The following is a 144,179-nucleotide window of genomic DNA, read 5'->3' as shown; positions in this document are numbered from 1 at the left end:
TGTGTTACTTGATTTTGACTAATTCTGAATTATTAGCTGGATAAATTAATAATAAATTACTATTAATAAAATAAAATATAAAGTAATAAATTATTATTAATGTTTCAAATAACGTACTTGATTTTGACTAATTCTGAATTTTACTGGAGTTAATAGTCGGCAGAAGATTATTCTATCTGGGGAAAATTTGTTTAAGGTCTTGCTTTTAAGGAAACGTGTACTTGATAAATTTTTAAATTGAATTTTCTCGAAAACAAAGCGTCCCATAAAAAAATATTATTCCACACTTCTGACTTGTTTTCCCTTGTAGAATAATCTCCTATTCGTTATTTGTTTCTAGCCAATCCAGAATTAGCCAAATTTAAGTATAGTATAAATTTATAGTATAAATATTTAAAATTATAGTATAAATATTCAAAATTTCGATTTTCTCAGAAACGAAGCTTTAAATGAAACAATTTTTTTCTCTTTTCGATTTGTTTTTTTGAATCATTCTTGACCTGGTTGTGCCATCATTCATGGAACATCCTATATATCTATATTATGTGTACATAAAAGAATTTCAAACATCATTAAAACTGTAATGGCAAATGATTATTATGATTAAATTGATTTTGAAACGAATCTGGAAATGTATAAAACTTACAAGATATTATATTAAGAACAAGTTAAAAATAGAGTTTGAGCAAATAGATATTAAAGATACTATTGGGATTTACTGAAATAATAGATTCTAGTTGTTTAAATATTTCGGTGCCCTTTTTTGAAATATGCCCGCTTGTATTAATCTTCCAATTTCTATTCGATTTGTTCGACACGATCATAATGATTTCAGCATTAATAAAATGTCATTCATTTCTATACATGTTTAAATACTCTCGTGCGAAATTGTACATAATACACAATCGTACACAAAATCGAAGCTAAATTCCTTGCAGTCCACAATAATTTCCCAAACATAAACTAGCGAGTTTCATTATAATAAAATTTGTACGAAATAACAAAAAGAGAATGAACCTCTTTGGAGTTTCCCGAATTTCACAATTCCAAATAATAACTCGAAACTATTTCATTACGAAGATTGGTAAAGTAATTTATCATAATTTTAAAATTTTTATCTGTACAATTGTAATATTTGTGCGAAACAGCAACGACGCTGTTGCAATATTTGATATTCACACGTAGTCCAAATAAAAAATTCGCTGTGACGAAAGTTTCGTTTCCGATTTCGTGGGAGAATTTCGTGCGTAAAAGACTCGCGGCTAAACTGTCTCGAGGCTGACTCGGTCTCGTCTCCATTACCGGACGAATTTTCGGCACTCGGGCCGTGGCACGGTGTGTAATTTGCTAGGGGCCTTACATCGTCGTCGTCGTCGAAGGTAAAACCCGAGAAGCGTGACAGCGTGCCCGGGGCTTAATCGCGTTTGCTTATTTCCGGCGTTGGTCAGCCGACGCTGCAATTATGTAGGAGCGAGCCGGAGCGCTAACTGCTGCACAAGGGCTTATTTTATTCCTATTAGGGTAAGACGGGTAGCCAGGGCGACGCGTATCCCCGTGTATCCCCAATTACGTGAAATTAATTTGGCTCGCATTAGCGGTGGCCCACTGCTGCCGCGCCAACGATTTTTTTCTTTCTCTCTTTCTCTTTTTTTCTCCCAACTGTTTCCTTTCACTTCCTCTCCCGCTTTCAACGCATATCTTCAACGTTAACCACAACAACGTACATAGGTTCGTTATTCGCGTGTTTGTGCAAACTCGAAAGAAGGCCGCCGACGATTGTTTGATTCGTGAAGCGAGTCCAAGTTTAAGAAACTTGGCTCACATGGACTTATCAGGGTACGAATTGTTGGTCTGATAATTGCAGTTAAATTCTCCTTTCTACTAGTGAGTGTTTTTCGTTCACGCAATAGAAGTATAAATTCAAATAAGTGGATTTCAATCAGCAAGAGTTCGTCGACTAAAATTTCAAACAAATGGAGTTTATATATATGTAAACGGAGTTCTGCTATATGTATATTGTAACCATATCTTTTTCTAGATATACTACATTAACTATATTATTAACTATATTATGTATGTCATTATTGGAATATAATATCATTATTGAAATATCTATATATTATAGTTATACATATATATAATAGTTATAGTATAATTATGTATTATAGTTATACACATATATAATAGTTATATTATAGTATAATCATATATTATAGTTATACATATATATAATAGTATATTATATTATAGTATAACTATATATTATAGTTATACATATATATAATAGTTATATAATGGTATAATTATACATTACAGTTATACATATATATAATAGTTATATTATAGTATAATTATGTATTATAGTTATACACATATATAATAGTTATATTATAGTATAATCATATATTATAGTTATACATATATATAATAGTATATTATATTATAGTATAACTATATTATATAGTATAATTATATATTATAGTTATACATACATATTATATATAGTTACATACACATACATATATATTATATAGTTACATATACATACATATATATTATATAGTTATACATACATATATATATATATATATAATAGTATAACTATATTATGTACGTATAACATAACTATATTATTTATTAAAACTATATTTTTCTTTTGTTTTCTCATTATTGGAATATCTATATCCTCTATAATCTGAAATATATTACAATCAAATTTAGACAATTTCTGATTAATAATTCATGACAATTTTTTTTTAAAGACTTTCGTTGTACAAGATTGATCAATGATTTATTATACGATTATAATGGCGATCCACTAGATGATTAGATTTAATATCTAATACTACTTACAACAAGGAAGATGCAAATGCTTTATAGATACGTTAATATTGAACTTATCAGGCTAATTGACACTGATGGCTCTTTAGATTTTTATGCGGATTTTTATGAATTTATGGGCGACTTCAGAATAATGCGAAAAATGCACGCAAAAATGCAATCAAAACAATGTATTTAAACCTGTAAAAACTCTTTTGCATCCGTAATATATCTAAAAAAACAAATTACGAATTAGTCATTTTGACGACTTCATAGTAGTTCCAGTGTTAGATATCTGTTAATGTTCCTGTTGCTTCGCTGCAACCAATCATTCCGTGAGTCGAGCCGATAACATTGCTATAATTTGTCCATTATTCTCGTGAAACGTATTCACGCGCGTTTCGAACGAAGAATAAATTGCACCGCGCCGATGCGTTTGGCACGATCGGTTTCTCAGAGTGGCGGATTCGACGCAGGAAGCCTCGTGAAAGACGCAAGATTTCGTCGTGATAGGGTGTTAACGATCATTCGGTGAAAGGATACAACAAACCGCCTCGGCGAGGAAAGTAAGATATTTATTCTCTTTTCTTTTCTTGCTTTCTCTCTCTCTCTCTCTCTCTCTTTTCTTTTCTTCGATCCTTTTATAATACTTTCTATGGAAGGCTCTCCGCGGCGAAACGAGCGTCACTTCCGTGGGACAGGGCATGAATGCGCCGTGGCTGTTAAATATCGCTCGCCGAACGTGTGCCTCGTAAAATGTTTTCAAGAAAGCGGCGCGCTCGCGCGCGGTTTGCATAATTGCAGGCCGCGGTCGAGAAACGGATGCGCTTATTAGCTGAAAGCGGTAGGAAATCACAGTTTCATTTTTTCGCAAGGGACGTTCCACGGGTTGCAGGCAGTTTGTTTCGCGAAGGTGCCTGCACGCTCGATGGAAACCAAAGACGAAGAAGAAGAAGAAGAAGAAGAAGTGGAAGAAGAAGAAGAAGAAGTGGAAGAGAAGTAAAAGAAGAAGAAGAAGAAGGGAAGAAGGGACTGGCGAGAGGATGTGGTTAACCCACGGTCAAATCGGAGCTTTTGCCGGGCTTCTGCATCCTGAAACGCGGCGACAAAAGAGAATCACCGGAACAAAAGTAAAACCGTACACTGCCCCCGCATCCTGTCCCCCCTCGATCCCCCTCCCCTGCCTCTGGTTTCGCCCAGGCTTTGTCTTTTCGATCGAAACGTCACGATCTGTCGTCCTCCCCGTCTGCTTTTTCGCGTTTCGTCGTGAAACGGTGCGCATCGGCGCAAGCAAGCAAGCAAGCAAGCAAGCAGGCCCTGTACTTGTACAACGTGCAACTGAAAATTACGGCTTATCGATCGGCAAATCGATCGAAATGAAGAAATAAAGAAGCAAGGTGGTAATAGAGGGTCGTCGGGCGAAGATCAATCGATTATCGTCGACAATGTCCACGATTGAGACGCGACTACTTAATATTAATAACGCGTCCCGTGGAAAACACCGCGTGGCAACGGAATCGAAAAAGCAATTAACCTGGTGGGCATTTAATAAAATGCAAATAACCGGCCGCGCCGGGTCGATTATCACCGGCTACAGAGCGGTTAGTATAATAAAGTTACTTTCTCGATGCCCGGGAAATCGGCGGTGTTACGCGGGGCGATCGAGGATCGAGAAGGTGGAAGCAGAGGAGAACAACCTGAGCTTGGAGAGATGAACGTCAGAAAGAGAAGAGAAGAACAGCGAGAGAAAGGAAGAAAGAGAGAGAGAAAGAGAGAGAAAAAAAAAGGGAAAAGGTGGATCGAGGTGAGTATACAGCGTATAATGTGTCCAAAAGGCTCCACCTGCTTCTTTCGAGCTTACTATCTTCCCATCGAGTGGTCTCAAGAAAAGGAGCTAGACTCGAGTTAGCCGATGTTATCTCGTTTCGAGACCAGCGAACCACTTATATCGTTAATTGCTCCCACTTCCGGCCTCCCTTCCCCCACTCTGTTCCACCATCTTCCGCCTTTCGCGTTCTCCCTCGACCGTTCGTCTCTCTTCCACCGGCTTTATCTGTCGGTCGATGCGTACGCTTGCTCGCTCGCTTGCTCGCGCACGCTAAGAGCACGCATTATGCCCCCGGTTAAACTTCGGAAAGGCGAGCACGGAAGCTTATGCCCTTTTAAGCGGTCTCGTGTAAAGTGGATGTTCAACCAACCGGCCTCGGACACAATGCATTTAATCGCCACGCCGCGGATATTATTTATTGCGGATTCCGTTTTACGGGGAAATCGGGCGATAATTGGCCGGCCTTAAAAAGGGGGAATCTAGCAACTTTGTTGCGAGTAAATCGCGGAAAGCTCGGAGGAGCACCTACCGCGGCACCTAGCTTAATTAATTGAAGAATACCCAATGAGAACTTCTTTCGCTCTGGCCTCGGGGGCGAGCTCGAGTGTAAAAAGCCGGATTTCACGGGGTTACGTTCTGAACTTTACCGTTCAACTCCTTTCTTTTCAAGCTTTCAGCACACGCGATACGTCATTTTAGTCGTTTCAACGAGGCGGGTACGGGCATTGTGTTTGTCTTTGACAAAAGTGACGAGAAATTTATTAATTTGACAAAAGTTAGCTCTGTTGAGCTTCTGTCACGCATGATACAGTGATTTCGTCCTTTGCGCTCCAAATACTCCTTCCAGGCACAGAAAATATTTGACGATGTGGCAGGAGAAGAGACAAAAATACTGTTAATAAATTCCATTTAATTAAATTGAATAGCTAGTCGGTATTCTGTTTCTGCCTCTCTGTTTCTCTGACTGAATAAATCAATTGAGTTATTGAGTAGTAAATAATAGACGATGAATATGTTTCTGATGTTTTGAGACATCAAGCATCGATTCTGACGATAGTGACGTTATTCTACGAAAACATAAAAAAGCAAAAAGACTTCGATTTAGTGGTTCCAGTGTTGGTGAGGAAGATAAAAGTAATATTATATAACACATAGTGAAAACTGTTCTGTCAACTGGCAACAATAATTAATCATAAATAATAATTCAACATTTCGAATAAGCCCGTTCACAAACTCCTGCTTATAATTTTTACTTTCTTAACAAATAATTTACCAGATGCGCGTAAGAAGCCAAAAATGTCGAAGTTGTTGTAAGATATATACTAGAAAAAAAAAATTAGAGATGAATATGTCCGAATAATAGACGATGAATATGTTCCTGACGTTCTGCGACATCAAGCATCGATTCTGACGATAGTGACGTTATTCTACGAAAACATAAAAAAGCAAAAAGACTTCGATTTAGTGATTCCAGTTATGGTGAGGAAGATAAAAGTAATATTATATAACACATAGTGAAAACTGTTTTGTCTAGCAACTGGCAACAATAATTAATCATAAATAATAATTCAACATTTCGAATAAGCCCGTTCACAAACTCCTGCTTATAATTTTTACTTTCTTAACAAATAATTTACCAGATGCGCGTAAGAAGCCAAAAATGTCGAAGATGTTGTTGTAAGATATATACTTGAGAAAAAAAAGAAAAATTAGAGTGCAAAATGCATCGCTTGGAAATAAAAACGCTGGAAATTTGAGATTCTCGGAGATGATCGGCAGAAGGACTGACTCGTTAGTCTGAGTTAAAAAATTAATCCTGCCTTTATCTCTCCGTTTAAATTTTTACACGCGAGATCTAGATAAACTCATACACGGCACACATGAATATGTAATAAATCATTTCCGGATCATATTTCGCGAATATCTCGGAACTTCCGCCGAAAACGGATGCGATGTTCACATTCAGCGCGTGAAAGCGAATAAAACTACGGGCAAGACGTGTCCAGGAAACCTTCGGGCGGCAACGGCAGAGTCCAATTAACAAATTGGCAGGGAAGTTTCATTATTCCCAGATCTCTTGCAGCTCCGGTGCTCTTTCCACGCGCGTGCTATGTAACATCGTAACATCGCGTAACGTAGCGTGATAATTTCTGCGAAAAATCTTCGAGCAGCAACTGCATTGCTCTTGCGACGACGCTGGAGACGATCATAAGATTCTGTGATTGTAATTTCGATGGAAGAAGAAGGAAATGTTGGCAAGAAGAAACGTGGCCACGATTGGCCACGATTGACGTCGCGAGTAATCGATTGCCGAAAGGTCGAAGTGTCGTCAAGTAGCAAGTCGGCATTCCTCCTGGCGGTGTGCGTTAACGATCTTCTTCTCCCGATGTCGCGGAGATTCGTCGAACAAGATTAAGACGAGAACCAGTTGGTCGAGTGGACGTGACAGGGGGAGAAAAAAAAGAAAAGAAGAAGAAAACGACGGATCGTAATCGAGGCAACCATTTACCAGCGTAAGTGAACGCGTGTCCGAAAAATCCAGCAGACTCTCGCATGTTTACGAAAAATTGAGACAAACGGGGCCACGGGGTAAATTGGCCACGCGAACAGAAGCCATTCTGCCTGGACGAAATTATAGCGATAGTATCAGAGCATTTTGAATAATATCGCCGCTCGTTAATTTCTACTGGAAGCGTATAGAATGCTTTCAGATGATGAACTTGACTAACCTAATCGGACGGAATGAGATATTTCCCGGTGAAAAAGTGAAAACTTCGTCCCGCCATAATTCATCATTAAGGGCGCGATAAATTACAAGCCATAAAGGTGAGATTGGCGGGCCGAGATGTTTATCGTTAATCGGATCCTTTAATTGCACGCCCGTTTCGGGACGATAACGCGGCGCGTGCAGGTGCACGAGGGGCGATAACGATATAATCGATGGTAGCTTGTCATTATCGAGTATCCGTATATTATCGGCGCTCATCAATGTGCCGTACGAGCGAGATTTGTCGCTTGCATCGTTGCCCATTCGATGACAAATCATCGTCCGAATTGACGATTTCACCGCGAATTCGCGATGCTTTAACGTCATTAGACTGGCCAGTCGTTTTCGTTGGCAACGCGCGAACAAGAATAATAACCTCGCGCTTTTTCGTCATTCAATTCACTCAACGGTGGACATGCAAATGCGTAGATATGCAAAGTGAAACAAACTGTAATTTCTTGATTAATCGTTTGTAACGTTTCTCCTGGTTACCTTATCGTAAGATCTACTGAAATAGATTTAACTGACGAGTGTAACTATACTACATCTATAATATAACAGCATTAAATTCTTCTGAATGAAGTTGGGAATATTAGAAATAAATGGGAGAGGAAGAAAAACAATTTTTCATCTAGAATTTCGTTAGAAAATCGAGTTCGAAAGTTTGTTAGATACACTTGAATTTGGAATTCATGGCTTAGGAATGGCGAGGATAAGTAACAAATGCAGAACAGGAATTTTCGAGCGCGAAATCACGATTACAAGAAGATAAACTTGAGATTTATTTAGTTAGAGTTCCGCTCGTTGCACAATATATTTGCAAATTCAATTTTCTGGGAAACGAAGTTAAATCTAATCGTTTTCTCAAACTTCTTTAATAAAAAGATATTGTATATATATATAAACATATATATAACATATATAAAACGATATTGTATATATAATATATATTATTATATATATGTTATATATATTATATAGTATATATAATATAGTATTATAGTATTAAAGTATATATAATATATAATATATATATTATAGTATTATAATATGAATAATATATACTATTATATATATGTTATATATATTATATATTATATACTATATAATATAGATATTGTATATATAACATTTATATTTCATATATAATATAAATATGATATTTATAATATATATTAAATATAATAAATATATATATTATATTTATATCTTATATTTTATATATATATATATATATATACACATAAAAGATATTATAATTATTTTAGATAAAAAGATATTCTTTCCAATTTTGCGTCTTTTCAATCATGCACAATTTCGGAAGCACATTCTACTTACACGAAACTCTGTCCGAAATTCCATAAAAATTTCACAATCTCAATCGGTTCCCAACTACAGTCTAAATGTTACTTCCAACGTGGGCAATTATATAATCCAATAGTCGTTTTGGAGTTCACGTGCATGGAACGCGGTTCTCTCGGCGCGATTATCGCGAGTATCGCGCGTAGCAAAGAGAAAAAAAAAAAAAAAAAGAATAATTCACTGGCTTGTGAAATTTATCGAAACGCGGCCCGTGCTTCTTCCAGCGGCCATTTACACCGCCGTATCTGATGCGGTCGCATTAAAGTAATGAATTATCGCCGCCCGATCGCGATAACCGTCGAATGTTTAGCCAACAGTTTTCTCCGCCAGCGTGGCCCTCGCAATTTGCGTGCGTGGAAGCAGACGCGTCGCCGTGTCGCCGAGATAAAGCCCACGGGAAACTTTCCGTGGAACACATGGCCGCGGGAATTTAAATATTGTAATTAAGAGGAGAGAGAGAGAGAGAGAGAGAGAGAGAGAGTGAGGCTACGCGTAATCGAGAGAGTCGAAGGCCCCGAGGCTTCCTCGAGCAGCGAGCATCGTTTCGGTGGGCGAGCTTCGAGGGCCCCCCGAAGCATATGGCTCGGACAATTACCACGCGAACTCCGAAAAACACGAGGGACACCCGGGCTTATCTTCCTCCTCGATCCTCGACCATTTTTCGATGGGCCCTCGTCCGTTGAAACGCTCCTCCGAAGATGTCAACGTATATATTTCGTAACGTATTTTCCTCGAGAGCCAACGAGGGACAAGCGCTCGTACGCTTTTGAGAGGAAAAGTATTGTTTTACAGGATTTTACTCTCGAAGGATCATCCGAGTCCGAGAGTTTTTTCCCGTGTCACGGCTAATTGCTCCCGTGTCCCGAGGGGACGATCGAACGATAAACGGGAAGAGTATCGAGAGATATCGGTGGAAAAGACATCGGCGCCGGCTGATGCGCGAACGATAAAGAAATTCCACGTGATACGCGAACGGTTAAGCTCGATTCCAGGTTACAGGTGAGTAATGGCACCCTCGGCAAACCGTTCGGCAGTCAACGCGAAGACAGAATCATTACTTAAGCCGATACATCGCCACGCGGTGGGTAGAAACTATAAGTACACGCTGGATGCCCAGTTTACGTGCGTAAGCCCGAGGTCTCCAGCGGCGGTAAATTGATAAAGTGGGTGACAAGTCGTTAAATCACCGGCAGGTACGGTCATCGAGATGCGATTGCATGTGCAGTCGCGCTCTCGCGTGCGCGCGCGGTTCGCGAGGAGGAGGGGGAGAGTGAAGAGACGAGAGGGAGAGAGAGAGAGAGAAAGAGAGAGAAAGGCAAATGGAATGGAGCCAGCGGCGGAGCGGAGAAAGGAGGAAGCGGGAATCAGATTTAGCAATCGACGATATATTTCAACTATCAACATTTTTGTAACTTATCGTTTTAGCGCGCGGGCAACATTTGCATACGCGTTTCGTAAATCATTTGTAAAATACGCTTGCCACGGGATTTACGACTTTTGCGACCCGACTTTTGCTTCGATGAACGGCGTGTTCTTTCTCTTTCTTTCTTGTTTCTTTTTTCTTTTCTTTTTCGGACGAGTATTCCCTCGTTACGAAGAAAATACGCGTTTAGCGACAACGGAAAAAAGAAAGAAAGATCCGCATTCGGGATCCGGTGGGCCGTCGAGTTTCAGGGAATTTCGGTCGCCTGGAGGAGAGCCCGGCGTCCGATATAAATTCACGCGATGAAAGGGGAAAGTGACGCGGCAGGTGGAATCCTCAGGTGAGAACCGCTGTAGTACACGGATTGTTTACCTGGCTGCCTGCCTTCCTGCGGATGTCGCGATTGGTGTTAGTTTAAATCACTGGCCGTATTTTCAGCCCCCTTGCGCGTGTCATGTGACGCTGGCCTGCGTCATACGCTTTCTCTTCCTTTTGCCTCCTCACGTTCGCTTTCGGCGAAACTTTCGGCTACTCGACGTTAAGCCTTGCGTCCATTTGAGAGCAGCTTTGAGAATTTTCACTCTCCGAGAGAGACCGAAATATTCTCCGAGAGCTTACTGTCCGTGTCCATTTGACAGTTCATTGTCTCTGGTCCTACTCACTGTGGTATTTAGTTTGAATCACGAGTGTGAACAGTGTGACATCGCTTTCATGAAAAAGCAAAAAATGTGCCCTCATGGTTGCCCATAGTATTTTAAGAAAAAAGAAAAATCAAGAGTTTAATAATTTAAATTATTATGTAATATTTAATTTAACTAAATATTATATAATATTATATAATATCTATATTTATATTTATATATAATATTTAATTATATATTATATAATATTTATAATTATTACATAAAAATTTAAATTTTTTATATAATAATTATATTATATATTATATAATATTTATATTTATATATAATATTTAATTTAATAATTTTATAATTATATATAATATTTAATTTAATAATTATTTAATTATTATATAATAATTTAAAGGAAATTAGTTCAATAATTTCACTATCTGACCACACTTTTCTATTATTCATTATTCTGCTCGCAGAACACTCTCAGGATTTTGAAACCGTTTCGAATTCTGAGAGCAACTCTCCGAAAGCAGTATAATATTGTATCCATTTACGAGCAGGTTGACTCTCAGACAGTTGAGCGATGCTCTCTGACAGTAACTCTCAGAACAGTATCCATTTGCAAGAAATATTATCGAGAGCAATTCGCGACAGTTTTACTCTCCAGCCTAGCTTTACTATCAGGATCGTCCACGGGAAATTCGCGATTGTTCTCTCTCTCTCTTTCTCTCTCGATTCCCCGTGAGTCGAACTGAATTACTGTCGAATGCTATCTGCTTTTCATCTCTTTACATCTTCTTCCTTTCAAGCGGCGTCTTTTTTTTCGGGAAAGAAGGCTCGCGGGGCCAATTCTGACGGGGCATTTGAAGAAATTAGCAGGTGTGTCGCGCCTGAAAGCGGCCGCAGCTGCCACGGAACGTAGCTAATTTTTTCTTTTTCCTTCTACCTAGCAGGCGAACTCGAATTCGACTCGAAACGCAGGATGGAAACGCAGGATTCCTTGCCTTTCAAATTAACGAACAATTACTATCATCTTAAGAGATGACTCGGCAAACGGATTCAACATCGCGATACTCCAGCTTCCGACGATGAGCATCGAAGACGATGAAAGACTGAAAAGACAGCCGAACGAAAACCGTAGCCGACGCTCGACGACGAGGAAAATATCCTCGAGGATCACTAATCTCAGAGAAAACGAAGAAGAAGAATGATCGTTTGTTATTTCATCGAATCGGGGAAATTGATTCCTCTCGTTCGACTTGCTGTCGTTTTGTTGTACACTGAATAGCGTACGGGGGATTTCGAAATCAGCGCTGGCTAATATTAAGAGCGAAGCGGGGGTATCGCCGGTGGGAAGCGGTTTCTGGGAAATCGAATGGCGAAGGTTCAAAAGTCGAGCGCACGATGATGGATGAAGAATCATTTAGAGAAGCAGTAGGGTCGTTGCGGGGTGGACTATTAATTACGACAAAAGGGGCCGCGGTTCGGCATCGGGTATATAAGCGGCGAGACTGAAAAGAGCGAACGATTAGTTATTTTAACCAAATTATCTTGCGGACAATGGGGCCAACAGGTGAGAAGTCTTCTTTTGCTTCGTGTTTCGATACCGGAAGATCGTTGCCCCCTTCGTGAAACGCGTTGCACGGGAAAAGCATTGTACGTACATTAATCGCTTGTACAAATTTACGAACCTTGGGGCAAAAACGTAGGGTTCTAGATTTGTATCAAATTCGTAAAACTAAAGATTTTTGGTAAATGGCCTTTTACACAAAGTGACGCGATAACTTTATGCAGGATGTTTCAAAGTTTAGTGCCGAAATTTTGCCAGTGTATTCTATTAGATAAAAACAAGGTTTTTTCGTATCATCAAAAACAACGAAGATAATTAAAGTGATGATAATTAATGCTTCGCCTTGTATATAAGTTGGAAAATCAAAAAGTTAATGGAATAAGAAAGAGGAGTTCGAGATTTGTTAACGAGTGAGATAAGAGTAAGAATCGTGAGAAAAGAATAACGTCGAGGTCAAGATTATAAAAGAATATGCAACAACATATTCGCTATTCAATTAGCCTCATTAAATTTTAGCCTCCTGTTTTGTAATATTGAGTCACACTTGCGACTTGGTTTGAAAGAGTTAAACGACATTTATGGTAAACTTTAATTTTAAGATCGGTTCTTTAGATCACAGATTATTACGGACAAATTGTATGTAATTTTTCTATACTTTGTATCTGAGATGAGCGCTGCAGATTACTATAACTAATGCTCACTTAAGTAGCCACTGAAATCGAAGGGTACGAGGTTAATGTCTATACGACGATAAGAAACTTTAGAAGTAAAGTAGAATTCTTTCGACTTTCTTTCTAGACGCATAACTATGTTTGAAATGAAGCTTTAATACTTTCGACTTTCTTTCTAGACGCATAACTATGTTTGAAATGAAGCTTTTCAATGTTTTTTCTTCAACATAATATAACAGAGATATTTTTTTTTTTCTTTTCTTTTTATATCTATTAACACCTCACTGGATTTAGTATTAATTAGTATTATTTTATTTATTAATATACGAAACGTATCTCATTGTGTAATCAGAATTATATTTATTCGACTTAAGTATAAATTTATAGCAAATATCTAGATATTTGTGATTCTCTGAAGAGTGACCAATTTCAATCAAAGCAATACATAGTAGGTTATTATTTTCAACCCATACACATACACACATACCTATGTTATTAACTTTCACGAAGTGAAATTTAATACCTGATTTTGCACTGTACTTTTTCAATTTAAATATTGATAGTGCTTTTCTGCAAAACTAACAATTTTACGTAACAATCATATTCTTCTTTGTTCGATCATCAGAAAAATATGTTATAAGGAATTTAGAAAAAAGTCTACGAAGAATAGTGGCGAAATGTTCTAGATGGAATACCATGTTTAATTAAGTTTAATAAAATCTGAGCTATAAATTTCTCCAGTTATTTTAGATGAGAAAATGAGACCACGTAGGAACGAAGAAGATTTCGAAGAGTCTCACAATCGTGACAAATTATTTACACAAGACTGCCAATCTTAATAATCTAATCTAATATAATTCAAATTAGTATATATCAGATCAGACATGTATATCCGTGCTTTAGTGAAATACATTATTACCATTCTTATTTTATCATCACTAAACAAAACTTTGCAAAACCTCCATCAAAAGGGTTTGACGGTGGAACTTGCAGCGGCACCGTGGCAAATTGTTATTCACAAGAAACAAAGTGTCAAAGGGAAAAGCAAAAGGGCGTTCCACTTTCCCACTGGCCGCCGGGCCAAAGTGGCCCAAATAACCGAGCAACAATGAGTCGACGATCGGTACAAAATGATCTTCATTATACCGAAAATCGGTAGCCAAATTGAACGCGCACTTTTAAAGAACCCCAAGAAGGTGGGTTATCCAATATGTAGGATGTCGTGACAGCGTGCGGTTGGCGAGTTCGAGGCGCTGGTTTCAGCGGTCCTCGGTCGTTTCCCATTGTGTCTCGAGTGGACAGGATGATCGTCGCTCATTTGTTTCCTGGCGGGACGGCGAGAGGCGTCAAGATGGCAAGAGAGCAGCAGCAGCAGCGGCGGCGGCAGCAGCAACGAGAACGACGAGATGACAGGAACGGCAGACAAGGCTGCCTGTAATTTCATACGTCAGCGCCGAATATTAATTCGAATTCCTCTCTTAGATCGCCTCGTCCTCGCAACGAACCGAAGCACCAACGTCAAGCGGAAGGCAGAGGGAAGAGGGGCAGTTTTTGTCCGGTAAATGAAATATCTTCGGTAGCTGGGCGTCCTGCAGCGATCGAGTTCGCTTCCACCCGGCTTTTGTACCCGGCATTGGATTCTTCGGCGACTCCCCGTTGCGGATAAGTGGAATCATTTCAACGATCCAGCGGGATCGAGGCCGCCGCTACGCTCGACTACCGAACACCGTCTCTAATATTTGACTCCCTTTGACCGGTGTTCGCTGCTCTTAAGGGATCTATCTTGAAAATTGGATCATTTTTAGCCGTGCCGTCTCCCACTCTCCTTCCGACTTCGAAACGCTCGTCCGATTTCGTGTAGTGAAGCAATTAGCACGACCATGCGCGAGTGAAAGTAGTGTAGAACGAGGATAGAAATTCAAGCAGCTTTATTATATATTGGAGAGGTTCTAAAGATTTGTATACCGAAAAAGTTAAAACGATTAATAACAATATTTTCAAACTTACACGTATACGAATGAACTTAAAGTAAAAGTAGCGGAAAAGTAAAGTGTAGTATATTGTATTTGTGCGTCAGAAAAGATCCGACACGTTTCTTTTAAAACGTTGCAACAAACATCCCGTGCCAAACAAACTTATGAAAGCTAAAGTTTCTGGCAATGCAATGGTGTAAAGGGTTATTATTTCACACAAGCTAAAATGGGAAATGCTATTTAAATATTCTGCTATTTTTCGTTATGAAAAAAACCTTCGTTGGAACGTGCACGGAATTTTCATTATCTGCTTCCCTGACGATACGTGATATTAATGTGTTTTAAACGAACGTTGAAATTGGAATGGCAAGAGTGCGTCACCGGCCCATTATTGCACAAATGACGCACAATCGCGGTTAACAGAAAGAAAGATGGTTACGACACGATAAACTCGCGATAAGCACACTGGCAAACTATCGATTTTTAATTAAGCAACGGTTCAATCAAATCGCAAGTCGCGCACGGTAGCATCTGCGCGGAATGACCGCGATCTTTTTCCGGTTGAAGAATCGCGCCGCGAATTGATCGCGCTTATCGAGCTTCCTTCTCTCGATAAGGCAGGCTCGAGAGTGAAGAGAAGACGGCAGCTGGTTATTGGGTCCCTCTCGAACACACGTGGGTCCTTCTACGCTACACGTCGTCGAGGCTCGTGAGAGACGAGGCGGCTCTCGAGTTTTATACGACCTGTTCGTTCTAACGACCGAACAGGCCGATCGCGGCAGATATCAGAAAAGCACGAGCAGCGTCGTCGTACGCTGAGTGGCCGCGCCAAAAGAGAGGGCGAGAGATAATTAAGGCGGTCCCGTAGTAAATACTCGCTCGTCCATGTGCGACTATGTACGTGTTATATATATATATATCGAGAGCAATACATATCCCGTGACACATATTGATGATGGTAGCACTGCCATCTTTTAACTACTGCTCACCTTCCCCCCCCCCCCCAGGACCTTTCCTTTTTCTCCTCTTCGTCATTGGATACATATTTTCGATAACGACGGAGGAAAGAACGGGTGGCGCGATGGAAGGGGAGGAGGGAACGCGAAAAAATCAACCGAGATTCTCGAATTTTCCTACCGGAAGAGAGAGAGAGAAAGAAGAGAAGAAATAAAGTTTAATAGAAATCTGCATAGAGAACTGCGGTCAGAGCTACTCTGTCGTCCAGCGCGTCGCAAAACAACGAAAGAAGAAACATGATTAATCCGCGAAATAATAGCGGCGCGTTAAACGCCGCATCGTGTGCGCGTTATATAATACGCGTATATGTATACGTGCAGAGATAAGCGTATAACACGATGACACGTATTGATGATGGCCCGGGCATCGCCGTCCTTTCTTTGCTCAAAGCGGTTGCACTGCCAAGGGAGAGATCGACGTGGATACCGGGCCGGGGTGGTGGCCGCACTAAGAAGACAATTTGGCAGCGTGCCGGTTGTTAATTTTAATTACAAAAATAACAGGACAAAAACATTTTCTCGCGCCGAGTCCGAAACGACTACGGGGTACGAGCGACGTCCCTTATAAACGAGCTCCGACGAAACTGTGAATTACGAATTTGCCATTGGGACCGGGCTCCCGGCGATCCCGCGATCCTGCCAGCACTTAAAGCCAAATCTTTCGCGAGCTATTAGCGTTATCCGATTTCTTCTTTTCCCCGTCTCGATTTTCTTGTCCTTTCTTCTTCTTCTTTCCTTTCTTTCATTTCTGTCGACGACAACGGTGGTCTATTGCTCGCTCTCCTTCTCCCTTTTTTTCCTGAGAAAATTATTTTCTTCGAAAAGCGTTCGGCCGATGTTAACGCGGAAGGTTTCGATCCTTTGACGGGACTCTTCCGACAGGATTTCGACCGACTTAAGGGACGTCGCAAGCTGCGCAGAGAGACCGCTGCGGAATAATTTGTCAAACTTGTCACCGAGACAGCGGCGCGACCGTGCTTTCGCCTAATGAAGCGTCACGAAATTCCTCGGCGAAACACACATTGACGATTTATCCGGCCCATTGCGCCCCGACCGGCGCGTTATGGGAACGGTCTTATTTCACGGGACGTTATGACAATTCTTACCACCGTTCCGCGTTCCCTTTTTGCAGAAACCCGAGCGTGCGCGCTGGCCTCGCGAGCAAGTCTGCCGCGAACTCGGAGCGTGAGCATATTACACACGCGTGTACATACGCGTGTGTACCTGACGAGCACACGACGAAACGTTGCTTCTCCTCCTGAGAACGCGTCTCCTCGGACCATTAAATTAATTACTGTCGTGTTCTAAAGGGAACGATGTTCCACTTAACGTACCTTGATCGCCTCTTTCCGTGGATTTTAATTAGCAAACGCGGCATTATGCACCGCGCTAACGTGCCCGCCGCAGTTAAGAATTAACAGCCGCTGTTAACTCGCAAAGTCAATAGTGTGAATTTCCGATCCGCCGTTGACGACACCTGAAGATAACGCACGCGGTCGATGGATGCGATTTAATTGAATTAACGACCCCGATTAATTAGTACCTGCTATCCATCTCGCGAGCTAGTTGCCTTTCTTCTTCGATACCGATTATCGCCACGCGATAAATAACGAAACGATCCGCTCGTCGAACACGCGAACCGATATCCCTTCTTCGCCGATCGGTATGTTTTTTTTTTTTATTCGAAGGGCACGCGCGACGCACAGCCGGGACCGGGTAATTTTCATTGGGAAACCGCGATCGACAAAGACACATCGGCCGGTTCCCGGTCGATGCTCACTTAACAAGCAGCTGGCCCTAAGTGAAATTAATTGACTCCGATAAGTTAGCGTACAGATAGCAGACCGTGAAGGTACGTAGCACGGGCCACCGCCCGCGCGTACTTACGTGCGGTTCTCGCGTGCGTTGCACACGCGTGTGCGTGTGCGTGTGCGTGCGCGCGTAGAGGCGGTGGTATGGGTGCGCTATCCTGCTGCACGGTCGCCTGCATAAAAGGCCAGGTCTGCACATTGCCTTTATGATGCAAAGAAGGCCAGCATTAGCCGGTAACAATGGCTCGGCCGGTACATACCTTGCTCCCTCTCTCGCCGCTTCTCCCCACTTCTCCCGCAACCCCTTCAGCGCCCCCGCGGCTCTTATACGCCGCTTCTTTTTTCTTTTTTTTTTTTTTTCTATCTCTCCTTTGGTAACAGTCTTGTTAAAATAATAACTCTAATTACACACCGTACGAATACACCTTCTCACCTTTTTGAATGAACTCCATGCAGAAGCGTCTCGCTTCTTCTGCCTACACACATAAGCACACACATAAACTCCCACCCCTTCCCTATATCGGCCGTTTCATTATTCCGTATCGTGGCCGAGTGGCTCCGTGTCGAAAGTTCCTGTTAGTAGTCGCATCCGGTGCGAAATAAAGTTGAACGTAACGCGCGGTTACGCGAATAATTTATATATGTATCGAGGAGGGGAGCGCGTTAGGGGCGAGTTGAAAGAAAAGAAAAACATCAGGGGGGAGAATGCTGTTGCAACACCTCCGAGATGATTCTATTCGTACGTGGATGCTCCAGAGGAGATACGACTACTGACACATCCAAAGATAATAATCAACTGTAATTACGCTCGGAGAACTTTAGGCTACTGGTTCTCCTAGCTTCAACCGCTGTAACTGAAGTAGACGAAAAGTAAAATTGCCGATAGTTTGAACTGTTGTAACTTTGTTGAAAAAGAAGATCGTATGTAATCCAGTTGTATGTTAGTCTTTTCCAAAGATATTTTCGTTCTCGAAACATCTGAAAACATCTACCAGAATCTCGAAGATCGTTCCCTTTCTACACTAAGGTTAAATTTCTTAGCAAAACCTTAGGAGTAAGATTAATAGAATTTAACGAACAAGATTTCTTGAATTTCTCGCCGTTTAACTTTGAAGCTTCAGGGGGTCGACGTAAAGAAAAGACTTTGATCTGGTCGCGAAAGAAATTTTCTAAATTTCTACCTTTTCCACCTGCTGCAAGATGTAAAAAACATCCTTGGACAAGAAAAAACCAAGATGAGTAGAGATTTCACGAAGCGTTTAAATAGTTTAAGGCGATAATTTTTCATCGAGAGAATGCCGTACCGTAAAGTCAGTCCTGGTCGTGCGTCTCGAATTCTCGACAGAAAAAGGGTAGCAAAGAGGATCCTCCAACTCTGTTTATCAGCAAGACACGGCTGGTGGTAGATGCGCAAACATTTCGTTTTTAAATCCAATTAAGTCGAGCTTCAAGAGTCAGTCAGTCGGTGGTCGCAACAATAACACTTTGCCTTTTACAATGCGGTGGCGTGGTTGCTTAATACCGCGTGTGCCACGCCTCTCGTCCCTCCATCGTTACCATCTACTCGACTCTGGCCAAACTCCACTCCACCTATTGCGCCGATGCCCTTTTGTTTCGCGGTTCATTTGTCTTTCTTCCTCCTCCGACTTTTTCCCTCGCCTCTTTTCCTATCTCTTCGTATTTCTCACCCCCATGGCCCAACTCTCTCTCTCTCTCTCTCTATTTTGGCTGGCTGGGTCGGCCCATCCGACTGCGAAACGCTCCTTTCAGTCGACTCTCGCAGCTCCCGAAAGGACCACAAAACGATAAATTAAACCACCCCGGGAGTAAGAACAACCGTAAAGGCATCGTGTTCACGTCGCACAGCGCGTTATTGGCGATCGATGACGAAGATGTCACCCAACGAGAGACGTGTTAGCCGGTCTAACGAGATTTAGGAAGTGAAATATGACTTGTGCCACTCGGTTCGCCATTTCAAAACGAATGACGAGTTTTCTCCTCGATAATTGTCGAGTTACCGTTGACTCGACCGATTCGATCCGAAACTCGGTGAACATCGGAGTGCCTTTTGTCGCACAATTGACCGTAATTGGTCGATCACGACTCGAGATACGAGATCGTCATCGTGAAAGTCAATTGCCATCCGAATGACATCGTGTTCGTAATTGGACGATTCATTCCGTTCCTGGTAACAACCAGGACTCTTTGTAAAACAGAAACGTGCTCCAGTCCGATATTCCCCCTCCCTCTGCCGCTCGCAACATCGTTATTGCCGATCGCTCTCGAGAGCAGTGCCTTTCGCAACCGATGGCAGGAACGTTTAATTTTCGGCGGCTGGTTTCAGTTTGCGACCGATCGGCATCGTAATCACTTGGCAACGATAATAATAATAATAATAATAACAACGATCGGAGCACAGCCCGCGATCGATCACGATTTCCAATCGAGTGCCTCGTGAAATCGTGTGCACGATCGTTACAACGTCGAACGCAGTTTTCGTAGACAAAATGCAGCTCCGATTAAAGTAATTTCGCCACAATTTGTCGTTGCTGCTGTGATTTCGTTTCCTCTCGATAGAAAAAAAAAAAAAAGAAAAGAAAAAAGAAGAGGAAAAGAAAAGATATTGGCAACCTGAAAACGTTCGTGGTGTTTCGTAAAGCGGCGAAACGGACTTTTGGTCCAAGTGCATAAAGCCGTGGACGAGCGAACCGATCCTCTTCAAATATATCATTATCATTGGGCAAAACGGTATTACCCCATAATCGCGGAGAACGATCGGCAGAAAGAGAGAGAGACGCTTAATTTTCGCCGATTCGTATATCCGTGACCCGTATCAAAAACTGGTCGAAGCTCGTTCGAGGCTGATAATAAGGGCAGGCCCTCCCGATGATTGGCCACAACCGGACGGTCAGGACTGTCCAGCGACACGATCGTTCGCAATCACACACGCCAGTCCTCCAGTTCCACGAGTCAAACGCGATCGGTGGTAATTACGCGTTCTCCTTTGCCCTTAATAACGACGGAACAATCCGAGCCATTTAATTTCGAGGTCTCTTGTGTTCCCCCTTTTACTCGGTGCGAGGGAAGACTCGTCAAGCCGAAGGGAGAGCCCGTTCAAATGACAGTAATATCGTTGCCTTGTGGTTTTGTGCACCGTGGCCTGATTATAGCCCACTTCCGCCGCGTAAACAACGGTCTCGGGACAAACCTCTTTAATGGCCTTTACCCCTCCGCAACGGGCAGCCCCAGCTGCCCGCGAGTATTGTGGGGTAAATCGTTTCTACCTTCGCGTACACACCCCTGATTTTGTACTCGGCTTTTGTGATAAGTCGCCGAATGACGTAAACTGCTCAGACTGTTTCGTGACTTACGGGATTGCAGACTTGGCGCCGTTGAGGGCTGAACCGCCGGTTGGTCAGCCCGCTCCGTGTAAACGGCACTTAACGGGTATAGAGAGTAACCTAAAGTTCCAACCTGAGGACTGTTGGAAAATGGGATCGTTTGTACGTAGATATTCCGCGAACTTTCATTCATGAAAGTGCACGCCTGATGAAAAGTCTTGGGGCAAGCACTATATTTACTTCAAAATTAGAAAATATAATATTTTATGATCTGTATTATATATTTTATATATTTTATATTTTATTTTTTATATATTATATAAATTATATATTTATATTTTATATATCATACATATTATATATTTATAATACCATTGTATTATATAATACACGTATAATTTAATCCTTCTCAAAATCTGACTTGGAAAAGTCGGTAAAGACTATTATTGTGTTATTAATTATTATATTAATTATTTAATTTTTGCAAAATATTTTTACATTTTTTAAAAGCTTAGAATGGTAAGAAAAATCAAGCGTGACCACGAACAAGTCAGTTCTCCTATGAACAATGCGATAATACGCTTGCTCACAGTTGAAAATTTGATTATCTATGACAAATATCGACTATTAAAAATAAAAATTGCCCTAAGACTTTTGAACGATAATGTAAATATAAGAGAAGTTTTATCAGCTTCGAACGGAACTTCGGTATGTGATAAAATTGTTACAAAATGGCGGAAAACAAAGAAGGAGATGAAACAAATGTTTCAATTTATTATTTTCTATATCGGACAGAACATTAATTCCCTAATAAAAAATTTAGCCCTATGTACTCGTGCTCGATCGATTTTAATCGTCAGAAAGCTCGCCCAGACAACGAAATGAATATTTAAAGAGACTTGTGGAATCAGGATAGTTTGAAAATTGCATTAGAAAAAATTACGATGAGTGAAGTTTTCTTAAAGCACAATTGATGAAAATTGAATTCAATAATGGGCTCACGAAACTTATTGTCAATATTTCTGACAATTAACTGTATTCAAACTACTTTTATGTTAGGTTATTCATTTTTGCTATATCTGATATCATTCAACGATTAAAATCAAATCAAAGTTTAATATTAATTTGATTCTAGTAATATAGTCATGTTGACTGTGTTGTTCCTTTAATTTCTACTGTTGTTAACTCGTAATAAAAGATCGCCACTAGGGAAACTCACCCTAAAAAAATGAACGTTGTATTTCGATAAATATTATTCAAACGTATAGTTTCTAAATATAATTTTACTTTCGTGCGATTCACGCTGTTTACAAACAAGATATTCTAAAAAAAAGAAGAAAAAAATAAAAAGTGGACGTTCAAAGCTAAATTCGATAAAGTCCAGAGTGAGAATTGAAGCAACTAAAAAATCCACACACTTTTAATCACCGAGAAAACGCAGCTATATAATATCAAAAAGGTATTTTTATTCACTGCATGCTGTTAATGTGTTTCTATCATAGTCGACACTTTTGTTTCTAATTCTAACGATGCACCCAGTAATTATTATCCAAACTCGGGCCATTCACGAGTAAGAGAGGATCTAGAGTCTGGAGACACACGTTTAAAACGGAACCACGGGAAACATAAAGGAGCGAAAAAAGGCGAAGCTGACAATTAGAGATTTCAATTTCCATTCGGGTCCCATCCCGTACAGCTGCACCGTACGCTGCTCGTCTAACGTCCAATTATGCTTAGCGGTAGAGGATGAGAAAGGAGATGCGTGTCCTGCAAGGGCACGAGCGCATTCCGCGTGGCAACGAGCTGAAAGGTACGAGGCCAAGATAATGAATTGTGTTTCATTTCAGTTGGTCCGAAAGGTATAATTCTGGGGCCGTGTGCCCGTCTAATTAGGCGGAGACATCTGTACCCAGCGGCTCTCAAACCGCCGACAATTATCACTTATCGCGGCGTTGCTTAATTAAATTTACACCGGTAGTGCCCCAATTCCGTCTGAAATTAAAATCGCGAAACAATATCGCGAAATTTATTGCGATGCAGCGCCGATCGAACGATAAACGGAGGTAACATACGTACCGGCCGATCTTAATCGTGTTCGAATTCGATTCGGTCGCGTTAAAAACAACGTCGAGATGCGGTGCCGAATCATCGAACGTTCGATGCACGAGGTGGATAAGCGGAATGCTTTTCGTCAAGGTGCATGTTGATTGCGTTACGTTGTAACCTACGCAACGCGGCTAAAACCGGCAAAACGATCCTGCGTAGAGGAACGTTCGTTCGCGCGATCACCGAGCACGTCTCTGCTCGGCTACTCTGGCCTCTGTAATTTCGCGCTAATCCCACTCGCCGCGAGGAGGAAATGTTATCCTCCGTGCCAATCGCAAACGTAATCTTTCTATCTATTACAGACGACGACGACGACCTCGCGCGCGCGCGCGCGCGCCCGTATCCACGTCGACGCGAACTTTTGATCTTACCATCGCTATATTACATCATGCGCGGGGACCACGATGCCGTGTTCCTTTCTCGCCTCGGTGAAATCACGTCTCTTTACCTATCCTCTCGGTAAAACGTAAAATTCCGCGCCACCATCGTGCCACCAGCAATCATCGATTCGCAAGTTTTTCGTCCATCCCCGCGACATTGTACAGTATCTCGCACAGAGACGAACGTGATATCTTTTTACACGTCCGCGGTCTGCAGAATGTAATCTCCTACTCTGTCGAAGAACGAAAAAAGTCGTCTCTCATACACGGGACGATATGCGTGTCCCTGTTAACGCGCGCGACTCTTCTGATCAGCAAATGAGTTTGTGGTAATGTTGCTTCCTACGTGGGAATGTGAAAGTATTTTCATTGGGATAATCGAATAGCTGCGGCCTCAATTGATAATTTTTCCTTTGATTCGACGCGTGAATGTATCCAATGCAAGAACGTATATCCAATGTATTCGCTTCGTCCCGTAATTTATGGAAATTAAACAGGAAATAAAGAACAACTGTACAAATCGTAAAGAATGAAACAGCTGAATTACGCTGGCCACGTTTGCGAAGATGAACCTTCGATCTTATCAACGGAACGTTTATGCATGGATCTGCGCAGGTGTTTCAACTCCCTTTAGAGGCAATTTACAACTGCGTACCAATACCTCGGCCGCTGAAACCTGCAGTAGCACGCGTGCCTAACGGTTCGTAATTTTTCTTTTTCTATCTTTTTTTTTTTTCGTTTAAAACCGATTATATTGTATTGGAACGACCGAAATTAGTTCCTACACGATCGATCCCTCTCGAATCTAGAAAAAACAAATTGCTTTCTCGATTATTTATGCTGGCTGGTTTATCAAGCCACGTTTACTGAGCGTTGCCCGCAATAATTTCCTCGATACGTTAGACCAATTGGCCGTGGCACCGTCACGAAAGTCGTGTTAAAAAATCACGTATTCGTGGAACCCATAGTAGTAACCAAAGTCACGGGGTTTGGTGTAAGTCGTGTGACAAATCGGTGACCGTTAACCAGACGAGTGAACAGGCCTCGAGCCATTCGAATCGAAAATTTGCAATCCTTTATTTAGTCAACAAGCTGAAAGGACACCCGGTTCCTCCTTTTGTCGCGACACCCTCCATTAGGCCCAGCGGACCCTTCAGACAACCTCACAATACATACGTACAACCACCGAGAGTTTTCTCGGTCGAATTCGCCAATTTTTAAGCGATTCGTAACGGGCGAACGCCGCGTCGAAAGAGTTTCTTCTTCTTTCCCCTCGTTCGGAGAATTCTCCCTAATGATCGTCTAATATTCCTCCAGGGACGTATCTTCACCAAGTCACGTTTCTTTCTACTCGTTATCGCAACCTCAAAGCATCATTTATTAACCGGGAGGGGGAAACGGAGATATTTCGAAGAAAACCAGCGCAAAATGAAAAAAAAAACAGGGTGCGTTTGCTCTCCGGCAACGAGGCTTTCAACCCCTTGCGCTGGCAACTAATTGCGGACCATAACGAGCGACCAAACCGTATACAATAATTCGTCGCTTTCTTTTACGGGTTACATTTACAAATATACTTAAAACTGAGAAAATGTGGCAATTTATTTGGGCGAAATATTCTCGACGTGCGTGGCACATCATTCCAGCGCTGGCAACTGATTGCGGACCATAACGAGTGACCGAACCGTATACAACAATTCGTCGCTTTCTTTTTCTTTTGAACTCGTCGGTACGATAGAAATCACCGGATAGAAATGATTAAGAAGTAATAAATTTATCATTTGTTTTGCCTGGGTTACATTTAAATATACTTGAAACTGAGAAAGTGTGGCAATTTGGGACAAAAAAGTTCTCGCCGTGCGTAGCACGTCATTCCAGCGCAAGAGGTTAATCTTCATAGAATTCTGGTTCCCGTTGGCTCGCGTCGTGGTATACACGCTAATCGTCCAGGACAGGTCGACACTCATCTCGTTTCTCGTAAAGAGGCGAGGACGAGTGTGCCGGTTTCTCCTCGGCGACGATCTCGTATCACGATTTCACGTTTACATACGTGCGCCTCGTCAGGGATCAACCGAGTGATCGTACTGGCCCCGATCGTGTTACGGGATCCCCGTCCCTTCCAGTTCGTTCGGCCAGATTTCTTGCATGATCGCACAACCGAATTCGTCCGTCGCGGACATGTGGACACCTTCCTCCTCTCATTCACGTTCGGCTACGATGTATATTAATGATTCTCGTTAGCTGCTCGATGCCGATACGTAATCGACAGTCACATTACGCTGGGAAACGCCCTCGATACATCAATCCTCCTTGTCATCCCGCCGCGTACATTGCTAATTATAATTCTCGAACCACGCGTCTTCATCTAACGATATCCTGATTCTTTCAGCTGATTCTTTCAGAAGAGGGGGGAGACGAGATTTTGTTTTCGAAGAATATTTCTTCTTCTTCTTCTTTTTTTTTTTTTTNTTTTTTTGTAAAAGCGATATGTTGCGGTCGTGGCTCGATATTCAATAAGGTTGTCGTTCGATCTCGTTGCGCAAAAATTTTTCCCCTGGATTCCACGTAATCCAAGGATTTCCAAACGCGGCAGAGGGCATACCGTGGAAGCCTCTTACGGAGTTCCACGAGTTCATCCTTTCGGAAGAGATACCGTGGACCTCCCACGTTGGAAATACGATACGCGGACCCGGGTGACGATCCCGATCACTAATTGACCGTGCCGGCCTCGGCGATGATCTTTAAAAACACCCGTCGGATCGTAATTGTTCCAGACGTGAGACAGCGTATCATTCTAATTTAATAAGCCGTGCAAGGTGAAGGCGTAATCTTTACCGAAGGAAAAATATTCTCCTGTAAACAGAATGGTAAAAGATGCACGTGTGTGCAAGGGATTCAACGTTTCCTGACTCTGATGATGGCGAATTGATTACTTACATTACATCGAAAATTTTAATTGTGATCTTTTAGCGTCGGCAACTTCTTTTTTTATTTGGAAAATGAATAGAAATTTTTGTAAATGGTTAAATAAGTTTTATTTCAGAAGGGCTCTAATCTGAATAAATCCTTATTTCAGTTCCTTCATTTGTTGTACGCGAAAATTAGAAAAGAGAATTGAATGTAAAAATTAAATATCGTATTACGACAATCTAGTTATTTATTGCAATAGAATTGTAACAATCTAGTTATTACGAATCTTTTACCAATTCATTTCATTTTGATTAAAAATATTTACAGGAATAGAATCAGTAATCAAAGGTAAAAGTGAACTAGTAACAAGTTATTTTCTAATTTTTCTTTTTACGGTTTACAGTTACTCATTTATTCGAAAATGTACCGTCAATCGCACGGAAACGGAAGAATTAATTTTTTTTTCAAATCATCCGAAGTAAAAATAAATCTTCCAATTAACAAAATATTCACTAAATAATCAATTAATAATCAATTAAAGAATGAAATCAAAATGAAGGATATGTGAGAAACGCGACATATCTTCATCCACGTCCTTACTTTGCTAAAAATTATTCAAAAAAGCTGTGAAATTGTAAACATACGAAATTTCTATGGGAAATAACGAATCTGTCATTCTGATTATTCTAGTAATAAGTACCAAGGTTAATATACTTTTGCTCTCGATGTCTAAACTCAGATAAAATGTGTGTTTAGATCTGGAAGATACAAACACGATCTCGATCGCGATTCTTATATGGCTAACCGAGAGAAATTCGACAATTGTTTTCTAAGATAACCGCACAATATTCAGCACGGTAGCCGAAAGTGTCCGTCAGCGCGGATACCACGCAATCACGGCGAATTACTCGACTGATTGGATCGTTTATACTGATCCTTTGATCTCATCCTTTTCCCCTTCCTATTTCTCTCGATATATTCCTCCACTGGTGTGGCTAGCTATGGGTTAGAGTTTATCTTTGTCCAAATAAGGACGGAATAAAATAAAGAACGATGCCCGTTCGTGGATCGGACTGCGGTCAGGGACAATCAGCCTGGCGAATTACCGATATGATTGCTACTGAAATATTCTCGCCGACAAAGGTCGAAACGTCTGAACGCTTCTTCATCGTTCGTGCACGCAGCAGCAGCAACAGCAGCAGAGAAACCCTTTTCGAGAAACCCTTTTCTGTTTGCACAACTCGTGCCATCGTGCAAGTCTCGCGGAAGCAAAAATGAAATGCTTCAATTATATTGTTGCTTGTAATTGCTACTTATATTCTTGATTACAATCTTCACTTTCAACTGGTATCATTGATCCACTAAAATTCAATTTAAAATAAAGTTACCTAGTTTTGGAAATTTGAATTTTATTGTTTTCTGTCAAATAGTAAGTTTTCTATGGGTTTTTCATTCCATTTCTATTATTTTTTTTATCAAATAGTAAGTGTAATTTGCGTAAATAGTAATTCTCTATCAAGAAATTTTACTCCAAGTTTATAAAATAAAATTCTAATTCAATATTTGAAGATTAAAACACTGTGCAGTTTCCTATCTTCTAGATAGACTTACAATCTTTATCTCATTCACATTTCTAATCTTTCCCGATGCTGTAAAACCTCTAAACAATTTTCAGCGAAGCACTTCCCTTAATTCTAAACGCATTCACATTATACAATTCTAAATCATTCACGATCGATCGCGAAACGGCAATCAAAACGTTGCAATTTGTTTCTCGCGTCCATTTCGTGATCAGCAGTATACATCTATCGGTCTTGTATCTGATTGCGAGCGTGCAGTGGTCCCGCGTCTTAGAAAAACGTTCGTTCGCACGGTATCGATCCGGTTTAAACCGAATTAGAGAACTAGAGATAGCGGCCAGCAGTAACTTTGCCTCAGCATAAAGGAACACCTTCATTTTCCCCTTTCGTGTTTCACCAGCGTTTCGCCGGAGGCAATTTTCCAGCACATGACAATGGGAATGCACGTTCGAAGATGACGATAAGAGTAATGGCGCGACGAGACTCCCTTCTTGCTGTCATTATCGTCGCTGCTTTATTATCGCATCGCTGGCTAGTCCGCTCGTTATTGCCCGGCGTTAAACGAGAGCAAAGGACTATAACGAAGGCAGGCGAGCTACGAGCAGCGCTGAACTCCGCTGCCGTGAATTAACGCGAGCATAAATTCCCATAGACACCTCCTTAATCGGCGTGTTCCTCTCCACATCTGCCTCTCCTCCCACTCCCATTGAGGGGGGAAAACACGTTCACGTCGTGCTGCGTTATACATGCGCGTTCAAGGCACCATGAAGACGTTGCTGACAATACGGCTAATGCACGATACAGTAACTGATACAGTTATCTGTTCTTAATTGTCTACCGCGAACGAACGCATGTGTCGCGGGTTATGGGAGATTTTATACGTCGATACCAACGCGAGAGCCAAGCCAGCACGGTTGGATGCCGGATTAAAAGTTCACCGTTTGTTCGCCGAGGCGAACGTTTAAACGTGCAGCTTCTCACAGCGTCCGTTATCACGCGGCGGCAGAGGGAATTTTCAATTAGAATTTAAGATTCCTCGAGTTTCCACGGTTACGGGGAACCCCTCCCCTGTAAAGGATGAGATCAACGTACAAACGTACGTGGAAACACAACTGATGTCAATCTTGAAATTACGCGAAGGGATAGCAAGTCGATTACCATAGATCGGGCATCTTACATAAATTACAAAATGCGAAGCGAATGCAAACACTTCTCGCCGGATACGAACTCTCTCGTAGTGTTCACAACGAAAGGGCAGTGAAAATATACAGCAGAGATCTGCGTGATCGTAGGCACATGGTTAACGTTAACCATAATGTTCCCCATTTGCGAGCTTATTTACACGCGAATCACCCACGAGTGTCACAATGGGGACAATGGTAGCTTTTCGAGCTCGCGAGGTCGAATTGAATTTTCTTTGACCGAAGGGGCGAGTGCAGAGCGAGAAATTAGCGTGGTCTTCGGGTCGCAAGTTTCAAGCGCGGAAACCCCGCGGGCACGCAGAAGTATTCGCCGTGATGGTGGTTGTAGATGGATTCGCAGCGAAGTCGGTGCGGAACGACGGCAATTAATAGCGGGTGCCTATAGGGTGCCTGCGGAAGTAAAAATAAAATGGCACGAAGCTCGCCCCTTTGGCGGCACTACGGCGGCGAGTCATTAAGCGGGGCGGGAGGAGGGGAGGAAAAAATGGAGGGGAAGGCATTGTATAATATCTCGTGCGTTACCCGCGAAAGCGAAGCGGTGCATGTGCACGCGCGTGCACGCACTCTCTCGCTCCCATTTGGCCTCGGTCGCAAACGGCACGAGGCTCGAGGCTCAACGAAGTTTCTAATTGACCGTGCTTCGCGTTTTGTTTTTAATCGATCGAACAACGATCCACCAACGGTGTTGTTTTACCCGATTCCGGGGATCGAAGCGAATCCTTCACTCGTCACAATCCGATGGTGAAGCCAACAACTCGGAGAACAACTCGTTCGCCGCTCGAAATTAATTTTTGTTTATGGTGGCGTGGAATGTTGATTTGACAGGCGATCCAAGACGAATCGTTCGAAAATGATCGAGGAACGCGGCACGGACGAAATCGGGGACTGATCAGCCGCGATCACGCAGACAGCCTTCGCTTAATGAAGGTAATTAAGTTTTTCTGCATCTAGAAGTCACCACCGCCGCGTGGTTGATGGATGCTTTGGCCGATCTACACGTAAGTGGTAGCATGCAAGGGAGCAGAGGAGCCAAATAGACCGAGAAGACGAATGAAAAATTAGCTCTTCGAGAGCGCGTTTTTGCCGCGGCCCTTCGTCACTCCCGGCGATTTTATTCCCGCCCGAGCATCGCATCGATGCGCTCATTGCACCTTAGAAACGAAACGGCCCCCCTTCCCTCCTTGGTCTAATCCGATAAATTACGCTTTACGTCCAGGCCACGGATTTAAACGCCACGCGATTCCAATTTCATACGAGCAGAAATTACTGACGGATACCTTTTTACCTACCAACCGACTACCGCCCTCGAGATGGAAGGAATCGTTCTCTCTGGCGAAACCAACGACGCCGATAATTCAAACCGTGCAACCCTGAAACCCGAGGAACACCGACGTATCGCCTGCATTTCCTCTGTACCGTACAAAATTGAGAGCGCAAAATTAGAAAGACCGGCGGCTGGGTCTGCATTCGCGCGCAAACGTTGAATTTTCTAGAAGGGAAAAGGGTGAATCGATGGAATTCAGTCTCGGGCGAGACTGGACGAAGGGAGATCTCAATTTAGCCGTAGTTGCTGCTTCCACAACGAAAGATTAAAACGATTACCGAGATTGAGGAACGACGTGGTCCGGGATACGTTAACGCAGGGAGGAAACGATCGAGCACACGAGACGTAGGTAGCTGGGGATTCTTGTTAGCCGATTACGTCATTAACGGCGGTAACAAGAGAGAAAGACGCGGCCGAGGTGGTTAACTTTCTGCGTTTGTTTGCATACTACCGGCTGGATTGAACTCGGGAACGCATAACTACGCAAGTGCGTGCCGGCATGCAGATCGTTGGCGTTTTATCAATCAGGCGAGATCCCGGCCGCTACCTGCTGTAGAAGAAGGTTGCAGAAAGAACAGGGATATGGAAAACGCACATTCGTCGAAACAGCGACGTTCGAAAGACTGCTCGAAGTCGACAGACGACGACGTGTAATTTCGCCGACACGCTGTAAATTTCAAATTACGAAGGATCTGCATGATAGATGCAAGGAGGAGGGGGAGATCGTAAAATGCTACCGGCCGCGGAAGTTGTGCATTTCCCTCCGTGAAACGTGTATGTAGCTCGCAGAGCGACGTTTCTGATCGACGTTACCTTCCTGCAGGGAGGAAGCGATGAAGCCTGATCCTAGCCGAAGGATCGTAAAAATCGCGAGTATATGCCGGATCGACGAATTCATCGATGAGATGGAGCCGACGAGTCGATGAAGGGACCGGTTAAAGACGGAATGCGGTCTTGCCGCAAGAAAGACTTTGTAACCGATCAGCCAATCGAGCTCTCTCGCAAGCTTGCGCAATCCGCCGAAGAATGATACACAATGCATCGATGCACTAACCTATCTACCTCGTTCGACCGTCTCTTTTCGAGGGACCGCCGTGATCACACACCGTGAACTTTTCGTAGATGTCCTCCTCTCTCGACCGTAAAATCACTTTGGAATCGAACTGGATTGGATCAAGAACGTGAAATGGATCCAGAGTAAAAGGAGAAATCGTTCGAAACGAACGATTTCTGTCAATTCGAATGGAATTTGAGAAGAATCCAATATCGCAGTACCGTATTAGACTGCGCGACGTTAATTCCTGTCATTGGAGACACTGCAATCGATCGGAAATCAGGTCTGCCGGTTTCGTTTGCGCAATCATCGCAAGGCTAAATCCGTGGGGAATATGTGACAAGGCGCAGAAACACGGCGGTCGTTCGGAGTATTCTCTCCTTTCTTCGTTCCTCCTTGCCGATCGTGGCCCCCTTTTTCTCGTTCGGGCGCCTTCCAGCTCGTACGGCCCTGGCCACACGTTACGGGCTTCAAACCACAGAGCCTAACGTTCCCATATGTATCATATGTTCTGTCCTACCGTCACGCGCACGCACACGAGCGCACGCATGCCAATTCTCACGCGTTCGTGCACGCACATCGACCACTTAAGTCTTTTACGGAAAGAACACGCCGGAATTTCTGCCGCGTGCAATTAGATCGCCGCCCGAGATTCCGAAGATTGGAGAAATCAAATTGTCCACCGGTAATCAGACATCTAAGGAATACCTGGTTCGAACGATCGTGCAAAGCGTCGTCCGCGTTTCTCACTGTAGATCCACGTTCGTAATCAAATTCGAATTTACCTGATTCGTTATTTCACAAGTATTAGCGTGACAAACGTAGAAGGGAGTGAGACGTGAGAGAGATATACAGGAAACCGTGCCGGGGACATTACTTTAACTGCTACAGAATAGACTGCGGTTTCTGCGGCATTATATTCGTTTACTTTACGTTAATCATGGCGTTTTATGGTAATTCAATAGCGTCTTTCCCGTCCGTCTGTTCTCCCTTCTGTCTCCTGGGTTAGTTCACTGGTCTTTCGTTCTGCAATCGATCCTCGACATCGTCTCGATACGATTGCCCGGTGCAACGAGAATGGTGCATGTTGGTAATCCGATCGAACGATCGATGGATGGATCGATTGGTCGTCGTAGTTGCCCCCGGCTAAACTCATGGCTCGTCGATCAAACCTTGTCCCCTTGTAAGGAGAATCGATTTGTTCGTTAATAATCCGTTGTCGTTAGCGGTTAATTAATGCCTCTCGTAATTAGCCTCTCTAGGAGAAGGTAATCCGTCGTCCTTCTTTTTATTTAATAATCGCTCCTCCGCAACGATTAACTGGTTCTCGCTCTTTCTCCCCCTCTACACCCAAGTTTAATGTCTCTTTGATCTCGGCTTATTGGCTGTTTACGATACCAATGATTTACGGACGTTAGAGCCGCGATAAATCTCTCCATTCTCCCGACGAAGAGTCGTGCGGATTTTTTTCCACAGGACGCGGAGGATCAAACGATTCGACTCGGACGCGTTAACGCGCATCGAGCCGTGTTACTTTTAATTGTACGCTGAAATTGCGCGGCTTGTTACCACCGACGTTCGGATACAACCTTGGTACGAAGCCCTTTTAAACGTGCTAGCTGCGCGAACGCTGGCGCGGATAAATTTTCTAACCCACGAGGAGCATTAAGAACGCGATCCATTACGAGTAATCACTTCTGACAGTATCGTGGCGGACAAAAGTCATTGCTCCTCGAAGGATTGGCCGAAGAGGTTTTCTTGAATATTTTTCGACACATAATACTCTGAGCGGTTAGCTCCGTGCTCGCTCCATCAACTTCGATCAAAACCTACGAGTCAGACGGAGAGAAAGAGAAGTCTCGAGGGGCTCGATAATAAGCTTAGACATCATCTCATCGAGTCGGGAGGAAAGGGAAGTACGTGAGGGAAAAGAGAAGTTTTGTGGTTAGCTCGCATTAAAATCTTTACAAAGAGCGATCCTTTGCTTTGATTTTAAGTTGTAGAAGGAAAAGAACGATTTTATTAAAAAAAAAAAAAAAAAAGAGAGAGATTCATTTCGATAGTTTTAAAAGGTAAATCTCCACTTTCGTCCCCAAGAGCAACATTTCGAGAATCGAAAGTTTGAATGAGAAAAAGTTTAAAAGATCGATTGTTTTTTTCTCGAATGAGTAAAACGCGAAAGAAACTGATACGCGAGAAGAAATAAAAGTAAAGAGAAGAAGAAGAAGAAGAAGAAGATGAAGAAGTTGGCGAGATAAAGGAGGAAGCCAATGATATTTTTGTGGTAACGTAAAGTTAAGGCAGTGGCCGCAGAGCAAACGTCGGTCGGCCGCAATCTTCGGTCAATTTCCGAGCAAGAGGCAAGCAATCTTACTGTACAAACAAAAAGGTGGCCACCGTAAGGTTATCTTTCGAGAGAAAAAAAAAAAAAAAATGAGATGAAGCGAGATGGAGAGAATCATTGATCGACCCTTTGTCGGTCCTTCGACGAAAGATATTTCAGTGGCAATCGCGTATCGATAATTTCACTTCGTTTCTCGGCTACCCGCGTAGTTGCGAACGTTGTAAACGCAATCCTAGTAAATGCAATCCTAGCAGCCCTGTAACCTCTTCCGAGTTTTATATTTCCAAGCTTTCGAACGTTTCCAATCTGCAACGTCTGGCTTCGTTGCAATTTTCATTCGTTGCAATCACGTAAGGTATCTGCTGTGTTTTTGCCGTGAGAACACGTATGTACATAGATACAATGATTTCATAGACGGCTGAAAACAAATTTTGTAGCTGCTGTCGTATTGCTCGTCGAGTTATCTAAGCTTAACGTTGCTCAATCGTTTCGTCCATTAAAATTAAAGACCATCCATCGATGGCCAGCGAGAAGATCGGGAAGGAAATATCAAAGAAAATGTAGTGGAAGGTGTTTGACGCGGGTAAATTGCCGCAGCTTCCACGCGGCAATCAGTTTTCCATCACGACTCTATTACCGGCCGATCTAATTAATGCCTCAGAATTTTTCTTATCGAAAGCAGACGATTCCGTGAGAGTGTGGGGTTAAGACATCGGTCGATCGATCTTTCCATGCGCCGGTGAAAACAAATGAGCTTCGGACAGCCGAGGTTCGAAGCGGCCCTTTTGAGGGCCTTTGATGCCCGGCAGCTCTTGGGTCAGACTACGCCATTCACGGTAGCCGTTCGGTCTCCTCTGACCTCGACACTTTTCTTATTTTTCTTTCAACCTTTTTTACTTCATCCCACCGACCATCGCCTCATTCCCTACTGGAACACCGTAATGAACCTAGCGGAATGGACAATGGTCCTGCTACGTCCGAAGCCTGATGCCTCGCCACCAGAAGGGTTAATAACGATCCTCCACGATCATTAGTAATTGCCCTTTCCCGCTTCCACGTTAGAAATCTCGCCGAATTTTCGCCCATTCCTTTCCTGCCTTTCCTTTTTTCTCTGGCTCCTGGTGATTAATTTTCACTCTCATTTCAAGCAGATCTTGCAAGAAAAAACGAGGAAACCGTTTAATTAACTAACTACATTGTTTGCTGGTTTATCAGATAGTTTAACGGTTACTGCGTGATACGTAGGATTTTTACAATTCATATTATGCACGCGTTTGAAATCGGCGGAGCGATTTGCGAGGCGGCGCAATTAACATCGCGAGGATTCATTAAGTACATCTCGTTTGAGCAGCCGGCTTTTAAAAAATTGCACAGTTCTGCTTCCCGGCTAAAGCGGCGCAATTAAAATCGCAGTTTGTAGCCAATTGCGGCGTAAACAAAAGGCAGAGGAACAGCAAATTACGACAATAGCCTTTGCTTCAGAGTCCATTGTCGATGTAATATTGATTAATTACAATGTAGAGAGCGTCGGCTTGTCAGACGGACACCTTTGGCGATCGTCCGCAACCATCAAGGCTTCCATTAACAACAAAGGACGGTACCATATGTGTACGCGGTGGTCCTTGCTTCAAACTTTCCGACTCCAAGAACAAGATCGTGCCCCTGCGTTTCTACGAATGTAAAAATTGCAAGCGAAACATCTGCGAGCACGTGATAGTTTAACAGCTGAATATCATCTTTCCCGGAGAACGAAATTTCGGGATTTTTATATTCGTTTCGGAGCAGATGTAAAAGTCATGTAGTAAAAGAGAGAGAAAGAGAGAGAAGGAAATATCGATAATGATAGTGGGGATTATATGCCCCACAAGCGTGCTGTTGTTAAGACTACACGGTCTTAAATCCCCTTTAAAAGGATAATAGAAAAGTTATCGGCGACGTTACAATAGCGGAGGGTGTCTGTAATTAATAGCCTTCCCGACCACTGACATTTCAACCTATTTCATCGATACTGAATATAGGGGGTGGAGTTATTGCATTTATTGATACTGCACAGCGCTTGATTTTATTATAGTTTCACTATCTTTTTTAAGACGCCTACTTTTTTTTAAATATAGAAAAAAAAAGTGAATAATTTGAATCTTCGTCAATTAAAAAAACAAAATTGATATACTTTTTAATTAAATAGTTATATAAAGATCGAGCCAATTGTTAGTACACATTTTTAAGAAGTAAATGGAGCAAAAGCTACTACAAATAACTTTTAGAATCAGAAGGAGGAAAGTTCTTTCTACCACCTCCTTTCTGACCCTGAAGGATAATTAATTAAGTTTGACTTACCGCATGAATTACAGGGACTCGAAGTCAATTAATTTATTGTAACTTAGTCCACCCTCGCGAAGCACGCTCTAAGGGGATTTTGTCACCTTTTAAAAGCTGTTACGAGCACTCCGGACTTTCAGGGACATAATGAATATCCTTTCAAAGCGATCGTCCTTCAACTCTGAAATCGATTTATAAACTGTCAGCGGAAAATCTGCTGTTAATAAATGATTGCGCAATATAAATGCACATTTTAACAATTAAAAAAAAAAAAAAAAAAGTATCGCAGCCAGCAGACCTCTTATATTGCAAGTTAATGCTGAAAGATCTTTGCTCGTGCAAATAGCAAACCACATGAGAAAGATACGAAGAGTGATAGGAGGGGGTAGTTAGAGAATAGGCGGGAATAAAAGAAACCCAGCAAGAGTAATGCCTGGGGAAGCAGTTAAATTCGTTGCATGTGTGCCCTCAAGAGATTTCTACTCGCCCCTACACCCTTTGTTTCTGCGTTAGGTAAGCTTTTGTTTCGGTTATACGACCGAGGATACCGCAGGCCCAGTCTAATAAAACGAAAAACAGATCCCCTTTACAATGCCGTACATTTGCATAATTTCGCGTAATCTCCGCCATTTTCGCTCTTCGCGAAGCTCTTCGCCCTTTTACTACGAAGGAGTGAGCTAAATTAATTTACGAGCACAGTCACTTGTCTCGGGCACGTATTCAAATCCATGGGTTTTCGCGCCAATTACTGTTACTTCTTTATACTATATATACACTCTTCGTATTGTAGGATATATATATATATATATACATATTGTGCAACATTAAACATTCAAGATGAAATATTTAACGTTACACGAATAGCAGCAAACATTTTGAAGTTACATACCATACTACACTGATACTCGATTAATACTCCAATTGGAGCATCAACCACGGAAACGTCTTTCGTCCATACGAACGTCATTGTTATTGACAGGCAAAGGAGCACAGAGATCCGGATATGTTTCGCGACTTGGCAAGACAACGAGCAATAACGACGAACGGAACTCGCAAGCGAGATGAATTCGAATGATTAAGAACGATTGGATTGTAGGTGCTCGCTTCAATTATGAGCAGGACACGCTATTCCCTCGTTATACCGCACTACTCTCGACAACAACCGACCGAAGATGTCGAGCACAACGGCGTGGATGCAGAGGCGCGAACTTTTAATACGTGTGAACGCTCCTTTATTAGTAGCGTGACCAATGAGCGCTGACGCTATTAATCAAATGTCTAACATCGGTCTCTGTGTGTGCTGTATACACACTCTACCGAGTAATACGCGAACCGTTCTTCTTCCAATTACCAAACAGCGCAATCTCGTGGATTTAGAATTTACTATCAATGGACCGACCCAAATTCCTCGATTACGTAGATGACACCCTAACGTTGTCCCGCGTTTGTTGTCCCCGTCACTTCTTTGGAAGAATCTTCTAGCGTAGAAACTAACGGTGAAGTGACGCGAAATCGAGAAAGAAATCTCTTCCCTGGTTTACCGCTCGTTTAATCCAGATACGAATCTTTCCTACGAATTAATTACGGAAACACTTCCGGCGTAGTGAAAGCGGAAGTGGCGTGTAAAAGAAAGTCTAATCAGTGTAATACATGTACGAGTTCCATGTGTAATTTTTCCGACGAATATCTATATCGGACTGCTCTTTCTTTCGTTTCTCCTTCTTCGTTTTAATTAAAATGATTTACGATATCCAATTATGATAAATATCAACGTCCCGTAATTAGTAACAATCGTTTTGACTAGCCAGGTAAGTATGGCAGCTGTTTCCTTTTTTTCTTTTTACGTCAACATTCAATTCACCGCGCAATGTTCGCAATCCGATTAATTAATCAAGTGTTTTCGCGGCGTGACACGTTTCTACCTGAGATTCTCGTATATCTCGTTTGTGCCTCCGTAATTAACGCGCTGAATTGTTCCGTATGATACGACGCGGAAGCGGGAATGCGTGTTAGTGCGATTGTAACGCGGCAGTCTCATGACTCGTGTCGATCGTATGCAAATCCAAATGCAATCTGGCAGAGCCGGTGACAACGAGTAACGGTCGAGAAACCTTAGGTGATCCGAGGCGATCGAATTTCGAAATCGACACGACAACATCGCATAATGGCCATCCAGTTACAGGTGTGTCCGATCGTGATCGTTTCACTTTTTATTGCTCGTGCGTCTCGAGGGTACAACGAACCGTGCACCGTTTCTCGAATTAACTTCATAGTAACCGGAAGTTATATCGATGAGATATCATTGTCGCTTGCCCCGACAATGATATTTAAAACTGGATTAAATAACCCATGCACATCCTTTTTATCGATTTCAGATATTATTCATCGGAGTTGTGGCAACTGATTAAAAAAAGAAGATAAGTTAAAACAATGAGAAAGGAAGCCTCGGAAAGTTTTATCATTCTATCTGATCGTAACTTATAAAAAGCATTTGATAGAATAGCGAACGATGCTATAGGACATTTCAATTGACCATCTGTCGACATGTGTGTGTGTGTGTGTGTTGCGTGTCTCGTTTGAAAAAGAGCAAGGAGAAGTCACGTAAGGACTGCAAAAGAATAAAAATACCTTGTAACGACAAACATAGGAAGCGGAAAATTCAACGCCATTTTACGCACGCTGAGATCCGCAACCGAGATTACACGGCAGATAATAACGATCTTATTTTTTTATAACGATGTTTTGTAATGCTTCTACAATCGCTTTTAATGCTGGTATAATTTCAGTTAATAGATGTGGAAATAACGATATGCATTTAATTGAACAAAAACATACATATGTCGGAGCAAACTTAAGATACAGATAGGTTATCTCTTTCTTTCAATAATTTTCATCCAAAGGAAATCTTCGAATCTGCATGCATTTGAGTGTACTACAAATACGAAAAACCTGTACAAAGGCACTGTAATCGACGCGTGTCTTGTAATCTGTTCAGCGTGCTCGTCCAAATTATATTTTCATGGTATCAATACCTCGAATTAACATTTTATCATGGCAGCAAGAGATATTCGTTACCCCGGGGAGAACTTGCGTGTCGTTAATATCAAGATTCAGAATATAGGCATAAAAGTAGAGCAATTAAGGATACAAGGTAACAATCTTTGACTGCAGTTTTCTTGAAATCCACGTTGTTCTTTATAATTACTTAAGAAGTAGATATACTCACCGTTCACAAGTATTAACTGAAATGTTTTATGCATTTGAAATTTGCAGAAAAGCGGCATATGATGAGAGAGAGAGAGAGAGAGAGAGAAAGAGAAAGAGAAGGAATGGAACAAATTCATTAGACTTATCGATAATTGCGAGGGAAATACTTTCCAAAACTTCTCACGATAGAATCTTTAATGCCATCCTGAGCAGGTACTTTCTTACCGAATAATTTAACAAGCCGAAGCACCTTTAATCACGAAGTTTTTCCCCCATCGTTTCGATGTTCCTTTCTCCATCTTTCTTTCTTCGTTCGTTCGTCGAGTCTGCAATAATTTTCTCTCCCAAACGAGCGACGTGAAGGGTAGGAGAAGATAGTGAAAAAACGTGGAAGAGAACACAGTAGTTGTTTAAAAGAGGTTCAAAGCGACTGACGAACAAATTACCGGGAAGTTTACCAATCCCGCACGCTTCTGCCCCTCCTTCTACTATTTCTTTTTCCCTCACTATCCACCTCTTTCTCTCTCTTCTCGACTCACCCTTCCCCGGCTTCGTTGTTACTCGTCTTTTTTATATATTAATCCCACCGCAACGACGCGCTGATAATCTTGGAAAGGGCTGTTTTAAATTGGCTCCTTTGACGCGATACGCCGCGCGATGAGTTTCATATCGGAATAATTTTCGAATATCCCTCCCCACCCCTTCCTCTTCGCCGTCGTTTCTTTTTTCCTTCTTTTTTCAAACTGCCGTTTTTACCGCGAGGCGTCCACCAGCAACATCATCGATTCGCTAAACGTCACACTGCTGATCGCTACACCTTCCAATTTGTTGGCATCGATGTTCTTTCACAGCTACAATTTTACATTAGTTCTTGTTTTTTCGTTTTTTTTTTATTTTCTTTCTCTTTTTCTTGCGAGGGGAAGAAATATTTTTTAAATTCTAACTTTTAAATTACCGAGCAATTCGGCGGTAGAGATTTGTCATTGTTTATCACAACGCGTCTTTTGCAAGACATTAATCACCGATGAGAAAGGATTGCAAAGTTAAGCGCAACATTGATGCGTCTGTGAAACAAAAGAAACGTAGCCGAGCAGCATGATGAATTCACCGGTAGCCAATTAAGTTCCAGGAGTGTCGTTAAACTACTACTCGTTAACGCTAAAATGTCGCTCAGCGAATAAGCAGGATGGTTTGAAACGAGGAAACGGACGTGAAAAATGACAATTACCGTGCATTGCAACGTTATCCCGTCAGGAAACTGGCGGGAGCCGCGAGACGACGAAACTGTTACATAAAATTTCGCAAAACGTATGTTTGCGACAGTGAGTTTCTAACCATTTCGTTGGCACTCGAGCCGTGTGAAACGTTGAAAAGAAAAAAAAGAGAAATACCAACGTAAACGACAAAGAACAAAATAAAAGCGCGAACATCGTAATGTTCTATTGTAGTGTCCGTCGAATGCCTAGTTTTCAAAGCGTACATGCATCTCTGTATATCATTATTATTATATTCGGATCATAACTATAATAAAGTGAGGAAACGGACGTGGAAAACTATCGTGGCGTCAGGAAGCTAGCAAGATTCATGCAATAATGAAATTATTATATAAAATCACTCGAATTGTGCTATTCGCGACGATGAAACGCCAATAGGGATTTCTGTTCGTACATTCGTGCACAACCTGCGGTAGTATCGCTTTCCTACACTTGAATTCTTTTTCAAGATGGTCTCATTTTCTTTTCTTAATTACAGATCCTTATCGCCCGGCAAAAGGGAGTCGTCACAAGTCAGGCGAAAAGAATAAGCATCGGTGTACCTACTCAAAGCACGAACAAAGTCGTCCGTACGACTGAATTACAATTGCAATTTGGCGTATAACATGGCAACGAGAAGCTGCTCCAGGAAACGGTAACTTATAATTTTCTCAGATCTTGATCATCAAATTAAGGCCATCGTTACGTTGCGGAGGCAATAACAACAGACATAAATACCGAAGATCACGTCTAATCAGCGCATTGTTTCGTGAACATTCGAGTTTCGTTTCAGTCAGTAGAGGCACTGTCAGAGTACAGTAGGCGAGCCTTTTTAATTCGCGCCTAAATAGTTGGTCGGTTCCGCGGCGAGAAAAGAAAGTCGCCTCTTCACGACTGGGTTTCTTCTATATAGGCGGATATTTGAAATGCGAGGAAATGAAATTGCCTAGGCGAGCTCGCGCGCTCGTTTGAGAACCGGGAAGATGGTAAAATAAAGTAATTGTTGCTATTACCGGGCGACGATGCTCGTGTTGGTAAATTACAGGTGTACATGCATATACATTATGTATAACGCTGCGCGTCGATGTAGGTGTAGGTGTGCACCGAGGATTCTCTCTCTTCTGCGCGGCTTGTGAGAATCCGGGCAATTACGTGGCTTCGCTCGCTACGGAATATCTGGCTTGTTTATAACGAATTAATTTAGATGTCTTAATTGCCATCGGTTAATTGTTGTGGAACACGGAGCGCGAATATCGCGGCGGATCGTCGCTTCAAAGACACCCGGAATTCGCGAAATAGGATTGCGTTGCTTTCACCGAGTTCTACGCGCTTCCGCTCGTCGCGATCGTTCATTAAACTCCGTCTGCATGACTCACTTTTCGTCCAAATATTTCCACAATTGGTAACCAACCGCTCTTTCTCTTCCCAATCTTTGCCTCTTCTCGATTTGTATTTTAACGCTTACGAAATACCTCTTGAAGAATCAAGTGGTTTTTTTTTTTTTTATTTTTTCCATCATTCTGTCTGTATGAATATGTCGCGTCGCTCGATGGTATAATTGTATTAATTAAAAAGCTAACGGAATCCACGGTACTTGTCAAGGGTTAAAGGAGTCGGGATCTATTAAAATTGCTTACAAGGTACGTTAAATTTTGTAAATTCCTCGGTCATTAGTGACTCGAGGAAATGATAAAATTAAATGCGTACGCGTCGGCGATTACAAACGCACATTATTCTCGCTTTCCTCCTGGGAAAGTTAAGGCATCGAGCGTGTTAATTATAATGAACGTTAAGTAACCGGTGTATACGGGCGCTATTATCGTTTGTACCGAGGCAACAAAATCGCGCAGTCCTGCATCACATCGGGGAAAGCAGTTTACAGCTTGTTACTTATCGCGATGGAGTGCACTAATGCGGTAATGCACGAGAAATCCTATCGACCGGCAAATCTACCACGGATTGAACATAACGATGTTCGAAACGGTACAATGCAACGTCGTAATACATTTTTCGCAATTTTTCGCCTACACGACTTTTCTCGGTCACGCGGCTCTCACATTCTCGTTGCAATATCGATCGGTCGAAGGCGAAGAAAATATTTTGCTTCTACGCTTTACACATCGAGATAGCACAATGTACTATAAAATATAATCGTCTTTCCTATCCTACATCTAGTATTATCTTATGGCTCGTTTAATGACGTAGCGTGTAGAATTTCCGCAACGCATCGACGAAGTTGTGTACGTACTAAAACTGCCGAATAGAGACGTAGAGTGTGCACATAGAGAACGCGTTGAGTAACCGAATCGCGGCTCAGTTTAACCCGGGGATTCGAGTTATACACGGCGCGATATATCCATATCGTACAGACGAGAAAATAACGAGGGAAGAGTAGCTATTGCAGGTAACGTGCAACTATTGGCCGAGGCAATGGCTCCTTCACACGACAGGCCAATAAAACGTTTCTATGGGATATGAGCAGCCTGTAAAATGCTAATCGCCTTGATTCTGACGCATTTTCGAACGGATTTCACTTGCCGGTCTTGAGGAAATAATTCTCTCGTCTTCCTGCCCCGCCACCAAAGAATTCTCTCTTCATTGTGCCGAGGCGAGAGAATGCGCCGCGTCGCTGACATAAATCGCGTCACACGTGAAACTTAATTGCACCGTTATCGGGATAATTAGAGCGACAATTACATATCTCGGTACCGGTTGAATTATTAACATCGTTCGCTCGATGCACTATTGTGCCAGCTCTTCTTTCTTTTTTTTTCCCTTCGGACCGTCGTGTCGATGGAAAGCCTCGATATGTTTTATCGTTCGCGGTACAACGTACCTATCTATTAACGAAGAATTGCGATAAATCGTCGAATCCACGTCCCAACACACGACATATCATCTTTACTTCAAAGCGTGAAATCGCAAAACACTTTTCACCGTCAAATACATGGTTTTGTCACGTGGATGATGCGCTCGCGTGAGATACACATGTACGTACGATATTTCCCGTGAAACAGCTACGATAATTTGAAAGTAGATCCGCAACGCGGAACGATTGATACTTTTCAATTAAAAGTCAAACTTCGTTGCCTTTTCATGCCGACTCTTTTGTGAACGGTGTTTTGCAATTCTGTTGCACAATAGAGCGCGTCGATTTCGATCGTTCGCGCGGACGATGAATCAGTGGCGATTGGGCGCGTATGTTTCGAAAGTAATTCAAAAGCGACCAATGAAATACCGAGCGTAATGACTGGTGATAATGAACCGGGGCGCTGGCTACGGTGTAAACGATTCGAAAAAAAATCGTTAACTGGCCGGAAATCGGTAATCGCCCGGAATAATCGGTTCCTTTTATATCTACTTACGTTTTTTTCAGTGGCGCATTAGTCGCGGACACATTTTTCTACGTAAAAACGAAACACGAGGGTGGATACGCAGTTGGTCCCCGTGCAGCCGGCTCTTTTCTTCGTCGTTTTTTCCCCAGTTTCTTTTTTTCTTATGGTTTTCTTTCTCCCCCCCGTCTCGTCCCCGCCTCTCTTTGCTGTCATATTAATCGGACTCAAGCTGCGCATATCCTCCGGTAATGAGAATTACACCCTTTCTTCGGGCTTTCCTTTTTATTCGTTCGAAGCAATCTACGATTACTTCTTCGTCCACGAAACCCATTCGACGAATGAACGAACGGGGATATCCTAATCGTACGGTTCATTATGAGCGTGTGCACGCTCGCGATGACTATGACTGATGCTAAGCCACGACGAATTGCGATGCACATTACGAATAAATATCGCACTCTTTGCCCCGTCTCGTCTAATGTGCCCCCTCGCAGATTGCTACTTGGGTGGGTTTCGAAAATGCATCGGGACGAGGCCGAGAGAGGACATTACGTTTAATTAAATTTCACCGTGTCATGTGACGCTTACTGTTCTTCCGACGATGAAAAACGCACGTTGTTCGGCGCGCGGGCAATCGTTAAAGCAAATGAATCCAGCTCCGGGGTTCGAGGACGTTCGATGTATCGGCTCACGGTACCATCTGGCTGATTTTTTTCGAAAATATGCGGCCACGTCGCATATCAGACAGAATCGTGCACGCGTTCGGCGATTATTTCTCGTCACGGGGCAAATCGATAAACGAACTTTGTACGCGAGGACCGAGTACAATTTCTATTTCACGACGCCGGCTGGAAATCGGCGATCGTGAAGCCGCGAACGCCGGAGTCGGACGTTGGAGTGAAAAATTCGCGAATGTCGCCGTCGCGACGATTAATCGGGCAGGTTGGCCGATTAATGGAAAGTCGAAATCTATCAGGGAAAATCGTAATTCCGAACGATGTCGGCAGGAGAGGCAATTCAGGCGATTCCGAGCTTGCCATCTATCTTCCGGCGCGTTGGTAGCGAAGAAAGAAGGCATAATTAAATTAAATTAAGTCCGGCTGAGCTCTCTCGGCCTCCACCTCTCTCCTCTCCTTCAACGTTGTTCCCCTCCGCTTCCTCGCTGTCCTACCAGCGGCGATAGTCGACGCCGCCTTTATTTGCAAGCAATTTGCGCTCGCGGATCGTGCTGCAAAAAATCTGAAAATAATGCTGCCGTATTAATCATATCCCTCCGCCCTTATTCCTTCCCTTTCCTCTTCTGCTTCTGTCTCCCCCTTTTATTCTGCGCTCGTCTCTGCGTACCGACATACTTACGTCTCGTCCTCCCATATTTACGACCAAAAAAAACTCCACACATCCGCGCGTAGCGCAATTTAGTGCACTGTTTAGTATGCTCAGCGAGAGCACGATACGAACTGTGCAAGGAGCGAGGAATTTCGCTGAAATTATTTAATTACTTCATTTGGGTTGTAGCTGAGGAACGTAATGCGCGAGTTTTACGAACAGGCTGAGTTTATTTCGTCAACATTTCGTATTTTTGTAGCGTACGTTATTTAAGACTATACGTTATTTAAAAAAAAAAAAAAAGAATAAAATCGATCTACGAAACGATATAGATACATAATACACATATATGTACATTGCGTGGTATAATGGAGTAAGTAAACAGTTTGAATAAAATCTCGTCAAAATGCGAGTAACCTGATTTCCTGGTTAACCGTACGCTTAAGAAGGGAGAGAGCTATTTACACGAGAGGTGGGAATCACGGTAACGAAATCGCATTTTGTTTTCTAGTAGTTGAGGCGATAATGCAAGGCTCAGAACTTCTTTGGCTTCCTCGCGGGCTCGAGGCCGCTGTCGTACTCGGAGGTGTTAAGCATTCTGACTCTCTTCAGCAACCCCATCTTCGGTTCGTCACCTTGACGCTTCTGCTTCTTCACCGGCTCCCCGTCGGGCCTGAAAACGCAGAAACGCTCCTTAATCGTCGCATTAGGGCTAACCCGCAATTTTCGGTAATTCGACGTAAACGACATGTGGCGAGGACAGAGCGAGGTAATCGAAAATCGACAAAAAAGCGGACTCGCATTAAAACACCGGCAATACACCCTCCCCTACGGTCCGATGGCGTGCCAGAGAATTTCGGCCAACTGCCGTGCCGAATTTCACGTTCGTCACTACTGTTTTTCTCGGTCGATCCGTTTTATTCGCCTAATCTTCGGCGGCGGCTAACGCCGCACGGCCGAAAGAACGATCGAAGTCGGAAAGAAAAACAGAACTATTCTTTCGTACAGAAGCATCCGACGCGGCGATTTCGACTCGCAAAAATCTGCAAAACTTTTGCCAAAAACAACGGATCCGTTCCATTCGGTCGACTTCTCTAAAAGCGTTGAGACAATCGGTGAACGTCAACGCGTTCTCAAAGTTCTCCCTTCGAATTCGGAGACTCGAGCTCTCGACAACTGTACGATGATTATAAACAATATCACAGACTCACGTATCGATGATAAGATGATATATTTTTCACGGAATTAACTATTAAGATTTCGAGAGCCAAGTCTTAAAGTTGAAGCTTGCAATACTCGAGCTTTATACGTCACTATTTAGACGCGTTCGCGGGCACACATGGTGACACATACACCCGTTCACGAGCCGGAAAATATATATGTACGTATAAAAACGCACACAGAAGCAGGCGTAATCGCACCCACAGAGGCGTACACCATAGGTCTCTCGATCCATTGGACCGTCAGCTCGGTGCCCGCCTTTCACCCATTAAAACGAACTTGTTCTCTCTCTACGGGTGGAGGGCACCCGCCGGTTACCCGTTGTGTGCATCGAAAGCACGCCCATTCAAATCACATTAAACAAGTTAGTGCTTAATGCCTGCTCCAAAGAAAGCGGCGCAGCGTGGTGCGTGTCACCAACGAAATATCGACGTGCGTCTTGATAGACAAAACCTTCTGGAGCGCATGAGTAATAACTCGACGCTACGTGAATTCCTTAATTAAGACTGCGAGATAAAACAGCCAAATAAGTAAGGGAAAGTAAAAGAAACTTTTAAGGAAAATACCACGTAGCCTGAAATGAAACAAAGACCGGCTACTCCAACAAAAGCTACTCCAAGCACGCGTTATACAGTCAACCAAATGCTGCTAGCGCCGAAAAAAAAAAAAAAAAATAGAGATCTCGACGAGACGAGAGGACCGACAGAGGTAACACAAACAGATAGACACAAAAAGATAGCGTGCAATGGACAGAAAATCAGAGTGACGTTGCGGGTGAGAAAGTTCTTCATAAAGAGAGAGATAGGGAGCAAGAGAGAGTGAGGAGGGGGAGGGGAGGAACAAGAGAAGCAGAAAGCAAAGGGAGGCTCGTGCTCGTCCCGTGGTTTCCGTAAATGGCGCAGCCAGGGCCGGAAGTAGCGGTCGCATCAGTCTGTTTAATAGCCGTATTGTATAATTATGAACAATGGAGAGATAGAGTAAGAGACAGTGAATCGAGAGTCAGAGAGAGAATGGGAGAAGCCTGGAGAAGGGCAGAAGCCAGCCGAATGCCATGTGAAATGCATACCGGGCAGAGATAGACGGAGACGCGTTTAGAGAGAACGAGAGCCGAGCGACGTCAGACAGAGAGAAACGAAGGGGAACCGAGGGAGATGGTGAACAACGAGGATGAGCACGACGAGAGCCGTATGGCTTATGGTTGCCAGCCACCGTACACCATGTCCGCCCGTTCGTCGTACATGACGAATGACACAAAGCGACAGTTTTGACGTATCTAACCTCTCTAGGAACCACGAGCTGTCCTCACGCTACGTTTGCGTGCACTATCTGTTAACACACGTGGTTGCGTTTGTTAGTTATGCTCGCCGCGAGAGGGAAAGAGAGGGAGAGATCAGGGTGCACCGCAGTTAACACGCTAAGCCACGCATGAATCCGTCATTAATACTGCGGGCTCTCGTTCGTCTCCTCCGTGATTGTCTACCTCAACCGTGCGCCGACCAACGGTCTGTTTCTCTTTGCGATCAAAGCAAGAATACGCTCGATCACGTAACAATAGGGGAAAAAATCGCGAAATAAAATTGAATACTTACTTTTCATTCGTGAGCCGGTTGTTATGCCGTTGCTTCGAGTTGTCCTTCTCGTGGAGTTTCTTTCCGATTGAGCCGATCCGCTGCGGAGTTTCCCTCAGCGCGAAGCTCTTCGCGTAGTGGCCCAAATGGACGGTTCTCCGATTGAAAATCTCCCGCATGTCGCGCGGGTAGCTAGAGTAGAAACGTATCCACGAGGTGTATGCTGAAACACATCGAGGTCCGGTTACACGTTTGATCGTAACTAATCGGCCAGCAGAATGTAAGCTGTAATAAATGTTTGACAAACGGTGCGAATTGAATCTCGAGTGCTGTCGCTAGCAGCTTTAAGAAGTGCATACGCGGTTCCCGCCCACGTGTAAATGAGGCCACGTGCGCTGTAACTCGAATGTTAATCACTGTCCGCGTGCAGCGCGCCCTTATTAATCGAGCTTCCATTGGGGGGCAGGGCCAGCGTACGCGATTCTATGGGGTGTGTGGCCCACGGTGAGCTATTAAGAGGCATTAACGGGGGTCGAGTCAAGTGCTGTGGCTAATAGTCATCCCCCTTATTCCCTCTTAACTTCTCCAGCTTCCGCGGCCGGGTGAGAAACTCGGGGGTTCACCGATCCTGAGAGAACTTGACATGTGCCAGTGTTACTGTCACTCCGTGCGAAAAATCTACCGTGAAGTGCTTCTCTGTCTCTGCTCTTTTGACGGATCGAGATGCTCAAGCTTCTCTCCCTCGCTCTCCCTCCATCCGAGTTGAAAGCTACGATTATTGATGTTCAAGAATATCTGAGAAGCTTTTTAAGCGTGTGTCAATTTTTTTTCTTTTTTTTTCTTTTTTGTAATTCGAATAGATATTGCCAAATGAAGATTGACAAGTACGTTCACGTGAAAAAGGAAAAAAGAAAAGTGCGAAAACGTTGTCGTGTTTCAACGGACTAGTTCTATCGGGAGAACCTAAGTGTCTTTAATTCCGATAATTCACCTCGTAGACCTTATGCCTTGACATTTTCCGGCTTGATTTCCGTCTGGCTTCTACCCCCGACTCGACGCTTCCGCACATAAGAAACTTGCAAAGATCTTTCTCTCGTGGCCCGGTGTCGACGTTGAAAAGGGAGAAATGTTTTTCTCCATTTAGCGCATAAATCACCCGCGGGGGTGGTATCTAGCCGAGAAGGCAGAGAAAACGCGGGTAGGAGGTTGCAAGAGTGGGTCGCGTGGGGCGGCATTGTTCCTAAGTGATGTAACTGCGTCTTATTGTATTTGTATCCTGTATCGCATTGTTAAGAGTCTCTCGCCACAAAGCGTAAGTGGTTTTGGCGGAAGCCACATTCAGTGGTTGGATTGTGTCGGCCACCCCCATGCGAAAGGCGTGCAAGTGGCCTACACTAGATTCGATCTAACTCACTAACTTGTGTGTTTATCCACTTCCTTTCGATAGAATGAGTTTCGTTGAAACGAAACGAAAGAAAGAAAAAAATATATCGAAGACAAAAACATTAGGATTTTCTTATTTCGAAAAGTTAAACACACGTTTACTCTGAAAAGACATTTCACATACATAATTCTATTGATGTTAAATTTATAACACAACGTAAGAAATGTTACAATGTATACAGATAGAACTACAAATTTTCATAGGACTCAACAGAAATTGTGAACTGTTCAAGACATTTGTCGAAGTTACATCGAAAAGGCTATGGCTAAGAACTGGTATAAAAGACGACACACACATATATGCGAGCTAAAGTGGATGAATCTCTTTGGTTGGTGGTAGTAGTCGAAGACCAGGGGGTTGTTCTATGGAGTTGTATTCACTATTGAGGGCTGTTCGGCTCTATTGGGGTGATAATGTTACGAATTAGCAAGATTTCCACTTCTACGCACTCTGTCATGACCCTACATCGATCACGAATTAATTTCTGGGATTAGAAAGAAACGGAAGACATCGCCATGAAATGCTCGATAGTTTTTTTTCCTCTCGGATATCGTTATGATTTTCCAAAAGATGTTCCAAAAACAGAATCAAGATTTCAGTTGAAAACTACGAGCCAGTTTAAATTGGCGTTCATTTCGTGGTTCGACGGTCTGTTCTCTGCTTCTTTGTACCAACGAAACCTCGTGGAAAGTGCAGCGTGGAATTATCAACGACAATTAATCTATCAATCACTCGGGGCACGTAGAGGCACGGTCAAGTGGTTAACTGTGTACCGTCACTCAAATCTGGAGGCGGCTAAGCGCTCAAAAACCGTGGCTAACCTTCGTGTAAAGCCACGCTTGACGTGATACAACTACGAAATTCAAAAACCTCTTAGAAAGATTTATGGCCTTTATTTTTCGTTTTGGAATCGATCACCCTCGAACACCCACTGAGACTATACTCGACTGTGTCTCTCCTGACACCGCAGACAGTACTTTGTAACAGGATCGAGAATATTCGAGAGCACAAGGATAAATATTACACTTCGCCCTCTGAATGAAGCACGAATCGTCGCGTTCTAATGGATTTATTATTTGCAGCAAATAAATTCGTCGGCTTAACGACTCTAATAGGGGAACCATGGCACGGCAAACAAGATCATCGCTCCTCATCGAGAGAGTATGTAAATATCGAAGTGGCGGGCGAAAACCGAGACAGAGGCTCGGTAACGCGGTCGTGTGAGGGTTACTTTATATGCGAGTAGGGTGCCCGCTGGAATTGGCTTACTGTACCCTGAAGTCGGCTCGCTTTCGTTCCGATCCAACTGAATCGAACCAAGTGCGTGCTCCCTCATCCTTCGTTGAATTTCATGAGTACTTTGTGTCTCGTCGTGACGGGAGGTCAAAATCGCGTTAAGCGTAAAATCGTAAAGTCGATTCGGCTTTGTTAAACGTTCGTTGCATGCATCCATCACTCTCTCGCTCTCTCTTTCTCTCTGTTTATCGTATTTAAAAACGTGATTTACCTTTGCACGCTTTTTCTCGGAGCTTCGTGTCCTCGAGCACCATGGTTTCGAACTCATTCTGAAGCGCAATCGCGGCGTTATGAACAGAGGAATGTTTCGACAAGGGAGTCAACAGTTTGTCCAAAATATCGTCCATGTTCTCTTGTCTGATTCTGATACGCCTAGACTCGAGCATCCGGACGAATTCGATCTCTGGCGGGGTTAAAAAGATAGTCGCCGAACCGGAAGAACCAGCTCGCGCGGTTCTACCGATTCGATGCACGTAATCCCTGGCAGACGTTGGTCCTGTGTATTGAATCACGCAGTCCACTTTTGGCAGGTCCAATCCACGGGCTGCAACATCCTAAATAAGCAGAATCAAACGTGTACACGTGACATGGAAGTGATAGTACTTGAGGAAAAGTTGGAGAGAGAAAAGCAGCGGTGCTGCGGTTAGCGATTCAAACATCTTGTTCTTTGATGATCCAAGGGGCAAGAAGAAAGAGCGTGCGATCTGCGAGGTACAAATGTCTTACAAACCGTGTCGATTTCTCGTTTTGTACGAGAAGGTGAATGCGCGCGGCTGGCAGCGAGCGCCCGCTGTGGAACCCCAACGGCGAACGTTTGAGCACGGCCCTGATTTCCTTGCGTTCAGTTAACCAATGATTCACCGAACGGAGCACATCGAGTTTCTGCTTGACGACCCTGGAGACTAATCCCGGACCACCAGTGGGGGGGCGTCGCGGCCCCGAAAATTCTTTCGCGGCACGATACGGATGTGTCTGTCTTCCTCCTTTTTATATCTTTTTATCGAATTAATTCGACGCGATCCTACAACGGAACGGCCCGCAGGCGCCGGGGTGAAGGAAAACGAGAAAGAAGTTTGCCCTATGGAAATAAAATACCGTCCCGGCGAACGATATTTCATCGTCGTTGACTTTTGTTTCATCCGTTTCTCCGCGCTAATTACGGCGCTACTTTCCATCGACAAATGCTTCACGTAAATGTGAAATGTGAAATGACGGACTATTTCCTTGAGAAGGAAATACTTCGAGATCCCGATAATTGATCGGCGGTAAACAAGTTCGATTAGAACTCGACCGAGAGATGGTCTGATAAAATGAAATCGGCCGGAGACGCCCACGTATCTTTCGACGAAACAAGCACAGCGCGGCTGCCACCGGCGCGATATAATGTAACGAAAACAGGGACGAGGAGCGATCGATGGCAGCGATTAAGACAAACGATCGTTTAGGAGAGAGGCCGCGATCGTGGCTCGGAGGATCGAGAACGGATCGTCCGCTCAAAACATCTCACTCGGACCATAGATCACCTCTTGGATCCGGATTCACCACCGCTGAGAGCCGCGGAACATTCCATCCGCGGGGGCTCTCGTGAGTTTTCAACGTGGAAATTAATAATGCTGCCATAGAATCTCCGTTCAAGTGACGCTGTAAAATGTAGGCGGCGGTTGCCATCGTTGTTCGTTGCTCTCTGGGATCAACGTTTTGTATACCTTTCAAAGGTAAAGAGTCAAAAATTTTGACAAAAAACGAAAGATTCATATCGGTAATTCGATAATCTTAATAACAATTAAGCGGTTTATGTAGATTTTAATAAAGAAGGCAGGAAGAATAATGACAAGCTGTGACAAGTTGCCGTGAAACACGTGTTGAATCAACGATGCAATCGCCTGATTAAAAGAAATTAATCCCAGCTATGAGCAATGTGTAACACTGTTGCGTGTCGTGGATCATGAATTTTAAAATTCGTACCTTCCGCCGGACTTTGATGGTCTCTTCCTTTTTCTTCAGTTAAGTGGCGTTTTAAATTCATGTTAACCGACGAGGAAGAGGATTGCAAAGTAAACGATAATGAATTTAATTATTACTACTGCATTTTTAATGATATTTATCGGACGTCAAGATCCATAACTTTCGCCGCTAATTATAATGATTGAGAAATTGTCATGGAATCACGATATAACAGAAAGTTGATCCACACTATATCGATACACGATTAATTTGATTCGTTGGCAATTAGTAAACGAAAGAAAGTTGTCTGTCGGTCATAAATCGCCGCGTTGCGTCGAAATAGCACGTAGCTTGCATTCTAAAATTAGAAATTATCGTGACTATCAGGACTGACGGTTTCCCCAATGAAATCTCTCCGTCACGATAAGTGTTATTAATGCGAGTATTCGCCATTTAAATGTAGAAAACAATTAAAGAACTGGCTGGCATATAACAGGCAAACAATCATAATTATACTCGTTACGAAGGCTTCATGTGCGCGCATAATTTTTAACCTCCGGACACAGCGTGGGTCCGGAGATATTAAATTTCGTCCTGAAAGAATAAGCCACGGGGTAATTTACTGCTCGGGGAATGCCGCCCGTATCCCTAGCTTTTCTTCTGCTCTTTCCTTCTTCACTCCTTTGCTTCTTATTTGACACTGTTTTATAACAATTTTTATTCTCGCAAAACAGTTTCGTTGTTTTCATAATATCATCACGTGAATCTTTTCTACTATTCTACTATGCGTAAGCTTTCGCGAAACAATTGAAAATATCTAAGTATTAGATATTATATACAAAGTACTACTCACCGTACAGAGTAGAACTCCACTCGTCGCCTGTCTGAAAGTTTTGAAGACCTCGGTTCGTTCTTTCTGGATCATATTACCGTGCAATTTAAAGAATTCTACGTCGACTAAAGGATCAGAATCATCGTCATCTTGGTCAATGGGTTTAGTTAATATAGATGATAAGATCTCCGTATGATAATCAACCATATCTTGAGTGGCCATAAATATTAATATTTTGTGTTGACCATGGCTCTATTCATATGAAATTTCACACAATATATGAAATTTTAAATATGAAGAAAAAATAAATAGTCTGATGTGACAAATTTACCTGGCACTTTCCGGCGATATAAGCACTTAAAGTCACCATTCTCAGTTTTGGAGGCGTGACGACATAACTTTGATTCACGCTTTGTGGGACTACTAGATCCTCGTTGATATCGCTTACGTCACCACCAGTTGTTTCCAAATTTTCTTTTGCAGCATCGATGAAAACAGGATGATTCATAGCAAGACCTGCTAATTTTTCTACCGCTTGTGTCAACGTCGCGGACAGTAAAATTGTCTGCCTTCTCGATTCATCTCCGCTACTATTATCATTTTCTTTGTATTGCGTGTCATCTTTTTGCTGATCAGAGTCTTTCTTTGTTGCAAAGTCTGAGCAAACTTTCTGTTTATCTGATCTTTTTGACTTAATATAAGGCTCGCCTCGATCGGAGTCGTCATCACTGCTAGAATGATACACTTGTTTTCGTTCAACATTATCTTCAACATCGTCATCCTCAGATTTTAAATCTGTGCTCCTATTTGATTTAACGATTAAATCTTTGTGGCTATCATTTTGAGATTTTTTAAAATCACCACTATTTTCCAGATGCTCAAGATCTGCATCGGTGAAAACTTTCTTTATATTTTGACGCAATATTTTTATGGCATCATAGTCAGTATTTTGACTTGGAAGTGACACTTTCAAAGCACTTACTATACTGAAATTATATTATATCATATTATAAAAGAATTTTCTTTTTTGTTTTAGTAAATTCTTTTTATATATCTTCAATTGAGAAAACATACCCAGATATATCTTTTTCATATCCCATGTCAAACATTCTATCAGCTTCGTCTAAAACGAAATATTTAACGTCGCTTAACTTTAAAGCTGCCGTCCATTTTATATGGTCTAACAGTCTACCTGGTGTACCAACTAAAACATTGCAACCTTTTCTTAACCTAGCTTTTTCTGCTTTCCTTTTTTCACCTCCTGCCAAATATCCTGGTACAATCCACGTAAATGGCTAAAATCGTGTAAAAATAAATGGAATGTATTCACGCGATCATTGAATAATTATTGATGTAGTACTTACTTTTGTTAATTTTAAAAAACACTCATACGTTTGTAATGCTAGTTCCCTAGTTGGAACAACTATAAGGGCTTTCAAACCACTATTTCTATTTAATTTTGGTCTAATTTTATGTAAACATTCAACTATAGGCAAAGCATATGCTAGTGTTTTTCCAGAACCAGTTTGTGATCTAATTAAAACATCTTTTCCTAAAAATATCTGGGGAATTGCTTTTTGTTGTACTATAGTCATTTTATTTATATGTATATTTTTCTCTAAATTAGATATCTGATAAAATGTTTTATAATTAGTAAAACATATTATTATATTGGATATGTCATGATACATCAGATGTGTATGATACTAACCGTAAAAGGATGTATTTTAAGATCATCAAAGGTCGTGCCTGTAAAGACTGGCTCATTTATCGGTTTTACTAATCTCTGTCCAATGTTTGGTATTTCTGGATTATGTCCAAATAAGGAAGATATTTTCCCAACAGATTTATGAGAAATATTTGTATTTTTATTTTCTTCTGTACTATTAATATCAGTTTTTGATTTATCTAATTGTTTTTTCTTTTTCTTCTTATTAAAACCTATCTTTTCAGGCAAACTGGAAGATTCTGCAGATTCTTCCTTGAATTCCTTTCTAGCTTTCTTTTCTGGCACATCATCTTTTTCTACTTCTTTTTGTTTTAAAGAATCCAACAAACTAAACTGTTTAGTTTCAGATTCTGATTGTTTTGAAAATATACTAGACAATGTTTGTTTAGAATTTGTATCAGTGATTTTTCTTTTTCTTGCTAATAAAGTTTTGCCAAAATTCTCTCTTGTAACTTTAGTAAATGAAATATTAGGAACGTCAGAAACTTCATTACTTTTGTTAGATAAAGAGTTATTTGTTTCTGTATCACTCTTTTGCGCTTTTATAGGTTCTTTAGATATTTTCCGCTGCGATTGTGTGTGTTTAAAATTTACTTGTGACTTAGACTTTAATTTATTTTGTACAATAGAAGATTGATTTTGATTAGTTCCTCTTAATCTCTGTGTAACAATCGCTCCTAAAGATTTTTGTTTAATTCTTTTTTTAGTGGTATCACTTTCCTTAACAGAGTCATGTTTTAATTCATTACTTGCTATTTTACTTTTTTTAGTTACCTTATTTTTCTTTTGTCTCATTAAATTAAGAATAAAATCATCTTCTGTTTCTATTTTCTAATTAAAAAATACAATTCCATGAGAATACAGTTCAACACATTTTGTAACCTCTCGCTTACCTCTTTGGCAACTGGTCCTGTAGAAATATTCAAGGAAATATCCATGTCTTTTACAGTCATTTTTTTTATTTTTCTAATGTTCACTTCAAAATACGGCACTACACACGTTCGAAATTAACGAGAAACGAAATACAATATTGAGAAACGTGAACATAACCTAATAGCACGTGTCAGATACACATTCGCCTTCAGCTAATTCAGATACTAGACATGCGCAGATTGTGGCGCGCGACTGGTGTCGAGGCTACTGTCGAAGGCTTTGTTCGATCTACGACTTTGTTTAGAAATCCAATAAAAAATTTATTCATTAGGAAACTTATATTATTATATTAACACGTATAAATTTCATAGATACACGTGTTCGACAGTAAGATAATAACAATTTTTTTTACAGTTATCGCTATATCACACATAGATTATAAAATACAGCGATGTAACACCTCGTCTACATTGCGACTTTAATTATTATCGATTAGAAGTATTATCGATATGCTGTACGACGATTCAACTGTAGATTTGTGAAGAAGCAAGCATGTAAGTAGTTAGTAGTCAATCGAGTAACAAGAATTGAATTCCGTAGTTTTAAATTTTAAGCGCGTATTTGCTTGTAGATAAGTGTGTTTACATTTTTTTACGAACAATCAGTCTAGTGTCGTTTGACGTAGGAACGAAAACCGTGGTCATTTCGGCTCGGTTCGAGCATTTAGTATTCGTGGTTCAGTGTATCAAGACGTTAACAATTCAACCAGAATATGTTGTGCTGTATCGGACTAGCGTTAGCCACAAGGATCATCAGTACCTATACTATGGTAAGTGACGGACAATCTGTCAGTTAAGCCGGTTTTTAACACATTGCACGATAACGGAAAATATTATTGTATTATTTTCCGAACTTGTTCTTTTCAACGACGAATGTTAAGGTTACTACGCACCGTGTTTATTTCTCCTGTATTTTTCTAGTCATTGTCCATACTTACGATAAACTTGTTGATGAGCAACTATTTCTCAAGGGAAACAGACGAAGAATTTTTCAATTCTATTAGAAATTGGAGCATAGTTGGTTTAAATTGGTTGCAAATTTTAAAAAACTTTCAAGTGAAAAATAAAGGTAGGTTTCATCATGAGTAAACGCATAGATAATATCCGAGAAATATTGCGACGCTAATATAAAATCGAAACATTTAGCGCAAACAACCGTGGTGTTCTTCCTCATGTACACGATGTCATTTCTATCGGCCAGTGCGTATCTCGCCTTTGGATCAATTTCCGTAAGTATTATATTTAGCCAGTTATTTTCCTGATAGATGCGAAATACAATGCCAAAGTGATCAAAGAGAACGGACGCTGTAGCCGTGTATTGAAAGCGAATCAACCGTAGACTTCTTTATTTAAAAAGCGTATTTTCGGCACGTAGCAACCTTGCTTAAACTCGCTAACGATCTTGCTAACTTCGGCGTACGTTCGCAGAGGAAACCTAAGTGCGCCGTGCCTTGGATGTATTTGCAAATAATTAGCATAATAGATCAGTCTGTGGCGCTGTCTATTCATCTGACGCACGAACCACAATACGATGTTTACGATAAATCAATATGGTACATTCCACTGTCCAGTATCTATCTACGTAAGTATATTAAAATTACCTAACTCGCGGATGGTGTGTCTTGTTCAACGTGTGTTTGTCGCTTAAGCAGTGTCGTAATAGCTACGTTCTTTCTTTTTTTTTTTTTTTTCTTGAACGAATTAAAAAATCGAACGATAGACAAAGTTTACATTTTGTCGATTTAGTGTTTTCTGCATACATGTGGATGGTCGTGTATACTGCTCGGAAAGAATGGATCGAGAAGCAGCAGAATCGTACAGAGTTACCAACAACGATAGCCACATCGATGACGCAATCGAACAATAGCGACGAACCAAAATCGCCATCGTTTCTGTCGCAGAATTTCTCGATGTTCGATTCGCCAAGACATCTTCAATTTTATCCAAACAGCTAATGCAATTTCGAGACTCTTTGGATTTTATTTCTGTGCTGCACATTACTACCTTGTTGTTTGCGACAAGAAGATAAATATCCAGGTATCAGAAAACATATAGTTATTAATTATCAATATAAAGTACTCATTCGTTATAAGTTACGTGCGTCCAATATACGTGTATTTATTTATAATTTTGACCCCTAACTTTTTAAACGTAAAGTTTGGAGTTGCTATTTTTTTGTCATACACATAGTTTTACAGAGAGATACATATAAATATAATTTGTTTGTTATTTTTTTTTTTTTTTTACTCAAAGCATCTCTATTTCTGGAAAAGATTCGAATCTTAAGTCCGCACAATAACCATTGATCATTCGCAACTAATGGAATGTGCAGAGAGCAGGCAAACTACCAGAATACGATGAATCTCGGTCCCGTAATGGGGAAAATGTATAATAATGCGGGTAACTCGATAAATCAGTCCGGGGATGCGACTAATAGAGTGTATCAAATGCGCCCACGGCGGAGCGCGGTTGCATAGAAAATATGAGAAATGGCCACGTTTTACGTCGAAATACTTTTAAACTTCCGGGATTTGAATCGCGCGCAAGCATATTCCCTATACGGGGGCCGGCGTCTCCTAGATGGAGGTCGATTTGTCCGAAAATGGTCGGAACTTTTCGCGAAACTCTGGAGAATAATGATCGAGCGCACAATGGCCGATAGAAAAAGCCCCTTCTCGCGATTTATTTCGGACGTTTCACCACGTTTCTAGACGATCATTTGCGTTTCCCCGAAAAGTAACGCACCAGCGGGCGTAACTTCTGCAATATCCGGGAATATCCTACCGTCGTGCGAATTTCTTTCTCAATTTCGTATTTCTTATAGGCATGCGAAGAGAGAGATGAATCAAGCTCAAAGACGTCGTCAATCCAAATGATTATCGATAACGAAATATATCCTCAACGTATAAATTGACGCCAGAGGAAACTTTCGTAAGCTCTCCGTTGAACGATACGGCTGCGAAACATGAAAGACAGACACATTGGAGTACGCGACGTGGTTGGTTGGTGGTGCTTTTAAAAAGAACTGAGCGAACCAATTTGTAGGCTGTCGCAAACTTTTAAAACACTAGTTGACAGCCAGTCCGCCCCCTCGCAACTTGTACACCCTCCTCGACACTCGTCCAACCATCCAGAAGGATTCCAACTACCGCTCGACGTCTCTCTCTCTCTCTCTCTCTCTCTCTCTCTCTCTCTCTCTCTCTCTCTCTCTCTCGTCTTTCGACTGGAGTAGCTACCAGTAGACTGCGAAACTCACCCCTCCGTGTCGTGGAAGCCGATGGATTGTAAAATAAAACTAACTTGGCTCTTTCGTGGATCGAGAACGGAGTACCAGCGAAACCTTATTCCCTCGGGTCTCTTTTATTTTCGCGTACCTACCTCTTTTTTTTTACTAACCGGGGTTACAATCACGGGAAAGACTTGGACGAAAAACAGATATTACGAAAGGACTGTGCTCATTTGGAAGAGTAACAAAATCTTGATCTGAGTTTAACTCGATCGAAGATTACATCTGCAGTTGTTGCTTCTTTAAAATATTGTAAACTTTTCTAACAAATTAATATATCATCGAATGCCTTGAATGAATAGATGTTTATAATCTGATAAATAGAGTAATTAATAAATGTTACCACATTTCACGAAGAATTCGTACCACAAATATTTGCGAAATATGAACTTTCATCGAATATCATTCTCGCAGAAAATATCTTTTCACGCGATGACGCGCTGTTTGCTATATACTTCTCTGATATCTTCGTGAAACTTGGAATACTTTTACGAGTATCCAAGGATTAAGGAGAAGGGTAGTCGCACGCATGGCGTATATAAAGGGTGGTGCGACGTAATTAATCTTCTTGTATGACACTTTGGCTGGTTACGGGGCAGAGCTTGCCAGAAGCCAGAACACAACATCCCACTTAAGCTCGACGCCCAGAAAACAATTAATACGAAATTGATTAATAATTATTGCGTCCCAGTTTCGGTCCCCTTGTCGCGGTTTCCGCTCTTGCTAGTCACCTAACCGTGAAAAAACAAATTTTTCCACCGACGTCAGAACGCGTCTCCTGATCGATACGAGAGATCATTTACAATATAAAATGTTTGCCTATCGCGTCGAACGCCGTTCCTATACTCTGTTCTAAAGTCGATTCCTTCGAATGTTTTGGCAAATAGATTCGGCCGTCACGAACTAGGAGAGAATCGAACCTTAAAGCGTCTGGCTCGACGAAATGGTCGGTGTGCGCAGGCGGTTCCACTCCTTTTGTGACATTTATTTGTTCGCCGCCAAAAACGGACAGTCGATTTGGCATTATTTTTCCAGACAGACAGATTTTATTGATCTGCCGCGTTCGTTCTCTCCCGAACGAGAGCTGGAAAGAGAGAACGAAGAGACGAGCGAAAGAGAAAATGACAGAACGGCGGAACTGAACGCCCCATAAAGCTAACCAATGCTAATACTTCGTATCTCTGCAGTGGCGTCCTTTTTCGAGCGTGTACCTCGTAGCCAGTCCGTTTGCTCGCACCACTTGGAAAACGTGCTGCGACGCCGCTGTCCTGGACCGGAATCAGCAATAAACGCGTAACCGAGCCTAATTCGTAATGTTGGCTCAGTCATTGTGGCCCATTGTGAATTCTATTCCCCTGTTATTTAGGGGCTACGAATATAATGCTGGGGTTATCGCAGGAAACTGCCAGTAACGACGGTAAGAGGCACGTTACTCTTCCGAATACGCTTCATCCGTTTGCTCCTCGATCTTTCTTTGCGATCTTCACATTCATTCCCCGTCAAGTATTTCGTCCAACATCCTAGAATCTAACGTTTAGATAACTCTTTCGGCTGCTTGGTTGTGCGCCAAATTTGTAAATTTCAGCCAGTGTGGATAAGATGAAGAGGGAAAAAATTAGGAGAAGCAAGAAGTCGCGCGTATCGTGACCGGGAAGTTCGTTTGCCAAGAGTCGTGCACGAATATTGGCAAATCGTCTTAGCGTATGAATAAGAGGGTACCTATCCCCTGTCCCTTGGTACGTTTTCTTTTCTTTTTTTTTTTTCTCTCCCCCTCCCTCGGACCAATGATCGGCTCTGGTCGAAAGACGGGAGAAATCACATTACTTTCGAATTTCTTCGGGTCGAAACGGGGGCGGCACGTGCTTGCGCTTTTTTTCTTTTCTAAGGAGAGACGAATGGACAGCGGGAAGCGAGGAAATAAATTTGTGAACACGATGGACGGCGAGGCACACAATAGCTGCGTTTAATACTACATTAAACACGATACAGAACGATCTACCGCGTGACCACCGTGACAAAGTTTCCTGGACAATGCGCCAATGCGATGATTGTATTAGTAGGCCGAGGGATGGAAATCTGTACGCACGTGCACGGAATGCTCGTCGATCTTCGTTCGTACGTTGTTGCTCGTGTCATTTACAAATGTCATTTGCAGCAATGCGGTTTAAAACTAGCTTCTTAGACCATGCAGATAGCACTTAACAAAGAAACGCGATTTCCTTCCATGTACAAAGCGGTCATTACGGCCCGATACGCGATATTTCATTTCGTGCTGTATCGTCATGTTAAGCTAGATTACTCCAGCCATTATCCCTGGAAGAGAGAACGGGTGGAAACGAGTTCTTCGATCGACTTCCGGCCGTTCCCAACGCCGTTTTCACGTTCCCGCACGTATGCCCGGCTACGTGAAGCAATCGAACGATACCTCATTACCGCGCCACGTAATTGATAATTGATAATTATCGGCAATTGATCGAAAGATACGGCTTCGCTACTACGTGCTTTCGTACCTGGACTAGTCGATCTATGATCGATATTACCTTGGACACTGCTTTGAAATATTTGATCTGTACGATATGATAATGACCAAGTCAGGCCTTTGACGTTCGTTCAATCTTGAAGGAGCATAAGTTTTTCTTTCTCCGTCGTATCGTTCGGAAACCGAAGATCAATTTTCGTAAGAAAGGGTAGATCGATGACCGAAGTACAGAACGAGGGGAACAGCGTCCGGTTATCTGGTCGGTCGATTCAAAGTGGCGGAAGCGAGCGAGGGATGGTGGGCGGAAGGAGCCGGTTTTTCGAGAATGGCTGCTGTAGGTGTCGAAGGGACACCGGGGCTCGAACGAGGCCGCAATTAGGCGGTCCCGGGGTCGACGAGCAACGACGAGGTCGGGCATTATGCAAAGCAGATTTTAAATTTAGATGTGGCCCACCGTGCCCACACACCTCTACACACCCCTGTGTTGGCAAAGAGGCGCGCGACTGTACGCAGTTTCGACTACAGGAGGAGTACGGTCACACGGACGGTCGAAGACACGCGAGCGGGTTTGTGCAAAGCGTGGGTCGCGCCGCGCTCGACAAATTAGCGCGTTTTAAATCCAATCTAAACCAAAAGGGGAGGGAATCGTTATGGACGGCGACGGAAGGGGTCAACAGCTCGAGGGATACTCTATGAGCTGTTTTGCATTTCTGGCTCGCGCGCGCGCCCAACATTTGAGGTGTAAAATATTAAATCCAGGCGCCTCCGCCATATCGCCTACGTCCTCGAAAGAGAGGAGGATGAGGAGGATGAGGAGGAGGAGGAGGAGATGGTGGAGGAGGCGGATGGAAACGTTACGCGGATAGGGGTGTACGATGTGCAGAGGAGAGAACGGGAGATGGTGAAGGGGGTCGAGAAGGGGTCCGTTGCTAGATGGGGGAGGATATGGCGAGGGTGGCTCTGCGGCGCGCACTCAGCGAGTTTACATTTAAATGTAAAAGTGCCGAGTGCTGCTAGGCGAAAGCTGCTGTTTTGCATTCGAAAGCTCATGATTGCCTCTGAGCTTTGCTTTTGACGTCGAGCGTTTCTCGCTGCCGACGGACGACGAGAGGCCGCCGGCTCGCTGTCGGTGCTTCGAGTTCTCTCTCGTTTCGAACAGATGGAACAAGCTTAGAGCTTCCGGAAAAACTCGCACAAACGGAATCGGCGATTATTTCGAACCGGTTATGCTTTCGAAGCGAGTACACCAATTAATCACACCGCGTGTCATCCACCACTCCGACTCCCCATCAACGAAACTCAGAGTCCCTCTAATCGTCATTAATGTATTAATCGACTGCTCGTTAAGCCCGAAGTAATCGTGTCGCGTCTGTCAACCTGTTATGAATGAATCGATGGCTAATTAACAACGGTCACTTGGCCGACGAGCTACCTCTGTCGGCGGGAATTCGATAAACTTTGGGATTCGTCTCGTGTACTCAACCCCCCTCGTTCCACATAATCCGATCATATTCTCCTTTTTATCAAGTTAAGGTTCTTTTTCCTTTTTTTTTTTCTTTTTTTTTTTTAGGAAATGTCACGGTTCTCTTTCGCGCGAGCATAGATATATGCCGACGAATGCACCCACACGCACGCATGATTTATTCCCGAGCTCTAATCAATTCTCGAAACGGAAGGACGGACACACGAGGTTACAAGCTAGTCCGCTGTTATTCTTCTAATATGTATGTTTCTTATGAGCGTCGGTAAAAGGGCTCCGTGCAATTTTCTATGATAGATCGAGTCCTGCGGACAAGTTCCATTACGGCCAGCCTCTGAATTATTGAACTGGCAATTCCCTGGCGACACGCGGGACACCCTGCATCAAAGTGTCAACGGGCTCATTAAGCCTCCAAATCAGGTGAACTAACGCGTTAACCGTTCCACCCTTGAACTCTTTGACAAACGAATTAATAAACTTTTTCTTTCTCGCGTGAGGAAAAAAAAAAAAAGGAGAATTACCGCTCGAACAAAAATGTATGGTCCTTCCTATATTATTCGACTTATTCATCTTAATCGAGGGGTTATAACTCATTTTTATAACGAGCTTCATAACGGAAAATCAAAGAAACTTTGAAGTATGTGAAACGATACACCGAACGATCGAGGTGTAACGTTACACAAAACGAGATTTGCTCGCTCTTTTCATCCGTTTCCTCTTGCGATCCGAGAGAAGCGAGCATTTGCATTCTGGCTGATAGATCGGAAAACAGAAGACGCCCGATAAAGATTAAATCTATTTGTAATCCCTTGAAATAGGACCTGTTACTGCAAACTGCGGTATCTGTGCGCGCGATCACCGACACGGAGAGTAAAAGAGAGAGGACGGCTCGATCGGTATCTAAAATCGCCCTTCTAGTACATATGCTGGGCTAATAAGAACCCTAATAACGGGTACCACCCTTATCGATACGCAGGGACTGTCACTAAATATTTTTCTTTCTCAACGGTTGCCTTGGGAATTCGGCCGTGTCGGTGCTGTAATACGCGGATACAATATGTCGTCGAGGTAGTTTCGGGAAACATTGATCCGTCTGTTGCGAATTTTACCTCTTTTTCTTCAGAAGTTTCCTCTTACTTCGGGTAAGCATGCGATCGTGTTTTGTTCGCAATTTGAAAGGCAACTTGAACATTGAGATATCGTGTTTTAATCGCCGGCAAGAAGATTATTTATCCGAAGGCGGAGGAACACGACGGCGGTGACAGTGAATCCAGGTTTCAGCGAGAAGTTAGGCAAATATTTTTTTATTAATTCGTCTCACTTGAAATGCAAATGGCCCAATCACGCGTCCGGAAGGCTACAGCGGCCGACGCTTACTCGAGTAATTTATTCGTAAGGGCGTTAAAGTTTCATAAGTCGTGCACATAAAATGCACTCGAGAGTGGAGAGAGCAAGGGTATCTAGGCGTTCCCCTGCGCGCGTCCCGTTCGCCACCCGTTCTCTCTATCCTGGCGCGGCAGAAAATTATGCAGATGGCGGAGAAAAGCTTTGATAAACACGACAGTCTCTGATCGTTATGCAGATCCGCGCCACTGTAAAATGGCGGCAATCTCTCCCTCTCACTCGACTATCCACTCCCTCTCTATCTCTCTCTCCTCTGCCTCTTCTGATTCTCCCTAGCTCGCTGGACCCAGGGGTGTTTCAGCTTCTCACCCTCTTCATCCCCCTACGCTCCTTCTCAACCATTTCCTCCTACTGCCGGCGCTCCTCTTTCTCCCCTTTTTTATCCTCCCTCCTCTCTCTCTCTCTCTCTCTCTCTTTCTCACGTGCATACGCACCCCTCTTCTTTCTCTCGCAACACCTCCGTCTCCGCCGCGGCTCGCTCCTGATTTTCACACCCCGGCCACGGCATTACCAGCCCAAGTCGAGGGTGGAAATACGCGCCCTCCTGCCTGTTTTCGTAACGCGTCTGCGCCGGCTTGTACCACCCGGCGTATATATTCACTGCAATTTCATTGGAAGATCGTGCTGGCACTTGAAGACACAACCAGCCTCGCATACAACCTCGTGCCAACAGCCATTCACTCCTGTTCTCGTACACGTCCTTGTCTCCGAGGCAAGCTCCAGGCAGTCATCCAGATATCAGAAACACGCATACACTTTGCAATCGTTTCGCTAAACACAGTTGAATTATTTTTACTTTCGAGCACGCTCGACAGAGGTGACGGCGAACGGATGTTTCGTCACCTAAGGGCGAACCTGTTGACGTCATCATCGAGTACAGTGGGAAACGTGTGTCGATGGCGTAACGCAATTACATCGAAACACACGGGGACGAAGGTGTCGGGGCAACCCCACCGTGACAGTCGTCGAAAATTCATTTTGCCACGCGTTTAAAATTTTCATCGGGTCGTCTAATTTTCGCCGTCATCGGAACTGATCGCATTTATTGAATAATTTATCTATCCTACGGCCCAACTTGCCCGTTGTCGTAATTGCTCGCGCGAGCAGTTATGCATTCTACCGGGAACAAAATATTTTTTTCTCAGACATTGCCAGTTCTTTCTCCGTTTCTGTTTCTTTTTTCTTTCTTTTCTTTCCTTTTCTCTTTTTTTTTTTTTCTTTCTTTCTTTTTCCTTCTTCGAGCGTGCACGCCATTCGTGCATCGGCTGTCTCTCCGAATGATGTTTTATTCATGCACATCGGGCATCGAAAGTGTTGCCGGTTGAGCGGGGTCGAGTTAACTCGGCTGTGTTTAAGTGCACAAACCACCTTTCCTTGGAACCATAGAATACTTTAACGCCTCGGCTAATTGGCCGGATACGTGTTACGAATGAAAATTTCGAGGCGGAGGGCTCGATTGCGTATCGTTTTCGCGATTTCAGCCTTTCTCGTGTTCATTCGTTTCCGATCCTCGCCCCTCTCGCGGGGAGATAATGTTCGACGAATTCCTCGGCTCCTCCTCGTACCTATAGTTCCTCGGTATCCGCACGATACGGAGCTACGTGCACGTTTATCCAGAAAGATATCATGAAACGCGATACATCTGAATTTCAGGGGAAAATAAGGGTTCTCTCGCGACGATGGTCGCGATCGGTTTTCACGTAACGTTAGCATCCGATCGATTTTGGAAGAGACGCCGCGCCGCTGTTCAACGGCGAACCAGTTTTTCACTCGTAGTTTGTTTCACTTTCGCACTATGCATAATGCATGAGCGGACTTTAAATTCTGCCGGCGTCGCAACAAATCGTTGCTCTCCGATAATATTCGTCCATCTTTCCAGACGATTTTCGACGGATTTAACGATCGAGAGAGGAACGCCGGTTTAACAACCGATAAAAAAAATCGGCTGCTCAGCGATGGAAAACGCGCACGATCGGCCGGTTTAGCGTAGTCCGATCGGGACGATATCTCGGCGATCGTGGCCGTCGCGAGGCGGGCCTTTCGATTAAAGGATAGTTACAGAGTCGTGTGATTAAGACGAGTCGGGGAGGACATCGGTGGTCTCGGCCGATTGGTCGGCATATCACGAATGCTCGGGGCGTGGTTCGGTTACTAGCTCTCCCGGCCAACCGTTCTTTCCTTCCGATTATTATTTAATTACGCTAATTGCCGGGGGGGAACGGGGGCCAAACCCTCGCGATTTGCCAACCGCTTCGGCGGAGATCCGATCGTTAAGTCGATACGGCCTGTTCGTGGAATTTTAACCGGTCGTCCGCGTCTCTCGTACGTGATCGAAATCGCAACGCAACATCGTCCATCGGTTAAACTACGAATTATCGTAATGATCATTGTAGAGATGGTCGATGTTTCTTTTTTTTTTCTTCTTATTGTTTCTTCTTACGTGGTTCCGCCGCGGGGATCGACGTTTCCGATGACGCTCAGAGAGAGAAAGAATCCGTCTCGCTGGAAACGTCTCGATTGGCATAACGTCAGTGAAGCAGCGGCGTCCAAGCAAGTCCTGGTGTTCCGGCGTAATTCAAATTCGACGCGGGACCGCGTCGTACGTGTCTGAAAATAACGCGGATCGTCCGGTTCACCTTCGTTCCCCGTTCTCGTGTACGAGCGCGCAGAAAATTTTGCAAAATTATGCAGTCCAGCATAACGTGCCATTTCGGGGCGGCGCGACGCGGCGGGGAGGATCGCGAGTACATCGGGACACGTGAGCATAAATTGGCCCGACGCAAAATTGGCCTGACAGTTTAACTATGACAAAAGCACAATAGAATGCGCCGTTTCCTGAACGCAGCATGCGGCTGTAATTTCTCTGTCTGTCCATCCGTCTCTCTTTTCCTCTCTCCCGCTCTCTCTCTCTCTCTCTCTCTCTTTTTCTCTGACAGTGCGCTATCCCTCTCTCCGTTTTCCCTTCTACGGCTGTTTTTCACTCTCGGTCTCTCTCGCGCCCCTTTTTCGCTACCTGTTTCCATCGTCGTCCGTTTCCAAATGGCGGATATCGTCGACAGTTTAATACCGTGTCGCCGTCATGAATGCTCGTTACTAGACCAGATACTACGATCTAATAGAGAATGCCTCGAAAGCTCGACGTTACGAGACCCGAAGCGAATATGATTCCTTCCCGGAACGAAAATTGTTTTCTCTCTTTTTTTTTTTTTTTTTTTTCTTTATTTAAATATCGCCTGTCTTAATCGTCTTTGATATCCACAAGCTTGGAAATCTTAATTCTACGACGTGTCCGAGTTTGTGGAAACGCCGCTCGCTCCTGATGACGGCTGTTCGCCACGACACGTGAATCCCGCGACCGTGAACAAGAAGAGAAACCGCTGCTACGAAATTAACGAGCCATCTCATCGATTAAGCCAGGAACGCTTCCTTGAAGTAGACTCGTGACTCTGTTTCCTCGAGACGCGTCGGCGCTTCGAAAACGAATTCTGCCGGGCATTCAGGACCATCCTTGAAATTTTTAATTCTTCTCAATGGCGATCAGTGGATCAGAATATGGCACGATGAATGGCACAAAGAACAAAGCGTGGCGATAGAGTCATGGTTTCCGCGGCCAGTAGTAAAAGGACGAATTTTCCACCGAGGAACCTGGTCTGGTTCTAAGTGGTCGTCGTTTGATGACGGTTATTACCATGATGCGCTGTTTCCTGCGACCGTGAGTATCTTCCACCTACACGTCGGCAAGAAACGGCATGGCAGGAGCGTGTGTGTGTGTGTGTGTGTGTGTGGGTGGATACAAGCACGACGACGACCGGCACGTAACGACCGATTCGTGCACACGCAGAGACCGCGCGGTCTCGGCAACTCGTGGATGTTGGTTGAGCACGACCGACCGGCCAGCCGGTTATATATCTCTTTCCCCGCAACCGCGTATTTCGTCATTATATAATACACTCGTTTACACAGAATATTATTGTCGCAAATATGTCATTAATGTCGGAAATCAGCGGCCCGTATTGTGACCGCCCTTGCGTGATGCGGTTTTCCAGATTTCGCTTTGACGAGTGTGCATACGCGGCTGTCCACGGACGTAGATTCTCCGGCCGGTTGCCTCTGCTCGCCGGAAGTCGCCAATACGTTCCTGCTAAACGAATCCCTGTCAGAAGGAACGAACGTTCCCTAGACTGTAACTTCGCTCTCGCGCTTTCTCTTGTGTTGGTACTCCACTCGGAATTGACGGTTTCGTAATAATGATATATTGATAAACATAATAACGACAAGTCAGCTATGGAACAGAAGGGGGAACACAGGGTTTCACCATTCGAAAGATTTACGAAATGGCCACGTAGATGTAGACGATGTTTGGTTGTTGCATCGCGGATGTTTATTCAAATTTCAAAACCTACGAACACAACGACCGATGTTGAAATTTGTTTCATTTTGTTAAATGTTATATAAATATTATATTTTACATATTTTATGTGTGTGCTTTATTTTATTATTTTGCACTCTGTGTCCACTTTCACATCTTTGAATTTCCATAAATGTATAAAAATCTATCTTTGTTTATTACTGCAAGTACTTGTTGATTATTATTTTAATTATTTTAATTCTTGAGTTTAATCAAATTGTTGAAGTATATAACTCGTTAATTGTTGTTAATCTATTAGTACAGTATTGATTAGTTTTTGTAGTGTTGTCTCACAGCTGCGTAACACATGTTTTATAATAAAGTATTACGAGTACGTGTTTCCAATATCGTATAAAAGAAATCATTTAAAAAAAAAATTAGATTATTAATTCAATAGTGACAAATGCACACTAGATTCACTAACAAGTGCGATATTAAATTTGTAAATTATCATAAACTTCAAAGCGTAGTACGTTAGGTATGTTATTTGCAACAATATCCAATGCTTTGTGGATCTGCGAATTATTTACAACATAAAATAGATTGTAAAAAGTAAAACGCGGAAAATAACCATATACTTGGTATTTAACGTGTCATAAAACCCTAACATCTACAATTACCCGTGCTAGGAAACCTTTCGTAAAAGATCACCAAGAAACGATGATCGAGAAATCATAAAGGATAAAATGGAGAATACGAACAATCGATAATCTGTTATTATACAGGCATTTGTGAGCGTCGGCTCGAGTCGGTCGTATATATGGATTATGCGTGCATCTTTCCTCTTATCTTACGTAACGTTTAAAGATCGTGTTTGTCAGACCACAGTGGGGACTGTATTGTTAGCACAGTGGACAGATTATATGTGTCGTTTAATCGGTACTGTGTTTTAATAGGCGTTGACAACTAGAGCAGCGGATAAACTGCTTTCGTCGGTTCCTCTGATGTTTGCACCGACGCGATGGCGAGGCCTCTTGTCGCGAAGGAGGCTACCCTCTTTCTCGCACCCCGTAGCTAATCATGTAACTCGATTGAAGAGAACGAGCAAGAGCGGGGCCAATAAGAGGCTCCCTTTAATCGGGTTACTTCGTTACCACGTTGCTCCGTCACTCGGTGCGGTGATATCAGCGGAATATCAATTGTAGTGATTAACCAAGCCCGTCGCGGTCGGAAACTTCGCCTAAAACCTCGCCGATGAAAGAGGGACGAAGAGGGCACGGGAATAACATCTTTTGTCAGTGGCAAATTAGCTCGCTGGAATATTCAAATTCTCGGAGCCCGTTCGAGCGAGCATCTTCGAAGCATTTCAATCGCTTCTTCGCCGAACCCTTGTGGAGGACATCCAAAGAGATTGTTTTCGTTCGAGAGACGGCAACGGACTCGCCAACGTAATCGACGTTCCGTACCGTAGTTCGCGCGCAACGTTTAAACGACTCGCCATTTCGGGAAATTTCACGAGCGACCGGAACTCGACGAGACTCGCCGTCAATTAGCCGAACTGATCCACAACTGGAGCAAAGACGGACAATGAATTAGACACGGCGTCGTGATCCGGTAAAATCAGGCCCGGAGGCCACATTATAATAATGCGAGAGAGCCACGGAGGGTGGCGAAAGAGTACGTATCGAGGCGGACACTCGACACAGCTGTCCAGGAAACGTACTTTCCTCTCTCTTTCTCTCTTCTGCCATTGTGCGTGCTCGGGCTGGTACACGGACTAACCAACCGTAAATACCGAAAATCTAATTGACGAAAATTCAATTTCGCGCCGACAATACCGGCCGCGACGGATTATCGCGTCTGCCCGGCTGTATACTTTTCCAAAAACTACATCGGAATCGAGCACAGCGATCCGCCATTGATTCGACACGGGCTGAGGATTCGGCGACTCGCTGGAATCGCGTTAAGGGCATTGCTTCCGTTCGGAGCACGTGCGGCCAAGCGTTAAGCCGAATGGGCACGCGTCAGAATATCTGGGAATCCTTTTAAAATCTTTTTAAAAACGCTTAAAAAAAAAAAAAAATAGAAAGAAAGAAGAGAGAAAGAGTGCCGAAGAGTCACTGTAATCGGTGTTGGTTACGGTTAACGCTGATTTTAAATTTACAAGTCGTACGTTGGAACGCGATTAAACGTTCGACGGTAAAACGTGTCAGGCGTTTCAAATAGCCGTAACTTCGATAAATCCTGCTGATCTCTGCGTACGCCTTCGCGTTTTCGAATTTCCATCAAAATGCCCGAATCACCTGCCCCCTCCCCACCGTGAAGGCTGAATTCGGAGAGGAAGGGATGGCCGTATTAGGCTGGGTGAATTATCGCAGAATCAAAATAATTCGATAGATGGGGTGCCGTGTATTACAAGAGGGGTGACCATTTCTGCACGTTGGGGTGCCAAAACATCCGCCGTTTCTCGATAAAGTATTGTCAAAGATATTCTCGTTGAAACACCTCCTCTGGCAAAAATCTCTGGTAAAATTCCTACAATTGTCCCGTATTTGCACGTTGTTCGAAACGTGTAAGAATCTTCCTGTCGAATCCATGATTGTCGACAAGAACGGTGATCCAGAATCTTTCACCGGCAGGAGACCGTTCATCGAGGGAGGAACGTCAATACTTTCGCGGTCCGTCCAGATCGTATTTATTCATTTGAGCTAATTTTTTGGGCGTGGAACCGGCTATTAGATTGTCGTGTTATGCTTTAGGGCAGATTGACGCCGTGGCTTGGAAAAAAGAAAAAAGAAAAAAGTAATCGAGACAGCTGCCAGAACCATCTACGCTTAATTTCCCGCTTCTGCGCTTAATTTCTCAGCCTCGACAGTCGTTCGACAGTGATTTCATCGCAAGAACCTCGCGATTCGCGGATGATCCGTTTCACGGGTACGAGTACGAGACGCGATGAGGAGCGCATTTAAAATGCAGAAAGGCAAACGGTGGCGTGTCAAGAGCCGTCAGGTGGCCGGTTTAAACCGGCACAATAGCTCAATTCGGGACGAAAATCCGCCGACTAAATCTCCCATTCAAACGCGATCACGATCCCCTGCGTCAAATGGGACCTAAGTAGCTACTTAGTTGCACATTTGGCTTGAAATTTTCGATACCACCCCTCTCCCCACCCCACTCTGTGGCTCATCATGCGACACGCACGATCGTATAAGCACGTTAGATTCGCGATGCTATCTCTTTGCGCATTTGCGATACGAACCGCCGTACCTGGACGCGTCACGCTAATCTGTTTCAAAATTCAGTCACCCTTATGGCTGCTATTATGTTACACGCTCTCTCGTCGGAGAATCAGCCATCGACACGCGCGTTTCTCGCTTCAAACGGAATAGGAAAATCGCGATTCTTTTGTTAAATGGAGGAGAGTGATCTTCACACGTTTTATACGTGCTTGTTAATTCGAAGATCAACGTGATAAGCAAGCACTTGTACTCTTCGATACCGTGACTGTGAAGGAATATTTCAATGTAAAATATTACAGTCACGAATATACGAGATAGTAGAGTAATTATAACGTAATAAAATACTTTAACGCGAAACGGTTGAAAATTGATGCGAACCTGAACGAAGTGAAATGGTCAACAATGATGAAAAATGATGAGATCTAAGAACACAATGAAACAATTTTTCTGGAAAAATGAAATTAGAGGTTTGAAGAAATTGGAGAAATACACGATTAGCCCGAAACTGTCAAACAGTTTGAAGCAGTTATTATATTCTTATTCGCAGCATGGTCTTTGAAATTGGAATTTCACAATTTCAGCAATGCTGCAAAGCTTTCAAAAGTATATCGTACACTCTGACAAGTAGAATTGAACTTTGACGTAAAAGTTTCAGCCGAAGAGGTCCGGATAACGTAGCTAATTCAATCGCAATCAATTAGACCTCCAAAGTGTTTTCTATAAATTCACGGTTAACGAGATTGCAATTCCGTGGTATATAATTACGAACGATCGGGCCGCAAGGGTCTCTCCGGTTAGCCGATGCCACCGCGGACGGGAATAATTAGTTTTAATTGCCCCAACGAAACTTATCCCTCCCCGTTGACGCATTAAGACCAAAGTTAGACGGGCCACAGGAGGTTTAGGTTTTGCGAAGCGTGAGCAGGTAAGGTATACACGTACTACGTGACACGGTTGGTAAACCCAAAGCTGGCTTTGTTAAGCTCGGATTCTGAGTGCCTTTGATACGTGTACTTGCACGCTAACTAACCAACCTAAGCTATCCGCAGCGGGCTCGCGTACGTATGCGAGCCGTGCGTGTGTTATATGCTTTTCTATATCGCCTCGAACAGGGACGTCTAGTTTCTGGCTAGCACTTCAGAATTTTCAATTTCCCGTGAAACGTAACATTTCGTCGCATTTCTCGTGAATCTCGATACGCGAATTTTTCCTATTAAAATTGCCAGTTAAGAAAACTGTGGATTTATGTTCGTTCCCTTCTCTTCCAACAATACGCGATCGTTGTATTTCGAAAAACTCGCTGAAAATTGGAAAAGTTTGCAACGAGCTTATGATTAATTGTAACTGTTTAAGAGAGAAATGGCACGCTAATGGAAGTAAAACTGATTCGTTCAGGCGTTCAAAGTGCGGCATAATCTTAGGAGCCCAACGATTAGACATCCCTGTCTTTTACCTACGTTACCCCCGGCATCGTCTATACGAGTATGACCTACACGTGCGCGATACATTTCCAACTGGGAATTGAATTTCCTTGGTAATTTTAATGCCATTGTGGCTGAAGGGGTGGAGAGACACCGAGACAGAGGGTAACAAATACAACCACAGACTGTGCATCCCCTAACCACTTCGTAGACGTAAAATTTAGTTGGAGACGAATACGATATCCTTACCATTCCCGCGTGGTTCTACGCTCGAAATGATTCAAGCACGTGAAATTTCGACGTTCCTTCGCTATTCATAGTACGCCACAAACGAGAGAAAGATACGCAAATAATTTCTTTAATGCACTGTCCCTTTTGTATTAATTTGAATATCTAAAATTTTACTTGTACGAACCTAGAATTTGCACAGAATTGCGTACGAACGTAATCGTAGAAATGTTCAAATATAATACAATCGTCCAGCGATTTCCAGAAGAGAAAGTAACGTCAAGGGATTATATATTACGCGTAAAACAGAAGTGACGCATTAATATTGCTTTATTTTCAGTACTTTAGTGGAATACGAGAAGCCATGAGATACAAAGCCAAAGCGCTCTAACCATTTAAGGAAGCTCTGGAACAGAATCTGCGTCGTGGAGTAAAGCGGATTTCCTACTTCGAAGTGTCTCCTGTTATATCTTTATAAATGGAATCACTTGAAAGTATATGGAAAAGCGACAACCTTTATCACTTACAGGATCTATAATATTATATCTTTGTTCAGGATGATCAAACGTTTTTTTAAACCTTTGCATTGTTATGCTTTATGCTACATTTTAATAAATAAAGAATTTCCGTAATATACGTACATAAAAATTTCAAGATATATATTTCGTAAATCTATAATCAAATTCATTAGCAATTAATATTAAATAGAAATACATTAGTATAATATTAATAAGTATTCATAATCAAATATGATTATTTTGTAAATTAAAAACCTTATTCCTCTATTGCCAAAACTAAATTTTCTTATCGAGTTGTGATAAGAAGATCACATTTTTATTTATAGTTGATAAAGCAGAAATTTGTGTTTTTAATATTGCCTTGTCACAGACGAGGTCATACACCTTTATTGACATATCTTTATTCACATTCCTCGTCTGTGACAAAGCTCGCAGACGAGATATATGAATAGATCAAACACCTTACCATGGGGGATCGTGAATAGGGATCTGAAATACCGACATAGTAAATAAAAATTGACTTTTTAGTGCACTCTACGTTTAAAGAAAGGTAAATTAGGAAATTACATCAAGTAAAACGATCAAGATTGAAATAATAAATATAAACAATACATATAATAAATAAAATAAATATATAATAAGTAAAATTTAACATAATAAATAAAAATAATAAATAAAGTAAATATAAATAATAATCTATTTCTAATAAATGTAAATAAACATTGAAAACCAAAACAAACAACCAAAAAAACGTAAATAAACAGTGAGAACCAAAATAAACAAACCAATGTTTGCAAACAAAGCGAATTTTCAAATTTTTCGAAATTCCGACTGCAAATTTTCGAAAATTTTTCAAAACAAAGTGTGTTTACGTCAAAAAAATGTAAATAAACATTGAAAACCAAAACAAACAATCAAAAAAATCTAAATAAAGATTGGAAACCAAAATAAACAGACCAATGTTTGCAAACAAAGCGAAATTTCAAAGTTTTCGAAATTCCGACTGCAAATTTTCGAAAATTTTTCAAAACAAAGTGTGTTTACGTCCAAAAAAATGTAAATAAACATTGAAAACCAAAACAAACAATCAAAAAAAACGTAAATAAACAGTGAGAACCGAAATAAACAAACCAATGTTTGCAAACAAAGCGAATTTTCAAATTTTTCGAAATTCCGACTGCAAATTTTCGAAAATTTTTCAAAACAAAGTGTGTTTACGTCAAAAAAATGTAAATAAACATTGAAAACCAAAACAAACAATCAAAAAAACGTAAATAAACAGTGAGAACCGAAATAAACAAACCAATGTTTGCAAACAAAGCGAAATTTCAAAGTTTTCGAAATTCCGACTACAAATTTTCGAAAATTTTTCAAAACAAAGTGTGTTTACGTCAAGAAAAATGTAAATAAACATTGAAAACCAAAACAAACAATCAAAAAAATGTAAATAAACAGTGAGAACCACAATAATCAATCCAATGTTTGCAAACAAAACGAAATTTCAAAGTTTCGATTGCAAGTATACTTACCTATACTTACCCAGTATCCATGAATTATCAACAAGTGTTAGAAGTGATTGTATAGTAATTCACTTAGAAATAAGTTAACATACGGATACTTACCCATACTTACCCAGTATGAACTGTCCAGACGTGTTGTAGATAATTTCATTGCATAATTTTGGTTCCTAATGTTTATTTACATTTTTTTGGTGTAAACACACTTTATTTTGAAAAATTTTCGGAAATTTGCAAGTTGTGTAACGGCCAACCCATCCAGTCCTTATTTAGCATACAAGTTTTCAAGATACGAACACGACAAGCTGCAAGTGTGTGTCTCTTAGTTTACTATCAGGTGCGATCTGCAAGTTAAGCGTGCAGCGTGCGTAATACCTCTAGGATGAGTGACCATCCGTACTTATCCCAGAGGTTCCTAATAAACCGATCGTCTGACCTAGCTGTCGCTGCCATTAATCCCACTGATGAATTTGATGGCGACTCTGAGACGTAAGGCATTCTACCTCCTTGTACCATTTATAACTCAACCTTGACTTTGTCCTACCTTGACCATCATCCTACATCTTTGCTAAAAGCATACATCTAATTGTAAGTATAGCCACAGTATCAAGGATTGCACTAGTGTGCGACAAAGATAGAAATATGTGTCGCGTGTCAGACGAGAAGACACAGCAATGGTGTATGACATAGGCACAGACGAGGTATATGAGTAGAACTAACATACAATATAGCATACAATATATTTTTTCGCCAACGATTCGGGAGTGTCAGGACCTCTTTACCATTTTCGTGTCACATCCTGTCGTACCGATTCAGGCAAGTTTTGCACTGCAGCGCTACTATTGATGAAAATTAAAAATATGCAAATTCAAAAAAATGTCACATCTGCTTCTAGAATTATTTATTGAATTGAACTTGGCGGTACATTCCTTTATCAATGAAGGAATATAACGATTTATAACAACGGTTAATGAAAATTGGGATAAAAAAATTTATATTTATTTATTTAAATTATATATCTGATTATTCATATTTTTGATTTTATATTTCCTCTGATTATTTAAAAAATTATTTATATTTATTTTATTTATTACTTTTATTTATTATATAATATTATATTTCACTTATTATATATTTATTTTATTTTTATTTATTTATTATATGTATTATTTGTTATTTCAACCTCGATCGTTTTACTTGATGTAATTTCCTAATTTATCGTTCGTTAACGTAGAGTTCACTAAAAAGTCAATAATTATTTACCATGTTGTTATTTAAGATCCCTGCCCACGAAACCCCATGGTAAGGTATTTGGTTCATTCATATATCTCGTCGGTGCCTTTGTTAGAAAGTTTTGTCTGAGATTTTGTTTTCAATGGAATTCCTACTATTAAATATTTCCATTATGATTGAACCGTTCATCATTAATTACACGTAGAATAATTGCGATATTAAACAGAATTTTGCGTCTATGTTCCGATTTGCTACGGCCACAGACGAAGTATATATACGTCGTCTGCGCCATAGACTATGAAATCGATAGCACAGCCCTCGTCTGTATCATTAAAAATACTACAAAACGATTTAACACACGACATAAAATTTAGAATATACATAATTTATTCCAGTATTACTTTCCCATACTTTTTTAAATTAATTTGAAACAATCGACATTTCAAAACGTGACATGGCGTTCCATTAAATGTGAAATCTATTTTACGTCTTGTTTATGGTTCCGACAAAGTATTAAACAGTAATGTATGCTAGCTGTTCTTATTTTTCTCTATAAATTTTCAATTATTTACTATTATTCAATATGTTAGAAAAAACATCTAACGCAGATAACAATCAGTTATCGAAAGAAGATTATTTAATTATGCGTGCGAAAGATGCATTGCCGATTGACATTTATGCGGCTAAATCTTGGTTGATTACTGCCAGATCGCTGTTTCCTCATAGTGCTAAAGTTCAGGTTATTACTGTATATAATGTTTATAATATAATATATAGTAACTGATATTTTATGAATTATATTGTAGAATTTAATTATTGATATTTTTTGGTAAAATCTATAATATAACAATCAGATACATTTCTATTAATATATATGCTGTTTGTTCAATAGTTCGAGGCCTATCGGATCGAAAAACTTTCAAAAAATATGAAAGAAGCAGCAAAATGTTTTAGTGAAATGTAAGTATAAAATAAATTACAATTATTTAAATAAATTATATATATATATATATTTAAATAAATTTATATATATAAAAGTGAATAGTCTTTACAGAAGAATAATTATTTAAACATAAAAATAGATTTCAGAATTTTCCAGACGATCGTGATATATGGAAAGAAATAGAGACGGTAACAGCTTGTCTTCGTTTGGAACAATGTGATGCTGAAGCAGAATTTTTATGTCAAATGTTTCAACACATACCACAAGAACTTCAGCACAGATTGCTTATTATGACTGCTGATCATAGCGAAGATACAATGGAACATTGTAAATTATTACTTCTTTTATTGCGTAAATTCCCTCAAACTATTGCCACCCATGGAGTAAGCATCTTTAATTAATGTATTTGTGATATTTGTATCTGTCATTATAGTTCTTAATTTGTTACATTTTTAGCCACGCTTAGTAGAAACTCTTCTTACTGCAGAGAAACATAGTCACCCAGGACGTACAGTAAATGGATACAGAAAATTATTGGCCTGTGATGCATTACCCCTCCTTGGTACTGCACAGGTAGAATTGAACCCAAGGCTTAGCTTGAGATTACTTTGTAAAGCAGTAGAATTTTATTTGGCATACATACAACAACCACAAGATAATCAAATTCAAAATCCCTGGGATAGATTGTTTCAAGTTGTTGAATTAATAGGAAAAAAATTGGGATGGGAATTAAGTAATTTATTTTCTATGGCTTGGAACAGAGAAGCATATTGTGAAAGATTGCATCAGTATGCCATTGTACATTCTGCTAACTTATGTGACGAATTGACAGTTAGACAATTATTGATGTGTAGTATTGCAGTATTATTGAGGATATTAAATGAACATAATGCATTGATTAATAATGACGAAATTATGTACTGTTTGGTAGAAGCATTTGGAGAATGTATACACACACCTACAGGTAAAATATGTAGGCGATCGTCCCAATGATCACCTACAAATATAATTTGTACTTTATATTAGACTACATCTGTATCTTTTGTAATCTGTAAACTATATAAATTGTATCTAGATTTTTTTTTTAGATTATAATTTAATTATTTTTATCATAATTAGAAAAATTGAAAAAACGGAAAAGAGAAGATAATGGAGGAATTGTACTAACCAGTGATGGTGATTATAATGGTAATGGATTGGCATTAGCCGTGAAGTTATGGGACTTGTTACATAGTAATGATTATTTACAAAGAGAAATTGGAAAAATAAATCAACAACTTCGATTAGATTCATGGCTAAATTCATTTCTAACAGATTTGGCTATGTATAAAGGTTTACATCATGAAGTGTTAACAAGATTATCTCAAGAAGCTGTTAGTTTACCTGTTCATCTTCGCTTAGCAAGTACATGTTTTTCCTTGAAAGATTATAAGGTACTTTAATATATTTTTATATTGTTATATTTTATTTATATTGTCTTTAGAAATATTCTTAAATACATATTTTTATAGGGAATGTTAGAATATATAGTTTTAGCAGTTACCGCATTACCTTCGGCTTGCGGTAAAGTATCTCATAATTTAACTGTTCCATGTGGAAGACATTTACATTATTTAACACTGGCACGTTTTCCTGTTATACAATATTGTTGCAGATTACTTTTTTTGGCGATAAAGGTAATTAAGAGAATTGTGATTAAGAACGGTGCAATTCCACTATTATATTTATTATTATTATTACTTTGTAACAGGAAAATTTTTCTTTACCCGGTGGGGTTGGAGACTTAGCTATAGGACATGCATTAGTTCTAATGCAAATTGATTGGCCGCAAGAAGCTAGTACTTTATCCATAATTACAGAAAGGATTATTAATCGTGGATCTTTTTCTTACCCATTATTTCAAGCTTATATTATATGTGTAGATATTTTAGAAGAATTAACATATCTATGGACGGAACATGGAGGTGGTATATCTTTAGATATAGCGACCGGATCAGGGATTCTACAAAGTAGGTCATTTTATACATTGCACCACATCTTTGTGTTTATTTATATAACTATATAAAAATATTATAGATCGACGTATTACCACTCGTGGAGCAGATAAAGGAGTGCGCGAAGAAGTAAAACAAGCAATGCGCCGACAGGCAGCTCGAGACGGCATCGATTCATTAGATGAATTGTTACAAAAGTTTATTATCAATGAAAAAGCAGCCATACTACATAGTTTAATTATTCAATAAATCAGTTTAACATTATTTTCATTACTAAATTTAATACATGATTTTAATAAAATTATCATATAATTTTTTATTTTAAAATATACATATGATTTTCTTAAATCAATATTTTATGTACAGATATTTAAAACAAAACAAAATTTGATTTGCAGAAATTTTATCTGAATACTTTTCTAGTTTTTACATGTGTCTTGGACAATCAATTCTTTTAATTAGGATAGTAGTACAAGCTCATCTAATTTTGACAAGCCATCTTTTAAGTGTAAATATATAAACATTACGATTTTGTTGATGATATGATTCAGTCATAAACTTTATATACAAATATCCGTACTGTACTAAATACTATGGAAAGTTAACATAACGTAAATACTTTGTTTAATAAGGCTTTCAAAGATTATAAAAATTTTAAATTATAAAAATGAATAAGTGGAAATATTCCGGGTTTTATATATTGCATTCTATCTAATGTAAACATTCAATTGAAGAGCACTTAGCAATAATACTTTGATACCAGGCATAAAAGAAGATATTTGGCTAAAATCTGGTCCTGAAACTAATTGTGTGTGAAGGTCTAATCCTCCAGTATAATTTCCACTCTGAATCATCTGTGATATTTGATGTAATCCTTGTAAAGTGTTCTGCGATAGCTATAACGTATACGTATTACAAATATATTTATTTTCTTTTATATTGTAGTGTAATACAAAAAATAATGTACATACCTTGCTCTCTCTAAGACAATCGTATAAAACTTCGAGTTTTCTAGATACATCTCCTATTTTCCGTTTTATTTGCTGGAAAAATGAAAAAAATTGCTAATATTGATTGCAATATAAATAAAATATATCATACTTATAAACATGAAGAATCATCTTACTGGATTTTTGGCGTTTTCAAAGCATTGGTTTTTTAGTTCATCAAATACTGTTTTTAAGTGCATATGTTGTTCCGGAATTGGTGGTTTTGGTTTCTCCGGTTCCGGTGTCCTGGCAATTGGTGGTGTAAATTCCATTGGTTTGGCATATTGAGCAGCTACATTTGGCATATTCTGATTATATTGTTGTGGGTTATAAGGTGCTTGCATATCCGAATAAAATTTTTCTTGTTGCAAAACCTAGAAAAAAAAAAAGAATGAAAAGTAATAACATTTTATAATTCATTAAATATTTTAATCATATCACTTACACTTGGTTCAGGTTGTGTCCCTCTTAATGGATGTAAAATCGGATTTTGGGATTGATAATCTTGTTTTGACTGCAAAAAATGTAATGTTATATTAAAGATAATACATACTTTTATCTATTAACTGCAGTAACAAAATGATACGCATGATTGTACAATGCAGTATTCGCACGACTCCAATTTTTGTATAAAGCAGTTGGAAATGTCTTCGTATTTCACACTGTTACATTAGTTAATATAGTATCACACGAAATTGTTATTCGCAATTTATTAAGTCGAGTTTAAGAAATATTTAAGGGGAACAAATATATTTTGATTAAAAAAAAAATAGCAGTGATGAAACAGTGGAAACAACACTCAATTTTTCTTAGGTGTCTACCTTAATATTCACATTCTTCGAATATTTTTCTTTCCACTTCCTGGTACCAGCATGATCCGCAGACATTTCATTTTTGTTGCATAATGCCAGTACTGGCTATATTATTTAAATATACATATACATATATATCGTAAGTATAAAGTTATGTATAATAACTAATTACTATTTTAACACCTAACACCACGTATATTAACAGAAAATAAAAAAATAAAAATATTTACCTGTATTCTAGATGGCTTTGCAGCTGGTGGATCATTCCATCCTGCTGGCTGTAGCGGTGCTTGATAAATGTTTGCGCGATCCATTGGTGGTTGATTTTCGCTTCCATATATTTGAGTCTGCGGAAGTGGTTGCATTCTAATTGGTTCATGCATTTGACTTTGTGATGTATTTTGTAATGATGATAATACACTAAGTTGAACTGGTTTAAAAGTTTCCGCTTCTTTAATATTAGGCACAAGATTCTGTCCAGGGTATGTGTTTGTAGACATAGGAACTTGCGGTTGATACATATTCTGAGAATAGCCTGGCACTGGAGGTATTTGTTGATTATTATACAGCGATGTTTGCTGAGGAAAACCAGCTTGTCCGTATGTTGAAGTAGACTTTACAGACGGATCTATTATGTATTTTGATCTTGTTGGAGGTCCAGCACTAGGTGGTCGAGATCCAATTCCGCTCGAAGCACTTGAAGAAGGTGGTGGCGGTGGTGGTGGTTGAGCAACAGATGTTGAAGTGTAAGAATGAGACGTTTGTTCATATGGTATAGGTGGCATAGGTGGTATAGATTGCATAGATTGCATAGATTGCATAGATTGCATAGGTTGAATAGGTTGCATTGGTTGCACTGGTTGTACATGTGGCTGAAGAGGAGACATTCCAAATGGTTGTTGCTGTGTATGAGTATTAAATTGATTTGAAGAAGATATAAAAGATTGTTTCATGGGAGCAATATTCGTATCGAAGAAAGGTCTTGCTGATCCAGCAGACATTGGATTTTGTACACCCTGTACGCCTGGTACAGGTCGTCTTGTTCTATCGTAATAAGTTTGCATTGCTGGTCCTTTTGGCACAACTTTTGATTCTTCGATATAACCTAAGGCTCGCATCAGACGATCTTTTAACATCATGACTTTTTCATTTTGACTATTTCCTAGATAATTTAGTGCAGCGTCCAAATCTCCCTCAGCAGCTAACATTTCTGCATAGCAAGACAAAACGTTGGCAATTTTTCCTTCTATTTGTACGTTTCTGATACCTTGCATTTCTAATGCTTTTTGCATTATAATTACTAGTTCTACTACCTCTTGAATTTCTACATTGGAGGATTCAACCATTTTATTCAAATTACCAGAACAAACATAACAAATTTGAGCTTGTTCTTTGAGCATTACATTATCACATGCTGCCAAACGATCTCCAAGCATATCTATAAGACCAAAAACTCAAATGTTATATATGTTAAATTGTTATAACATTTATATTATAATATGATACATACCGCACAAAGCAGATCGTTCTTGTGAATTGGTATGAGTAAATATTCCAATTAGCACTTCTTTCCAACAATTTATGTCAGCATTGTTAACAACATCAGCCCAATTTTCACTAACTAATGAATTGATAAGAGAATTGAGAGCTCCAGAATGTTCTGAAAAGTATCTGTACTGGGTACGTGCTAATAAATCAGGTCCCGCAGCCATTGAAAGAATGACTGCATCTGCGTACCTTTTATTTACAAAGCATAATGATACAGCAGCTTCTATATTTCCTAAGAGGATTGCTTGAGTTATAAGCCCATCCTCATCTGTAATCCAAGAAAATAAAATTTTATCATTAAATGTAATGGAAATTTAGGACAAGAAGTTGTATATATGTGCTGTAATGTGTTATAATCATGAAATTTTTCTTACCATCTGATACATTTATCTGCATGTTTTTATTTTTTAAAATAGCCATTGATGCTTTCTTAGATTCTTGTGCAATAGCATCAAATGCCATGCTTCCATCAATAACGTTTCCATTAAGTACCTAAACAAATAATATTTTTTGTTATATATGAATATTGTAAAAGTCTTCTTAAATACTGTAAAAATTAAACTTACATTATTCAAATTACCAACTCCTTCTGTAATATTATCAATATCTTCTTGTGGAACAAATTGATTTAATTTATTGTTCATTGCTTCTATGTTATAACCAAGTAAATTTAATATATCTTTTGTTACATTTTCACCAAAATATGCACCTACACAATTCCATATTTTTTTTCTATATATATCAGTAGTATTGTCAGCTTTTCCTTTGCAGTAATCATTATATTGTTCGCTTTTAAGAACTTCCTCCAACTCATTTGAACGTTGAATTAACTCAGGTTGTGTGACTACTTGTGATATGATCACTTTTCTATTTGAATTCGGAGGAAGATTAGGATCTACAGGTCCATTTTCAAATATTACCAATTTACCACCAAACTAAAAAAAATTTACTATTTTTGTAATAGAAGTAAATTTACTACTATACCATATAAAATTGATTACTTACACCAAAGGATGCTCCAAATGGTCTTTTTAACCATTTTGGAGCTTTTGTCAAAACAACTGCTGGTTCTGTTTGTACTGGAGGTGGCGCATGTGTGAAAGGATCCATTCCAGGAAAGGAATCTACAATTTTGTCAGACGTTTCTATAGACATTTGTTGTTGTCCTCCCAATAAAGAGTAAACTGTTGCATGTCCATCAAAACTAGTTCCCACAACTAATCCAGGATTTCTTGGACACCATGATACATCAAAGTTCCATTGATTTGTTTGTGCTAACTCACAAATTACTTCACCATTCTGTATGTTAAACAATATATAAGGAACAAATTATATGTATTCATATAAATATATTTCTTTGGACTTACTGCTGCATCTGAGTTAGGATTCCAACACAATATTCTGTTATCTTTGGCACAACTTAAAAGTAAGTTCGAATCATGCAGGTTCCATGCAATTGATAGAACACCACGTTGGTGATTTTGAAGCGTTTTCAAAGGTGATGTTGCAAATCTCAAATCCCATAATTCAATTATCGGAGCTTGATCTTCTTCTGATGCTAAGCACAACTGTGTTGCAACATCCGGATGCCATTGAACTACTTTCCATCTTACCTGTATTTATACATAAATGTAAGAATTATTTAAAAAAAAATATATTTATTAAGTATATTATAGCAAAATGTACTTTTGAATTTGTATCTGTTAAGTTGATAATAGGTTCATTCTTCCTTAAGTCCCAGATAGTACAACGTTGTGAAAATGTGGAAGCAAGAATATGTTGCACTGCAAGGAAAAACAAAAAATTAAAAATGTAAAAATATAAATACATTAAATATATTGCAAGATACCTTGCTTATTCCAAGCAATGTACTGCACATCCTCTAGTGGTTGACTTCTGGCTCCAGGAGTCATTGGAGAATTTGTATTAACAATATCCCATATATAAATTTCATTTTCTGTTGCGCCAGTTGCTAATAAATTTGCTTGAAAGGGATTAAAATCAAGTGCTCTAACTGGACCTGTATGTCTGTCTGTCTGACTTATCAAATAATTATTATCATTGGCTAACATTTTAGCAGCTGAATAAATTTTTATAATGCCATAATCACAGCCTCCGACAATTATGCCAGCTGGATTATTACCATATGAACCCCAAATTATTTTATGAAATCTAAAATTTTTATAAATGTATGACACTTTGTTAACTATTTCATGATACATCTGCAGAAGCATAATTTATCTCTAACCTATGGTCACTTGCAATAGTGGTCTTAAGCTCCAAATCATATCCAGGTTGTTGTAAATTTAAGGAATATAAATCCAAGCTGGCGGTTGTGTTAAAACTTGCATCAAGTTGTTGCGCTGCAGTTCCTGCAGCCAATAGTATGGGATGCTGAGCTGGTGGTGACCATGCTACATTGACAGTCTTGAGTAACTCTTTTATCTTCATCTTCGGTTCGCTAAGACACAAATTATTTATTAATTTTTCAGTAAATTTTTTATATCAGATTAAAAGAATAACACATAGTGCAACAAAGATGTGTGTGTACACATTTACTTGATTATATTCTACTGTAGAATTTTCCGAATTACAGTAAATAAATTTATGTAAAGGCAAACGCTTCAAAGAAAATTCACTTAAGAAGAATCATATATTTTACTTTCAGCAAAACTGTGTGAACCAACTACGAACGACAATAAATAATAGTACTGTAAATGCATTACACTCGATTCGTAAGTTCAGCGCCCTACTGCATAGTACCAAATTGTAACACGTGTACATTACAGAAATTTACAGTTAATTTCAGATGAAACAGGAAATATACAATTTATCTAAATAATATTCCCTCACCTTGTTATATCGAATTAACTATAATTAAGTATATTATAGGAAATAAATTCCTAATGTCAAACAAGCAGCAATCACCCGTCAAATTGTTCCAACGTGGCGAACCATACGTTCAGAATAGTGCTGACCTCTTTGGTATTCCTGATACATTAGTAAAGTACAGTCACGGAGGAGATATATACCTGTCGTCTGTGGTACAGTCTACTTTGTTCGTTTCCACTGAATGCGTATTTACACACCGAGAAGAAAAAATATTTCTTCTACACAAAATATCCTAGATTGTATTTTCATAATAATTTCAACACAATATCAGACTGTAATTATATACCTGAAGAAAAGAGACCTCCTTTTAATAAATTCTCATTCTATTAATAGTGTAATTTATTCGAATGAACCGTATGAGATTTTTTTATTTTATTTTTGTAGATACATACTTATCAACATTGACAATTTTGGAAATTTCCACAAATATCATACACGTCATATATTATTATTGTAATTATAATTTAGTTATTATTATCTTTTAATTTTCATGAATTTTTTTTTTTTTTTTATTGACATTCGAGCGTGAATAATCAACAAAGGATATTAATGTAGTTTCATTTGATGTTCGGTCTTTTCAATTATATTTTATTATTTAAATAAAACTAACTAACTAGTGGTCAAAAATGCGAAATATCTGAAAAGACACAAAAAATTTATATATATAGAATGCATAATTTTTTTTATAAGAAATAGTGATACATCCAATTGATGTAACTTTTCTTTCACATATAAAATATAACATCACTTTCATATATATAAAACATAATGGTGCTTTCGCAAATTAAATTATCTTGTGTCAAAAATCATGTATGACAGAAGGTGCGAGGTAACGAAGTGCTTTGATACAACACTGCCTTATTCATAGCGTTCCAAGTTCTTGGAGTTCATTCCAGTCGTCGGATCTATAGTAACACGAACGCAGTAATTCCAGTGCGCCGTTTCAATACAACAGAGTCTTAACAAAAATCATTGACAAAAATATTTTCTCAGCGAGATAAAATACCTCTCTGATTAAAAAATAACATTTATCATGTGAAAATAAAGAAAATCTCTTCTTCGTTGCTATATACGTATTGGTGAAGTATATCTAAAATTGCTCCAACGTATCCTGTGTAGTCCACTGCAATTTTGATACAAATTCAGGTAAGCTATAAACCTGATTATAAACTTTTGTACTTCCATGTTACTTTCACTTTTATTGCTTTTTATACAACGATACACGATAAATAGTATCTTTTTTTTTTTTGCTCAAACTTACTCGAATCATAATACTAACATTTATCCATACTTTCGTAATGTTCTCCAGTTCAAGGTAAACGTCACAACGTTTTTTTTTATGATGACCCGGGATGAGAAATACGTGATAACGAAAGTCTGGCATCAACGATAACAGCTAATTATTCCATAATGAGATAAATGGAATTACTTTCAAAATTAGTCAAGTTTAGCGCTCTTTCCGGCAAGGATCACGATGTGGCCACGATTGAGAAAATCATGCCGCACGTGGTCAATTGTTCTTTTGATCACTCTTTTAATAGGAATACTCATCGTTTGGTCATGGAAAAAGCGAGAGGACGAAAATTCTCGTAATGATTACGTCTCACTCCGGTAAGCAATCACGAAGCGGGAAATCTGCAATTGAAATTGTTGTAAAATATTATTTACAAAAATATTTATTGTTTCTTTCGAGAAGCAATCAAGTGGAATATTATGATAGCTTCAGTCACTGTAGATGATTTTAGATATATATAAAATGTCTCATACGTATTATAATTTCATTCTTCGTCTTTTCATTCTCAGGCTCTTGAATAATCAAAGAGATTATATAGATCGTAAAGGAGTACATGTGGTGGTAGGACATTATATTGGAGACTCCGTAGATCCTATGAAAGCGCCGAACATTACGAAAGGTTAGTTACGAAATAAGCTGCACATACCGGCTGTGAATTCAGTTATACCTTTTATTTCTCATTAACAGATCTCATTAACAAAAATATGTTTAATCCAAGGCCATTTGAAGGAAAGGATGGTAATCCGGTTCTTGTGCCGGCGAAAGACTTTTATAAAATGCAACAGCTCTTTCAAATCAATCGATTTAATTTAATGGCTAGTGATAGAATACCGTTGAATCGCTCTTTGCCTGATGTTAGAAGAAAAGGGTAACGTGCTCTATTGGTATTTTTACTTTGTCGATAACATAATCAGCAGTAGGAAATTTACCGATTGCAGGTGCATAACGCGATATACGAACGTAGGTAACTTACCAACAACATCAATAATTATCGTTTTCCACAACGAAGCTTGGAGTACGTTGCTCAGGACTGTATATAGTGTAATTAACAGATCGCCAAGGCATTTATTAGAAGAAATTATTCTTGTTGATGATAATAGCGACAGAGGTACAGATAATATCTTTCATTAACATTCTTTTGTTCTTTTTAAGAATGTATTAAAATTATTTTTATTTTTTGTTTATTAGATTTTTTGAAGGATACGTTAGATGAACATGTAAAAAATTTAAAAGTTCCCACTAAAGTTCTTCGTTCCAGGATACGTATAGGGTTAGTAAACGCGAGGCTTTTAGGTGCCAACCATGCTAAAGGTGAAGTCCTCACATTTCTTGATGCACATTGCGAATGCACGGTTGGTAGGTAAGCTCTTTTGTTAATATTTTTGTAATAAGTACAATATTATATATATAATAAAATGATACATTTTTTATTGTAATGTTTATCGATCGATATGATGTAGGATGGTTGGAACCCTTACTTGAAGCGGTTGCTAAGAATAAAACTAGGGTGGTATCGCCTGTTATCGATATTATAAATGACGATACTTTCAGTTATACTCGGTAAGATATAATTATTTTCACCATACTGTGACAATGAAATAAATAATGATGTGACATTACAGGTCTTTTGAGTTACACTGGGGCGCGTTTAATTGGGACTTACACTTTCGTTGGCTAACGTTAAACGGTCGGTTGTTGAAAGAAAGACGTGAAAATATCGTCGAACCATTCAGAACACCTGCCATGGCTGGAGGGTTATTTTCTATGAATCGAGATTATTTCTTCGAACTAGGTAGTTACGACGACCAAATGAAAATTTGGGGTGGTGAAAATTTGGAATTATCGTTTCGAGTATGGCAATGCGGCGGTAGCGTTGAGATTGCTCCATGCTCTCACGTAGGGCATCTCTTTCGTAAATCATCACCGTACACGTTCCCAGGCGGTGTTGGAGAGATTCTATATGGAAATCTCGCTAGAGTAGCTTTAGTTTGGATGGACGAATGGGCAGAATTTTATTTTAAGTTTAATGCAGGTAATCAAATTTTATTTAAAAAAAAGTTATTTCATAAATGAGTCGAATGTTTGATTATCTTTATATGCTCCCTTCCAGAGGCAGCTAGATTAAGAGACAAACAGCCAATTCGAGCGAGATTGGAATTACGTAAAAAATTACAGTGTAAAAATTTCGAGTGGTATTTGGATAATGTTTGGCCTGAACACTTTTTTCCGAAAGACGATCGTTTCTTTGGACGGGTAAAGTTAAAAATTTGACGCTACAACTGAATGATAGATTTGAACGTTAAATCAGATTACAAATCAGATAACAAATATTTATATATTTTAGATTTTGCATATTTCATCGAATAAATGCATTATGCGACCAACTGCGAAAGGAACGTATTCACAACCCTCGGGATACGCAATTCTTGAAACATGCTTACCGAGGCCAATACTTAGTCAAATGTTTGTAATGACGACGGATGGAATTATAATGACTGATGAAAGCGTCTGTTTGGATGCACCTTTGGATCATGACACTCAGCACAAAACACCAAAGGTTAAAATAATGGCATGTAGTGGTCATAATAGACAAAAATGGCGATACGACGAACAAGTCTGTTTTGTATTCTCATTTGTATTTTTCTTATAAGTTTTAAACAAATTAGTTCTAAATTTCCTTCTCTTTTCTAGTCGAAGATTTTTACACACATATCATCCGGAATGTGTTTACAATCAAACAATGACGAGGGACCTGTGATAGCAGCTTGTACAGAAAGCATCGATCAGAAATGGTTATTAGAGTCAATTCCCTGGAAATAATACTACAATAATTTAGCATAAGCGCAATATATTTTTGAAACTATTTTTAATAAAAATTTAATTTACGAATTTTTGCAGGAAATGTTTGTTAATAAATTTATACGTGACTTCTATGTAAATGTTATTATTTATAAAAAAGAATTATTTTAATGCATTCTATCCATTAACAGCTTTGGCACCATCTCGTAAAAAACGTGACGCACGTGTGTCGCGCCAACATTTTTAAACTAACACAGAAGTTCTTTAAGTAGATAATACCTCGTTGCAAATTCTGGAGAAGATGCTGTTCGTAGTCGATGATTCACTAAACTAGTCTAAGGCTACACATGACGAATCATCTTTATTGTAATGTTATCAAGGTCGTGTCCTTAAGATTGCAGTCAATTTTTCAATCAAATATAATTAATATTTATATAGATAAGTATTCCAATGAATGTCCGTTTACGAAATTTCATTTCATACTCCTTTTGTGTTATCAGTATTCACTTTCTACTAAAAAGAAGTTCTTTGTTACAGTAGAGTGTTAGATAAAACGAGTCTTCTGGGCATTTTGAATGTCTCGTTTTGAGTAAAACAATTGGAATTCGTACCAATAGTCTGATTGGTGTTAACGGCATGTGGGTCAAAGTCATGTCCTCGGCGAGGCCAAGACGCCACTTAGCTTGAAGTGGCCTAGTCTCCCTGTTCGTTACGATCACCTACAAGCCAAGTTTGGTCGAGATGAGTGAGCCTTTATTTATGGATCGATATCATTCGATGAACGCAAGAAAGACCGCATCCACTGAGCGCGTTAATTCATATCTTCCAATACTTTAACATCACAAGCTTTGATTATATTTGAATGGAAGCAACAATATTTGATATCCATAGAAATTTTATATTTCTCTCCTTCTTTTTTTCTATAACCATCGTAAATACTCTTTATTAATAAAACGAATTTTAACATTACAGACATGTCGGTAATAGAACGAAGTCTTTCAAAAACGGATACATGAATAACATTAGGAACGAGATCTAGAAAGATTCACGAATAGAAAAATCAAGATTAAGATCTATCGTCCACGTGATCACGTGCTCGTCTTGTCCACCGTGTGTTCCGGTTCTCACACACTTATGACCCTGGACAATTTGCCGTTTCTCACGTTAATTTCCTTGCCGGAGCAGGAACGTTGAATTTCTGGAAACGCGACCATCTTCCGAGGAACTTGAATTTCCGACTCGTCGAACGTACGAAATACCGTTACTCGATAAATCCTCGTATTCTAAATATTAGAAAAAATAAAGAACTTGCTAGGTAATCCCGTTTTGCAAAGAAACGACAGCTCGATTAAGATTTCTTCAGCCTTTCAGGTAACTTTCTTTTAAGGCGTTCGCGAAATCACCGAAAAACTTGCGGCATCGTAGGGACACAAAAATAGGAAGTTTAATGAAAGGTTCGGAGAGGTGTACACACGGGCGCGGGAACGCGACGAGAGAGCGGAGAAAGTAAACGCAAGTACGACGAGAGTTTCTTTAAAATGAATTTCCATGTGTAACTTCGTTTCTCTCTCTCTTTTCTGTATGTGTACATTCATACATACATACATACATATATATATATATATATTTTTCAAAAATTGAATATTACATATAAACATATATACAGTTCACCACTATATTCTACAGGACGCGTGACTACGGGGCTAAACAGAGAGTTGTGTGTATGTGTTTTTTTTTCTTAACGAGTAAAAAAAAAAAAAAAAAAAAAAATAGGAGCACTTAAGATCGAAAATTGTCCGTAAGTAAAGGGGCGAATAATTTTCGTTCTCACGACGAGATCATCGACACGAACGAACAAAATGCACGTTCGTTCAACTTAATAATCTCTGACACAAAAGAAAAGAAAAAGAAATGGCTAAGTGTCAACACATCTAGTGGGAAAGGATTCGATTCGATTCGATCTCGAGGCGACGGCGATCCTTTCGATTCGATTGACGTTAGGTCCCCTCCGAATTTGACTATGTAAAAGAAAGACGGAGGAAAGAAAAAAGGAAATACGAGACAAAACTGAGCGTGGATGGACATCTGCGATGGACACTTACGAACTAGCGGTTCTAAAAGGTAACGAGCGCTTGATAGCTTGGTCGGCTGACGGCGCCGTGTTTGTGGTTAAACGGTAAATACGTATAACTCGGTAACCTCGGTGAAATCACAATCGTCGTACGATTTACACACACACACGCACGCACATATATAGATCTCTATGTTTATACATATATCAAAAATTAAAAAAAAAAACGGTACTCTTTCACGATCCGCTTGGTACACCTTGCGCGCGGCTGACTATTAGTTATTCAGTGAGAACGCCCTATTTCAATTAATATCAATCGTCGATCATTCGCCGGACCAGTTTTCCTTCAAGTCCATGGTCGACAGACGAACACACATGAGAGATGAGATTCCTCGTTGAAATTGCACGCAAATTTGTTGGCGGGATTAGCTGCACCTAGCAATTCGCCAGTTAACGAGTTCGATCTCGGAGTACGGCTCGTCAAACGTGACAATGGCAATCGTAGATCTCGCGGAACTCCCGATGAACTTAATATCTTTGTGACGACATCGACTAACTAAATTGAGCCTCGTTTCAAATTCTAGCAGCTATATAGGTACATATATATTATATTATATTATAATTCGTTAATGTGATTCGTATCGTTGAACACGTTATGTATGTACAATGATCGGAAAACAGGGTGTAGGACGGAGGGTGATCCGCTCGATCGTTTCTTGGAATCGAAAGGTAACGGCGAGTTGTTCGTACGGCACGATGGAATCGGAGTTTCTAGCAGGGTTTTTCTAGAGTGGACGCGGACGCGCGTTTTCTCGCCGCGTGTTTTTCGTACGACGTTTTTTTCCTGCCTCGTAACACGAGGCTGTCGTAATTCGAATCGGGCCGACCTGTCCAGTGAAATCACAAGCGTACACAACTGGAACGAGATGAGATCGAAAAAGCGAGCGCCGGTGTACGTGAGAACGGGTAGATAATTTCGCGGGTAGACTCGTCTTCGAGAAATTTCGCGGCTTCTTTTTTTGCCGGGGAACTGGTCGGCGTGTTGCCTAGCGTGGAAACTGGTGGCGATCCCACAGAGAGATTCGTCCATTTTCCTGGAAAGTGGATGACGCTTCTGTCACGATGTTGTCGCGATATGATTTAGAATGAAAAGAAGATTCGTTTGTGAGTGGTGTTTCTCAAAGAAAACGAAGGCAGAGACGCGAGGAGATTGCGGATCGACTGAGGAATTTCGGTTGAAATGCCGTTCGATCGGCAACTGTGGAAGCTGGCGAAGAAATCGATTTCCAAGCTTTGAGGTTTCCATCGATCTTCCCTCCTCCTCGTTCGACCGTTCTCTCTCCGTCTGAATCGCTGAGGACACGCCGGATCGTTCCTTCTCTCGGCTGTATTTCTCCGTTAACAGTTTCATGGATGTCGAGGCTCTCTCGCTCCGGCGTGGCTCCTTTATTGCGTTTCACTTTCGCGATGAGCTTGCCCGTCCGATCGGGGCGTGGCAAAAGTGTAACGCAACAGAGGTCCGAGGCCATCGTCGGCCGGATCGTATGCGTGAGGCAAGAAAAACAGGGCCCTGCCATCCTCTCTCGTGGCTTCGTTCGCACGGAGAGAGACGTCCACACACCGTAGAAGCTTAGTCACACCTTGGGCCACGTCCTCGTAACGCGTTGCATCGATCTCCTTACGAAATTGGCTCGCTCTTAAAATGGATTTTGTAAATACACGCGTCGTGTACACGCGTCTCTTTTTTTCCTTCCCATTTCCCCAGTTTCCCTAGATTTTTCTGACTTTGTAGTTTCAATGTTTCGTCTAAATTTCTCGTTCAACGTTGAGTCAACGATCTTTTAGGCTTATCACATTTGTTTGTCGCAACGCGTTTTGATTCCTTATCAAGGTCGCAGTCATTGGTTCGCATTTCATCCAGCATTTCAGCAACACCTATAATTCAGATGATCCTCGACATTCCAAACTAGAAAGCGCAAATGGTTTCTCACGCGTCACACTGTTCAGATTCAGTGGACCACCGTTTCCTCGGATTCCTTGGGAAAGAAGAACCGCCCAACCCTTTTCTCGACGCGCTTTCGGCTTAACTGCTCGTCGATCGCGTTCACCAAGGTCAAGAGGATCTCGCGACCGCGTGGCTCGCCGCCGCTGCATCGTGCAACTCTGCACCTGCGCTACTAGTATCGCGCCGGCAGTCGATTCGATCGCCTCGGAGCTTCCTCTTTTGCTTTTCGGCTCGATCTCCTCAACTTCCGCCCGCCGGGAAGGCGGATAATTACCATATCTCCAAAGCCAAGTTTCTCCCCTCCCTCGGAGAAACATTCTTCAAGTTTCACTATCGTTTTGATCTTTGGTACCGTAATTCCACGTTTCCCTGCCGAGTTTCCTCTCTTGCCAATCATCGGGCCGTTGCTCAACAAACATGCCGTAAAACTTGGCGAATTTCATTCAACCCGACGCGCCTCCTGATGAGCACAAAAAAGATGTAACTTCCACTACCAGCGTACGTTTCAAACGGATTACGTTCACGTAACTATCCAGGTGCCAATTTTAGAAGCATCCGCACGATACTACGCCGGTTGGCCATTCGATCTGGATCAGGTGTAATTAATCGAAATGGGCCGCTTACTTACAAGGTCAGAGCGCCAATTAGAAAGTCCAGAATTCGTAGCCGCGCTGATCGTTTTCTCACCGGGTACAGTTTTCAGCGACCATCGGCAGGAAACGATCATGCGGGTTCCCGCCGATGGCGCCTTCCACCGAGCTTCGTAGAGTCACTCTGGTAAATCGTCTGGCTACAGGAAGCTGCTTTTCCTGCCGGTTTTCCCACGTGTCTAGCACTAATTCATCCTCGTATATAACGTTTCGTACAATTTCCCAATCTTTTGCGTAATCTCCTATAATCTGTTTAATCTTTGCACTCTGTTTCTGTTCTTTTTTTTCTTTTCTAATTTGACAAAAATTGACAAAAATTGAACGAGAAGACAATTTGTTTCCTTGATGATTTCTCTTGTTTCGTGAAAATGTTTCCAAGGTCTGTCTCGAACTTCCTCGACGAGAAACTTAATGATTCGTGTCGTTGATATTGAGTTTTCCGTTGCTTCCGGCCGAGAACGAGATTCAGTCAGTCGATCGACAACCGCACAGATCCGCCCATCGATTTCTACTTTATTGTTCGTCGTCGGTACCACGAATCGGGATCGAGGCGACGCGGTGATTGAAATACACTTTCTAGGTCGTAAAATCGCGAAGTGGAGTCGTTTTCAACTGTTCCTCCCAGCCAGAACGAGTTCAACCCGCGTTTACTTGATATTTCATTCTAGTACTTGAGTTTTTGTTCAACGATTTCGTTCTCTAGCTGTTGGGCACAGTTGTTAGAGATTACCTAACCTTATTCTTCGAACCGATACTAGATACAAGATATTACGCAATCTTCCGATAGCATAATTTTGGACGAGGAAAGATGAGTAGGATGAGAATTCAATTATGGTTTGTCAGTTCCACGCGTGTAAATTAATCTTTGAGGCACAATTAGAAATAAGTATTTCAATTTACAGAGTCAGAGTAGAACTACTCGCGGGAAATTGATAACGAGAATACCGAAATGTGCGAATCCTGTAACATAGATCCATTTTGTTCTTTTTTTTTTTTTGTAGCTTATTACGCACACATCAGGACATTATTATTGCACAAACGTGTTTTAAAAATTTTCATTGCAATACTTATAGACCAATTTAAATCGCGCTGAATTTTATAAACTGAAATATAGAAAAACATTACAGTTTTCAAACCTGAAATCCACGGCTGTTTGTGCACTGTATAATAAATAAATAATTCATGGAAATAAGTTCTTTGCCAATCCAACCACGGATAACGAATATGAAGGTCCTACTGTGTATAAAATTTTATTTTAAAATGACAATGGTAACTTTGACATTGTTTTTCTTTTTATTGATTAATTTACGAACGAAACTAACGCGCGTTTTGTTCATTCGTTTTCCTTTGTTGGGAAAGACGCGCCGACGTCTAATGGTACTAAAATACTGCTGAAATCGAGTTTTGCCGTTTGCATCGTTGAGTTGTAAGGCCCTGCGCATCGAACACTTAGGAAAATATTTCAGGCACGTTCTATAAGGCATGTTTTTCGTTTGACCCACGTCTGAACACCGAATAGCAAAGTATTAGAATTACACGAGTAAGAATTACAGTGAAACTAGGGAAAGTAATCCATTGCGTGAAAGTAATTCGTCGACGGTAAGATTTACACTAATCCTCGCGGATCAAAATCTTCGCTGCTAAGCGAGCGAATTTAATGTTCGATCCCCCACCGGACGAAACTCGGTGCAACATCCGCGAAGCTTGGAATCCCGTAGGAATTCGCCGTATCGATTCAAGGATACTTCGATCTCTAATTAATCGTAGCCGACGAGGCACACTCTCGTCGGACGTACGATCGGATTCTTCGACTCAGGTGTTGTTTCCCGGGGAAAGCGGCGGCGAAGTAACGTCCCGCTGTTCCTCTTGCACGCTCTCGGGTCTGCTGGCAGTGCTGCTCGACCTTGAGCTCAGGTTGTCCCTGTCGCTGAAGTAGGAAGAATCGCCCCTCTTCTCTTCCAGTTGAAGTTGTTGCTTGTCGTTCCTGAAGTCGTCTCCACCGTGACCCAGCAGCCCAGGGAAGTACGGTATCCCCTGCCTCTGCGAGGTGATCTTGCCCATGAAGCTGCGAATTTCCTCGAAGTAGGACTCGTCCGCTCTCGGCAATTGTCCGTGGTACCTCGACCTAACCTCGTCCAGTATCGTCGGCCCGTCGGCGTCGTGTTTCTTCAAGTGTCTGTCCAGGTTCGTCTGCTGGCCGAAACATCGTTCGCACAACGGGCACTTGAATGGTTTCTCCTTGTTGTGGATGTTCCTGACGTGACGCTGGAGATTGCTGGAGATGCTGAAGCTTCTCTCGCAGTACTTGCACTTGTACGGCTGTTCGCCGGTGTGCGTCCTCAGGTGACGCGTCAGGTTTGCCGATCTGGGGAACACCTTGCCACAGAACTTGCACGAGTATCTGTCTTTCGGCTTTAAACCGGCTTGAACGCTGATCGAGTAGGGTGGAAGGTTGGACGCCGGTTGGTGCTGTTGCTGCGGCTGCTGACTCGAGTGACTTTGCTGCTGCGGTTGCTGATGTTGCTGGCCGCCGGTGGGGCTTGGTACTCTCGTGGCAGCCTGAGACGACGAGGACGACGTGGAGGATGTTGTGGAAGAGAATCTGTTCGGTGGCAACGGTACCATCGTGGGCAACGCGCGGACTTGAATTTTAGGCAGGTCAGGGACCGGCGAACTGTGATGATGCGACCGATACATGGCCTCGAGGACCAACGGATGAACGGCATGATGCTGCGGGAACAGGACCGTGTGGTAGGGAAGACTCCCGCCGAGGCTGTTCTGATTCAGAACTTCGATCTCGTTCTGATTCTCGTCCATGAGTCTCTCCTTCTTGTGATCGACGCGAAGATCCAGCGGCTCGCAGTCGAGATCCTCCTGGTGATGCGACTGAGGCGGCCTGGCCGCAGGGCTCATATGGGGCTGTTGACGATGTTGCTGTTGATTCGTGGGACTCGACAGGCCACGGCCGTGACCGTGGCTCAAATCGTATGGCAGCTCTTCGACGTCCGGCACGCGAACGCTCAACGGGTAGATGCTGGCTTGCTTCGGGCTGATGTGGCCCGGCATTTTTCTCGGACTCGAGTCTTTCTCCCGCATGGCTGGAGGATACTTCGGGTCGTGCAACAACGTTGGGGGCAGGGGAATGTTACCGAGATATCCGCTCATCACACCGCTTCTGTCACCCTCGGCTTTGCTCCTGCTCGTCGCTCGGAATGATCTGAAACGTCCGATAAAGTTTTTACAATCACTCGAGGTATAGACAGGTCGAATGAAAAGATTTGAACGATGAAATTCGGAATAAAAGTTTGGATCAAGAATGAAAGAATTCCGCTGAATTGCACGTGATACCATTATCAAATTCATTCGTTGCAAATGAATGTATTAAAATTAATTTTTGTAAAAAAAATCAGTATCTTTTGCGAAATTAATAACAGAACCTCCAAAGTTTTATTAAAACCACTAATTTCTCATTTCAATGCATTTTTAGAGACTTGAATGATTCTTCATTTCTTAAAATGGATGTATCTATAAATATAAGCTTGTGTGTTCTAATACAAGCTTTACACTTTAGTCGTCGGAAATTCCAGTGTTAAAACAAAAGATAGTCCTTTAGCGTGCCAAATCCAGAAAAACAGTAAATTTTAATCAATATACTGAATTAAGAAGGTGCGTAAGTCAAGTTTAATTACGAGCGCGATAAAGCGAGACCACACTCGTTGCGAGCAACCGTCGATGTTTCTGGGAAACTCATTATGCCGTAACTTCCATTTCTTTCCTGCAACCTTAAGTTGCAACTAGAGCATTCATCTCAGTTCAAATTATACCGAAGAAGCTAAAAAGATCCTAGATTCCAAATATTATAAATCACAGAGGTATTTCAGTGACAGTATGAAAAAACTTACTCGTTGGAAGAAATACATAATATTAAAAATAAATGAATCGTTTTGAGCAATGAATTTGTATTTCTACTTTTTTTTTTTTTTGCATAAATACCTCCTATCGTTATTAAAATAATTGAACGTTATACATTATTTATCAATATTTTCTCGTATTTTCTTGCTACAATGAACAAATTTAGAATCAAAGAGCTATTGTATCATCGGCGCGATTTAGTGAAAAGATTTCGTTTCTGTCAGACGAATTAATCTTATACACGTCAAGTACGATACATCTACCATATCGTGATAAATGTACCTTTGACCAGAGGTGACGATAGCGAAGAGTTTAAGAGTTGCAGAAAATAATCTTTCGATCCTTCGAATTGCTCGCGTTTTTATGTATTGACAATATTGTACGACGATACGTATGACGTCAAATTGCGAACATGTGTATGAAATATTACAATTTTTAATTTCATATAACAAAGTATTTGATAACTCAGAAAGATAACTTTTTTTTATAGTAAAGAATAACGCAAAATTATGAATAAATTATTAGAATAAATAACAGATGTCTTAAAAACATGTTCTATAAACACGTTCTATATGTATTATGTCATTTTAAAGTTAAAAGAAGTTGTCTTTTCAATTCCTGTGTAGTCATTTTTATTTTGACGAACAAATTTTTACACTTTTTTCACGGAAAAATCATGCAGAATAGGATTATAGCGTAAGTTATAATATTAGATAGAATATTATTAAATAGATATTATTATATTACAATAGATTATATTACAATAGTCTATCGTTTTAGAAAAATCTTTCATCGAAACAGTAAAATAAAATAACGTCGCAGAAACGACAGACCTTTAAAACGAATAACATGCTACAAACATGTACAAAAGGTTTAGAGAACTTGTTTTTAAAACACCAGCTATCTATTCAAATCGGCAGACACTTATGAGACAGATCTTTTAATAGATTCATTTATGTAATGAAAGTACTTATACGCGCGAAAACGATTAAACAAATTGAAAGTAAAAAATAAACTCAAACAAAATATTTGCAATTAAAAGAACCGTTTCGTTTTTTAAATTATGATTTTATTTAGATTGATTCAAAATGCAGCAGGAAATCATTGTTCGTCTGAGATTGCAAGAAAATTACATGATACGTGCTGCAGGACAAGCTGTCACATAATTGTTCCTCTATCTGGCATTGAAATCACCGGGTAGATCGATGTTTATGCGCGCGTTGAAATCACTGGCGACACACANCACACACACACACACACACACACACACACACACACACACACACACACACACACACACACACACACACACACGCATGGCTCGTAACGTTCCGAATGAAATTCGCGCGTTTCATTTGCAATTCTCGTTCGCTTTATTAAATGGAAATCAAATTGTTATGGTACATTCAGACGAACGAACGTTCGCCTCCCATTTTGATTGAATTCACTTGTAACAACACGATAGACGACACGAATAGAAACGTAAACAACATTTAGCCGATATAGAGAACGAAAATTCATGGTCATTTATCATACTAACACTGTCAACTGTTAAACTACCGTTAAACTATCGCGAAATTTATACGTTTTATCAATGAACGAAACGCTTTATAACAAATGTTCAACGGAAGCGAATTTAACTATGTTATCAATTAAGTATCTTTTGTCATGAAACATTTAATACGTAATTTAATATGTAATATGTAATTTGACACGTTATTTAATGCGTAATTAAGTAACTTTCGTGTCGGTGATGTTCACTTTGTTTCAATCAGTCCAAAATATTTATTTTACCAACGACCAATTTTACCACCGTGGCAATCAACGTATTAATACATGTATACGCGAATTTGATGGAAACAGAAAGCGAACAAGCCCGTTCGTTCGTTCGATCCAAGACGAAGGAAGCACTCGTTAATTTGAGAAATCGAGGAGTCCTTTCACAGCCGGTGACTCGTTTCACGCGGGTCGATCCAGTTACCGAAGAAGCTAATCCTCAGCTGGTTGTCCGGTTCCAACGAAAGAGAAATCCACCGGCGACAGGGTTGGTGACGAGGCAAGTGGAACGAGGCGGAGGGGCGAAGGAAGAGTTGGCGACGGTGCAAGAAACCCTGTTCCAGTATAAAAGGAGCAGGAGCAAAAAGGCTCCTCTCGCGGCCGGTAATAGTGAAAATCGTTAATTACAACGTATTTATTGTAGAAAACGCAGCCAGGACTGCCGTTTGACGTCCGGTTGGAATCGAAAGTGCACCGAAAGGACGGTTCGGAAGCGTCGATTCGTCCCGGATGATGCTCGATGATCCGGAACGGCCGAACGGTTTCGTTCGCGAGTCGTTAACCCAGTCGTTGCGTGCAAAAAGCCGAGATAAATTCCTCGGCCGGGGAAACGGTTCTCCCGAGCTTCTTTAATGACACTCCTAGGCCTTTATTACCGGAATTACCCGATGAAGCAGCGAGAAAGCTGCTAATTTCGAATTCCAACGATAAAAGATAGCGTGTGGATATGGACGTGTCCCGTTGCTTTCCACTCTTCTCCATCGCATCTACGTACTGCTCGTCACGAACAGAGCCGACAGGCACTAGGGGGAGACGCGTCATTCGTCTAGATGTCGTTGATTAAGTTCGATTTACATATCTCGTACTTTCCCTTCTTCCCATCCGAGCCAGTCAACCGGAGAAACTCGCGTGCGCTAATCAGATTTTTCCTGTGGGGGGGGGGGGACTCAAAGACGATCTTCTTTTACGATCGCGATATTTGCCCGTGGTTAATCCGAGTGTCGTTCGGTAGGTGGTTTAACGAGGCCGTTGCGACTTAATCGGGGTCTCTCGCTCGTTCTCATCTCCCTTCAGAGATTTCCGGTAATTTAATCGCAACGCGAGGACTCGCTCTTCTCGGAATTTCGTTTCCCTCGAGCGAGCCCGAGGCAGGGCAGCGGAGTTTATCTCCCGAATGGTGGAGTTTCTCCGAGCGACTTCGTGAGTAATGTCCGCGGGAAACGGTAGCTGGTTCCGGGGAACGACGGTCGAAATAAGAAGAAGGAGAGGCGGGGCACACGATCCTTAAAGACTGACATCTGTTACGTGAATCAAGCTCGCGGCTGTCAGTTGCCAGAGATCGGCCGAGATCCACAGAGGAGAGGCCACGATCCAGTTTTCGGTTTCTAGAAAGTCGGGATGAGTCGGGCGTGGTTTGTCTCTCTTTCCCTCGTCGTTTCTTTTCTCGTCCACCCTCTGCCTCTCGCTGGCTTGCCGTCCTTGCCGGTATGATTTCTCTCCCGACATTCACCTACGTGTACCATAAGTGCGCTGCCAGGGCCGCACGCTCCGTGTAATACTTGTAGAGCGTGTTGTTCTCCGACCGGTGTTACGCTTCGACGAAAATCTCTTAAGAGCGGTGCTTTGCACTCGTTCGGTGACTCCGTTTCTAACGAGAACCAACGTGTCGTTATCAACGCGTCAACACTTCATTTGCAATTCTTTTCAGCCGACTGTCAAAATCCTGATTTTTAAATGTTGGAGTTGTAGAAAGAAATCCTGAAAGTTCGCCGAACACTTTTCCATCTAGGTTTTGCTCTTTTCGTCTAGGTTTTGCAATTTCATGAAATTTCAACGGAATTTTAAACACACTGTCATGGAAATTATCTTGTTTGATTCTTAATGGATTAGGGATTTTTATGTTTGTGGAAAATCTGGAGACGCAAGAATAGACACAATGTATAAAATATCCAAACTGGAGTGTTTAGTGAAACAAACAAATTGTTATTTCTTTAATTATGTTTCTAAAAAGTCTGGAAACATCTGCAGTCTATGTTAATGAGTTACAATTCGAGACAACTTGAATTTTCTGAAACTAGAAATTTGTTCATTAAAATTTGCATAGTTCAAGAATAACAATTTCTGTTATCTCATTTCTTAGAAATTTTCTTTCTTAACTCTTTTTGTGTACTTCAAATTTTACGAGCCTAATGCCGAATGAGGAATAATGTATAACAAATTATCATTCGTACATATCTTTTAATGTATTTACTCAACACATTATTAATAAATTATCCTCTTTTAATAAATACCAATTATTTCATTATTTCATTATTAGACAATCTGTAGGGTGCTTTGACTAAACACTCAAAGGATTGACGCTATAACTATTAAAATGACCAATTTGAAATGTTTGCAAAATTAGAATTAAATAGATATAAAACAATACATTTTCAAAGACTTAAATGATTCTTCGTAAAAGAAGTAAAAGCTAAAATTTATGTAATTATCGTATTATAAAGCTTTATTATTTTTAATATCTCTTTGATTTCTTAGTATTGTTATATCTCTTTAACCTCTTATTATTATTATAAAGCTTTCTTATTTTTAATATCTCTCACTAAGAATCTTTATACTTTAGTCGTTAATAGCCTTAACGTTAATTATTGCAATTGTTAACATCATATTACGAAAAAATAAAAAAATGATAACGTCGCTTGTTACAAGCGACGATGATTAATTAATTGAATTTCACTTTGGTTTGCTGTTCGCGGGTCTTCCCCGCGAACAGAGGATCTTTCAACATCAAATGCGTCCCTGTGGTGTGTACATCGTTCGTGTACCGCGTAAAACCATTCGCCACTTGTTACCCGAACGGACCACGTCCCTGGCCGGCTTGTCAGGCGCAGGGAAGATTTCAATCGGACATTTTTCCTTTTTTTTTTTTGCGTGACGCAACTTTTCTTTCTTTTTCGATCGACGAGAAGAAACAGCGAAACGATCGGACGGAGGGGAAAAAAATAACGTGTACTCGCGCGGCATATTTGAACTCGTTTAACGAAACTTTTTTTGTTTTGTTATTAATCATCTTTGCATGTTTAACCCTTTTAGCGCTGTGAACTCGCGCGTTGACTGCTTCATTACTTTATCCTTTTCACAGTGTTATATTTACACTAGTGATTAGATTGCTTTCGCAAGTCATGTTTATTTTCGCAAGATTTTGTTCATCGGAGCAGAATTTTTCTCTCGAGTTTATCATTAATCGTACGTAATTTCTGTAATGTATATCGTGTGTAATTTAGTATGCACGTGGAATAATTTTTCTAACTGCATAATATCAAAGCGAGAAACATAATCAATTAACAACAACAATATACAGAAATTTTCTACAGAAATTTAACAGATCCGCATTTTTAGAGATTTGAATGATTTTTTTCATGAAACACAGAAACAGTTTCTATTCCATACATTAGTCATAGCATTGAGTATAAAAAAAATCTAACTTGTTAATTTTCTTAAATTTCGTTTAATTAACTGTGAAATTTTTATCAAAACGTTCACTAACAGAGATCTTAGCGACAAAATGTTGATTCGCAGACATGGTGTTTCTTTAACAAATCATCGATCAAATTACCATTTCCTTACTAACGATAATCAATTCGCGATAATAATATAATTAACACGGTCGTGTATTTTTTAAGAGAAAAGAAATGCAATTGCAATTATATGCATTCCACATTTGGAATATAGCGATAATTATTATCTTTAGAAAAGGAATGTGTATCTGTAAACATAATAACTCGTAATTAGAAAAAAAAAAAAAAAAATGTTAAAAGCAACACTTGCGCTTTAGCAACGCTCTGGATTCGTTTAGATGCAACATATCCGCCTTGCTAAAAACGATCCGTCGTTCAAGAATTAAAAAATCCATCTCTCTTGTTTTCGTGGCCACTGCAAGAAAGCATCTGCCTCGCGAAGACGAATTTTGGACGATCTTGATCCGCGAGCTGTTCCCTGTTCAATCCCAGCGACACAAACGAAAAAAGAAAACAAGAGAAACGCAGAAGACAACGCGGACGATTGAGAAGAAGAGAAGAAAAGAAGAAAGAATGACGCGTCGATCCGTGTCCTCTTCCTCGGTGCACGGGTCCCCCGTATGAGGCACGATCGTTTCTGCCGATAACGGGGCCAAGAGGTGCCGGAATTTAATTATGACCCGGGCCGCTTTAAACACCGCCTTGTTGAAAATAAAGTACGCGACGCGTCGCTGAATTGATACGGACCGCTACGCTATGCGAAAATATTTCGCATCACGCGTACGAAACAAGCGTAATTTTTGGCCGATCGTCGCCTCTTGTCATTGGTATAATTGCTTCGACAGCGGTGTATCGCTCGTAATATCGTAATTACCCCCCCTCCCCCCTCTCCCCCCAGTTTCTTGCCGATCGAAAGTGACGATAAAGCCACCACGTTGCCGGAAAATGTTAATTTCCAAAGATCCGTCGGATAATTACAGTTCCATCGGGCGCGGCCACCATGTGTACGTGCGAAATATTGAAACGTTAATTCGTGTCTGGCGGAGAAATCCCCGGTACATTCTCCAAATTGAGTGAAACTTTGGCCAATCTTACGTATCTGCAGGGGTGAGTCGAAGTAAAAGTATCACGTTGTACGGCGGTGCAACGCGAATTGAAGGAAGGATGGACAATGAACGATCGTGAAACGAGAAGGAGGCGGTGAAAGGTGGTAAAACGGTTTCAGAAACAGCGAACGCGAGTCGCCGCACGGTCTCACGTTCAATCGTTTTCAATGTTACTTTCATGCGGCCCGACGCAACCGTTCATTATTCATCGAGCTTCGCGTTTCGTCGCGCTTGCACCGGGCGGAATTAAATTTGTCGACAACGCTGCAACGCCATCGACAATTCGACGATTATTATTTATGATTTCGCCGCCGCGACGCGAAAGCTTTCGAGTCGGTTCTCGATCGCGCCCACGCAGCCTTTTAACCACGTAGTTGCTAACCTTGCTGCTTGTCCGTCGTACCTGGCTACACATTTCTGCGGAACAAGTGAAACAAAAAGAGAACAACGAGAGGGGGAGAAGGCGAGCCAAGCAAGTTGCGTTACGTTATTGTTTGCCGAGCGTAATGAAACGTTGCCGTGAATGTCGGTATTTCTCGCGAAACACTTGTTGCGCGCAGCCTTGCGTTCGTTCGCCGATTCTAAATCGACGAATGAAAGGTGGTTAGGTTAAGTAGTCGCGGGTAATTTACGAGTAAATTGGTCCGCGTCGAGAAAGTGCTCCCCGAAGTAGAAACTGTCCGTCCCTGATTGGACGTGTCTGCGCTTCTTCTACTTACTAGTAGTAGAAGTAGTACTCTACTCCACGATCATGCCGCGTGCCTCGTCAACGTGGTTTTTTATGTTCATTTCACGGCAACGTGCTTGCCTGTTATATCAACACAGAAGCATTCAATAAAAAAACAAAAAACACGAGACTGACTACGTCTAACTTAAAGTATAATGCTAATCTTGAGCTCAGTTTTATAGTCGTTAGAAAAAAGATATGCGATGTTTCATTTATTTTTAAAGTTCTCGGTAATCTTCTATAGTACAATTGTGTAATGTGTATATAATATATGTATACATACTAGATTTATACATATACTTGGACACGTATGCATATGTACGTATGTAATTATATATTATACATTATAAAAAATATAAATATTGAATAATATATCACTAATGTGTTAATATTACGTATAGATATATTTATATTAATTATAATTATATACATATACATATATTTTTATTACTATTTTTTAAAAACTCTCTTCACTCGTTCACAAAAAAATCCATCTCAATAAACTCACGCAGCTAATAACTGTGCAACTTTGCGCCGTATGCCAAAATATTTTTATCATCCGCGGATAATAACATAAACTAAAATAAAATATAACCAATAGGAATAAAATACATTGAGCATGTGTACGTACGTTACGAAACGTTCAAGCTTCTGTCGGTGCACGAGCATTTTGTGAAACCTAGCAAGAAACAACGAAAGGAGAAGTGATTCGTCCATTTCATTGTTTCACTTGTATGGAAACGTTGCCATAACGCGTCATACTAACCTTATCGGTTATTCCTCGAGCCAATCTTTCCATTAGGATCGCGACGAATGGTTTAAAGAAGTCTCTTGCTCGGTTTCCGGTACTTCTACAGACGCTCTGACCCTAATAGGTATTCGGCCATTAGGATCGAGGAAAGACAATGCTGCCCGGAGATGACTGCAATTCTCGCTTCCAAGGAAGCAACGTGTCATCCACGATTCTTCTCTGTCTCGTTGCGAGATTTCGCCAAGCTAACGGAGAGCTTAGATCGTCGAATTCCAAACGCAATTTCGAATCACTGCGTTTCAACGCAATCGATTCGCGTCCGAAATGAATTCGATAGAAAGCGAAAGAATCAATGACGTTGCCTGTTCCACAGGTAGAAACATCAAGTCGTGAGCAATATCCTCGCGAGGAACGTTCTGAATGGATCCCACGAGTAATTTCTCCCGGTTCGGGTTTAATTTGTCCAGCAGCTACGAGTTTAACAGCGATTCGTTCGAGTGAAACTAAACGGCGGTACAAGAGGCGCAGGTGCTCACCTAACTGGGGGGAAACTCCGACGACCGATGTGTACAAATCCGAGAGCGTTCTCGAAATGTTCAATAACAGGAACAAGGATTTACAGCTGCTCGGGTATCGCGGTACACGGCTGTGTTGTGCATCAACAGATCGCCGATGATTTTCCACGTAACGATTCGCAGAATCTCGAGGCACTCGGTGATGTTTCGGAATACTCCGGAATACATTCGGGAGGTTTCACCGCGTGGTTTAGATAAATGGCCAACGATCGCAGGCGTTTCCCCGCGAAATCCAAGCGATCGGCACGCCGCTGGAATTTCGTACTCTCACCGCGATTCTGCCGGCAATTTTGCCGTTTATTCGTCGATCTGTTGAACGAGCGACGATATTAAGAACATTAAAATAATTTACACAAGAGACATTGAAATCAACAAAATTAGAGAAACTTTGTAATACAATAGAGCTATAATACAAGCTTTTATTATAAAATATAAAATCTTATATATAATATACATTATATATATTTTATATATATTTGTATAAAATATAAAATATATAATAAAAATTATACATTCCGACTATTTTTGTAGTTCTAGCGTCAAGAAAGCTGAAGGGAATTTTCAACGCGAAGAAGACAGCATGTTTCGATTAGGAAAATCAATCGAAATGACTGGTCGCTACGGGAAAATCGCACCGCGGTTACTTTCTCCGCGGGAGAGGGAGGCTAATTGCCACTTGAGGTTAGCCAAATATTTCCAGCCGCGCCGGAAGAAGATTATGCCATTTATAGACGTTAAGATCGAGGACTTGACAATGCGGGGACTGAGAATTTTTCTCACGGGCCGCGCTACGCAACGCGTTTAGGCCGCGTCTGGTAACAGTATAACGGCCATTTGTCTGCAAATTACGCGATAACAGAGGGTACCAAGCGAAGAAGAGGCACGCGAGGTACCGAACGGGAAAAAGAAAGTAACTCGCGGCCACGGAAAGGAACTTCCCTTCGAGGCACTCATTGATCGTAATTATCGCAATTACCGTACTCGGATTTCGATGGAACGGACGCATTCTCTCTAAACGTTGTGACTTCACTGTGAGAAAGTATCCCGTTTTGCGTAATTCTAGGAGTCGAATGTTTTTCGCGAATTACGATTCAAGTACGTTCGAAAGTTTTCATCGTGTCATTCTGAAAAATTGGTGTCGATTAGTATATCCTAGTTGGTTTTTGGTCGAAGTTATTCTAGGTGTCTTTTTTTTTTACACGTAGAGAATTATCTTTGCACATCTTTGAACAAATGATGGAGTTATTTGTGTGCACAAGAAGGATAACTAATATAATATATATTATATATATAATAATAATATTTGTTCTTTAGTTACTATGTGCTAGAATAATTTCAAAAATTAAAATATTCGAAATGAAGATATATATATAGTACAAAGATTTACTGTCGCGAAATACATTTGTAATATTGAAAATTAGATCAGGTGTTCGATTTTACGTTTATTCGAGATGATATTATTATTATTTCGACCAAAGTTTGACTCATACTCTTTTGCTCGCTCACCAAAGATTTAAAATAAAAGAAGATTCAAAGTGAATCATAGAAAAACAATTTCCCTTCTATTCAATTTAATTTGATGTTACACATTTGTTTCTGCTGTATATATAAGAATATTCTAAGAGAGCCAAAGTATTCGAGATGGAAAAAGAAAAAAAAATTTGCTTCCGGTCACGCGGAAAAAGGAATATAATTGGGTCGAATTTGACCTGGCCACGCAGCCGGTGCGTGCGGCTACGAAATTATAGTACAACAAGACATTCAATTTAACAATCCGTAATGTCAACTGTAACTACCAGCCGGCCTGAACCTCAACAGCCGAGATTTCGTAAGAATCTTCAGGCGACGCTAAAGCGGCGCGAGAGGTGTCGAAAGAAGCAACTCCCTTCTCGATCCGCTATCGGAAAATTGTTCGAAGCGTTGCGTTTCCAAGGAAGCCGGCGAAGAGAAAGGCGCGGCAAGCGGAGGAAGGGTTTGCAGCAACAAAGACGTCGAACAATCTCGCCTTCTGTGTCGTTGAATGGATGGCGTTTCTCTCTGGTTCCAACCACCCAAAACTCGGAGTATCTCGAACGATAGATAGTTTAAGCTATAGATTGTTTAAGCTAGTATCAGAATTTTTTCATCGATTGTCGGCGATCGTATCTCGGTGTCGTTAATTTCAGTAAAACAAGCAACAATTATATGCTGAACTATGATACATGTATTCGTCATATTGCCGAATTTGAATTTGCTCCCAAAAACGAAAATTATTTATGACTCAGTCAGATATAATTGGTCAAAAACACTGCGAGCAGTGTAATACTAATGGCATGCCGGATCGTTGCGTCGTTTTTTGTCACTCGATCGAAAGTGCGCTGGACGCGTGCACCACTTACTTCTCTGCCAGCCGCTGCACCGCCTTGGCGACGGCTGAAGAAAGTTATCGTTATTGCGTTGCCTCGTTAGTTTTACTATCGTTTCGAGCCTCGGATCACTGAAAGATCGTGGATATGTTCTCGAACTCCTTTCACGAGCGTGCAATATCACCCCGGAGAGGTCGCTGGCACTGACAACGCAAATTCGTGACGGGTAGAACAGAGATAAAGAAAAGAAAAGGAAAAAAAGAAACGGAAAGAAAGGAGATTCCAGATTTAGAAGATCGGACGAATCGTAGATAAGAGGAGCGAGGCAAACGTATCGGTTACATAATTGGTGTGTTTCGATCGATTCGACCGAGGCGTTCGTGACCGAGATGCGAAAATTACGCGCGGGAGCGGTTCTCCGCGGCGCTAACAGGCAATTGTGATTTAAAAGGAGTGAAATCTGTGGCAGATGAGAAAAACGAGCAGCGCGACAGTGTAGAAAATAGACGCGGGGAACGCCCGTGAGTGGGATCGATGACCCGCTGTAATTCAATTCGACGTATTAGAAAGCGTCTTTTAATTTATGCGTATCACTTGAAATTGTTACAACAAACACACGGTTAAATTGCAGCTGCTAACGATTAATTGTTATCCTGATTAATTGTAATCGCGTCGACGAGGGATGTCAAAACCCAAACCCGCGAAGAATCGTTGCACAAACCTGCACGACCTGTAGCGTGGCTCAAATCCACAATCCGTATGTACATCGATGTATTCGTAATCGAGCGAAATGTGTCGTGGCAGCCACCTTTGGATCTGATCAGACAGGTTCGATCGTACCGTTCCCCTCCACCGTTCGCCTACGATGCGACGTTTCTTCTTCGAGTCCACGTGTCGTCGCGTATGTATCGTCGCCATCTCATCGTCGCGCGTATCACGGAATCGGGACGAGGCTTCCTTCCGCCACACGCGGAACTCGGCGAAGCGTGTCCCGACAGAGAGAAATGTGCCAGGGACAGCGGAGAGACAGCGGAGAAAAGGGGAGAGGAAGGCAGGAACGGTTGACTAACAAACGATGATCCCCGTTTCGTGCCGCGTGAATATTTCATGAGAAAAGCGGACGTCGGAGTATCGATCGCTGCGCAATGACGGGAGGAGATCGAGGGATGGACGCGTTTCGAGATAACGACCGGAGTAATGAAATGGACGAGACGGCGAGACACGGGGAGACGCGAAGAGGCGGAAGTGGCGATCTCTCGGCCCGGAGAGAACGAAGAGAGAGAGAGAGAGAGAGAGAGAACCGGGCCAACTGGCAAGCAACGGCCAAGCCCCGAGGAAAAATTCATGAAAATCTATTCGTGATTTCGTGACCGATCGTTGTATATATTTTCAGGCTCTGCTTCGACGTCGGAGGGGGAACTACCAACGGTTCCACGAACCTTGCACAGCTCCGTCGTGTTCTCGCGCGTTTCGTGGAAACGACTATCCTTTGAAATTAGCTGACGCTTCCCGTAGAAAACAGAGGAAGTGGAAGACTTCCCGGTTTAGCTGTTTTTTTTTTTTTTTTTTTTTTTTTTTGACGAATACGCGAAGGATACGCGTCGGGCGTGTAATTTCACGGTTAAGTGGGACCGTCTGTTTCCGAGAAGGTCTAAAACGCCCTAATGGACACGCGATGCGACTCCAAATTGCTCGGCCGCGAGTGAGAACCAAACCGTGTGTCCTTCCAAGGCCATCCGGTAGCCGATAATTTACAGGAAGAGGGTAAATTAGGGGATTCTCGCGCGAGTCGACGGAAATTCGAAGAAAAAACGAAACCTTCCCCCCGCCCCCCTTGATTTTCTGCTGTTTTCGTGGTAAAAACAAATTCATCAATCGTTTTCACATGCAATTTACTGACAAGTACATTCAACGACTTGTTTGTCTTCTCGGGAGGTTGATGTTGAACAGAAAAAAAAAGGTCGAAAAATCGTCTGTACGAGACGAGAATCAACGACTTCCGGCGTGCTAAAGAGCAACCGGCGCAACCTTCGATCGAGCAAATTGATGCACGTGCGCGTCTGTTCGCGTCGCATCGCGCCTCGTCAGTAGGCAGCTGCTGCCGATCTAACACTTCGTATAAGTAGCTTTCAATGGATTTACTGGACGTAAATGGAGAAAGAATCGATTAGTCATTATTCAGATAATGACTCGTCGGAAGGTATTACGAATTTCCTTGAGAAATGTGTACAGTCTGAGATGTACATACATGTCGTTATCTAATATTCAATAATGAACCGTCTCAAAGTCTCAAAAAGTTAAAGATATCTCTCTCTCTCTCTCTCTCTCTCTCTTTCTCTCACTGTCAAAGTAGCGCAGATAGAACATCGTTGTTCTCAAGGGCACAACGAATTTGATCACATCGGCAACAAAAAGAGCACGATCGATCCATGGTTCGTCGCAGAGTCAAGGTACGTTTGGACCATGCAACTGGCAGACTACTTCGCGTTCCTCTAGTCATCCTTAGTCGCCTAACATGGCCATCCGTGCACGATCAATCGTGTGTTCCAAGTTAGGCGAACGTTATCAACGAGAAGGAGACAAAGAGCCCCGTGATTCGATCGATGCGAAGCCATGAGTTCATGAAAAACGCAAGCATCCCTCCGGCGTTAAATTATTAAATTTTCCTCGTGTCGAAACATTATCGGTTTACGGAATATCTCGACAGCTCGGCGAACTAATTCAGGCAAATACAGGGATCGTAATTCATTCTGCGAGCTCGTCTTGAGACCGCGTTAAAATCGATCGTAACCGCAACGCAAATTAATATAAAGTCAGCGTAGCGGTCGCTCGACGATATCAAGGCGAGCTGTGTTAATTAATCGATTATGGTCGGCCACACAAACGAGTCTCAGGCTCGACTTTTACACCAGAGGATCGCACGATCGCGGATTCATTTTACAGCAGTCACACTTGCTTTTCATTTTCACGAATGGCGTGAATAATTAATAATTTTCAGGTGCCAAAGAGTTCTTCAATCTCTTGACACACGATGACACCATGCGTTTCCTCAGTTAAAGTCGAATCTCTGAGACGGTCAAATAAAAATACTTTTCCTATTCTATATTCTAAGTTGCCTACTTCGTTTTAATTTAATTCAATTCGCATGTCAAAGGGTTAAGGTCGTTGCCTTCCGCGCGAAACCAACGGAAGAATAACTTCGATACAGTCGACTGAATTTAATTCGCTCGTTTTCCTCGTTCGAGCCGATCTCTCTTGTTTCCTCGATCTTGCTAACTGGGGAGAATGGTAAACCGAAACTCTCTGCATTTCGGGAACTTTCGCGCCGCCAGACAGAATCTCATTGCGCCGGTTGTATCGCGACGATTTCGTTCTCCGCGTTGATCGTAAATCAAACCGTGGCGAAAAAAAGTTGCACGCTCATGCTGATGTCCGACGATCACGCTGCGCTCGTAAAAATGTCAACTTTGTACCTCTGCACTCCCGGGGCCGAATGACCGTTCGCGCGTCACGTTTCTTCGAAAGACCAGTTTACAATTTTTTCGGCCCGTTCCCTCGCTTATCTCGCCGCTCCATCCGCGAGATTATTTAAAACGCGTCACTTGGCGCGTCCAGGTGCAAAGGGATACACCGTGTACCGTTAAAAACGAAACGACCTCGTCCGCGTTCGAGCTGTTCCGCGCAGAAAATGAAGGATCGTTAGTTTCGCGAGGACGTTTGTTGGCGAACGGTTCAGCCGCAGCCTCGGCACCTAGGGAGGATTTTCCTCCGGGAGGAAAGTGGGCGTACGTCGCTCGTCTACGATAGGTGGAATCACCGCGACGGCAATGAGCTTAACAATGGCATTGCGGTACTGCTCGAATTTAATTTGAAAGCAGCAAAGCCCTATTGTGTGTGTTTGTGTGTGTGTGTACACGCAGACGTGCGTACGTATAAATAGACGCGGTCGGTGCGCCTGCCCACGCAGCAGCTTTATGCCACTGAACATCCCCGTCTCTATCATCCTCTTTCACGCTTTCTCTCTCTCTCTCTCTCTCTCTCTCTCGCTCTCTCTCTGCTCATGATGACGAGTCGAATTTACATTTACAGCCGTACACGCGCGAGTCTTCTAGAAAAAGAACATATAAATTCTCGTTAAATGCGATTCTGCGAGACTTCGTTCTGTCCTCGGTTTCACGCGAATTTAAAAGTAAATGTTGTTAGCGTAAACTGTTTTTGTCGTGCATGTTGATATATTGAATACTGAATATTAATAATATGTAAAGTACTGTATATTTCCCTAATTATATCAATATTAGAATTATCGACGATCGAAATATAAAATTCTCTTCGAAGACAAAGTGAAAAAAAAAAAAAAAGAAAAATAGAAGAGCTCTGTAATGCTTTTTATTTATATATTTTTAAATCTCTGAAAATATTTGTAAAATTTCTAAGAAACGTTATAAATTGGTTATTTTGGATTGGTTATTGAGGATTTTGGTAGCTGTAGCGTTAACATTGGAACTATCGATATGACCAAAGCATAAAATTTCTATCAGAGACATTAGAGTAACAAAAAAAAAAAAACTTTACTATACTATAGAGCACACAAGCTTTTATTTATATATTTTATGAAAAATCGTTTAAATCTCTAAAAGTACATCGTTTTACATTTCTTACAATATTTCTGACAAAAATTACAAATTGGTTGTCTTGATCATTTTGGTAGTTCCAGTATCAACCTCTTGCCCGACGATTTTCTCTTCAGTCTTCGATTTTCTTCAGCCTTAGTTAGTTATTATATTATGTGTGTTATATTATATGTGTCAGATGTAAAGCATCGAAGGCATTACGTATAGCATGTGTCTGTTAATCGTCAGTTCGTGGAATTAAAATCGAAATGTTCAAATTCATATTCGACGGTACTACAATTTGCTTTTTCTTTCAATCGAGTCGACTCGATATTATAAACTCAAAGAAAACTTGACGAAAGTATAAAAGTGCATAGTCGCGACTATGTTAATAATCCCGTCCCTCGAGTATTCACAGATATACGAGAAATGTCTAACGGAGATTAAGAAATTGGAAGATTAGCGGTGTTTCGCGACAATTTTCTCGAGATGATGGATAATAGCGTGACACGATGACAAGCGAGAGGCCACGGGTTCGGGGACGGCATTGTCGTTCAGGAACCGTTTTATTGCTGTTTGCGCCAGTCCAGAGGAGACGAGGATCTCGCCAGGCGAGAACATTGTTCGAACCTCTGGGAATCTCTCATGATTGTCGTGCTTTCCATTCTCGTAATAGTGGCCGTATTCAAATAACGTCGGTACACGTTTACGCATCGCGATCGTTGGGCAATCGGAAAAAGAGAGAGAGAGAGAAAAAAAAGAGAGGAAGCGACCTGCAGCTTTGTTCGTGCAACTTTGCTCCACTTGACACCGCGACGCGACGCGCCACATTCGATCCTCTCGGATCGCTCCTTTCTTTTCTCCTTTTCTTCTACCGCGGAGAGATACTTTTTCCAAGACACTGCAAAATCATCTCAGTGGTCGTCAACTTGTGTCGATCAACTTTATAAATAGATTAAAATGGATCGAAGAAGATAAATCTGCTCACGTCACCCAGATATTAGAAATAGAAAGAGATCGATATTTTTGCGATCAATCACCAACATTGTCGAATTTTTGTTAGTGTGTCGCACTGTTTTGTATGTACAATGTTTCTTCGTTTCTCTTATTTTTTGTACCTATTATTTGGTATCTTATTGACTTTACCTGTTTAATAATGGACAGAATTTTTACTTTTAAATTTCGATGAAAAACTAAAGAAACGAATTCTAAATAGATATTTGTATATACTGAATATTCGTAGTACGATATTTCGTACATTTTTATGTACTGACAAATTGTATTTGTTCCTCAGAAATATACAATTCACGATCTAATAATAAATATTACATTACCATTTCCCACGTTTCATAAGGTTTTTCAAGTATTCTTCTTATACTTCTTTGCGATAAATCAGTTCACGTCGAATATCAATATGTATTTGAATACTTAACTACGCGTCGATCTCTTGAAATGGAATCGACCGGTATAACTTCGTTTAACAGCCTCTTCGTAATCTTTCATTCGCCAGATATCGTAACTTTATCGGTGAAAAACAAGTTGCAGGAATCTTCCGCGGCTGCCGAACGATGCGAGGAACGCACTTGGTCCAACGTTCAGAGAACGAGACAGAGAGAGAGAGAGAGAGAGAGAGATTATACAGAACCAGTGCGAAACAGTTGCACCTTGTGAACAGGAGGAAAATCTAGAGGAAACAACCGTTCCCCGGGCAACCTCGTCACACCTCGCCTGGCTCGCGATAAACCCGATGGTCCGTTTCGCGGCGCCCTCGATCCCGACCTTATCGATCCGCGGCGCGTTAATTGTAAAACGAGCCGGCCGTGTAAATTGCCGGAGCGAAGCCGCGGCAAAAAAAAAAAAAAAAAAAAGCCGAGCCAAACAGTCACCGGTGAATTATTACGCAGATAGAGAGGAGACGAGCGGTCGCGAGGGAGATCGTTTAACGTTCGCGTTTGACTCGGAGGATCGATCGTTGCGGCGCGGGAACAGCAAAGAAAATAATGGAACGGAGGAGCGAGTAGAAGCGAGCGAACGAAGGCCGATCCTATTGGTTTCGCGGCGACCGTTAGCGGTCTTGTCGGTCTATTTCGATCGGCGTGGCTCCAACAACAAAAATCGAGGCGCCTCGCCGTTGGCCTTACCTGTTATCAATTAACTGTTAACGTTGCTGCACCCTCGGAACCGTAAGTGCTGCGTGCGCTATCGTACCGGCCTGTTCTTTATGAATAATGTATCTCGGTTCGTGGAATTCGTGGCATTTAATCATTGAATCGTTAAGAGCGGACGGACGACCGACTTGCGAGGATTTATGCGGCACCCACCAATATCTCCCCCCATACACGAGAGAATCACCTGGCGCAATTGATGGTTTCCTTGATCGTGTCCCCGAGTAACGTGTCAAATATCGCGTCGTTTCGTTCGTGCTCCGCCGATAACGCCGATATCGAATCGCAAAGAGATTTCGTTAAAAGCATCCTCGAACGCGACGTGTAATTTCCTCAAGGATACGACGAATGAATAAAACAGACGAAATAAATAAAACAGACTAACGATTCGGGAGTATTAACAGCGCACGTCGATTACTCCGTGGCAGCTCGGTTAATAACGCTGTATTTATAAAAGCAATCGGAAAAAACGCATCGACAAATGGACACGCTTTGAATTGGTAAGTAGCTGTCGCAATCGCGTAATAGCAGCTAGATCGCGGTAATCATTTCGACAATCGTGAAACCGGAGCGACTTTTTAATATGTGACGCATTATGCAACGAGCACGTCTCTCGCGTGCATAACAAAAATTTCCTGTTTATTGACTCGAAGAAGCCGGAGTAACGATACCAATGTGCAAATATCCATAATGTTGCGCAACCGCAATCGCGCGCGACAGTTCGAAAAGCCGAACGATGTCGTTTGCAATCGCAAAGCGGGTCCACGCGGTCGTTCGAATTTTCGCGGGAATCGAGCGGCGCAGCTCGCGAGGCGATCCCTCGAACGAGCGCAGTCCTTCACCTCCACTCCGAGGAGGCGCGTAAATTTATGAACGGAGAAACAGCGAGGAACGTATAGCTCCGGTTGTGTGTCTCGTTGGTTGAGCGGCAGAACGAACCGTTCGGTGATATAAGGACGAGCGTGGGCGATGCTTACTTTTCAAGCGCGTTCGCGAACGCGACTTCGAAACTGGTTATTCGAAGCGAATTAGACGACGAGTGAAACCGCGGCGACGTCGCTCGTGCGTTACGGAAAACGATTTTTCTTCAGCGCCGTGACACTCTCGGTTCTCTTCGCGCGTTACAAACCCCCCCGTCTTGCGAATATTTCACATAAATCGCCATTCCGTTAAATTCGTTAGCTCTTTGAGATTTGTGTAGGACAGGTGATAAAGAAACTCAGTTTCCTGGTTGAACCGAAAGAAAAAATTGAACGCCCGTACGTCGGACGGAGGGGAGGGGAAACCGCAGGAGTACGAACCGAGATTTCATCGACCAGACGCGGTCGATAGGTCGGTAGCCGGATAAGGAAGCGAACGTCTCAATCGTATTCTCAGGACGGTGGATTCGTTTTTTCGCGGTGTGTCGATTCATAAATATTCGGAGAGGCGCGCCGGTGGCCGGAAGGTAGCCCCTCGTTAAACGGAAAGAGAACGAAGGAGAGCAAATAGATTTTACCTTGTGCGTCATTCCATGACCTTGAAGCCGGGGGCAGCTGGCGTGTAACTTCCGGCGGTTACGGTTTCTCACTTTCCTCACTTGTTTCGTTGCGATCGATTTTCGCCCGGTTACTGATCAAACTCGTTTTCCCTCTTTCTCCGTTTTTTTTTTCTCCTTCTTTTTTTCCCCCTCGATCACGCGTTCGTAACAGTTCACCACAGCTCCGCGAGAGAGAAAGAGAAGACAGAGTCAGTCAGTCAAGGGAGGAAGAAGAAGAAGAGGTAGAAGAAAGCGAAGAGGGAAAGCGAGGAGGGCACTCCGTTTTCAACCAACAGCACACTATCCTCACACTCGAGCACTCTTCTTCTTCCTCGTTCATCGATCTTCGTCCGGATCGTCGGCTCTACGAGTATCCAGATCGAAACGTCCGATCGTACATCCTGATGGCGTTTGTCGAGGATCTCCGGTTCCAACAGCGTGCCTCGTGGCGACCACGTGTTCGAGCGACAGATCGCGACACCCGCTTCCCTCGCTGATTGTGCGCGCGCGTGTCACGCGGCGAACGTCGACGATTATTATTCCTCTGCAACTCTTCTCGCGATATTTCTGACTAGAGATCGTGCTGCCAGCGAACTGCGTCGTCACTCGAACCAGAAGACGAAGCAACGGAAGGACCATGCGACGATCAATCTTCGGATTGGTAGATGTACGCGCGATCCTGTGTGTATCCTGCGCGATTGGCGTGGTACGGATGCTGGAGGATGGTGTTGCCGCGGGTCGATCGGGTAGTTGTTCCCGCGTGGTGTTTCCGATCGATCGCGTGGATCGCGTGTCGTGTCGACAGGACAGCTGAGTCCTGACTGGTCGCGCTCGGACTGGAGAGCACGGAGAAACGGAAGGAGTCAACCACGTTGCTCAGCACCGTCCAGCGATCGTTTGGTGCTCCTTGTCCAGGTCCTCTCTCGAGGCGTGTGATATCCCCCCCGTCGGGCTGCCTCGTGGACGAAGCGGAATATCAGCGAGCGCTCTCTGAAGATTCGTAAGACGCGACTCGCTGCGAGTTGTGGCTGGCTGAGGCGGGAACGGGGAGAGTCGTGGCGTGGCGTGGCGTGGCGTGGTGCGGCGCGGCGCGGTGAGGCGAGACGATGCAGGAGACGCAGCGACGAGAGGAGGCTGAGTGCACGGTGGTGAGTAAGCCGAGTGTGTCGGTGAGTAAAGCTGCGTCGCGCGCGGCCGAACAGAGAGGGCAGAGAGACAGGAGAGGGCGCGCGGCGTGGTCGCGATCACCGGAGCAGTGAAACGGAGCAGGGGAGGAAAAGGTGATCGGCGAGAAGAGAGAAAGAGAGGTAAGTAGACCAACCTGGTGGAGGAAACAAGAGATGGTGACGAGAGTGAAAGAGAGACGAGGGGAGACGCGATATCGCGAGGAGAAGCACGCACACAACGAGAAGGGTACAGCGGTGGACTGGGCGGGGAGACCAGGTTGAATCCGTAGGTTGGCGGGTAGGTTGGTAAGTAGGTAGGTAGGTAGGTAGGTAGGTGAACCACGAGGAACACACACGAGGTGGATGTTCGTTTGTGGTCATTGATAGTCTGGGTGGATCGTCGGTACGCTCCAGGTAGGAAGGTGTGCGCGGTAAGGATAGCGAGGAGCTCCCCTACGTGTTAACCGTGAGAGACGTCGGGAAGGTAAGTGCTCTCCTCTCTTTCAGCTACGGCGGAGTAGCACCACGCCGGCACGCGACCTGTCCTCTCCCACCCCGTGGCCGGTTTGTCTCTCACGATCTCGCTCCCTCTCCTTCTCTTCCTCGCGTCTTCTTCCTTTTGCCATAGCGGCAGCTAGGTCTCTCCCTCTAACGCTTCTCGATCGTTTCCTCTACTGGGTTCCTCCTCGGCGTTCCTTCTCCCTCTCCTCTCTTTGCTTCGTACCGCGAACGGATCACCGGATCGCGGAGAGCGACGGAGACGCTTTCCTCGCTAAGCTGGATCTAGTGTTGGTGCACCACTCCTACCAGGTGGACACCGACACACCGGAATCCTCCCACCGCGAGAGACGCCGAGAATCTACATCGCCGAGACGAGTGAAAGAGAGAAAGAAGCCAGAAGGAGCCGGGTGTAACTCCTCTCTGTATCTCCTCTCTGTCGTTAATCGCGATGTAACCTCTCGGCCAGCTAATTCACCTTTGTAACTGTACCGACACCCCATCGAGACTGCTTCGTGGAACGTTCGATCAACTTTTCTTTTTATTCGATCATTCAGTTGCTACGGATTCCTCGAATTCTTATTTCTCGTTCCTCTCGATCCATCGATGATACAGCGTGACGTGCACCGCGCTCCGATTTGTTCTTCACAGTCATCGCTGGCGTATTCATCAGGCCGATCCAGTTGTCGCACGTGCGCCTTTGTCTCCATTTTGTCGATCACTTTTCGTCCACGGGTCGATTCGCTTCGATAGTGCGTCAGTGTTTCCATTTCCTTTGTGTTTTTAAGACACGTCGTCGATCTACTTTCGTTTCGTTCTTCGCTTCTAGGCCATTAATTCACCTCTGTAACTGTACGACCGCCCCACCATGAAGTCATTGGCTGCCTTGGCTTCTCGGTTCTACGCGATGACAGTCCCGGTTGTCCTAGGACCGGGCCAGCTCGTTACGGTCTCGTTCACAGCTCCCCTCCCCCCATCCCTCTACTACCGAAACGTGTTTGCGGCTCCTCTCGATTCGTGTCCGAGCACACGAACTACCAGTCGGGTTTGGTAGATCGATTGTCATTGAAATTTTTTCCTCTCGAGAAAGTGAAGCAACTTTCAGCCTCTGTAGATTATATCGATTTTGCGTGGTATTTTAGTTGACACGGTATTTCGATTCTCTTTCTTTCTTTTTTTTTTTTCTGTCTCATCCAATTTCTTTTCTCTCGCCAGGCCAGTGATTGGTAATTTAGTAGCACGGCTACTGGGTACCAAGAAGTGTCAACATAGATATCTAGGTCATTGATCCAGCTCACGGAATTTTCAGTTACTTTCCTCGAATTTTTCCCTCTTGAAGATGAAGTTAAGTTCTAATCTGGGTCTGGTTGGAAGAAAATCGATTGATCTTCAACCGACGCTTCGGCAATCTTCGGCCGATCGAAACTGGAGACGCGCTGGTTTAATTAAGCGAGGCTGGCAACGTGGATCGGGCGATGATCGCGCGAATTACTCATCCTTGCGTCGCCATATTTGGAGGAAACTTTATCCAAGTTCTAGCTTTCTGGGTCAATCTCTGGTTAACTTCTTAGCTTTAGGTTGCCCGAGACGCTCGAGAAACTAAGCACGACGAGTAAATCGAGGAGGCAGTGTAGGTATATACGCCTCGAGACCTTAGATCATCGGATCCTCGTGGATCTGCTCGCTCCGCCTTGTTGCGCAACCATCACCGCCGTCGGTGATCTCGGGCACAGCAGTCCTGACACAGTTACCTGGTCAGAACGTTACGAGCCGGAGTAAAGAATTGAAAAAAGAAGCCGAGAAACGTGAGCCGCTCTCGAAGACCCTTCTCCCTTCCCCTTCTCCTCCGCGACGTCGTTTCGTGACTTTTTTGCGACCTTTCGTCCGGTGAACGAAATGTCCTCCTTCTGTCGAATGATATCTTTGTTACGATTCTAAGTTACCTCAAATCTTTTACACAACGTTTTTCTATCATTTACAATTGAAGAGAAATCTAGAAGAGAACCATGCTACGGAGAAGTTTTGTGCAATGTTCATAACCATTGCATTTTATTTATGAATTGTGTATTATACGTAATACTAATTATGGTAATGTGCTATATGCACGTGCCTTGAAGACTGTGTCTAAAACTGATTTTCTTTTTTGGCTTGCACGATGGTTGTTATAAGAATGACAATGTTCTTGATTTACACGCTCTTCGCGCTAGTAAATCTTCTACGATTGTACTGATTTTATTATTTTCCAACTACGTATTACGAATAAAGGAATAAAGAATAAGAATGAATAGTAGTAACAAACTCTGTGAAAATAAAAGAAACTTTGAAGTGGAAAACGTTTCTTTCGTAACCTTAAGAATTTCCCCCTACACTATAATAAAAATAAAAGGTACAATATCATACGTTTACGTCAAATAAAATACTTCCAAGTGAAATATTTTACACCAAGAATAATTTCTGTAGAATTCCTGTTCGTGTTCATGCTTAAATAAAAAAAAAAAAAATAGTAGTCTTAATCACGCAATTAAGACACTGGTTTTCATAAGAACCTTGATATCTTACAACAGCTGTGACATAACTCTTTCTTGCACTGGGTCTTTTAATTAATTCTATAAGCGCTAAGACTTCTCCTACAATCTTCTCTAGAAATAGAATGCGGATAATTATTAATTCCCCCTCGTGCACTATCTCTTTACATTTAAAAAATTGCCTCACGAACGCAAATGTAACACATTATTCAACATTCGTTCAATTTATTACTAAGAGTTATTTTTATAGTGTTAATAGCGTTCGTTCATTATTCTAAAAATGTGGAAATGGCAAATACGCATTTGGTCTTGCAAAATGGAATACGTATGAAGCTCGTCGTTGATATGAGAGAAAATATTCCAAAAATCGCATTTTTTTTTCTTGTTCCAAACTTTAAAAAAAAAATCTACATCAATGTAATCTTTATTTACAATCTTGAATTCTAAATGCTTTGAAGCCTCGCTTGTTTCAATAATCACTGAGCCGTATCTCTGGTACCGTCATAAAAATCATTTGTTCTTGTATAATAACGTTTAGGTACCATCGTAAATACTGTTAGTCCGTCGCAGGTAATTCGGAAATAAATCAAATTTAATCGTAGCGAGCTTTTGCTTTTCCTATAAAAGGGCAATAAAAGACAGTCTTTGACACTCGTTCTTCAAGAATTCTTGGACATCCCTCGTCAATTCACTTGTCTAGACTGATTTCTCAAGAAGTACCTTACAGGAAATCTTGCTCAAACTTCGGAACTTGAGTCAGTCACTCTTCGATATAGACTAACTCTATTTTTATAAATAAATTTTCGTACTTACAAATATTTTTACAAATAATTTTGAATATGCATGCATAAAATCCTCTAATCATAGTTCTCACGTGTGACAAAACGTCAAATAAATCTCTCTTACCAAACCACACGTGGAACATCTTTCTCACCCTCAGACCCTGGTCAGAGTATGACATCGACTGCAAATGACAAGGCGCAGCCTGTTGTCGCAATCTTCACTAACTCTTGCGACCATGTGCAACGAAGGGCGCTAGCTAAATTGGCGTGTTGGTGTGTCAATCAAAGATCGTCGATCGTGATATTTCAGGCTGACAAAGGTGGGTCGGTATTCGCGACCACGGGATTCTTCCCTCTCGCATTCTATTCTGTACGATGACACCTTCCGCGGGGTTGACGCGAGACACGGGACGTACGCGTGCGAGAACCCATCATTAGACGCCTACGCGCGCGGATATTGCCGGGGACGACGCGAACTGCTCGCGAGACGCCGATGTCGCGACGAGGCCTACGATGGACGGGAATCGAGAGACGAAAGGGGTCACAGACACCGACGATAATGTTCAACACCGGAAGCAGCTGCAGATGCAACTGGGAATGACGAATGGTGTTCGACCATTTGATTTAGGAATATGCATGCTTAACCCTTGCTGTTATGATGTAACATTAGCGTTACACGAATGAAAATCATTGTGCACTCTCTTTCACGAACTGATATTTTTTCGTTTAGTTTCATTGAATACAGAATTCGCAAGGTTTCGATTGAAAAATGTTCCAGGGATGAATTTTCAATAAAGGATATTTCATTTCAAATGTAATTAATTTGTTCACTTTCTAGTAATTTATATTAAACATAAAATCCAACTCTTATTACATCAAAATTGAAAATCTACTTGATAATTAAAGAGATGTTGCATATGTTATATGCTCTCGCTTGAAACACTGTTATTGAAATGTATTAAGTGACTTTCTGAATATTTTAAACGGATATTTTATGTATTTTTGTATTTTTAAAATATCAAGACTCTAAATAATTAATTATATTTGGAACTGAAACTTGTAATTATCTATAAATATGAAAACATTTATTTCATCTATGAAGCAAAGAATATATGTATGTACGAAAAGTGTATATACAATATATTATTCTCCAGTTATTATTGTCTAGATATTTAATAATTGAAACGACCCAGGATAATCTATCACGTGCCATTAGTAAACTACAAATTTCTACATAATCGATAACCAGAAATTTAATTAACAAAGAAGACTAGAAAAGATAGCATAATTCTAATCAAATTAATACAAATTACAGAGTTAGTTCCGAATGAAAAATCGAGTGATTTTTTTCTGAATTGAGTGAATCTTGCGATTCACGCTTAGACGATATGCCAAATAGGAGAGCGACATTAGAGATTCCAATGAAATAGAACGGTAATAGGTCAGTCAGGTGCCGAATAATTTGAGATGAGAAGCTTCGAGGCATCGCCGTTGAAATCGTCAGGTATTGGCAATCGCGATATCGTAATTCCTCCTCGAGTTCCATCACCGATGTGTCCAAGATCCTCTTTATAGTCGATCGTCGAATCCCGCCCGCAGTGTTATTGCACTTATCGCAGTACCTTGCACGAACGGTCGCTCCAAATCTTCCTTTAATGGCGTCGTTAGTTAACCGTATCGATCCCAATCCGGTCCAGTCCTGGGCCGAGGTCCGGCCACTCGTAGATCCTACGGATCGTTGCGAAAAAGATCTTGTCTCCACGAACGAAAAGGAAACCGTAATTTGTAAAAAAATCGAGACCGCGCGCTCGCAAGACGTGAACAATTAACGATCACAAATTCGAACGGAGATTTCGGCGAATGCCAGGATCTTAATCGAAAGGACGTTGATTGTTGGTTTGCGGTCGAGCTCGACATTTTTAGTTCTTGATTCTTGTTTTATTTATTAGACAAAACGTGCGACAAAGGCAAGCTGATACAAAGCTGTATAATGTACAGAACAGAAGTTGCGGGTAACGCAATTAATGAAATTAAACGAAACATTATATGCAATAAATAATCAGCGGATTAGTCTAGTAGTCTAAACTTGAAAGAGAAGCAGAGAAAATGTTCAAAGGTTGATCAAATGAATTTTATATGGATGAACGTGAATGAATCTGGTAATTAGAAAAAGAAGAGTGGAAAATATATGGAGATAGATATGAAAAGATTACAATAATACATTAAAGTTGACATCATTAGACTTTTTCCAGAACAAGAATATTTTATCACGTAAAACATTGCATTTTAATATTATGTAACACTGTGTAACAAATTAAAAATAGAATATAGATTCATTGCAAGGAAATAAAGTGAAAAGATAGTAATTATGATAACAAGACTTAGAAGAAGATCTATTAATAGCAAATGAACGGTATTGTAATGAACAAACTTATGCGATACGAAAATTGACTTTTACTTTTAATTAGCATGAAGCAAAATATACGCGAATTAAATTCATAAGTGAAACAAGTATTTTTTAGTACAGTAGAACTCCGTTTATACCAACTCCAATACTTATTTGAACCAAATTTTAGTCAATATCCGATTAAATGAACATTTATTTGAAAATATCACTGGTAGAGAGAAAAATCAGACTCTTATTACGCAAACTACTTCACTCCCTGACAAGTTCATCTAAATGAAATTTTACAATATTTATTGCTTCTGTAATAAACTCATCTTTGCCAATTCATTTTCAAAGTATGCCACTTCATATAATTTATCAATGCGTGACAAAATGACCTTCGTATAATTTATGATGCGTGACAGATATTCAGATATCAGAACAATCAATCGATGTTCTCTCAATTTCGCGTCAAAGCGCGAGCATAAATCGTGCGAGGTGACGCGACGCGATGTCGTCGACGTACATGTGACGGAAGGGGTAAAACGACTACCGTTCTCGCTTGATTGGCCAGTGTGACGCTTTGCATTTTCAGTGGGAGGAGCTGCTTACACCTATGCACTATGCATGCAGCGTGCAAGCACGCCGGCTACATATGGATGCGCATAATGTATACCCATGTACATACGTGGCTGTCAGCGAAATGACACCGGCAGCCGCGTGTTGTTAAACGTCTTCTGGCGCGCGGCGATCGCGCGTGCTCCCGCGCAAAATGCTCCGCGATAACGACCTCGAAACAATGAATTACCGGTTGTTACGCTCCTTCCACCCGACGAGTTTTCCGTTTCTATCGATTCTTGGCACGTGTCCTTCCGATATGAACGCACACAGATGGACTGACAAGCATGTTTCTCCTTCTCGATTGAAAATATACTTTCATTTCCCTCGATTCGATATCTCTCCGTCCCTTTCGCTGCTGCCACACGAAGAAATACGAATGCTACCGATTTGCGCGGTATTTCGAACGACTTCGTCCGATAACAGCAACAAGGAACGATCATTTCGTTCGATCGACGGTAAACGGTATATCGGCGAATATGACCCGCGGGGCGAACTGAAAAATAGGCGAGCGAAAAAAAAAAGTCTCGTCACGTGCACAGACATTACACGTTGCGCTTTCGTGCAATACGCGCGCGTGCATGCATGGCATGTAGCCGCACTTCTGGTGGCGGAATGATAGATCAAGCGGCCTGATACCGATCTCGGCCCGGGAAAGGGTCCGGAACCCGGTGCACGCTGCTCCATCGCTTCGCGAAACCTTTCTCCCGCTCTCCCGTGTACGATATTTCAATGTAACGCTTGATACCTTATCAATTACCCGTACCTTTCCCGAGTTACGTCACGCGAATTTGCCAGATTTTTGCGATCTCTCTCTTTCTCTCTCTCTCTCTCTCTCTCTCCCCGGGCCGTAACCGCGATAAATCTCCTCCATCGTCGATCCCTCTTTCTCGCCACCGACAGACGCTCTTCATTAACCATAATTCAAAGATTGATGAATGCTCGCCCCTGTAATCTTACGGCCTTTGATTTATCGCGCGTTTATATCACGTTGCCCCGAACCGAACGATTTTAATTCAGCCCGATCTCGGGATTCCGATCGATGATTCACCGGGAGGAAATAATCGCCAGCTGCGAACAAGTACGAACTCGGCCACGTGTGGTGAACTTTGACTTTGATGTTCGCTGGCTCGCGCCTATGTTGCGCGTCGCGTCGGCACCGGATTCACCGCGGAGGACGAGGACGCACGCTCGCGGTGTAGATTTACATATAAAACGGTATTGTTTTTCCTACGGAATAGGGCGCGTCTCCGGTTTCGCATTTTACACCGGCGTTCAGGTACGTCGCGAGGCCGCAACGGTACCTGATACACGCCCGATATAACGCGCACCGCGCGATCTATCGGTTTCGTAACGAATAGCCGCACGAAAGTATGTCGTCGTGGCGTACCTCCGGATCCTGACAGCATTTTCGAAAACTCCCACACGTCTGCATCGTTTCGAACGGCCATCCGACTTTCCATCTCTTTCTGTCATCGCGTTCATCTGTCAGACGTAATTATCCATCAGCTCGCAGAAAGCAGAGTTGGCCATTGATCGATTATAATGCTTCCAGTCTAGTAAAAATACTGACTAATTAATGTTCGTGGAAAAATCGACGATTGATCTTCAATTGAAGGAAATCAGATTGATTTGATCAATTAACAGCGTTAGTCGACAATTATCAATTATTGGTTATAACGTCGAATTTTCTTTTAATTTCATTCGAATTGAAGATGTACTTTGAAATTGTAAGAAAGTGTCGGTGCTCGTTATTCTCAGCTGCTTCAAAAATTTGTTGAATAAATATCGTTCCGTTGCGTTAGGCATTAATATTATTATTATTATTAATGTCAAACTCAAAAAGAGTTACAGCAGTGACAAAAGGTTTAATCGTTTATCACGACCAATGACTAAAAACGTAGAAAGTAGAAATTTAATCGTTATATTCACAGATTAACAACTAAAATTAGAGTGCAATCCTTAGTTACGATTGAAGACTATTGGAAATAGTATTTGATCAACTTTAGTCAACTTTCTGTCTGACTCTGTAAGAGAACGGGAAAACAATCGAATCGATGCGTTAATAATTTTGCTTTCAATCGGCAAAGAAATTCATCGAACTGTGAGTTGGAAATTCCTTGGAAATTTAACTAATCTGTTGAAACAGGACAGACATTTAAGTTTTCCGTGCCTCTGTCCAGTTTAGACAATTAGACGTAAAATGTGGAATGTTTGCCAGTCTTCGCGTTCTGGATGTTCGATGGTCAGCCCCGGAGAGTCCTTGAAAGCTTCACAGGATGGCGCAATCGAAAGCAACTGGATACCTTTGGTGTGTGTACCCACCCACTTCGTGTGTCTAATCTGCCGATCGCATTTGGTAATAATCTCTCTTTTACTCCTTGTCATAACTGGGCCATCGATCTCCGGCCTTTCTCTCAGCCGAAGAATTTTAATTAATTCACAACCGGCACGTGAATTATGGCTAGTTGTCACTCTTGTCAAATGCCGGGCGTTGCTTTTGAGCATGAAGTGAAATTGAAAAAATTCAAAAATGGCAATACTTTATATGATCCTTAAGAAAAATCGAGCGTACCTCAGACTTTAAGTTTTAATTAATTTCTTCGAATGTCTAAATTTTATATTTTTACGAAGATGATTAAAGAAATGGTGAAAAATTATTTTCTTCATTTATTGACATACGAATTACAGGTATTTATTTCACTTGTGCATAGATTCAGATCGGCCTCACAAATACAACATGTAATTACGTTGTACAATATATGTAAACAAGCATAATGAGAAAGAAAAAAATCTAATGAACTAACAAGATCTGCATTAGATAAAGGTTTTGAAGATTTTCTCTGATCCAGAAAAAAAGTCCACGAAGTTACATATCTCATTACCACACATACATATTCCATTAATCTGATCTGTATGTTGCAAATTAGTTCCATGTGCTATTTAAAGGATATCGATATGTTCTACGACCACTATGTTTCATTAAATTCAACAAATTTGATCTAAAATCGGGGAGTATAGGTAGAAAAGACTTTGAAGAATCTCGTAATCATAGTCAATTATTAATCAGTTATATGCATAGGATTTTACAAAAGTAAAGTGTCCTATTAAGTATTATAAAGAGAATATTAAATATTATATTTTTGTATTACTCAAGCTTCTAGTTTCCAATGAATACATAAAAATTCTCCGTCTAATTTTCTCATTTTTCTTAAATTTTCAACCGTTCATTCGCACAACACGTCTGTCCAACTTCTTAATGTTAATACGACGCGTAATTCCTATTCGACGAGTTGATAATCCCGTGTTCGCGAAGTCTCTGTATTTACGATCGCACTATCGCGTATCATAGAACGACTGGATTTATCGTTCGATTTTCGTTGGACAACCGGCGTTTACGACGACGTTTGAACAATTCATCGAACAGAGAGGGCGGCGAGTGTCGAAGAAATCCGCCGTTTTCGTAGTTACGTAAAGGCGTCGCGTGACGAACTTCCTGGACGAGGCGAATTATTTTCGCTCGGATCGATCGACGAAGAGGACGAAGAAAACGACAAAGACCGTGTATCACCGTGTGTCTCTCGGCGTTCACGTTGTGTAACTTGGCGGCCAGAAAAACCGGCATCGTTTCCCGAGGTATCGCGAAAAGAGTCTTCTTTTTCCACTGCCAGGGATTGCCCACCGCGTCTAATCCGCGTCCACCGTCCGTCTTCGCCAGATCGATTATTTCTGGCCTCTCCTTTCGCCAGATCTTTTTCGTATCCACCTAAGTTAAGTGGGCCAATCAAGGCGAGGTTTCTCTCCTCGATCGGCTTCCTTCTTCCTCTACGATCGGCCGGCGTGTCTAGATGTGCCGCGTCGATTACGAATCGGCTGTAATTATTGCGATATTGGATCGCTCGCGGCCTATTCGTTACACAGGCATGATGTCATAGCCGGTCACGCTGCCGTTGATTTATTATTTCGAAGATTTAGCGACACGTCGAGTACGGGCGACAATTGTTTCAGAGATTTTATTCTTAGAGCGCTTGAAATTACCAAAGATCTGAAAGTTGAATACTGAACGAGGAGCGTGTGACAAATTAAGAATGCGTTCGCCTTTCAACCTTTCGATTTATTGTCTTCTTTCACAATCTTTGATAAGTGAATTTTATTATTTTCGCTCTCTAGTGCGGAGTATATCACCCAAAAATTGTAAATATTTAAGTATGTAGATTGACTTTTTTACAACTAGAATTCAAATTGATTCGTTTCATTCTTTAATGGTCCATTTTGAGCGTGTAAAATTAAGAATAACGACAATATATATTTCTTACAAAAGAAGATTAAAGGAGAATTTGTATTTTACTTACTTTATTATACCAACCTTGAGGGATTTTTATTTTTATTTTTTTCTTTTTCTTATTTGCAGCAGAATATTGAGCGATCCTCTTCGCAGTGGCAACGGAAATATTTTTATCAACTAATTACAATCTTGCAATCTTGAAAAATTCATTTCATGGTACATTTCTTGTTATTCACCCTAAACACTTATTATATTGTAGTAGGAGCGTACACAATCTAAATTAGTTCAAAATGAAGAGAATAATTTCAACGTCATCCGTACCTGGAGAATTAACATCACTATATCGCTAAATATTTTAGTTTGGATATTTCACACATTTCCTTGCACAGAAATATATCATCTTCTACATCACAAAAACTTTGTGACTTAATTTTTAAATTCATTCGCAACAGTGTGAGACGAGTCTGGAGATGTTGCGAAACTAACAATAAGTTATTTGACAATTTTACTAGCAACAAATCAACTGGAGATGTTGCGAAACTGGCAATAAGTTATTTGACAATTTTACTAGCAACAAATCAACAGGGATTTAAGAGGATTCAAGATGCATCTGTTGCAAAAGGAACGTTAATAAGCGGCCTAGACATAATATATACTTTCTTTCATGGCCGCTCGGCAATTATTATATTTCGCTGGCACGCCAAGTATCTTCAGTTAGATTAAGAACTCTCCGCGGGAAGCGAGCCGAGCGCCACGAGGTATGTTAATCTCAAAGTAATTCGGGACGGCTGATTACGTAAAATACACGAACGGCGACTTCTCTGTAATTATCGAGTCCCACGTCGTCGGTCTTATTTCGTAGCGCTCTAAACAGGTACGAACGGTTCGTGGGCATGGTTTATTGTTTGTCGACGGATGCGCGTTGCTGAGAAATCGACCACGTTCTATTCTCTGTCGAAACGTAACTCGTTATCGTACGCTCTACGGCGTCCTAGTGTGAATTTTACAATTTTAATACAAATTTCAAATTTTTACAATCTAGCATCCTCGCGTGGATTCTACAGGATATTAGTCGTAGCCTGAAAATTGGAATTTCAACTAGCGGAAATCGACACGACGCGCGTGCCCGTTCGATCGCGCGAAAAAAGATAGATTCGCGGCGCGATCCTCGCCCGAGGGAAGCGTGATATACCCGCGCCGGTAATTCGCGGCGTTTTGTTCTCGGTCATTATACGCTTACACGCGCAATCGAGCACATCGACGGCCGTGTATGGGTCTCTCGGGTGAACCGACTCGGGAGAGCGTGTGTACACGCGGGCACACGAGCACGGCCGAGCGAGCATTACACACGCGGCGTGTCCCGGGTTGCTTCATTCCATTCGCGATATTCCACATTCTTCCCACACGTGTAAGAACACATCGGTAGGTACACGGTGCCTCAGATGCCTGTTGCTGATACGAACTCTCGGCTTGCCGCCACTACCGTGCCCGCGCCATTTATGGGCCAAGGGAACATCCGAACCGTTTACGGGACAGGAGAATCCTCCACGGTTTTTCTGCCGTGGGAAGAAGCGTCGGACGGTTCCACCGTCGTCCTATGAATCGGCGGCGTCTAATTGCATCTTTTCGCGAACAACGAACGCGTTGTGTGGCAACAAACACAGCCCGGGGTTCCTTAATGAAGCGATCGGTGAATGCAGTGGGGCGACCAACGTCGACGAAACCGCTTCATAGGAAGATCGGTTCGAACCGTGTACACACACACACACGGCTCGGCGAAGGAAGAGGGCTGGGCGCAGCATCGTCCGCGATGTGTTTCTCAATGGGCGCTAAATGTCTGACAGTGAGACGGCGAGTACAGGCTCCTCTCCCATTGTGGGAGGTGGAAGAGACGCGTGAGATACGGTTCAGCCGTTCTCATAGCTCCTCTTGAATCGAAACGTGGGCGCGAGGAAAGGGTTTATTGCCGCATCGACGTGCGACCGATGCGCTTGCCTATCGCGTAATTAATTCCAACCAGGAAACAACACGCACAGTCACACACACAGTCCCTCTTACAATCGACGCGTCCTCCGTGTTTCAAGCCTGAAAACACCGTGTCTGGTCCTTGCTTTCGAACGACGAATCTCATCTGCAAATTGTTCGTCAGCCGTGGATCGAGGAAAAGGCGAAAAGGCGAAAAGGCGGCGATAATGTTCGCAAAATTTGAACTGCCAGGCAAGAAAGCAAAGGGGGGAGTGGGACACGCAGGTGTGCCAGTGCGAAAGCGGTGACCCATTATCCCAGCTGCGAGGGCAGTCGCTACCAAGGATCGTCCCAGTCGGCTCTCGGATTCAGGAATGCCTCGATACGCCTTAACAGGATAAACAGATGTACTCGTAAATAAGCCTCCCCCTCCCCGCTCCCCTCCTCTCCACTCCCCCGCGTGGTTATGCTCTTTCGCGGTTGCCTTCGATACTTCCACGCAGAGATCCCCCTCTTAATTACCCAGCCTAGGAATGTATTTCTCTTCGCGGACGAGGAAACGGTCTGGCCGAGACTTGCTTCTCTCACAACCAACCTCACTGCTTCTCTCTCTCTCTCTCTCTCTTTCTCTTTCTAGCAGCGTGTTTTTCAACCTTTGCCTTCGTGGACGCGTATGTACGTATGCATCGACCGAATCCGCAAGAGAGAGTTCGATCGATCAGAAAAGTTCTCACTGCGATCCACGATGGGAGATTAAAGACGAATTTCGGATCGACCCGGTGGGAAAATATCGCGTGCCTCGATCTCGGGGAAGAAAGGGAGGATTCTTGGCTTCCTCGGCGAGGGACGACGAGAGGAAAAGTCAACGGCACGGCTCGCGCGCCGTTCCACTTTTACTCTGCTCTTGAGAATCCCCATCTCGAGAGTCCGTCAACTGCACCACATTTCCACCTGGATGCCTGGCAACGTGGTCGCGCGCTGGCTAATCACGCGTACGCTGGCTAATCGCGCTCGCGCGCGTCAGGGTGGGGTCCGCCGCCAGTGGAAGTTTAACTCTTCGGTTTTACTTTCTAACATATCCCCCTCCCCCCCTGGCCTCCACGAAACCGCAGCCCGGCCTCCTTCCTGAATGATCATCTCGCGCGACGACGCGCGGTGTCCTGGTACACCTACTGCTTCGAGGACGAAGCCGATTTTCTTCTGCTTTCGTCGGCAACGTTCTTCTGCCCGGGAAAAGTGAAGGGGCGGTGTTTTCTCGTCTCGTTTCGTCAACGTGATCCTTTTGCGCAGAGATCTTCTCATTCATAGACCAGACTAGATCGATGTCCAGTTTCTCATCTCGTAGATTCCATAAACTTGGATCGCGTACGTGCAACAGGCTAAGAGAATACATGCACGGGGAAATTTCTGTATCATGCGACTGCAAGATCGTATGTCTCGGAACGTCCGCGATCGTTTGTGTGTATGTGTGAGTAGACCACGCCAGGGTGGGGTCCTCTCGCATCCGACTTGGCGTTTTCAGTTTCACTTTCTAAGTCGTCGTTCCCCCTCTCGCCCCTAACCGCTGTGCCGCTAATCCCCCACCTGAGGCCACCTTGCGGCACCGATCCGGGCCCTGGAATAGTCAGCCACCCCACGCCCTGCTATTCGCTTCACGTCGCTCGCAGATGCAAGCGTCGAGCATCCACGGTTTTACTCTCTCGATCTCGCCTCCTTCGATCCTCAATCGCTACACTCTTTCAAAATTGAAAATGAAATTCACGAAACATGGGCCTGCTCAGTACGCTGTACACAAAGATAAGCTCGTTGCTTCGATTTTGTTGAAATGTAATTAACTTTCCATTTAATTTTCGTACATATGTCGATTGGAAACAAGACATTTCCATTTGCACGTCAAGAAGAAAAAAAGAAAAAGAACACGCGCAATTTCGCGGGTCGTATGTGGGTGCGAGATGTGAAATCGTTAATCAGAAGCTCTCTCGAGAGCCAGCCTCGAGAACGGCTCCGAATTATTACATCGCCGCGCAGAACACCGGGGCTATTTTCGAAGCAGGCACAAAGAGATTTATTTCAGAATTCGTCGTCGAATTTAATTGGATCGCACGGCAAGGGCGTCGTCGCGCTCTCCACCTTCCTGCAACTTTCGTCAGCTTTCTTCGTCCTTCCCTGCCAAAGTGAGCGGAGACGACAACTCTGGAACTGGAAATCAACCTACACGGAGGAGGATTTATTTGGCGCGACTTTCGGCACGGAATTAACAACTTGAGAAAGTCATCGCGCGCTGCGGTAAATTAATGATCGAACGCCAATCTCTTCGACCGCTGCGTCGCTATTGTTCATACTGAATCCATTTTCTTATACAGTGGAACATTTTTTACATTTTCATTTGTACTATATAAGATATAAACGTATATACGTATACGTATACGTGTATACGTATATATATATATATATACATACTGTTAGTTATACCAAAGAAAAAGCAATAGTAGAAGACAGTAGAAAGCTCTTTTTATTTTTCACATTGTTGTACCTGTTACCTTTTGCTTTACCTCTACATTCTACTTTTACTTTTACTTATAGTTCCTACACAAGTAGATGAGCAAAAGGCAAATTAGATTCATAAGACGTAGACACTAAGGATTAGTTATAAGAGTAGAAAATAAGAAAAATGCAGACCCATTGTAAACCGGAAGACATCTTAGCAAGGATTATATATATATAAATAAATAATAAATAAAATATATATACTGTTAGTTGCAATACCATTATTCTAAATACTATTCTGTGAAATATTACTATTTGATGAAATATTATTTCCCTATATTTTAATGAAATACTTATTTCACAATACTATCTCCATATGTAACTACACACATGAGAAAATAAAAATATTTATATTCTATTTACTATTTCTCCCCAGCTCTGGAAGCAAGCGCTACCGAACAGAACCGATGCGTGACAAGTCGGTCGATTATCACGTACGAATGAATTCCGTTGTCCTTCCCCCGTCGAGGCCACCGTTGCGAATTTCAAAGTCTTCCCCGTCGCGTCTCCTACCGATTCCTTGAAACATTCGATCGTGAGCGAGGAGAGGTGGGAGCCTTTTTTTCCTCGTCGCTTCTCATCCGACGTCCATTATTTCTTTCGAGGGAAATGATTAGCTCGAGCGTAACGGGCGAGACTAGGAAGCGGATGATTGCGGAAATTTTGTTGCTCGTTTCGCGAATTTTAGAACGAAATGGCAGGGAATTTTTCGAGCTCGTTCCTCGAATTATAATTGCTGACGATTTTTGTTACTCGTTCAAAGAATCAAATAAATTCTTTAGATAATCTTCTTCTAATTCGATAGATTAATCATCCTTTCAGAATGTTATCAATATCGTGTAGATCAGATCGCCTATGGCAAAGTATTGTACTGAAGTTAGAATTAACTGTGTAATAAAAAGCTCGGCAAACAGTTGTCCTTGCATTGTAAGACGTGAAGAAAAGTCAGAGAATATATGTTTTATGATCAGTAAACATTCTTCTCGACATTGTTTCCCAGGATCATTATACTCCCAACACTTTAAAATACAGTATAGAGAAGTAATTGTAATTGTTTCAAGTCCACTTACCAGTGAAGTTACAAAAAAATATCAAAAGAGAAAGCATCCGTAAGACTACGTTTTGTTTCCGAAATGCAATGACGCATATGCAATTGCATTATTAGTACAAACTTTTCTTGACGGATCCTTCTTATCATTCTACGGTAAAAAAAAAGCACTGAAGTACAAATGATAAAAAAAAATTAGCTATCGAGATATTTATAAAAAGTGCCTTGCGAAATTGAAATTAAAATATCTCCTAAACTAATAAATTTTTGGCACACGTAGATTAGTACTATTTCTTCATAAAGAAAAGTATCAAGCTAAAGTCCAAGGTCTAAGGAATTAAATAATAATGACCAAGCTGCGTGAAAGAAATCTCCCTGAAAATCGAGGCAAAAGGATCGGGAACGGGATCAAGAAGCAAGAAAGAAGTAGCACGCTGCTCCCGGGAATTAATTATCGCCCGGTTCCTCTAATTGCCCTTAATCGTTTCTCATTCGACGACGCGGTTTGTCGAGACATCGTTGTCGACCCTCAGACTCGTGTCACGTGCGTGTCGAAGACACGGAAGGAACGCAAAAGGATTCGACGCAGCCCATTAAGGATCGACCGGAGCGTATAAGGTCGGTCGACCTTAGGCACGATTCGGTGGCGATTCGAGTCGAGACACACGCTTTGGAACCCTCGGGCTGACGCACAATGCAACGTGGTCTCTCGATCGAATCACAGTGTCCCACAAGTCGACACCTGGGCCGCGGATGATGCATAAAGCCATACAGAGTATTTCCTACGTTTCCGTTTAGCGTGTCATCTATTTCCCCGTGTACACGCGTCGGTATCTCCGCTCATTTATGCTTACGTGTTGCACGACGCTCGACTTCATCGTTCTGTCTCTGCGTGGCCATCTGGCCACTTGCCATTTGCGCTGGCCAACCGATTGCGGACCATGACGAGTGACCAAATCGTATACAATAATTCGTCGCTTTCTTTTTCAACTCGTCGGTACATCGCAAGGTTTTTTTTATTGAGAAGTAATAAATTTATTACTTGTTTTACTTAAATACACTTAAAACTGAGAAGATATAACAATTTTGGAAAGAGGTTAATGCGCTCGCCACCAATGTAAATGTAACCTTTGAGCCATGAGACATCAGTCGTCTTCTACGATTTCTTGTTTTATCCTCTTTTTTCTATTATTTGTAATTTTTGACGATAGTCAGAGGTTCATACTTTGGGGGGAATTTATAAGATTTGTTGGAAACTGGTACACGCGACTTTTTGCACGCAGCGTTACACTGAATAGATAGTAACGAACACGGAGCGAGAAAATATATCTGTCGTTAGCTGTATTGTCAAATTTGCCGATCAATCCCGATTGCAAACAAGGTTTTTTTTTTTACTTAAAAGGGATATTAATAATTTTAAATCATACTAGAAGTATAATTCGTATTTTATGTTTCGAAGGAATAAATTTCTGGATTTTTGTTCAATAAACAATTGTTGCGTGCCGTATTAGACGTTGATTTGATCGGTAGCTTGTTACTTTCAACGTGAATAAAAGTCAGCTGGTTCGAGAAAAAATTTGATTAGTGTAAAAATACTGTGGAAAAGACCGTCTAAGAATATTTGCTTGAACTCTCTTGGTGTACTACTGAAACTTTTGAAAACTACTGACTTTTCTCTTTGCGAGTTTTGGTCTTATACATTAGATGTAGATTCTATTGTGTTCACGGGATTAGGCAGATAAGCTAATTCAGTCGTTGAATGAGATCGGTCCCATAAAGTAATATTTACAATTATCTTATGAACCTAGAATGCAATATGTTGCAATATGTTCCTTGCAATATGTTTTATATTTCTTTATGGCGATATTATGTTATTAACAGTTAAAGAAACCTACCGAGCCTTGAAATTGGGAGTCAGATATAATGACTTTCTACAGTAACAAAATTGTAGAAAGTAACAGAAGATGAATATACGGTCACGGGAGAAGTGATAAATTTGAAAGTTATTATCCCTGGCTCGATGAACTTATTTTTCGCAACAGTTTGGGCCTTACTGTGTTCGGCAAGACCGAACGATCATTGTCTTTCTGTATTTATTCCTGTTGGATTATTAGCAATTGTATTACTCGCTTAGCTTGGATTACTTGGACCTAGCAATTATACTCACTTATACTAAAATGAAATTATTGATTTACTAATTACAAATTTTTTATTGTTTTCTCACTGTACGAATTGTTCTCTTAAAGTATTATCATGTATTTATGAATTTTCATTTGCATTCGCTGCTCATCAAGAATCAAATGAATTATGAATTTCTTGAAATTTCACAAAATTATAGACTACCAGGTGAAAGGTACAGTGATGAAAAGATGTCAAGTGAATATTTTTGGAATATTAAACAACAGAGAAGTTCAACGAATGTCGAATCGAAAGAAAGCGACAAAAATTACGTGACTGTGGCGCGGCGAAGTACAGAATGAAACTTCGCAGTGACGTGGGATCATTAATAAGGTGCAACGCATCGAAGACCGATGACCGATCGTTTAACACGATTAACCCCGACGTAATTGGAAATGTAATCTCTTTGAAAGCTGGCTGGTGAAAGACAGGCGTGCCTAGAAAATCCAAGAGACTTGGCTGCGTTCTTCGGCGGCGATTAATTGTTCGGATAGCTCGGTATCGAGATAATCGATCGGGGACCGGAACACCCGCGACGCGCTTTCGAGACCCGGAGGCGACCGGGAACGCGAGAACGGGGACGAATCGATCGTGTAACAACCACGCCAGGAAAGTATTCGCCTATTTATACACCGATCGGAATGTTACAGAGAGGAAGAGTTCGAGGCAGCCATCTCCAATAAAGCAGAAACATTTCTAAAATAGTCTCGTCCTAAAAATCTGATGGACCGGATAATTTTCCAACTGCGATTCGCACGTTCATTCGTCAGGAAATTAATCGTAAAATCTTCGACGCGGTCGTATTTATAGCGTTTCTAAAATATTGGCGTATCGAAGTAACTAGACGGCGGATTTATTTGTGTTTTAGAATGCAAAATTGCAGCGAATGTGCGTATAAATTATCTGCAGAACATTTTCTGGAATATTCAGTACGTAAAACAATTGAGGTCCTATTTTTTAATTTATGATCCGAACAATGTGAATTCCGCGGTTTAGGCATAACGTTTAATCTAGACTTTATAGAGTATAAGTTGTATTTAAACTTGACAGTTCACTTAAAATGACAATTCGAATCATTCCCATTCGTTAGTTATGTTTTTTAATACCGTATTTTTGAATATTTTTTATATATATCTTTTTGAAGAAAATAAACTTTATCTGATCATTTGCGAATAATCTTTAAACTAATTCATTGAAGCAAAAGTAACAAATAATTTCAACAGAAGTTGTATGCAATAAAATCAGAAATTATTTGTGAGAAGCAAATAACAAAATAAAAAAACGAAATAAAAAAAGTTATCTCATCAAATAATTTAGAGAAAAATCATTTCCTCGTTCAAATGGACAAAGAGACCAGATTAGAGTTAAATAAAGTGATATGTATATTTAAATAATTATTTTTCAAATATTTCATTTAGGTAATGTTCATGTCAGATCTTATATCTCTAATAAGTACTATCTTCGCAAATTCTGCTTGAATTTAAATATATTTAAATACGAAAAGCTTTCGGTGGTTACTTATTGAGTCGAGTCGAAGAATTGCACATTGCACAAGAAATTCTTCTATTTTGCCAGCTACGACGACATTAGGTATCAGAATCTCGCTTTCTAAACTGAAGAGAGACGATTTCGCAGAGAACGCGCGATTCCAGGGATTGTTTCGCGAAACAGTTCGATCGAACTGTGGCGTGGCTTTCACCTATTTCTCATAAAATCCGAAACTCGCGTCGAGACCCTTTTCATTTCGTCGTTGACAGCATGAGAATACGGTTCTTGATACTACTTGTTGTATTTATATTCACTCGTTGAAACTATCAACGGCCAACAAAGGATATTCTGAGTAAAAAACGAGTTCAAATATGTGTAGATAATTTTTGAAATCTTGTAAGGAAGGTTAATTTATCTCGACTGATAATAGAGCTTTAATTCAAAAATGAATTTAGATGTAATTTCGAGAAATTGCAAAATGTAATTTTTTGTATATAATACGAAATTCATATTATTTACTTATTTAAATTAATTTTTGAAGCTAATAAAATTTTCATCCTTAAAATAATAAATTAGCCTTCGTCATAAATTTTTAAAAACTGTATGTAAATTTGGTATGTTCAAGTTGTTCTCTCTACCTTATTTATTCTTTACATCGCTTTTAAGAATACTGCATATACATATCCTCTTTGAGACATTTATGTTTTCAATGAATGGATATAATCGGAAAAAAAAAAAAAAAAATACCACTGAATGTCGACTGGTTTTCAGATTTCGGTTTGGCGTGGCAATTTCATTTCATTTGATTTCATTCACGGGTAATAAAAGTGTTATATAAAAATATACAGCTATGGGCGGTGTACGTTCTTTAAAATGGATCTGCAGAACGAGCGAAAAGAATCACAAAACAGAAAAATGCAACAGAATTCCATTTCGAAATTTCGGTTAATGCTTGATTAATTAAACTTTTGTCGATTTAATTTACTCTCTCGAATATGAAATTCTAGTGTATCAATGGAAAATAACGGATAATGGAGGAAATCGATGAACTCCAATTATGTAAGTTAAAATTCTACTATAGTTTGAACAATGAATGCAAAGGCGAAATGGTGGATTTTACAGGCATGTAAAAAAAAATCATTCAAATTTAATACACGTTTATTTTTAAAGTTTCAAGCTTGCCTTTCATTATGAAAAAGTAGACTATATTTAAAAAAAAAAAAATATCAAATTCGAATAACAAGTCTGCATTTTTCTATAAAACTTGGAACTTTGACATAACGAAGTGAAGTTGGATATTTTTTTTGAAAAATTATATTAACGAATGAAACAAACAACAACCATACATATGAAAAACTTAAATTAAAATCTAGGAATGTAAAGAATTATCGACAATGTTCGATTAAAAATTTTAATTGCAACACGATCGATATTATTTTCAGAAAAATTATAAACATGAAAGCTTTTACTTCGACCCATCAAGGACCAAATAATAATAACATATATAATCGTCACAATGATGAAAGATATCAAGCGAATGTTTAGAATTTCCTTCTACAAACGCAATATTAGCGAATAAATATAAAAGAATTGCAAATAAAATGTTTAATTACGTTAATCCTTAACGAACTAAGAACTTTGCCGATCCAATACGTATATCATCTATGTATAACGTGAAATGTGTTTGAATGACGAAAACATAACGTTTCAGATCTTCTAGAAGAACAATTAACAAGTGTTTAAAGCCTCAGAACGATCAAGCAAATTATTAAAAATTTCAAAAACAGTTCCTTAATAAAAATAATCCGCCATGACGGACAGGCTGATTAACGGTTCTTCGTGCAGATTCCTAGAAGATGAGGTGAAACCGGGGGAAGATACCTCTCTCGATCCAAGTCATAATGCTTTCGGACCGCGTTTCCGGATATGTTATCGCGTTCGAAACGATTGCGTCGATTAATCCTGCGTCCGCGGCTTTCACCTGTTTCCATGTGACGCGAAACACGTGCCACGGCCGGCGCGGCGATTGATAATTCCGAGAGAGGTGAGCCCGAAATCAAGCCAGGATCGTTAAGCGATCGATCGACTTTCTATTTTGTATTATGTACCAGCAGAGCTCTAACGGGCCGCTGGCTATACTCTATCGGTCAGAAAACTCTTTCGTATTGCTCTCTGTGTCGTAAGAAACAAACATGCTTCCGCTTGATCACCGTTTCTTTCGTCATCTTCTTTTCTCTTTTTTTTTTTTTCTTTTTTCGTATTTCGATGGTGAATGTTTGGATGTCGTCTCTCCGACCGAACAACCGATCGAACTCATTCGGTCGGATAATGGATTCGTATCGCAGTGACGTACCGCGGGCATCGAAAGGCGGTGACTCTCTCGTTAAAATGTTTCTAGAGCACGCGATTCCGATGGCGATCGTTGCCCAACGTGCCACCGTGACTTTAGGAACGTTCTCTTCTTCTTTCCTTCGTCGTACCGATCGAAAGAGGTTCGCGTGAACAGACACGTAACCTCTTTGCCACGACTGTCGTTTATTGCCGTTCGGTATAATACGTTTTCATTAGGCCCCATCTTGCTGCGGATAATTTCTTCATCTTTCCGTAATCTGGCTTCTCAAGGTTGAATTTCATAGAAACGTGGGAAGATATTGATTGCATTAACGTCCGCGTCCCTTCTGTGTCAATTTCACATATTTTTCTCATAAAATATTTTACAAATATTTTATAAACACAAGTACGTATAAGTACAGAGACGAGACTCTATGACATGATAATTTTTTTTTCAGCATTGCATAATATTATTGTCGTCCAATTATTATCACGCATTCATAATTTTCAACATAATTACGAAAAATTCAAAATAAATGATCATAACGTTCGACAAAGCTGAAGAAGATCGGCACTGATGAAATTGAACGCCTATAAGAACGAACGTTACACGCGACTGAATTTAACAATGTGATTTGCAAACTCAACCGTGTTGCATTAGCTTCTTTTCACCTTGACACCAAAGAACGGATCGAGTTCAAAACAATAAGAGGCAAAGAGTTGAAATCGTTTAGCAACTATCGATTGACTTTTCTCGACTTTTGTCGAGAGAAAGAAAAGGATGGCGCAGAACGAGCGAGGAGGAAGGACACGGCGCGTGTGAGCAAACGCTGTTAACGAACGATAACGGGACGGCTGATTGAAACGCGACGACGAACCGTGGATCGGCCGATTAGTTTATCAAATACCAGGAATAGCAGAGCAGAGTTGATCGCACAATCGGTAACTCGTTAAGCTGCCATAAACTCCCGGTTGGGAGTTGCTCTCTATAATTCTCGCCCCGGCTATCGGAATAGTTTGGGCGTTTTCACGCGATATCGCGGCACTTTTATTCCCATCTCTGGCGTACTTTACGCTTCGAATTTTAACCTGTTATCAAGGTCTTCCGGGTGGTCGTTATATTTTTGAATAACATAAGCTCGGCATAGGTGCTTGGCTTTATCTTCAAGGAAGTTCGCGCAGATATTTATCGATTCATACGCGATGCATTTTGCACGGACGCTCTCGAAAGCGCGGTGCTATCGACAGCCTCGTTAAGGGGATGCTCGAGATCGCAATCGAGAGAGTCAGGAGGTTCGCTTTTGCGCGCGTAGATCCGTTAGGAACATACACGACGACACATCCAATGATAAACCTCTTATCGGTATCACGGCCAGGCGATAATCATTGATATCGGCGTAACAAATCGAACATGCCCGGGGAAACTCATTTTCGCAAGCTCGAGCGTCTCATCCGCCCAGCCAATTAGCTAATTGTGGCTTCTAATCTTTTTCTTTGTGGCCGCGATTAAGAAAGCTCGTACTGCCGGAAACAAAAAGACAGAACACTGTGTTTCTTCGTGCCACGATATAATGTGAGAAGAAAATGTACACTTTAGTTGGTCATATCAACTGTAAGTAATGCTATTATATGTAATCCAGATTATACATAGTATCCATTGCTATGAAATATTGTAAAGAAAGATGCAAACA

The 144,179-nt window shown here is 41.4% G+C and overlaps 6 protein-coding genes across 16 annotated transcripts; 3 read left to right on the top strand and 3 right to left on the bottom strand.

Annotated features, from left to right (window-relative positions):
* Positions 1–45,764: 45,764 nt before the first annotated feature.
* LOC122535824 (probable ATP-dependent RNA helicase DDX31) lies at positions 45,765–56,707 on the bottom strand. 3 transcript variants are annotated; one of them, XM_043667656.1, is made up of 9 exons: positions 56,482–56,703; positions 55,571–56,419; positions 55,224–55,490; positions 54,934–55,154; positions 54,191–54,845; positions 53,881–54,111; positions 51,295–51,637; positions 48,365–48,566; positions 45,765–46,227 (listed from the first exon to the last, which is right to left on the bottom strand). In XM_043667656.1, exons 1-9 carry the CDS (start codon positions 56,539–56,541, stop codon positions 46,089–46,091), a joined length of 2,967 nt encoding a protein of 988 aa, XP_043523591.1. In that variant the 5' UTR covers positions 56,542–56,703; the 3' UTR covers positions 45,765–46,088. The 3 variants fall into 3 exon arrangements, with proteins under 3 accessions (XP_043523591.1, XP_043523592.1, XP_043523594.1); XM_043667657.1 differs by lacking the exon at positions 48,365–48,566 and having other exon boundaries at positions 56,482–56,704; XM_043667659.1 differs by lacking the exons at positions 45,765–46,227; positions 48,365–48,566; positions 51,295–51,637 and adding an exon at positions 53,153–53,385 and having other exon boundaries at positions 56,482–56,707.
* A 35-nt stretch (positions 56,708–56,742) lies between these two features.
* LOC122535827 lies at positions 56,743–74,999 on the top strand. 3 transcript variants are annotated; one of them, XM_043667663.1, is made up of 7 exons: positions 56,743–57,015; positions 57,147–57,290; positions 57,442–57,589; positions 57,667–57,749; positions 57,949–58,102; positions 58,267–58,557; positions 74,746–74,999. In XM_043667663.1, the coding sequence occupies exons 2-6, from the start codon at positions 57,234–57,236 to the stop codon at positions 58,473–58,475; spliced, it is 651 nt and encodes a 216-aa protein (XP_043523598.1). In that variant the 5' UTR covers positions 56,743–57,015; positions 57,147–57,233; the 3' UTR covers positions 58,476–58,557; positions 74,746–74,999. The 3 variants fall into 3 exon arrangements, with proteins under 3 accessions (XP_043523598.1, XP_043523596.1, XP_043523597.1); XM_043667661.1 differs by having other exon boundaries at positions 57,093–57,290; XM_043667662.1 differs by lacking the exon at positions 74,746–74,999 and adding an exon at positions 59,345–60,107 and having other exon boundaries at positions 57,093–57,290.
* Positions 75,000–78,026: 3,027 nt separating this feature from the next.
* Positions 78,027–80,874, top strand: LOC122535842 (integrator complex subunit 10). Of its 5 annotated transcripts, XM_043667698.1 has the most exons (9): positions 78,031–78,198; positions 78,264–78,412; positions 78,566–78,633; positions 78,756–78,999; positions 79,073–79,580; positions 79,736–80,049; positions 80,128–80,292; positions 80,367–80,625; positions 80,693–80,874. In XM_043667698.1, exons 2-9 carry the CDS (start codon positions 78,317–78,319, stop codon positions 80,857–80,859), a joined length of 1,821 nt encoding a protein of 606 aa, XP_043523633.1. In that variant the 5' UTR covers positions 78,031–78,198; positions 78,264–78,316; the 3' UTR covers positions 80,860–80,874. The 5 variants fall into 5 exon arrangements, with proteins under 5 accessions (XP_043523632.1, XP_043523633.1, XP_043523631.1 ...); XM_043667697.1 differs by having other exon boundaries at positions 78,027–78,412; positions 80,720–80,874; XM_043667696.1 differs by having other exon boundaries at positions 78,031–78,412.
* On the bottom strand, positions 80,793–86,950 carry LOC122535841 (protein transport protein Sec31A). Of its 3 annotated transcripts, XM_043667694.1 has the most exons (15): positions 86,813–86,950; positions 86,208–86,420; positions 85,809–86,131; positions 85,646–85,743; positions 85,327–85,572; positions 84,965–85,258; positions 84,526–84,894; positions 84,334–84,451; positions 83,922–84,227; positions 82,831–83,849; positions 82,642–82,758; positions 82,045–82,113; positions 81,737–81,973; positions 81,582–81,653; positions 80,793–81,506 (listed from the first exon to the last, which is right to left on the bottom strand). In XM_043667694.1, exons 2-15 carry the CDS (start codon positions 86,408–86,410, stop codon positions 81,318–81,320), a joined length of 3,660 nt encoding a protein of 1,219 aa, XP_043523629.1. In that variant the 5' UTR covers positions 86,411–86,420; positions 86,813–86,950; the 3' UTR covers positions 80,793–81,317. The 3 variants fall into 3 exon arrangements, with proteins under 3 accessions (XP_043523629.1, XP_043523628.1, XP_043523630.1); XM_043667693.1 differs by having other exon boundaries at positions 82,642–83,849; XM_043667695.1 differs by lacking the exons at positions 80,793–81,506; positions 81,582–81,653; positions 81,737–81,973 and having other exon boundaries at positions 82,099–82,516; positions 82,642–83,849.
* Positions 86,951–87,732: 782 nt separating this feature from the next.
* On the top strand, positions 87,733–91,084 carry LOC122535843 (polypeptide N-acetylgalactosaminyltransferase 1-like). The gene is made up of 11 exons (XM_043667701.1): positions 87,733–87,997; positions 88,161–88,462; positions 88,655–88,764; positions 88,833–89,013; positions 89,084–89,253; positions 89,334–89,501; positions 89,606–89,705; positions 89,768–90,177; positions 90,256–90,398; positions 90,490–90,759; positions 90,837–91,084. Exons 2-11 carry the CDS (start codon positions 88,326–88,328, stop codon positions 90,963–90,965), a joined length of 1,818 nt encoding a protein of 605 aa, XP_043523636.1. The 5' UTR covers positions 87,733–87,997; positions 88,161–88,325; the 3' UTR covers positions 90,966–91,084.
* Positions 91,085–92,501: 1,417 nt separating this feature from the next.
* LOC122535845 (histone-lysine N-methyltransferase PRDM16-like) lies at positions 92,502–119,586 on the bottom strand. The gene is made up of 2 exons (XM_043667703.1): positions 118,651–119,586; positions 92,502–98,887 (listed from the first exon to the last, which is right to left on the bottom strand). The coding sequence occupies exon 2, from the start codon at positions 98,833–98,835 to the stop codon at positions 97,483–97,485; it is 1,353 nt and encodes a 450-aa protein (XP_043523638.1). The 5' UTR covers positions 98,836–98,887; positions 118,651–119,586; the 3' UTR covers positions 92,502–97,482.
* Positions 119,587–144,179: the final 24,593 nt, after the last annotated feature.

The sequence above is a fragment of the Frieseomelitta varia genome, unplaced genomic scaffold (genome assembly GCF_011392965.1).
Source record: "Frieseomelitta varia isolate USP_RPSP 00005682 unplaced genomic scaffold, Fvar_1.2 scaffold_778, whole genome shotgun sequence".
Classification (NCBI taxonomy): domain Eukaryota; kingdom Metazoa; phylum Arthropoda; class Insecta; order Hymenoptera; family Apidae; genus Frieseomelitta; species Frieseomelitta varia.
Note: the sequence above shows the minus strand (reverse complement) of the source record. Positions and strands in the feature narration are given on the sequence as shown.

Excerpts from the sequence above, each read along its gene's own strand:
- LOC122535827 (XM_043667663.1), top strand. The coding sequence starts at position 57,234 with ATGTTGTGCTGTATCGGACTAGCGTTAGCCACAAGGATCATCAGTACC. Across the intron at positions 57,590-57,666 it reads CTTTCAAGTGAAAAATAAAG|CGCAAACAACCGTGGTGTTC; the intron begins GTAGGTTTCATC and ends CGAAACATTTAG. Across the intron at positions 58,103-58,266 it reads ACTGTCCAGTATCTATCTAC|TGTTTTCTGCATACATGTGG; the intron begins GTAAGTATATTA and ends TTGTCGATTTAG.
- LOC122535841 (XM_043667693.1), bottom strand. The coding sequence starts at position 86,410 with ATGAAGATAAAAGAGTTACTCAAGACTGTCAATGTAGCATGGTCACCA. Across the intron at positions 85,744-85,808 it reads CATTGCTTGGAATAAGCAAG|TGCAACATATTCTTGCTTCC; the intron begins GTATCTTGCAAT and ends TTTTCCTTGCAG. Across the intron at positions 84,228-84,333 it reads GCAGATAAATGTATCAGATG|ATGAGGATGGGCTTATAACT; the intron begins GTAAGAAAAATT and ends CTTGGATTACAG.
- LOC122535845 (XM_043667703.1), bottom strand. The coding sequence starts at position 98,835 with ATGAGCGGATATCTCGGTAACATTCCCCTGCCCCCAACGTTGTTGCAC.
- LOC122535842 (XM_043667696.1), top strand. The coding sequence starts at position 78,257 with ATGTTAGAAAAAACATCTAACGCAGATAACAATCAGTTATCGAAAGAA. Across the intron at positions 78,634-78,755 it reads GCAAAATGTTTTAGTGAAAT|ATTTCAGAATTTTCCAGACG; the intron begins GTAAGTATAAAA and ends ACATAAAAATAG. Across the intron at positions 80,293-80,366 it reads TACTTTTTTTGGCGATAAAG|GAAAATTTTTCTTTACCCGG; the intron begins GTAATTAAGAGA and ends ACTTTGTAACAG.
- LOC122535843 (XM_043667701.1), top strand. The coding sequence starts at position 88,326 with ATGTGGCCACGATTGAGAAAATCATGCCGCACGTGGTCAATTGTTCTT. Across the intron at positions 89,502-89,605 it reads ACATTGCGAATGCACGGTTG|GATGGTTGGAACCCTTACTT; the intron begins GTAGGTAAGCTC and ends GATATGATGTAG. Across the intron at positions 90,760-90,836 it reads AATGGCGATACGACGAACAA|TCGAAGATTTTTACACACAT; the intron begins GTCTGTTTTGTA and ends TCTCTTTTCTAG.
- LOC122535824 (XM_043667656.1), bottom strand. The coding sequence starts at position 56,541 with ATGACTGTAAAAGACATGGATATTTCCTTGAATATTTCTACAGGACCA. Across the intron at positions 54,846-54,933 it reads TATGAAAAAGATATATCTGG|TATAGTAAGTGCTTTGAAAG; the intron begins GTATGTTTTCTC and ends ATATAATTTCAG. Across the intron at positions 46,228-48,364 it reads AACCGGCTCACGAATGAAAA|GCCCGACGGGGAGCCGGTGA; the intron begins GTAAGTATTCAA and ends CTGCGTTTTCAG.